The following is a 144,179-nucleotide window of genomic DNA, read 5'->3' as shown; positions in this document are numbered from 1 at the left end:
TATTGAGTGGTGTAACACTTAGTAAAATTTACACTGATGTAATTATAAACCCCCTCATATATATATATATATATATATATATATATATATATATATATATATATATATATATATTAAATGTGACTTTTACTAAGTATTACACCGTTCAATAACTTTATATTAAATGTGAATTTGGTAAATCCAACTGTTAGATTGAAAGTTCATATCTCTCATAGATTATATATACAAAACTTTATATTAACCCAAGATGATTTGATACTTCATTTTTATAAAAAAAAAATTGATGTAATATATTCATTTCAAAATACACTAAAATATAAATAATTTGATTACCTTCCAGTTGTTGTTCAATTTTAACAAAATTTGATATACACTTATAAAGTGATATGAACTTTCAATTTAACGGTTGGATTTACAAAATACACATTTAATATAAAGTTATTGAGCAGCATAATACTTAATAAAAGTTACATTGGTATAATTATAACCCCCTATATTATATATATATATATATATATATATATATATATATATATATATAGGGACGGATGTACGTTTGGAATAGTGGGCACTTGCCCCACTACTATTTGACATATACATAATTTTTTATCTAAAAAAATAATATATTTTAAAAAATAAAAATTGTATTCTAATAAAATAAAAATATAGATTCAGAAAAAATGTTTATTTATTTTATATTTGTCAAATTTTTGAAAGAAATTAATTCTCATGTAATAAAAAAAATTTCTTAATAATGAATTAATTTTTAAAAAAAGTTTAATTATAATATATATTTGTATATATATATATATATGTCTTAATATTCACATATATAATGTAATATATTAAAATAAAAAGTTTTTTGATAAAATAAAATTTTTACCATGCATGTTTATTTTTTGTGTTTTTTATTTATTGTATACGTTGATTGAAAAAATCAAAATAGTAAAATTGTATATATTGAAGAAAAAAATCAAAATAAGAAAAATCAGAAGATTTATGTTCCATTTAGAATTGTTATTATAAGATATATTTTAAAATAAATTATCATCTAAAAATATATATTAGATATTAAAAACATATTTATATCATAAATAAATTAAACTGGATTTTTATAAAATTTAACATATTTATTTTTATATTTTTAATAGTGTTAAAAAGATGGACATTTAAAATAAAATTTATAAAATTTAACATTATAAATTATTCAATAATATGTGATGTGATAACTCAAAAATTAAGTTATAAAATGATAATTATACTTATTTATATACTCTGACACATCTTACATACAAGATAAATTCATAAGTTTGTTGAAAGATAAATTTATATTCTAGTCACGATTTTGAAATTCTATAAAGAAAAAAAATCGTGTACCTCATGTTAAAGAAAGTATATATAAAATTGTTATTAAAATATAAGTTCATTAAGATAATATACATAATACTTCAAAAAAAAAAACTTTTAAATTCTAATAAAAAAAAATGCTGAAAATTTTGCGACGGTTTATGACTAACTGTCGCAATGTTAAATTTGTGACGGTTTATGATTAACTGTCGCAATGTTAAACTTGCGACGGTTTACATAAACCGTCGCAATGTTAAACAAATTTTGCGACAGTTTATGATAAACCGTCGCAATGTTAAACAAATTTTGCGACGGTTTACGATAAACCGTCGCAATGTTGAACAATTTTGCGACGGTTTTGAAAAACTGTCGTATGAAGGGTCGCAATATCAAAGCGACGACGGTTTCTAGATAACCGTCGCAATTTGCCCGTCGCAATTTATCATTTTTCTTGTAGTGGTAGTATTGAGTCTCATGTTTTAAGTAAGCATTAGAACTTTGCAACTTTGCCACAATTTTGACAAATTAATTGCTGCTCCAACAACTTCTTGTCTGTTACCTTTCCTAACCACTAGCAAAATTTGCCTAAAATCACCCCCCAATATTACAACTTTTCCACCAAATGGTTTCTCTTTGTTACTTTCTGACTTGATTCTCATAATGTCTTTCAATGTGCGATCTAATGCCTCAAAACAATGCTTATTCATCATTGGAGCTTCATCCCATATGATTAACTTTGTTTCAATTAGAAGTTTTGCACGAAGACTACCTTGAGCTATGTTGCAAGTTGATTCCTCATTGATAACCAATGGTATGCAAAAAAGTTGAATGAGCAATCCTACCACCTGGGAGAAGCAAAGAAGCAATACCGCTGGATGCAACATTGAGTACAATCATTCCTTTGGACCTAAGACATGCAGATAATGTATTCCACAAAAAGGTTTTTCCAGTTCTGCCATAACCATATAAAAAGAAGAAACCTCCTGTTTCAGAAAAAATAGATTGTACTATCTCATTGTACACTGCTAGTTGTTCTTCTATCAACATAATGATAAGAGAATCATCTAATTTAGCTAACTCTATTCTGTCATAGTCAAGTTGATCAACAATAAACTTATTCTCAAATGAAAATAAATCTGACATATTAACATCTGGAAAACAATTGTAATCTTTTAAAGATCTCCCATTTGACATAAGTAACTTTTCCAACTCAATAAGACAGATTTTGCAGCTCACTGTCATCAAGTTGAATGCCTGCATGAAATTAATTAGCATTTTAGATTTTTCTATTCATTCACAATTTTTAAAAAACATACATAAATTATAAATTTACCTGAAACATTAAGTTCTTTCCATTTTTGGTACTGAATATCATCAGTTAGCAACCTCCAAGTGGTTGTCCAAACAACATCTGGTTTGGACATTTATTCATAAATAACAATGAAACAAACAACCTTCTCAATTGTTTACCCGAAGCCAATTGGCTAGCCTCATTTATTGCATCAATATACTCCCTATCATCCATTAATAAACCCAAAGCATAACATGCATCTTGGAATGTTTCATAAGTCTTACCATCAATTGTTTTGATACTTTCATAATCAATACATTCCTTTTGCATAGTTAACAAAATCCTCATGTAGTATAGTTCACCTGTTCCAGGAGGAATATAACTAAGTCTACCAATGGAATACCCTTGTTTCCTTGGTCTCCACACTTTTTGCTGACTTAAATATACAAATTTAGTAGGATACTCTGCATAAGTCAAACTTTTGCCCTCAAGGAATGTTTTGTTGGCCTCAAACCAAGCCAAAAACATGGTATTTAGTTGCTGATTATGGTCAACAACATCATCAATCTTCTCGTCATCTCTAAAGAACACTAATTGTTCATTTGGTAGATGAAAATTTAACCTTTGCACTGGTGGCCATCTTTCATGAATATCAAAAGCAAAGAGTCTCCAAACAGCCTCACATGGTAAGAGATATCTGCAATCATAATATCTTTTAATCTCATCAATTATTGGTGAATGATCCTCGTTTCCAGTGTTGTTGCTAATTTCAATTGAAGCTCTATCAGGACCTTTGTTGACATACTTGAATAAATATTTTATGCAATTAGATTTTTTGCAATACTCAGTATTGATATGGCCATTGTACCTCATCAAAAGAACGGGATTGTATGGAACCACACTCGTATTATCAAGCTTGACACCATTTTTGTGGATAAATAGACCTGAATCTCTTCGTCTATAAGATGGGTACCTTTCATCATCAATTGTAGTTACATTTTAAAATTTTTTTGGATAATATTTGGAACATCGACCTTCTTTCATGCAAGGTGACTTTTAATTAGCAACTCCACATGGTCCGTGTATCATGTAAGTAGAAACTACCTCAGCTAATTTTGGGTACAAAGATGGATTTGGGAGCTTTGCAGAGATGACTTTATCAATATCTTTTGCAGTTATGATTTTGTTTTCACCATCTAACCACAACAGTATATGGGCATGTGGAAGTCCTCTTTTATGAAATTCTACTGTGTACATATCTGTTATAATACAAAATAATCAAATTAATAATCCAACTAATAATACGGACAAAATAATAAATTCAAATGTTTTAATAGCATGATATACCTACATTAACTTTGCCAAATATTTTCTTTTTTTAAAGTCATTCATCAATTCATCCAACTTCATTTTAAAAACTCTACATACAATATCAAGTCTATCCGAAGCGGTTAAACCTCTTTCAATAACAAAATCACGGATCTCACTCCAATTTGCATCGCATGTAATAGTGATGAAAAGATTAGGATATCCAAACCTCTTACATATTGTCATTGCATCTTGACAGTTATTAAACATGTATCTCATACCACCAGTAAAAGATGGTGGTAATATGACACATTTTTCAATAAAAGAAGGATCAATTTCATCTTTACCCACTACTTCTTGTAACCCATTAAGCACATCTGATCTAATTGTTTTTTGATTATTTCTTATGAATGACAATATTTGGGACTCCACCATGGTATAAGCGTCCACCACAAATTGTTGAAATAGTCTTCTTGCATTCAAGATGTTTCTAGATTCAATATGTCTTTCTTAAATTCTATATGCAACCAACCCATTCTCTTAAGGTGACACGAACTCTTGTCCTACTTTGACCACCAAATGTTGAATCTCTAATTGAAATGTCTTCTTTAAAACCATCTCCCCCGTATGGGAAAAGTAGTGGATGTTGCAATGGGATGAATGAAGTATGAGTTTCTTAAAGCCTTTGTAGCTCACCTGTCATTTTTTTCATAATAATATCTCTTCCTACATCCATACTCTCAAAGTCTCCTACTATCAAAGTTGTCACCTCATTTGCATCAGGTATTTTATAGATCCTTGGATCTTTACTTCGATGTCTAAACAATCGTAAGCAGCAATTTGTGGTATAAAATCTCTAACCAATCTAAATCTCATTGCAAGACAATTGTAGTTATCAATCATAGTGGTTAGATCTCTTACCAATGATGTATCAAACCCTTGTTCATCTCTTTTGCTATTGTAGTAAATTTAATGTCAAGAAAGTGAAAACATAAAAATATTGACTATTAAATAAGAGAATGTCCAACATACATACCCAAAATGGTTGATTCTGTTATTAACTTCATTTTGTGTATCATATATACTATTTGTTGCTGCTATAACTTGTAATTGACAAGAATAAATGAAAATGACTCTTGAATAACATAGTCTAAATGAACAAAATAGTTTATTGATATTCAAAATGTTAGACATATTGTAAAAGGCATGTTATAAAAAAATGTCATAAAAATAAAAAAGTAAAATTATGGGACCAACCCTAAACATTAGACTTGAGAATATAAATTATTATGCTTTAGTACCACACACGGAAAAAATATTTGAAGCTTATTCATATCACATCATTCAAGAAAAACTTAAAGACAATAACAAATAAAGACAAGCCATAATTCTGTCATCACTAATTTTAACAAAAAAAATAATATTATAATTTATCTTAAATGCAGACTTGTTTTTTATTTTTAAATATGTTTAAAACTCTTATGAAACCAATTTGTCTTCAAAATCAATCTAATTTTAATATATATTTCAAATCATCAAATAGTTGAAAACTATAATCAACTTTGACAAAATTTTAATTATAAATAATAGTTTTGAAAACCAGTTAGAAATGACAATCAATTTTAAAACATATTTAACATATGACATTTTCTCCCTTTTTTATCTTGTTAACATCAAATGTAAGTATGCTGCAATGGTTAAACACGCAGATAATAAATTCACAAAACATAATATAAAATTATTATCATTATATATAATTATAATATATATATATATACATATATATATATATATATACACATAAGAAATGACATAAATTGGAATAAAAATATTTATATGAACAAAACCTTAGGAAGTCTTGTACGATATTGATATAGAGACACCTGGATTGTCGGATTCTTGCATCTCATCGAAATAAAGCAAAGGCAAAAACACATAGGAATATAAAAGCTTCAATACACACGACTTCTCTACAAAAAAAAAGAAAAACAAAGTCAGATTCTTGCACCTCATTGAAATAAAGGGGAGAGGGAAACACACAAATAAGATAAAAGCCTCATTATACACGACTTCTCTAAAAAAAACTTATTCAACAATAAAAATAACAAAAAATAAACAAAAAGATTCAAAAAAGGATGTACCAAATATATCATAGGCTAGATATAATGTATTTTATAACTATGGTTAAAAACAAACAACCAGAAAAGAAAAAAAAAGAATAAAAAACACATTCAACTATTTCAACAAGAATGCTATTCTTGAGTTTCGAGAGGATAAAAATTACAGCTTTAGAAAATGAATAGTTTTTCAATTTAAATCAAGAATACATGTAATATTGAATTGTTCAAGAATGTTGTAGAACTTTGATTATTTTAGATCAAATCTAGGACCCTAATGCCAGAAAATATCGGGGCTAGTAGTTAATCATACATATGTGTAGAAAGTAATTCACCACATGGTCAGAGATCATCCCCAGATATGACCACTCCGGTCATTTTATAGAAAAAGTAGTACAAAATAAATTAAACCTACAGAAAATAAAATGTCATCAATACTCATATAATTAAATAACTTTTAATACATAAACTTTGCAAATAAAATATAGAATAAAGCAGTAGTCAAAAAAATCTTCAAAGTTTCATTCCAAATTTTTCATTTACCAAAACAATGCTAGAGTTCACCGCAGAAAAAAAACACTTCCTGTACTTCTTGTCAAGAAGCAAGATCACACACCAGCCTAGCCCAGCACCTAAGCCCCACCACCTGAAATACTACAGAAAAATGATCATTGAAATTTGCATAGAGCGGATTTGTATCCTTTGTCATTATTCTTGTTCTTCCATGTAATCAAAATCAATAAAAAATAATAATAATAAAAAATTCGGTCTGAAAACAAGAAAATGCAAGTTCAAGAAAGAACTAAGACCCAGACACGAATCAAAACCAACAATAACAACAGCGAATGATTCCAGTGTCATTGCACACCAAACAGAAGGAAACAAAATCAGAAAAAAAAATAGAACGAATGGAGTTCAATTCAAATTTAGAGTAAGACTCCGGTGTCATTTATATTCCATTCAAAAATCTTGTACGACGATCCCAAATGGGTGTTTCAATATAATAAATCAATGAAAGTTAAATTAAAAATACAAATTTAAGACTTGTACCTTGTCCTTTCTATGAACTATGATGAGGAAATCAATTGTTTCTCTCTGTATTATGGGCATCGGACGGGCCATGGTTCCCCTCCCCAATATACTTCAAACAAATTACGGTGCTGACCTCGATATGAATGTGTTCAACAATTATTATTACTTTAATTTATTGAAATATTGGAAGCAAAAAATGAATAAACAATTCACATTTGGGCTAAATTTAAATATTATTTTGTCCTGTGAAAATCATTATTGGACTTTTTGACATACAATTTACTTAATGGCCCAATTTTTAATAATTATGACAGCTATTTTATTTATAAAGAGGACTAAACTGCAAAAATAATATTCAATTTTTGTATTCATTGCAACATAAACTTTATATTCAATAAATAATTTATTTAGAAAAATTGGGACCATTCGAGTTATGTATTATTTTTTGTTTGATATATTTTAATTAAATTTTATTTGATCTTAAAATAAGATTTTATTACATGTTATAAAAAAAATTATAATGTGAAACAATCGTAATTTAAAACAATCGTAACTACTATGATTTTATTCGATGTCTAAACAATCGTAAGCACCAATTTGTGGTACCGTCTTGTGATATAAAATCTCTAACCAATCTAAATCTCTTTGCAAGACAATTGTAGTTATCAATCATAGTGGTTAGATCTCTTACCAATGATGTATCAAACCCTTGTTCATCTCTTTTGCTATTGTAGTAAATTTAATGTAGGAAATTGAAAGCATACAAATATTGACTATTAAATAAGAGAAGGTCCAACATACGTACCCAAAATGGCTGATTCTGTTATTAACTTCATTTTGTGTATCATATATACTATTTGTTGCTGCTATAACTTGCAATTGACAAGAATAAATGAAAATGACTCTTGAATAACATAGTCTAAATGAACAAAAATAGTTTATTGATATTCAAAATGTTAGACATATTATAAAAGACATGTTATAAAAAAATGTCATAAAAATAAAAAAGTAAAATTATGGGACCAACCTTAAACATTAGACTTGAGAATATAAATTATTATGCTTTAGTACCACACACGGAAAAAATATTTGAAGCTTATTTATATCACATCATTCAAGAAAAAACTTAAAGACAATAACAAATAAAGACAAGCCATAATTCTGTCATCACTAATTTTAACAAAATAAATAATATTATAATTTATCTTAAATGCAGACTTGTTTTTTATTTTTAAATATGTTTAAAACTCTTATGAAACCAATTTGAGTTCAAAATCAATCTAATTTTAATGTATATTTCAAGTCATCAAATAGTTGAAAACTATAATCAACTTTGACAAAATTTTAATTATAAATAATAGTTTTGAAAACCAGTTAGAAACGACAATCAATTTTAAAACGTATTTAACATATGACATTTTCTCCCTTTTTTATCTTGTTAACATCAAATGTAAGTATGCTGCAATGGTTAAACACGCAGATAATAAATTCACAAAACATAATATAAAATTATTATCATTATATATAATTATAATATATATATATATATATATACATATATATATATATATACACATAAGAAATGACATAAATTGGAATAAAAATATTTATATGAACAAAACCTTAGGAAGTCTTGTACGATATTGATATAGAGACACCTGGATTGTCGGATTCTTGCATCTCATCGAAATAAAGCAAAGGCAAAAACACATAGGAATATAAAAGCTTCAATACACACGACTTCTCTACAAAAAAAAAAAAAAAACAAAGCCAGATTCTTGCATCTCATTGAATTAAAGGGGAGAGGGAAACACACAAATAAGATAAAAGCCTCATTATACACGACTTCTCTAAAAAAAACTTATTCAACAATAAAAATAACAAAAAATAAACAAAAAGATTCAAAAAAGGATGTACCAAATATATCATAGGCTAGATATAATGTATTTTATAACTATGGTTAAAAACAAACAACCAGAAAAGAAAAAAAAAAGAATAAAAAACACATTCAACTATTTCAACAAGAATGCTATTCTTGAGTTTCGAGAGGATAAAAATTACAGCTTTAGAAAATGAATAGTTTTTCAATTTAAATCAAGAATACATGTAATATTGAATTGTTCAAGAATGTTGTAGAACTTTGATTATTTTAGATCAAATCTAGGACCCTAATGCCAGAAAATATCGGGGCTAGTAGTTAATCATACATATGTGTAGAAAGTAATTCACCACATGGTCAGAGATCATCCCCAGATATGACCACTCCGGTCATTTTATAGAAAAAGTAGTACAAAATAAATTAAACCTACAGAAAATAAAATGTCATCAATACTCATATAATTAAATAACTTTTAATACATAAACTTTGCAAATAAAATATAGAATAAAGCAGTAGTCAAAAAAATCTTCAAAGTTTCATTCCAAATTTTTCATTTACCAAAACAATGCTAGAGTTCACCGCAGAAAAAAAACACTTCCTGTACTTCTTGTCAAGAAGCAAGACCACACACCAGCCTAGCCCAGCACCTAAGCCCCACCACCTGAAATACTACAGAAAAATGATCATTGAAATTTGCATAGAGCGGATTTGTATCCTTTGTCATTATTCTTGTTCTTCCATGCAATCAAAATCAATAAATAATAATAATAATAAAAAATTCGGTCTGAAAACAAGAAAATGCAAGTTCAAGAAAGAACTAAGACCCAGACACGAATCAAAACCAACAATAACAACAGCGAATGATTCCAGTGTCATTGCACACCAAACAGAAGGAAACAAAATCAGAAGAAAAAAAATAGAACGAATGGAGTTCAATTCAAATTTAGAGTAAGACTCCGGTGTCGTTTATATTCCATTCAAAAATCTTGTACGACGATCCCAAATGGGTGTTTCAATATAATAAATCAATGAAAGTTAAATTAAAAATACAAATTTAAGACTTGTACCTTGTCCTTTCTATGAACTATGATGAGGAAATCAATTGTTTCTCTCTGTATTATGGGCATCGGACGGGCCATGGTTCCCCTCCCCAATATACTTCAAACAAATTACGGTGCTGACCTCGATATGAATGTGTTCAACAATTATTATTACTTTAATTTATTGAAATACTGGAAGCAAAAAATGAATAAACAATTCACATTTGGGCTAAATTTAAATATTATTTTGTCCGTGAAAATCATTATTGGACTTTTTGACATACAATTTACTTAATGGCCCAATTTTTAATAATTATGACAGCTATTTTATTTATAAAGAGGACTAAACTGCAAAAATAATATTCAATTTTTGTATTCATTGCAACATAAACTTTATATTGAATAAATAATTTATTTAGAAAAATTGGGACCATTCGAGTTATGTATTATTTTTTGTTTGATATATTTTAATTAAATTTTATTTGATCTTAAAATAAGATTTTATTACATGTTATAAAAAAATTATAATGTGAAACAATCGTAATTTAAAACAATCGTAACTACTATGATTTTATTCGATGTCTAAACAATCGTAAGCACCAATTTGTGGTACCGTCTTGTGATATAAAATCTCTAACCAATCTAAATCTCTTTGCAAGACAATTGTAGTTATCAATCATAGTGGTTAGATCTCTTACCAATGATGTATCAAACCCTTGTTCATCTCTTTTGCTATTGTAGTAAATTTAATGTCAGGAAATTGAAAGCATACAAATATTGACTATTAAATAAGAGAAGGTCCAACATACGTACCCAAAATGGCTGATTCTGTTATTAACTTCATTTTGTGTATCATATATACTATTTGTTGCTGCTATAACTTGCAATTGACAAGAATAAATGAAAATGACTCTTGAATAACATAGTCTAAATGAACAAAAATAGTTTATTGATATTCAAAATGTTAGACATATTATAAAAGACATGTTATAAAAAAATGTCATAAAAATAAAAAAGTAAAATTATGGGACCAACCTTAAACATTAGACTTGAGAATATAAATTATTATGCTTTAGTACCACACACGGAAAAAATATTTGAAGCTTATTTATATCACATCATTCAAGAAAAAACTTAAAGACAATAACAAATAAAGACAAGCCATAATTCTGTCATCACTAATTTTAACAAAATAAATAATATTATAATTTATCTTAAATGCAGACTTGTTTTTTATTTTTAAATATGTTTAAAACTCTTATGAAACCAATTTGAGTTCAAAATCAATATAATTTTAATGTATATTTCAAGTCATCAAATAGTTGAAAACTATAATCAACTTTGACAAAATTTTAATTATAAATAATAGTTTTGAAAACCAGTTAGAAACGACAATCAATTTTAAAACGTATTTAACATATGACATTTTCTCCCTTTTTTATCTTGTTAACATCAAATGTAAGTATGCTGCAATGGTTAAACACGCAGATAATAAATTCACAAAACATAATATAAAATTATTATCATTATATATAATTATAATATATATATATATATATACATATATATATATATATACACATAAGAAATGACATAAATTGGAATAAAAATATTTATATGAACAAAACCTTAGGAAGTCTTGTACGATATTGATATAGAGACACCTGGATTGTCGGATTCTTGCATCTCATCGAAATAAAGTAAAGGCAAAAACACATAGGAATATAAAAGCTTCAATACACACGACTTCTCTACAAAAAAAAAAAGTCAGATTCTTGCATCTCATTGAAATAAAGGGGAGAGGGAAACACACAAATAAGATAAAAGCCTCATTATACACGACTTCTCTAAAAAAAAACTTATTCAACAATAAAAATAACAAAAAATAAACAAAAAGATTCAAAAAAGGATGTACCAAATATATCATAGGCTAGATATAATGTATTTTATAACTATGGTTAAAAATAAACCACCAGAAAAAAAAGAAAGAATAAAAAACACATTCAACTATTTCAACAAGAATGTTGTTCTTGAGTTTCGAGAGGATAAAAATTACAGCTTTAGAAAATGAATAGTTTTTCAATTTAAATCAAGAATACATGTAACATTGAATTATTCAAGAATGTTGTAGAACTTTGATTATTTTAGATCAAATCTAGGACCCTAATGTTAGAGATCATCCCCAGATATGACCACTCCGGTCATTTTATAGAAAAAGTAGTACAAAATAAATTAAACCTACAGAAAAGAAAATGTCATCAATACTCATATAATTAAGTAAATTTTAATACGTAAACTTTGCAAATAAAATTTAGAATAAAGCAGTAGACAAAAAAATCTTCAAAGTTTAATTCCAAATTATTCATTTACCAAAACAATGCTTGAGTTCACCGCAGAAAAAAAAACACTTCATGTACTTCTTGTCAAGAAGCAAGATCACACACCAGCCTAGCCCAGCACCCCAAGTGCCACCACCTGAAATACTACAGAAAAATGATCATTGAAATTTGCATAGAGCGGATTTGTATCCTTTGTCATCATTCTTGTTCTTCCATGCAATCAAAATCAATAAAAAATAATAATAATAAAAAATTCGGTCTGAAAACAAGAAAATGCAAGTTCAAGAAAGAACCAAGACCCAGACAGGAATCAAAAACAACAATAACAACAACGAATGACTCTAGTGTCATTGCACACCAAACAGAAGGAAATAAAATCAGAAAAAAAAATTGGAAAGAATGGAGTTCAATTCAAATTCAGAGTAGGACTCCAGTGTCATTTATATTCCATCTAAAAATCTTGTACGACGATCCCAAATGGCTGTTTCAATATAATAAATCAATGAAAGTTAAATTAAAAATACAAATTTAAGACTTGTACCTTGTCCTTTCTATGAACTATGATGAGGAAATCAATTGTTTCTCTCTGTATTATGGGCATCGGACGGGCCATGGTTCCCTTCCCCAATATACTTCAAACAAATTACGGTGCTGACCTCGATATGAAAGTGTTCAACAATTATTATTACTTTATTTTATTGAAATATTGGAAGAAAAAAAAGAATAAACAATTCACATTTGGGCTAAATTTAAATATTATTTTGTCTGTGAAAATCATTATTGGACTTTTTGACATATAATTTAATTAATGGCCCAATTATTAATAATTATGACAGCTATTTTATTTATAAAGATGACTAAACTGCAAAAATAATATTCAATTTTCGTATTCATTGCAACATAAACTTTATATTGAATAAATAATTTATTTAGAAAAATTGGGATCGTTCGAGTTATGTATTATTTTTTGTTTGATATATTTTAATTAAATTTTATTTGATCTTGAAATAAGATTTTATTACATGTTATAAAAAAATTATAATATGAAAGTCTTTGTGTTAAGTAGTTATCAAAGTCATTAATAATAAAAGCAAGTTTAAACAGTTGATAATTACAAAATATATTTTAAACAGAAAAAAGTAAGATTAGAGAATTTCTTGTCCAATAGTTGTCAAAAGAATTAAGTTAACATCTTCTTGTTCAAAGTTGGTTCAATATAGTGTTTGTTGGCCCAACTCACAATCCAAAAGCACAAAATTTTTTCTTCATTACAAAAATTTACAAAATAATAAGTACGTAATCTATAATTTTGGACATACATTCTAGCCCAAATGGTTTATGGCCCCTAAAAAGGTATACACGCAGATTAATATGTTTAAAATTGGATTTCATTGTTGTTTATAAAACAACATTCTTTATCAGGCCTATTTTAATTGGTATCCAATTAAACAATATAAAATAGTCATCAACAATGGAACATTGAATACATTATGTTAAAAAATTGTATTCAATAAAATAATAATAACCTGAGTCATTAAAAAAAGTGTCTTTTTTAAAACATATGAATGATTGACCAAGAAATGGTAAACCAAATATCTTACTTCCTCCAACTCATGGGAACGACATATTGTAGAATCAGTCATACAGTTAATAACGTAGTACACACAAACTCAATCCAGAAACTATTACCCTTACAAAAGAGTCTTCATAACAAATAAATAACATAAATATAAAATTTAAGAAACTAAAGTAAATTATAGCATAACATTCTACTTTATGTTTTTTCAACCTTGATTTTCTTCTTCAACAACTTGAGTGAAACAGTGATATCTAGAGGTGTCATTTCATTTGCATCAATAGAGCCCTTAACTTCATCAATTTGCAGCACACCAGTCTCTAAAACCATCTTCTTTGTCACAACATCATTGTCATTTTTTTCCTTCTTCTGAGTTGTAGAACCACATTCAGATGAAATTATACTGGATTTATTCTTCAATATTTGAAATCCTTCATAATTAGTATTACAGGACAGTTCTTGTTTTAGATTTGGAGATTCTTCAACATCATTGGACAAATTTGTGGTTTCTTTCTCATCCATCTAAGAATCATTTTCCACAACACCACTAAACTTATTCATCAGATCATGAGAGTTAAACATTCATTAGATATCAACGATGATTTGATAGACAATGATAAACAAAAAAAGCATCATCTAACCTGGTGGAAATTAGTGGATGCATCTTCCCTTTGTGAGTCCTTAAAATTATAATCAGATGTAGCTTCCTTAAACTTCTTAATTATACACATATCAGGATATATTTTCTTAACTCTAAAAGATTGTCCAAATTTTGGATTAGTACTATTTTTTACCTCAACCTTGAAGAGAAAACTCTTTCCTACCAAATCATAAATATCCTTTGGAACAGCTCCCACAGAACCTTGCTACAAAATTTTGGGTTTAAAAAACATTAGATATAGAAAAAATAATGGTTCAACTACAATGTTTTGCAATGTTTACTAAGTTTGAGTTAAAACTTTTCATGTTGTTCAGAAAGTTCACTACATGATTTATTGAGTAGAATAGTGGCATCATGATCAAAGATAACAAAAGTGGCTGAATCCGTATCATCAATCACCCTTACTTTGATGCGGTACCTAAATAAACATATGCAATTGTAAAAAATGACTTAAAGAATCTAAACACAAACAGATCTATAATATAAACCATTTACATGTTCATGTATTGATATACACATATTTCAATTAAAATGGCAACCTTAAATAAACATTCATGATATGTTTTTTCCACTTATCACAAAAAAACATCTTAGAGTATGGATAAACGGCCCTTGCGCAGTTGCAGGCAGTATACCACCAGTCTTCTTCTTCAACAATGTTATTTATGGTACCAAATACCACATAACATATATCCTGTTAAACAATATCATGCTATATAAATCAAATAAGCATGAAATAATGTGTTAACTTAAAAAAAAAAGAAGCAATTGTCATCATTAAACCTCGTTTCCATCTTTGAGACCTTGTAAGGTTTTTTTGTTAGAAGAATCCATGAACTCTTCCGACGTTGATACCTTTGCAGAGAGTTGGCTCAAACCCTATGTAGGTGACGTACTCCATATTTTCAAACATCCTACAACATAAATAACAATAAAAAAGGATTAAGTATGAAAAATCAAGAAACACATATGAATAGCTCTACTGACAGACAAAATTCACCTTTTTGCTAGATTTACAGCTACCTCACATTCAATTCCCTGAAAATCAGCTTTGTACAATTTATACAGTTTTGCAAGTGTATTTGGTCTACAACAAATAGCATTAGTTTATACATTATTCAATTTTGTTCAATTAAAAATGCAAAAGCACAACTTTATACCTTTCCAGCTTTCCACTTTTGTTAATTGTACTATAACTACAACATTTTGTACTTTTCCAGGTGCAAGAAATGCATTTAGTGTAGAAAAACTAAGAGAGACGAGTAATACTAGTATTGGGTGAACGTAGCAACTCACTGTACTTTTTATTGAATAAGAGGTGACCTTTAAATAGCCATTGTACAACGTACCAAATTAACAAGAAGATAACAAAATATCTTATCAAAACAAATCTTATCAAAAACTATCTTATCTAAACTGAAACAAATAACTAACTCGGATATCTCTAAAATTTAAGATTATCTAACAAAACTCCCCCATAAGGTTAAATTTCACCTTCTTCTTTCATTCCGAGTAACTTCCTTAACTCCTGAAATGTTGTTGTCGGCAATGGCTTTGTAAAGATATCAGCTACTTGCTCTTTACTTCCTACGTGTTCGAGCTCCACGCTTCCTTCTTTCACCTTCTCCCTGATGAAATGAAATCGGACGTCGATGTGCTTACTTCTTTCGTGATTGATTGAACTTTTGGCTAACTCGATTGCCGACCTGTTATCTACTCGGATCAATACTTTCTCAGCTTTCATAATTTCCAGTTTGCTTAGCAAGTTTCTAAGCCAAATTGCATGTTGGACACTCCAAGATGATGCTACATACTCGGCTTCACACGTTGATAGAGCTACGATTGGTTGTTTCTTTGATAGCCAAGTGAAAGCCGTGTTTCCCATGAAGAATACGTACCCAGTTGTGCTTTTCCGATCATCCACATCTCCACACCAATCACTGTTCGAGTATCCAGTAAGTCGGTAGTTGTCCGACTTAGTGAAACACAGTCCAAGTGACATCGTTCCCTTCACATACCTTAGTATCCTCTTCAATGCTTTCCAATGAGAATACCTCGGATCCTCCATAAAGCGGCTTGCAATTCCCACACTCAGCATCAGGTCGGGTCTTGTACTTTTCAAATACCTTAGACTTCCGATTAGGATTCGGTACCTGCTTGCATCAACTTTTTCAGCTTCTCCATTTTTAGATAACTTCGTTCCAGGTTCCATGGGAGTAGAAACTGGATTGCAATTCAGCATTTTTGCCTTGCTCAAAATCTCCTCGGCATACCTCTTTTGGGACACAAAAATACCTGTTGTTCTTTGGTCCACCTCTAAACCCAGAAAGTACTTCATGATGCCCAAATCGGTCATCTCAAACTCCCTCTTCATCACTTCTTTAAACTCCTCAACTAGCTCAGCTTTGCTTCCCATGAATATCAAGTCATCCACGTATAGAGCAACGAACAATATATCTCCTCTGCCCTTCTTTAAATAGAGAGCATGTTCATAAGGACATTGTTCATAACCATTTCTCTTGAAGTAGGTGTCTATTCTCTCATTCCATGCTCGAGGAGCTTGCTTCAAACCATACAAAGCCTTTTTGAGCTTCAGCACCTTCTTCTCTTCACCTCTCCTCATGTACCCTAGAGGTTGCTCCACGTAGACTTCTTCCTCCAACACCCCATTCAAGAATGCTGACTTCACGTCCATTTGTTGTATCTTCCATCCATGTTGAGCTGCTAAGGACAGTAATAATCGAATCGTTTCCATCCTTGTCACGGGTGCAAAGACTTCATCATAATCAATGCCTTTCTGCTGTTTATAACCCCTCGCCACAAGACGAGCTTTGTAGCGCTCTACTTCGCCATTTGCATTTGTCTTCCTTTTGTATACCCACTTCAAACCAATTGGCCGAGCTCCTGTGGGTAAATCTGTCAGCTTCCACGTCTCACTCTTCTCAATTGATCCGATCTCCTCATCCATTGCTTTCTTCCATCTCTCATCAAGTACTGCCTCTTCAAACTTTATATCTTTTGTTCCTGTCAATAGACATACTACATGTAACTCGTCAGTGGAGTTGTAGATGTCTTGCTCCTTTGCTTTGTATTCGGGCAAGCTCGGAAAACTTGTTCTTGAATGCCCAATACCACGTAGTCCGTGCACCAACCCCTTCCTTGATAGCTCGGCCAAACCTCCAAAGTTTAAATGCCCAAAACGAGAATGCCTCATCATTGCTTCATCCTTCACGTCCAGCTTTAAGCACTTATTTTGAATGATGTTTAGCTCCAGTTTATACATCCGATTCTTTTTCATCTCTACTCGGGCTATTAAACGATCATGTTTGTCCTTCAAATAAAGCACTCGATCCTTCATCAGAACCGAGTTGCCTATCTCCATCATCTGCCCCATGCTTAAGATGTTATTCTTAAGCTCGGGAACGTAGTAGACATTCCTTATTTCTCCAACTCGTCCATCCTTCTGCATAAACTTGATGGTTCCACGCCCTTTTACCGCCACCTTGGAATCATCCCCAAATGACACGAATCCAGCCTTTACCTTGATGATGAGTTCGTTGAAGAAACTTTCTTCTCCACACATATGATTGCTCGCTCCAGTGTCCAAATACCAGATTGAGTTGTTTAAGCAACCTGAATCAAGCTCGGCTTCTGACTTCTCATCTGAGCTTGGAAGCTCAACTGATCTCTCCACGCAACTCAAGTTTAACTGAACCTCGGAGGCACAACTCGGACGTAGCTTGGTCTCCGAGCTCTGCGTCATCATCAAAATTCCTACTTCCTCGTCCTCTTCTTCTGTGAGAAGATTATTCTCTTTCTCTTCACTTCGGCTTTTAGCTCGGCAATACTTTGCTATGTGACCGTATTTGCCACAGTTGTAGCAATTTACCGATCTGCATTCTTTTGCGTAGTGGCCGAGTTTGCCACACTTATAACATTCCACCTCCGACCTTGGCTGACTTCCTTGGCTACGATCACCTCGTCCTTGTCCACCTCCATGATCACCTCGTCCTCTACCTCGTCCTTGATCACCTCGTCCTTTGCCTCGTCCTTGATCACCTCGTCCTTGTCCACTTGATCTTCGGCCCTGGGTGTTCCGAGTTCCATTCAAATCAAGTTGCGCTAGTAATGCTTGATCAAGAGTACCCTTCATCTTCCTCCTCCTTCATCTGTTAATGATCTCAAGATTTTCTCCACAATTCTACTTGCTGGCATTGGCTCCCCATTCCTTCCGAGTTGTTTTGCCAACTTCTCCACCCGAGTTATGTACTCGGATACTTGTTCCTTATCCTCCATCTTCAAACACTCAAACTCTCCTCGGAGAGTTTGAAGTCGGATCTGTCTGACACGGTGGTTACCTCTGTGCGCAACCTCCAAGATCTTCCATGCTTCCTTTGAAGATGCAGCGTTTTCAATCTTCTCGAAACCTGATTCATCCATAGCATTGTACAAAAAATACTAAGCCGATTTGTCCTTCACTCGTGTCTTTTCCAATGCGGCAATCTGAGCCACAGATTGCTCTTCGTCCTCCTTGGGTTCTTGAAACCCCTTCTCCACTATATCCCATAGACTTTGGGAACCCAACAGGGTCTTCATCTGTAAACACCAATTATCATAATTGGTTTTCTTTGACAGTTGTGGTACGGTCATTCCATTAAAAACCTTTGCCATTACTCTCTCTTTCTTCACACAGGCGCACACTGTTTTCCTCTCACACTCGGCACTTAGAGCATAAAGCTCTGATACCAATTTGTAGAAAAACTAAGAGAGACGAGTAATACTAGTATTGGGTGAACGTAGCAACTCACTGTACTTTTTATTGAATAAGAGATGGCCTTTAAATAGTCATTGTACAACGTACCAAATTAACAAGAAGATAACAAAATATCTTATCAAAACAAATCTTATCAAAAACTATCTTATCTAAACTGAAACAAATAACTAACTCGAATATCTCTAAAATTTAAGATTATCTAACATTTAGTTCATCAACATAATTTCCAAAAAAAAGTACATTCGATACGATCATTATTGATAACATCAAATGAATATAAGAGTATAAGATATTCTATTCACATATTAAATGCCACATATTATATATTACAGATATAACAAAGTTTACCCATCAGCCTCTAGACATTTGACATTCATCTTTGTTTTGGTACCACTTTTTTCATGCTCTATCTCCGTACCAACACCAGTGAGCAAACCCATCACATCTAGCAAAAATAGATATTGTTAGTACTAATTTAAAGTATTGCATAAATTCACACGTTTATTATTACATTTTTAATAAAATAATCGATCACAATTGCAAAAATACTTACCAACTAAATAGTCAAAATCCCAATCACCACTCTTAATCTGACTAATAGGAATAAATTGGAAAATATTTGAGGGTACTACACCATTGTCCAAGATTGTGACCTTCGTACAATATTGGAAATTAATCTTGTAGTCATGATTCGAGGTCTTAAAAGAACCTTTGTTTAGAGACAATCCAAAGCACTAAATGGAGTATACGGATCCTTCTTTTATGTCTTTCTAAAACTTGTAGATTAGTGTCTTCCGGATAGAAGCATGTATTCTGTCTCCCTGCATACAAAAAATGAAATCATAGCATCAAGAAGTTATAACAATTGCATATAATAAAGTGAGCTAATGCAAAATTTACCTTACAATCCACAAAAACCAGCTCCATAGAGAAAGGGATATTAACTTGCTTGTTAAAATCAGAAACTGTCCATGTATGAATTACCCTTATCCTGATTTTCCAATTTTCCTTATCAGGACACAACTCTGAAACTGTGTTGAATTGGTTGGCCATGGTTTCAAATGACTGAATGTTGCTTGCACAACTCTCCTTAGGACAACACAGTTTATATAGCCCATAAAGTAGGTTAGTAGAAAAGTATGCATTCAAAATTTATAGTAAAAAATCTACGAAATTTAAATTTGAAATGTGAGAATTGAAATATAGCAAACCAATTAATTAATGAAGCTTACTGTCGTAAACATGGACTATACTACGTCCTCGACAACACAAAACATTCCCATTTCTGTGTTTATCAAAACCCTAATGAGGCGAAACAGACATTCAAATTTTAAAATCAAAATATTAAAATGATTCATTTTGAAATATGAAATTTGCAACGAAACCTAAACTTACTTATTCAAGCTTTTTGTCATACACCTGCAAGCTACGACCTCGTCGAGAGCCCAAATAATTGCATTTCTGGTGTTTATTCAAATCCTGATGAAAAAATAAAAATCTGGGGACTGTCGCAAAGCTATAAAATTGTTCAACGAAAGAAAAGTAGGGAAAGCATAATCTTTCTTCTTTCATGCTTAGATGGTTGATGTGTAGTATAGGAAGACCTCGATAGGCCTGATATTTACCTTATTTAGGACCAAAAGTAAGCAAGCCAAGTTGACATGTTTTGTAACTATCAAATACGTGTCCATTTTCCAAATACGTGTCAGCTCACATTTTGCAAATAAGAAATGAATGAGCTGGAGAATGAAAGTTCAAGATATGGCATAAGAAAGTAATGAGTTGGGCTTATGGCTATATGAAGTGGGCTTCACGATTTTGTTCACGGTTGAATTTTTGGACTTCAATTTCGTATTTGTTTCCTTTTTTCCTTTTGTAGTTAATTTTTGAACTCTCTTTCCTCTGGTGGTTTACCCTGCTAGTGACACGTGTTTATTTTTTCCATTTGTGATTCTTTCAATTATTTATATTATAGATAACTTTGTAAAGGCTTTAAGTTTTCTTTTAATTAAATTTTGGACATTCAATTAACTTGTGTATAGTGATAACCTTTTATGACTTGAGAATTTTTTAATTTTTTTTGCTTATTTTCTTTTAATTTCTACGGCATGTATGATGAATGCATGAGAGGTAAAGGGTGTAACAAATAAAGTGTTATATGCCCCCTTAGTGCTAAACATCCTAAGTCTACCACTAAGCGTTAAACTAACTAATAGTACCCTCTGCTATCTATTTCCTATCGCTAAATGCCAAAATGGCAAGAAAAACCCTACTCTCTGCACTTCCATGCTCAGCATGAAGACTCATGCTTAATAAGGTTCTACAGTTGTGTACTCTTACAATTTAGATATTTCAATTTTCAGGACCGTTGGTGTCTTTCAATTTGTTCCTAAACATTTAACATATAATTCAGGGTTAAGATCAAGTCCTAGCATATTTCTAAGTCCTTCAAAAATAAACAATTACACAATCCCATTTAATTCAATTAATTACACAGTGTTCCTAAAACCATAATCTCAAGGGAAAACCCATTGCACATCATACATTCAAAAGTTCATGACAACATCTAAGGGTTTCGCGGTATTCACAAATTGTCCAAATCGACATAAAAGAAATTGAAACATAAATAAAATTAGGGTCTATGGTCAACCCATCTCTCCATGGTTATGTCACATCTACAAGCAAGAAATCCCACTCCTCCTTATCTCGATCAAAGGATGAAAATGCTACAAAGGTTGAAGCGGTACTCCTCCGTTTAGCCCTCACAACTCCAACGAATCCTCATACAAAGGTTCTTTTGAAGATTCTACAATGACGACACAATTTTTCAAGAGATCTGAAAAGTGAGCTTTAGGTTTAGGTCTAGGATAGAAAGGAGGCAACTCTTACCCTATTAGGTTAAGAACAAAAGGCCCGCTAAAGAATTTAAGGAAAAGGCTCTTTGTCATAAAACAAAGCCTAAACATTGATTTAAAAAAAATATATTCATCTTAGGTTCATTTAGTTATAAAGTCCCTTTTTAATACTCAAACTTAAATTTCCCAGTTAAAACATTATTTATTTAATTAATTTAACTTACAGAAATATTTTCACATACACGTGTGTGTATCATAAAGTAATTATTGATGTGTTACGCATGTAGCAGGCATCCTTTAATTAATATTAATATTAATATATTAAAACATGCTAAAAGTTCAATCATTAATTATTTTGATAAGCGCTCAAAAAATGTGCAGCTCAACATGTGCATATCTCATCCAATTCTTGTTTAGAGAATGCATCCAGATTGCTTTACAACTACAAGTTGAAATTGAGGCGGGGTTAAAATATCTCTTCACAAAGTAATAACACAAAACTTAAATAAATTAAGTAACATGTTCACAAATGTAGTTTCTATTTCTGTAAAAGGATTTTAGGTACTCCATGTAACTATTTATATTTATATATAATCTTCGTTTTAGTTGTTAAAAAAAATGCTCATAAATGTAGTATCTCCTTTCATTTGTCAATCATATAGTAGGAGACAGTCGTGAGCATTTGTTTAATCATATAATATTCAAAATATTGTTATTGAGTTGTTTTGGGAAATACAAATGAAAATTCAAATTAAATACAATGAGAACTTGTTTTAACCTGTGTCTCTCAATAAGTTAAGAAGGAGAGGTGTTTATAAACTATCATTTAATTCTTAAATGATATAAAATTTTTAAGTATATTGGAAAAAGTCTCCCGGTCGACAAAGTTAAGGAAAAAAAGTGACATGGACTCTTTTTTTAGTGCTAATATTTTTACCGTAAATTTGCTGACATCATTAGGATAATATGTATAAAGTATTATCGATTTTGACACTTGTTGAATCATAATAATTTTGTTATGTTGAAAAACACCTCAATGAATTAAGAAAAAAATTTATTTATAAATTGCTCTTAATCTGAATTTCTAACTAAATTTTAACACTATTGGAAAGAAGAAAAAAACGAATACAAATTCAAATCCAGTACAATGAGAACCTATTACAAAGTTTACTGAGTGGGCTTGATAATGTACATAAATTTACTCATTTGGTGCCGCATATGAATGTTTCCTCCAAAATAATCACGACATGGCCTGTAACGTTTGATATGCATCCGTTACTTTGTGATAAAAAAAAAATTAATGTAAAATTCATTATAACTTTCATGAATAATAAAATAAATCACAAAAGAAATGTATAAGAAATAAAAGCTTAAGAATTGGATTTGTCCCTTAAAAAAAAAAAAAAAAGATTTGAAGGAGATTACTTCAAATGCATGCCATGACTACTAGTTGTTGTTGGAAGCGTGAGACCCACAAAAAACAAATAAATAAATAAAATAGACGGTTGGAAGGTGAAGAACATGTGTAGTGTCTTGAGGTGAAGGCCTGTGAAGGAGAGAGATAGATGATTTTCTACATTTCATATATTATATATTTAAAAATTTTAACTATAATTAAATTATAAAAAAGTATTTTGTTATTATTTAATATTTATTAAATATATAAAATTTTATGAATTTAACTTATTACTTAACTATATATTTGACTCATGCGTTACATAGGTTCAACTATATTATTATTATTATTATTATTATTATTATTATATTATTTTTTAAATGTGTATACGTGAATAAAATTATTTGATTGTAATTAATATATCATATATAATTACATATGAAATATTATATAATATTTAAAATATTTAATTTTTACTAATTTAATTATATAAATCATATTTCATAAATTTTGATATCAACTTAAATTCTTGATTAAAATGATATTTCAAATTATATTTAAATTTTTATTTGTATATTCAAGTTACATTTAAATATTAATAGTAGTTATTTTTTCTTTTATGAAAATTATTCCTAAATATTAATTATTTCTTTTATCTGTTAAACATTTTATTAATTAATATGACAGGTTTTTATTTTTCTTTCAGGATAACCTATACCTTAGTGAATGTCTCAATTAAAGCTAATATTTATTTATTTGTGAGAACCTAAAGACTAAAGTTTATTAATATTTTTTTTTATCAAGGAAAGTTTATGAATCTGTGGGTGCCTAAAAGTCTAAGTTTTCCTAAACACTATATTATAAACTTAATTTTCTGAAACTCATTTCTAACAAATTAATACATAGAGACAATCTAAGATATAAAAACTTTAGGACAACAAGTCAATACAATTCTTAATATATAGTTACAAAGTATACAAAAGCAAATGAAAATACGTGGTTTCACAAGAAGCTATATACTAATTAAAATTAAATTATCTTAATTTTAAAAAAAAGTTAATTTTTGTAAAATGTGAGATGCACTTATAAGTTACCTTATTTTTAATTAATCGTGCTATTTTCCTAACAAAAGAAACACAAAATTATGGCAACATATCATTAACTACTATTTTCAATTAATGGTTACAATTTCTAATTTTATCTTCTCTCAAGTGCACTTCGTTGGAGTAATGAAAGCAAGAAATATGAAAAGAATAGTCTCAATATTTTAACACATGATTCTCGATGAATCATCATCAATATAATAATGCATTAATGCCTATCTGCCATTGCGAACCGTCTGAATAGCTTCACCTCCAATGCATTATGGATCCACTTTAATACCATTCAAAACCATATAATAAACGCTGGAAATTCAGATATGAACTGGTAAATCCCCACTTACACTCCAAATAAATAAATAGTGGTCAAATATTTTGGCTCACTCCCACTCCACACTTTAGCATTCATTATTCAACCACACAATTGCCAGCAAGTTTTCAGATTGGTCAAGCATTCCAAATCTCACACTCCAATCAAGTTCATGAATCTTCCTTCTTCATTCACCTTTCCCTCCTCATAAGTCTCCACAAACCACAAGACAAGTTATTCCAAGCCCAAACACAACCCTACATAATATAATTACATACATGCATATTATATATTCGTTTCAATGTTTTTTCATATATTCATAGCTTGATCATTAAGAGAAATGAAGATTGGCCTTCAGAATCAAACCAAAGAAAGGCCACAGCTTCCACCAAAGATGTGCAAGAGAGGTGAGCTCTCTAATGGGCACAAACATGACTGTTTGGCCATGTCATCTTGGGCTAGGTTGGCCAACACGTACTCGTATCGACCAAGTTTAGTCCAAGGTGCTCACGGTGGATTTTTGGTGCCTAAAATGCTACAGGGAAACAAAGAGGTGTTGAGAAGAGCTCTGACTCCACCAACAACAAGACGAATTGGGTTTAGATGGTTGAATTTTAGACCAACCCCAAGCAGGCTCTCCAACATGTCCACGGCTTGATTTTTATTTTTATTTTTTTGTAAGAAAGATTACAATATGACAAAAATCAAGATTTAACTAAAGATCTTGTGTATATATTTTAATTCTCTGCTATTAGTATGACTATAATGGTTCATAGCGATTTTCTTTCCTTTTTATTTTTGATTTTTAGGGGGTGTGTTTAATTTGGTCAATATTGGATAATTGTACAATTGAGATTTGAGATGATTATATTAATTATTCTGATGTTTCTTCTAAAAGTTTAATCTTGCAATTGGGCAATTCATGTTGGTCTTTATCTGTTCTTACCCAGATTCCATTGGAGATGTTTTAAGTTTGTAAGAAAAACTAAAGACGTGGACGGAATGAATTATTCTGTGTATTCGGGTAAAATTGATTTGGAAGTATTTATGTTTAGCTATTTTTAACTTGAAATCAGGGTTGATGTAAAATTTATATTAAGCCAAATTTTGGTAATAAAATCAATTTTAATTTTGATGTAAAAAAAATGTTTTTAATTTACCTATCAATAGCCAAACGTCTCTATCTTTATTTTTACTGAATTCATTTTCAGAGGAGGCAAAATCAAATTTGATACTTCTAATCTTGAGATCATACTCGTCCTTAGTGAATAACAGGTTTTAATCATTACAATTATTCTCTATTATCCCTCACTTATTTACAAAATTTTCAATTTGGACTATATCACTATCTGATATGCACTTTGTTTTTTTCTCCATACATGGATATCCAACAGCCATGGCCTGGTCCAATTGGCATGAAGATAGAATTTCCTCTTCCTGGTATCAAAACAACAAGGGAGACGCATTTTCCAGGTTAGCATGACTCATTTGGTGAAAGAAATACACCTACCATGTGTTTGGGAAAACATAGGACTAGTTCTGAGATCTCATATTGATTGGTGATAAGACCAATAAAATGTATATAAGTTGAGAGTAAGTCTCACTTTATAATATGATTTTGTAAAGTTGAGTGAGGTTCATAGTTCACATTTTAAGACGATATGAGAGCCTATTCGAGTCAATATGAGGCTCAAACTAACTAATCACTGGTTCTTGATTCAACCAGTTGAATCAGCCGCTTTTTAAAATTATAGTTAGTAGACTTTGCTAAGATCATGCCTGTACACAATGTAAACCGTAATAACAACTGAAATTAACATATTACAAACAAAACTATCATGCACTACTACTATAGTGATTATCTCTATCATTATCTCCATCACCATTGATATTGTAACTGTCACCATTGTCACTGTATTTTCACCGCCAAGTCTTTGCTACCACACTATCATTTAACCATTGTCATTATACCACAACCATCACTACTTTCACCACTAATACATTATCCGCATTGTCATCGTCATCGTCATTGTTGTTACCATCATCATTGTTGTAACTATTATTATCATTGCTACTGTAGTTGTCAAATCGATCATTTCAAATTTATTTATCTTCAAATTTTAAATTTCAAGAAAATACTATGATGAAATGAAAAGGTTTTAAATCTTTGTTTCTCATATAGCTTTAATTTAAATTAAGTAATTATCATTATTATAACTAATTGAAAACATCTTTATTATAAAAATTAAAAATTTTGTTTTACAAGTGGCATATTTATATTAACTATATATATATAAGGATGGTTATAATAATATTGATGTAACTTTTTCTAAGTATGTTATATTATACTCAAGATTATGTATATCAAATTTCATATGATTTAAAATTTTCTAGATATGTTTTCTAAAATAGATATTTACACATATTTGAAATATCATATTATACGTTAAAATAAAATAATGTGAAATTTGATATAAATGATCTTAAGCAAAATATTGAATAATTCAATGGTTGGATCAATTACACCTAATGTCAACAGATTGTTAAGGATGTAAACAAGTTAGGTTGGGTTTAGATGGATCTATTATTTGACTCAATCAAAATTTAACAGGTTGAATATGGGGTTGAGTTTGTACAATTTTTTTTTAAATTCAACATAACCCAACTCAATCATGAACAGGTTGAATCAATCGGATCAACATAATTAAATTTATTCATTTTTTATAAAAATTTAAATATTTTAAAAGAGTGTAAATCACTTGATATGTTGTTGCAAATACAATGTTATCAACATATAATGCAAACTATTGATTATGACTAAAAATCTAATATATCATTTGATGTTTTCTAAAATCTTTCATTTGTATAGTCTTATAGGTTCAATCTATCTCCATTCTTTTGATGGGTTTAGACTATACATTCAGTTCGTCTCCATTCATCTGATAGATTTAGACTATATATAGTTTGTCTTCATTAGTCAGATGAGTTTAGTTTGTTCTATATTATAAGACTTAGTTTTAGTATCTTGAATCCCTATATGTGTGTGTGTTAAGGGATCCTTTCTAAGAGTGACACAGAGAGAAACGCATGAGAGCAAAGTTCTAAGTATGAGCACAAAGAGCTTGAAGAAGATACAAAAAGAGAAAATGAGAATCGGTAAGAGAGATCAAGGGGTTTCTAAGAAGAGCAAGAGTTTTCTCTATTATAAAGACTTGATCTTATTTTCAGATAGTGGAATCTGCTCGATCTCTCGTAGATGTAGGCCAAATATTTGTTATACATAAATATGTCATGTTCTCTTCTTTTTTTCATTTTGCTATTGTGTTTTTATGCGTTTACATTTTATGTTTTTGTTGGGTTTTCTCATTTCGAAGGTTTTGATTTGTTTTTGAATAGGGTTTGTTCTTGTTTATTTTCTTTCTTGTTTTAGAACCAACAAGTGGCATCGTCTGTGGGAAGAAGAAAGAAAAATAAAGGTTGAATCATGAGAACAACCAATTACGATGTCGAGAAGCTGTTGAGGAACAATGACTTTTGGTTATGGAAGTTATCTTTGTATAATAGGGAGTTGTAAAAGCTCTAAAGGGTGAGGCAAAAATGTCTGGATCATTATAATAAAAAAATAATAATAATAATAAAAGAACGATATGATTGATAAGATAAGAAGTGTTATCATCTTGTGTCTTGGTGATGAAGCCCTAAGGGAGGTTGTAAGAGAAAAGATAGTTGCTTCCATGTGGGTCAAATTGGAATCTTTATACATGACAAAGTCTTTGAAAAATTTGTCATGTTTGAAGCAACAACTTTATGCTTTCAAGATGACAAAAGTAAGATAGGTTCAAGAACAACTTGGAGATATTTACAAGATTCTTGATGACTTAGAAAACATTGAGGTGAAGCTTGAAGACGAAGATAAAGTTTTTGTTCCTACTCAACTTTTTACCAAAATTCTTTTAGCATTTCAAGGATGTTATTCTGTATGATAAAGAATAAGCCATTACCTTGGATGAGGTTCAAACCTCAATTCGAACTAAGAAACTTCAAAATAAGTAATAAGAGTTGAAGACAAAGGATAGTGGTGAAGGCTTGAACATCTAAAAAGGGAAGAGTAAGAAGAAAGGACCAAAGGGAAATAAATCTACATTAAAATGGAAGAACAATACTAAATTTAAGCCTAGATGTTATATTTCTTGTAGGATTGGTCATTACAAGAGAGACTGTCTTGAGAAATGAGGCAAAGAATCCAAAGGCTCAGTAGATTCTTTGAATGTTGTTGTTGTTTTAAATGGATATGAGAATGCAATTGTATTGGTAGCATCAACATTAGAAAGGCAAAGGAATTGGGTTATGGATTCTAGATGTACCTACCACATGTGTTCTATGATAGATTTCTTTGAGGCTTTAGAACTCAAAGAAAGTGGAGTGGTGTTTCTTGGCAACAATAAATCTTGCAAGGTGCAAGATATGGGTTATGTCCATTTGAGAATGTTTGATATCCGTGAGATGTTATTGCAAGATGTGTGGTATGTCCTTGAACTTAAGAAGAATCTTCTGTCAATAAGCATGTTTGATGGTTTGGGTTATTCTACTAAAATTAAACATGATATGATGAAGATCTCTAACAACGCCTTAATAGTTACTAAGATAACTAAAAGGAAAGGTCTTTTTATTCTTGATGGTTATATATTATTATTGCTCGTGCATCTATAATAAGTCAAACTCTGTAAGATAAAACAAAATTATGACATTTAAAGCTTAGGCATGTTAGTGAAAAAGGTTTAGTGGAACTAGAAAAACAAAATTTGTTGAATGGTGATAAATTGGATATAAACTAGATATTTGTGATCATTTCATATTAAAAAAATCTCATAAGGTTAAGTTTGAGATTGTTATGCATATTTTTAGTAAATCCTTTGAGTATGTTTACTCGGATCTGTGGGGTCCTTTAAGGGTGAAGACTCATGGGAGAGGTTTCTATTTTCTTACCATGATTGATAATTTTTCAAGAAGAGTGTGGATTTATATTTTGAAAAGTAAATCTGAAACTTTTCAAAAATTTAAGAAATAACACTCTTGTAGAAAATCAAATAGGAACCAAATTAAAGATTTTTAGGATTGATAATGGCTTAGAGTTTGTTTTAGACCAGTTTAATGAGTTTTGCAAGAAATGGTAAATTAAAAGGTATAAGACTATAACTTATAATTTTCAACAAAATAGCCTAGTTGGAAGGATAAATATAACTATTTTGAAATGCCTGAGGTGTAAATTTTTGGGCCAGATATGTCTAATTGTTTATGGGTGAAGCTGCAAATATATACTACAATGTATTTGATAAATAGATGTTTATCTTCAACATTAAATTTTAAGACACCTATAAAAAAGTGGAATGGTAAACCAAAATAATATAATGTAACATAAATAAATCAAATATTATATAATTTTAGTTTATTATAAACATAATATAATTAGTTATTAAGTTTTATTATTAAAAATAAGGGATCAGTTTCTAATACTGACGACCTAATTTGATTAATTAAAAATTGAGAATAAAAAATAGCATGATACTTAAATACTTAAAGATAAAAAGTCCAATTGAACTATTAATTTATGCGCAACCAATGAAAGCTAGTGAGGGTAACTTTTACATCTTTGACGTGAATTAATTTGGAATGATATCATTTTAATGCAACAGCGTCATTTATAACATGAGTACACTCTAATTAAATTTTTAAATTATTCTTTTATTTTATTGATCATGATATTGATATACAAGATCATTATTACAAAAGTTTCGAGACATCATGAAGATGTGCAAGAAAAACTGTAGGGTGTTATTGATATACTGATAATTCAGACTCGAGTGTTTAATTTATTATTCAAACAGTAAAGTGGATATAGTGAAGGTCTAAGGTTTACAGGGATAATCACAGTAACAAGCAAAATTGGAGCAAAGTCCTCCAGCTGCATGCTCTCTATCTTTGCACTGGTTACTGCATATCACACTAATTATACAAGGCCCTGACCATGTTCCACTAGGCTTAGTACAGATTGGTTCACCAACAACACTAGGCCCTGAAAATAATCAGAAAGGAAAATAAATAACAAAAAATAATAACCACTTAATTGGTTGGTCCTCAAGAGATAAATATGCAATGCAAGTATATAAATTAATTCCTTAATAATTTTTTTTGTAAATTAACAACTATTTTTCTTATGATCCCTGTACTCAAACTTTTTACGGTAAAATGAAGTAGAATTTTTGTTTCTTTCTTTTGTGAAGGAAAGAGTGTAATTGAGAGAAAGGAGAGACAAACTGGAGGCAGAAAAAAGGAGAAGAGAAAGGCAGAAGAAGGCAGGGAAATTGGAGAATTGATGAGTGCAACTAACCATGTCAACTTGCTGCATGCTATGTACTAATATGATATTATAGGTTTCTCTATGAAAGTTGGAAGTAGAAAACAAGATAGAGAGATATATATAGAGAGTGGAAGAGTAATAAGGGTCGTTCTTGAAAATTTGGCTGTACTTTTAGGGTGCGGATTTTTCATGTCTTCTGTTTCTGCTCTATGTTTTATACTCTTTCTTGATATGCTGTCCGGCTTATGCCTAGCTAATTAAGAACTAAGCAGCTTGAGTCTTGGGGTTCTACTATATATAAGTGGTGTAGTTATACAAATAATCCTTCTACAAAAATTTACCAATTAATTTTGTATACAAATATGATTGTTGAGTGGGAGTGTGAATAAAACTATAAAAGAAATTGATGCTAAATAAAATTAAGTATGTACGTTGAATAGTATATAAATAAATAAAATTTATAAACTTAAATATTTTAAAATTTTGGATTATCATCGTGAAATTGACTTATGTGATTTACTTATACCTTATTGATGAAGTCTTTATTATATATTTTTTCCAACATTTGAATCAAAGATATTATGAAATCAGATGTGAATCGACAACAGGCTATAGTAGCAAATTTTTGGGTGATGGATATATGGTTAGTTCTATTTAATGATGCATCTTTGATTATATCATTTATTTTTCCTATTGACTATCACTATTAAATCTAACTTTTTTAACACGAGCCGATACAAAACGAAATCAATATAAGAATATCACCATAAATTGTAACTTTAAAGAATATCAATATTATTCAAGGTGGTGAATGCATTTTGCAACAGTCCTACTATATATATATAAAGAGAAATTACGTACACTCTTGAGAGTTCGTGAAATTAGATACATATCTTACTTTTTCTAACACGCATTAATTGTTTGAAAAACAAAGTTATATTAATTGTATGAAAAATATTTCATTCTTTAATTGTATGAAATATATTTCATTCTTTTTAAAATTAACACTTAAGCTCAACCCAGAGTCGTAGGGGGGTGTATTGGTTTAGGATTTCGTAGGACTTTAAAAGACTTTTTTTGAGTAAAAAAGTTTATTGGTATTCAATCAGGATTTTATGTCACTTAAAAACAATCTAGTGATATTCAATCTGGATTTTTAAGATTTTTTAAAGAGTCCATTAAAATCCATTGGTATTCATTTGAGATTTTTTACAACTTAAAAATAATCCATTGGTATTCAAAAATATAAGGATTTTAAAGAATTGTTGTGTGAGAGGGATTTTGAAGGACTTTCTAGGGTTATATATAAAAACCAAATTCATAAAACAATCACATCCAAACTTATCGGATTTTGAAGGATTGTTTGAAGTGACTTTTCAAGAATTTTCAAGTGAGTTTTTCATTTTTTTTTTCTATGCTCCCGTCTTCTCTATTTTTTCTCTACTAATAATATTGCAGTATTTTTCATTGCTCATATATAATATTGTAGTATTGTTCTCATCTCATTCTCCTATTTTGTGAAACTCTAATATGTAAATCATAATGTCATTGACTTGCTCTATTTTTCTGTTCGTTCTCTTTAAGAATTTTTAAGTGAGTTTTTCATTTTTTTTTCTATGCTCCCGTCTTCTCCATTTTTTCTCTACTAATAATATTGCACTATTTTTCATTGCTCATATATAATATTGTAGTATTGTTCTCATCTCATTCTCCTATTTTGTGAAACTCTAATATGTAAATCATAATGTCATTGACTTGCTCTATTTTTCTGTTCGTTCTCTTTAATTGACTTGCTTTATTTTATTCTATGTAGTTGAATTTGTTCCTTTATATATCACAAAAAAAATGCTTGAAATTTCAATTTTAAGTGGTAATTTTTTTTATAACACACGTCAAGAAAAGAAAAAGATGAAAGATGAAATTGATATCATAATCTCTACAATATATATATATATATATATATATATATATAAGATGAATTTGTTAGGGTTTCTGTGAGTAGAATGAGATGAAAATGCATCTTAGTTGGGGAAAGAACCCTTTCAGCATAAAAACTACGATCTCTCTCCTTCCTTTAAGTTTGTTACTCTTATCTCTCCTGCTTTTATGACTCAACAATTATTTTATTCTTTTTACTACGATTTTTTTTTATATTGTGAAATTAGGACTTTTTTATATTTTAAAAAAAGAAAATTAACATAAGACATTGCAATATCTAATTTTTTAGGGTTTAGGATTTATGCATTCATTAGCTTATTTTTTAAAAAAGAAAATATTGTTAAAATATTTGTTAGAATAATTTACATTTATAAATATCGTTAAAAATTATCATATAATATATAACTAAAATAATATATATATATATATATATATATATATATTCTCTATATCTAAATGCTTATTCTTTAAATAATAATAATTATTATTATTATTATACTAATATTATATATATTGCATATGTAATTAGGTAAATATTTTTTTGTGGATTGTGAATTTCTTAATCGATGCCAATTTTTAGCTCCATTTCGAGGTGTAAGATATCATCTACAAGATTTTGCAAGTCAGGGTAATGACCCTGAAAATGAGAAAGAATTGTTCAATCTTCGTCATGTGTCTTTAAGGAATGTGATCGAGAGAATAGTTGGTATTTTTAAATCAAGGTTCACAATTTTTAAGTCAGCACTTCCATTTTTATTTAAGACACAAGTAGAACTTGTGTTAGTATGTGCGCACTACATAACTTTCTACGCAAAGAATGTCGTTCTGATGAATTTCCAATTGAAGCGGTAGATGACCCTTCATCTTCAACGTTACCGGTTAATGAAGATCATATTTTTGAGCCTATTATTCAAACTCGAGCAAGAACGAAAAGACGCTAATGCTTGGAGGACTAGTACAACTATGGATATGTTGGTGAATGTTATTTAAGAGGATAAGATATTATGGAGAATTATTATTATTATTATTTATGTAGACATTATTATTTTTTATTATTTTTGTCTTTGACTCTTTTTAAATTTGAATGTATGAATTTTTTTTTTTGAAATCTTATCCAATGTCAAAAATTCACGAAAATTCTACAACATCCCACAGAATCCATTAAAATCCTGATTTAAAAGTCTTGTAGAATCCATTAAAATCCTGATTTTAAGTCTTGTAGAATCCTGTAAAATCTTAAAAGTCATGAAAATCCTGCAAAGTCTTTTAAAATCCGTAGGATTTTTTTTAACTAAAAAAGTCTTTTAAAATCCTAATCCAATACACCCCCTAGTGAAACCTTTTATAACATTTATTTTCAAGATCAAATTAAAAGGGAGAAAAATCTGCAGTTAGACTAATCATCATCTACCTTGGAACTACTCCATGCATGTTTTTCTAAAACGAAAAGGTTGTGAAAAATATACGCATTCAAGTGATATATTTCCTTGTACCCTAAAATTCTTTGACGGTTCTTATTCCAATTGGGTAATGGTAAAATATTCTCATATGATTTGAGGAAAATCTTAATCAGTTTCGTTATAAATCATTCTTTTTTTCTCTCTTCCTAAACTTTTCTAAATTCTTTCACTTAGATATTGTCATTGAATTTGCATTAAAAACATTTTAAAGAACATGTCTTTAATAATATTGTTGTTTTGCTTATTATATATGATCAATTGCTTGACTCTTGAAAGTTATTGTTACTAAAACAACATTTTTAAAGAACCAAATAAGGGCACAACCTTTCAATATTAAATTCACCCGTTGTTGAATAAGTCATCTCCTTTAATAGACTTCTCTACCTCTCAACAATTTGTCCAGAGTTATATTATCTTGGCACAGTTCATACAACACCATGTTATATTTATATATTTATTTATATAATTATTCTCTATTTATTATTATTATTATAGATTAATATTAATTAATAAATTATATTTATATGTTAATATCAATTATATTGTACATTATTATTAATTTATGAGTAATACACATTAGACTTATGAATGGTCCGTGATGGGTTGGACTATCCAATAGCTCGTTGAGAGATCCATGGTCTCTACTGGTAAGGATATAGAACTAGTATCTCATTAGTCATTAGAAAGCTTTTGGTCAAAGAAAGTGATGGAGGACCATCCTTGAGGATACATGTGAACCCCATTACTAGGTCCATGGTCAGGAGAGTGGAAGAGGAGGAGGGATCTCACCCACCAAAGGACACCCTCCTCATGATCATAGAGTATTAATACTCTCCTAAGCTTCATTAGTATATATGGTTTATTTTATTTTCTAATTTTACCCTTGTATTTTGGGGTGTTTAGGACTTAGAATTTATTTTCTTTGTATTTTCTATTTTTCCCTTATATTTTGGGGCACTTAGAAATTAGGGCTTTATTTTCCTAAGTGATATAAGTATGTGGCCATGGCAATAATGGATCTTTTGGGCTAAGGTGAGCATTGGCCCAAGTGGAAGGGCACCTAGGTTGCATATCCTCAACATGCACCTAGATGTAGCTCAGCTTCACCCAAAAAGGTACCATTTTTAGGGTAACTTGTGGGCACTTTTAGGGTTACATGTGGGTGTCATTTGGAATGCATTTCCTTCTCATTTAGGAAAGAAATGATCATCTAATGATGACCTAGCCGTCACACTTCCCTAGGTCATGACCTCACCCCCACACTTATAAATACCTTAGGACTCACCTCTTGTAAACACTTTGGAAATTAAATATAGAAAGAGCCTTTGAGCCTTTATATTTTCCTTAGTCCCCCTGGCTACTTTTGGCCATCTCCCTACCTATCTTCACCTTGAGAGCAAAACCCTAAAAGTGGCCTTCAACTACCTTGGAGTGAGTCAACCCTAGAGTGCACCTCTCAATCATTTCATCAAACACTTCACCCACAACTTCCATTTCCGCCCCTTGAAGAACTTGATCCAAGGAGTCCAAAGCATCCCTTGCCATTGTTCATCATCTCTTCTTCAATGGAAGCAAGGATGCCATCAAGACCGATAAGAATGGATTCCTAATTAATTTTTGAGTATGCAATTCTTTCTAAACCTTACTCGAACATACTGTAATAGTGTATCTTATATTGTTCATTATCTGAGTTATTATTATGAATTTCTAACAATTGGTATCATAACTATTTGTCAAGCTATGTGACTTAAAAATTTGATTTCTGACTTTTATATTTTTGAAATTATTTTTAGGCCACTTGTGATATATTACGACAAAATTATTGTTGTGCATTTCTTTCAAAACATCAAAAGTTCTACTCACTCAAAACATTTTGATATAAAATTTATGTTTGTTAGAAAGAAAGTTTTGGATTTTCGGACTCGAAATTGAGCATTTTGCTACAAAAAAATATGTTAGCAAATCCACTAACTAAAGACTTAACTATTGGAGTTTTACAAAATCATGTAACTTATATGGGTGTAGTTAAGTTTTGTGATGTATTGGGTTAGTGGGAGTCTGAAATTTATATTTTTATTATTATGGTTTTCATGAGATGTAAATTTATCAATGAGGTCATTTTCATTACATCTCTTTTAGCATATAAAATTGTTTGGACCATTTTTGGGATCACATATTTATTATGTTTTTCATTATCTATTATTTATGAAATATAAGCATAAGGTATGTATCCCTATCGGATACTATCTTTGTGGTTCATGTTTATATTTTTTATATTGTTAATTGATATATGTGTTTGTGTTGTAATTGATATATTTAATTTATTGAATAATATTATCCAAGTGGGAGAATGTTATATTTATATATTTATTTATATAATTATTATCTATTTTATTATTATTATGGATTAATATTAATTAATAAATTATATTTATATGTTAATATCAATTATATTGCACATTATTATTAATTTATGGATAATACACATTGTGCTTCTAATGAATGATCCGTGATAGGTTGGACTATTCAATAGCCCTTTAAGAGATTTTTGATCTCTATTGATAAGGATATAAAACTGATATTCCATTAGTCAGTTCGTTTGTAAAAAATATATTTTCTGTATTTTGCCTTTTCACCTCCTATCAGGAAGATAGTAGTCTTCTCTTGCATTGTTCAAGATCGATAAGAATGGATCCCATATTTTAGAAATTTATTATGTTTCAAATTTTTACGATATTAATTAGATTTAAAATCCTTATTAATTTATTTTAATTATTTTAAGGATTTTTTTTAAGATTATGATGATATAATATTTCAATTTTGTATTACACTTTAATATAAAAAGTCAAAGAATAGAAACATTAGTGTGTGTTTCATTTAACATCATTGAATATGAGAATAATTCTCGTTTGAATAAGAATTATTCCAAAATTAATTCTGGCCCATAATTGATTTTAAATTGAAACAACCTTAGCTAACTTTTATGTTAAAGTTGGATAAAAAAAAATTATAATAATTTTTAGGCTGAAATTCTAATTCGGTCCCTTATAATATCTTAAAGTTTTAAGTTAATCTTACTTTAATTATTGAGTTCAATTTAGTCTCACCTGTCAAATTAATATACTAACAATGTTTGTCTTCTGCTTAAATTTCTCAAACGTCATTAAAGAGCCAGGAGAATCATGTCCGTGATTCTCAATCATGCTCGTGATTCTCAATCACATGGACACTCTTAAACGGTGTTTAAGAAATTTAAACGGAAGGTAAACATTACTAACATTTTTAATAGGTGGGAAAATTGAATCCAAAAATTAAAGTGTGATTAAATTGAAACTTTAAAATATTATACGAGATCAAATTAGGGTTTTAACCTAACTTTTACTATTAACTTGATTTTAAAATGCTGGGAAAAAAACTTGTTTTTAAAATAAAAATATCCGAACATATAACAAGCCACTTCAAATAATCACCGTACAAACTTACAATTGCTTTAAAAAAATATATATACAAATCTGTTTAAAATACAAACATGAACCACACAAGTGTGCTTGGATCCCAAATAAGCATACGTTTGGCCGTTTGGGTTGGGTGTGAATCACTTAAGCAACTTATAATCACTTTTATATCTCAAATATGACGTGAATTTTGGACAAACATGGATAGGGGATGCTTTAACCAAACAGGCACTAACTTACATTCAAAAACATATATGCAACGCTCACCCAAATTATACACAAATCTTCAAAACATGACGAAGATGTACAAGAAAAACTGTAGTATCTGTGTCTGCAACTAATAATTTCAGTGTTAATTAAGTCATTATTCAGCGCACAGTGGACATATTGATGGTTTAAAGTTTCAGTGGTTGTTACAGATAAAGGTACAGTAACAAGCTAAAACCCAGCAGGTTCCTCCCTGTGCATTCTCCCTCTCTTTGCACTGATTATTGCAAATGCTGGAGATTATACATGGCCCTCTCCATGTCCCACTAGGCCTCCCACAGATTGCAGGAGCAACAATACCCTCTGAAAATACAAAGAAAGGAAAGGGAAAGAACAAAGGCAATCACTTAATTGGTTGGTTGACTAGATAAATATACAAGTATATAAATTAATTACCTAATGATTTTTGGTAAGTTAATAAATAAATAAAAATACATTGTCCCTGCACTAGTACTTTTATGGTAAAATTTGGTGAGAAAAATGAAATTTGAGCTTTTCTCCATTTTACTGTTGTATAAGACTATAAGGTATGGGTGTGAGGATATTGGAAAAAAATTAACTTTGGATATCCATTTTGAGTAAATTTTAATTTCTGATCGGCTGAACATGTAAAAAAAGTACTAATAGTATACTTACATATTTGTGTACATTATCTTGGTCATATGTATTACTAATGTACATAAAATTGACGACACACCATCGAGTTGTTTCCTTTATATACTCTATTAAATTAAAATCTCTAACATAAGTCACATTTATCTTTATTTCTAATGGTATAAAGTATGTATTAGGTCTTAAATTCAAACTCAATATTATCATTGTAATTTTTACATATAAAAAAAACTTTAGCATAATTTCTAATTACTTAATGATATAATGTTTTTTCGCTAACTGACCATAGAAATTAAATTCATTAGTATTTGTGTAGCAAATCTAATTAAGAGGAAGAAGAATCTAACCAGGAGCAGAAATAAGGAGGAGAGCAAGGCAAAAGAAGGCAGCAAAAGTGAATTGACGAATACAAATAGTCATGACAATTTGCTACAATAAACTATAGAATTCTCTTGGAAGTTGAAAAAATAAGAGAAGACAGACAAATATATAGTAAGAGCAAGGATGGTTGGGGACAAAAAGGGTTCTTTATGCTAGAAAATTATTTGGCTGTACCTCCAAGTTGCGGCATTTTCAAGCTGTTGTGTTTTTTCTAGTTCTGCATACACTTGTAGATCAAAGAAACAGCAAAACGAAAACTAAATTTGAATTTAGTGCCGTCTTTAATATCCCAGTGCCACGTGCCAATGGGAAGAAAAGCCTGGCTAGACGCAGCTTTTACGAGAGGATTTGACACAAAACAAAACTTTGTTAGATTCCAAAAATAAGCGAACAAAATAGGTCACTAAAATATAAACTTCGTAACAAGTTTGAATTACGCAGTGTTGTTACAAGGTCATCTAAATAAAAAATAATAATAACTGAACTAATGAACTTAGAACATGAAGGTCACCTACCTATCCCTTTTCTCTACTCATAGGTGCACCTTGAATGCAACAAGAATAATGATGAGAACATAATGTTACTGTTGGCTTCTAAAAATGAAGAGTAAAGGAATGAAATGCACCATTGTCTAATCACCGTCCGTATATGCTAAGAAAATGACGATAATTTCTCTCCAAAATTAACTCTGGAATTTCGGTAGGCATCATAATCTGACCCGCTCCCATAGATACCTGCCTGAACCCGCTTCGATTTGGACAGGAAAAATCCAAGTTAACCAAGTTCGAGTTTGAATTTTACCCGATTGATAAAATCGAATGCAGAAACGGAAGTGTTAATACCCGCCCAGCCACCGCCTTTGTACCCGTCCCACTTAATAATATAATTAAAAAATTATTTATATATATATAAACCAAATTTAAAAAAAAATTTATGTAAAAATTTGTATTATTTAACTTCTTTTATTTTTTAATTTTTTTCATATTTATTAGAATAAAAAAATATATAAAAAAATAATATTTAAATTTAAAATAAAGAGTCCAGAAATGAAGGCGGGAGCAGGCAGGAAAACTCAAACTCCGCCAAAAACAAGAATGAGTACCCAAATTTTATCTCCAACGAGTATTGCGGGGTGGTTTAACCCGTCCCCAACCTGCTGCCATGCCTAGATTTCGGTGCATGCACCTTATGATATACTATTCCACAAGACAACAGAGGATAATATTGAAGAATCAATAGTCCGTATACTCAAGTTTTTATTTACAAAATTTTCACCTTATTTTTAATCTGTTTTCTGTACAAATCCCTTTTGAAAATAAAAATTGAAAACAGATTTTTATTTCCTGTTTTCGTTTTTTATTTACAAAATTGTCACTTTACTTTCAATCAGTTTCCTATACAAATCTTTTTTGTAAATAAAAAGTGAAAATAGGACCAAAAAAAAAGTAAACAGATCCTGAGTCACCGAAAAAGATCCTTTGATGAATGGAGGATTTCTCTCACTGTTCCATTGGACTTTTAATGAATAAAAATTACAACTCATTCCTATATAATTGGTAATTTACAATACAACCTGCACCAAGAAAATCAGGCTGATTCCACCACAGCATATATATTAAAAAGAATGAATCATTGTTTCCTATTTGGGAAACACCGCCCAAAATCTGCTCAACTTTCCTTCGGCAATACAAGACGGTCTTGACCTTCAACAAGCTTTGCAGAACGAATAATATCCCCAGTTTTTATCTGGGGTAGAATGTCTCTGCCGGTGGTTGTGTATCTGCATATTTTAATAGCATAAACATCGGAGGAAAACCTAAGGGTAACGTATGTCTTTGGTCCCTCAAGATATTTCAAAATTTTGCTTTTAAATCCTATAAAAAATTAACACATTTTAATTTCTATATTTGCCAAAAGTGATGAGATTTTAGTCCCTATTAAGACTACAAACACATGTTTCTGTTAAAATATAGGTACTAGAAAGGAATTAAATTTTGGGCTCAACATCTTTTTCATCCCAACAAATATATAAAAGTTTGTTTTGGTCTCATTTTTAAAACGCGAACTTTTGGCCCTCTATTTTTTAAATAAGGAAGGTTATAATAATACTGGTGTAATTTTTATTAAGTATTACACCGCTCAATAACTTTATATTAAATGTAAATTTTGTAAATCCAATCGTTAGATTGAAAGTTCATTATTCTTAGATCATATATATCAAATTTTGTTAAAATTGAACAACAATTTGAAGGTAATCAAAGTGTTCATATTTTAGTATATTTTGAAATGTATATATTACGTCAATTTTGTTTTATAAGAATGAAGTATCAAATCATCTTAGATTAATATAAAATTTTGTATATATAATCTAAGAGTAATGAACTTTCAATCTAACGGTTAAATTTACAAAATTCATATTTAATATAAAGTTATTGAGCGGTGTAACACTTAGCAAAAATTATACTGGTGTTATTATAACCATCCTTTTTTTAAAATGTGTCAAATTTTATTCCTATTACAATTTTTTTTAATCTAATTCAACTGTGACTAGGCATGGCAATCTAACCCGCCCCCATGGGTACCCGCCCGAACCCGTCCCGATTTGGACAGGGAAACCCGTGTTTATCGGGTTTGGATTTTCCCCCGATTGATAAAATCGGAGGCGGGGGCAGGGACGGGAATGTTAATACCCGCCCCGCCCCCGTCCCCGTACCCGCCCCCGTACCCGCCCCCGCCCCCGCCCCGCTTAATAATATAATTAAAAGATTATTTATATACATATATATAAACCAAAATTAAAAATATTTATATGTAAAAATTTGTAATTTTATTTTTCTTTTATTTTTTTAAATTTATTCATATTTATTTAAAGAAAAAAAGAAATAAAAAAGGTAAGCGGGGGCGGGGCGGGGAAACCCGAAACCAGCCAGGGACGGGGATGAGTACCCAAATTTTACCCCCGGCAGGTATCTGGGACGGGGGCGGAGGCGGGCATGCCTAAGTGGCACTCAGTCTCCATATATGTCATACGCACACTGATTTAAAAGTTAAAAAATGGTTGCGCTATCTGAGCATTACTGTTAAATTGGATTAAAGAAGTTAGTGGCAAAAATAAAATTTGATACATTTTAAAAAGGATAAGACCAAAAGTTGACATTTTAAAAAACAAGAGACCAAAATTGAAGTTTTACAAATTTATAGGGATGAAAAAGATGTTTAAAATTTTTATTGAGACTAAAATTGAATTGCAATATATTTGGAAAGACCAAACTATATGTGAATGTAAACAAGGCTTACCCAAAAACTGAAAATTGTCCTTCATCAAATGATATCCCTCCCAAACCAGCCTACAAAAGAGGGGGAAAAAGTAAAAAGAATACTACCAAAGCTTACATGAATAGGGGAAAAAATGAATGAATTCAACTTGGAAATGAAACGACATCCAAGAATAAAAAAATTCTGTTTTCATGTTTCACTCTGCACAACAGGTCCAGCAAATCCTGTGAGCAAATGAACATAAGGGATGTAGTGTTAAAGTGGTAGATTGCACTTACATTTCGTTTATCATAGAGATAGAAGAAAAACTGATAAGGTGATGAATACTCCTCAGAGGCTTCGTTATGAGCCATAGCAACTGCCCCATATACAGATAGAGGAAGAACTGGCAATTCTCCATCCTTTCGCAAGACAGAAAACAGTATCACAAATGCCTGTAATGCCTGCTGCCGATTTTTTTTATAGGATAAAACAAAAGCATACCTGCACACTTAATGTTGTTTTGTAAAGGGGCTCAAATTGTCCAGAAGGCATTATTTCCAAGGGGACACTATAACCACTGTTCTTATCAACTCCATAATCTGAGAGAATAGCTTGGTTAGCACAATTGAGCTTTGCGCCATTATAGGCTCCATCCATCACCTGAAGGATATGCGACTTAAACACAGGAATTATACCACATAATACAACTTCAAACACAATTAAAACTAGATATTCGAAGAACTTCATTATTCCATGTTCCAATGAATCAACAAGTTCAGTCCATGAGAATAGCAATAGCATTTGCATTCATCCACAGCTGAAACCCTGCACTTCCATATTTTTCTTCCCTATTAGTTTCAGCATCACGTTAAACCCTTACTCAAAGGAAGGTTGTCTATTACAATAATTCCCAGGTTCCTCTGTGTAATGATATTATATTTTCAACTTGATAATCTAGGTATTCCAGTTAACATTATCTATGTACACTAAATAATGGATCAATTGCTGCATGCATTAGAGCCTCAACAGAATTTGAAGTATTTGGAAGCCACTCTTTCATCTCTGTTTAAACTATCAAACCAAGAGGCCAAAACCAAAATATAAATTCTAAACCTTAGAAACTCTCAAGTATTTTTCACAAGACAAAACTAATTGACTGCATTATTTACAGAGATAGAATGAAAAGTTCAAGAGAAATGGGACTTAATGACTGAGACATTAACCACAGATCATCAACCATTCAAATAAACATAGAACATTACTGATTTAGTTCACTCAGAACTTAGGAAACTGGAACAGAAGCAGATGAACCATCAGAAGTGATGAAAATCAAGAATGGTATACATGATGGCTAATTGGCTACTAGCAAGGAATAGCCATATGGAAAATTCACAAGGCTGAAGTACTGTTCCACTACCTTACCAGTTTTGCAAAATTCCCCGCAGTTAATGGAGCTGAGTATCCATCAATAACAACCTGAAAACAAAGGTCTATCAGTTAATCTTTAATATACCACCTATTAACAGTTATTTATTCATGCACCATTTACAAAACTGTGATTTTGATGTATTCTTTAAAGTGGACCTGTTCTTACTGCTTATGGATCCTTTAAGAGACCTGAAATCCACCAAATCAACAACCAATGGCTAATCACTAAGGAAAACTTAAGGAGTGAATTAAACCTGAATGGTGGCAGTATTTTTCTGCTCTCCAGCAACTGGAGAAAACGTTGAACCATCTCCTTTCTCAATGGTGAACTCAACAGTTCCTCTCCCTGAAAGCCTAAAAGAAATGGGAAGATATTGATTTTCCCCCATGTTCTGAGTGTTTAGTTTTCCCACGGAATTGAGCTATGAATGATTAACTATAACCAATTTTTTTTTATGTTGAACTCATTTCAAATGATCAGTGTATATTGACATGACTTTCAATTGGAGTCACTGACCGTGGATATTGCTGTGCGTATTGCTCCGGCAACAAAAATGATAATCCTGGTGCCTGTTGCAACAAAATTAAGTTCAGATTCTAGACATGGTCATAGCATTGTTGGATAAATTCAGACAAGTTTATTGAAGTGAAAGTAACTAACCATTGATTTCAAGATACTATCATAATTATCTAGTTTGCAGTTACCTGTAATAACTCTAGCTCTGCTACAGTATCCAGTGTAGATGCAAGGCTCACAGATACTTTATCCGCATCCTGTTCCTTTATAGATTGAATGAGAGTTTGCAAGCCACCCTGCAAAATATTTACATCATTGTGGTAGCTTTCTACAATGAACCATAACGTAACTACCAATTACACAAATTCGTCAATAAGATATTGTAGTAGATTTCATCCTACAAACACAGAATATAATTTAAAAAAAATATGTAAAATTAGTCAAATTTCTTATTCTAGTTACTTTATATGAAGCCTTTTTCTTGCATCCAACATCTTTTAGCCACATGCACATCGTATATTAATATTAGTTTCATGTGAGAAACATTAACAATAGAAATTTGTTTTGCAATGTAAGATCTACAAACTTAATTCTTAAGTATAGCCCCAGAAATTAATTCAACTGAGGTCATCAAAAAAATAATAAATTTTATTGAAATGACAATGGATTATCTCTTTTTTATTCCAAATAGCAGATGGAGGATATTCAAATATTCCAGAAGATGCAGTTTTTTAGTATACCTTTCCCTCTATTAGAGATGCAAGTACCAAAGAGCCCCTTTCCTTCAGCTCTGCCGGTATACTAGCCAATATAGAATCCTTTTCGTCTACTGCTATCTGATGAAAGAAGGAAATTATCAAAATTCAAAGTGCTCTAATGAGGTGCAATAAATACAACAAAATTCATATGCAAAATGTGAAGCTTTAAAGTACTTGTAGTTTAGTTATTGATGTAGACCATTAATTGAGATTATCATATATCTTTATTTAAATCTTGATTCATTTCATTTTCAATTTATCTTGTTTCTTTATCTTTTCCTATGTTTCAAAAATTTGACCTATAATGAAAGATTTCTTTAAAACTTTCAGAGATGCAACATCATTAGTACATCACATAATAATCAGTATTTTGTTTCTCAGACAAATACAGCAAAGAACAAAGGTTGCAAAAAATAAAATAAATAAACAAAATAAATTAGTGAATACCTTCAAAGCTTTCTTCACATTACCCTCCATTGATCCATAAGGTTTTCTCTGCGGAATCCTCAACAGGTACGAAATATCTTCAAGAGTGTCCTGAAAGAGACATGAACAACATATAATGATGATCATTAAAATGTTCAAAGAGCAAATAAAAACTGAAAAACAATTCCCCTCTTATTCCATATTAATCAGAAGGGATATATTACTCCCTCCAGTCTTTTATATAAAAAACAAATAACTAATTTATCAAGACCAAAGACCAATAAAAGTAGTTAAGATAGTTACTTTTCATTAATAATGCCATAAAATTAAATTTTATTCCAAAAACTTTCTTTGAATTTATTAGTTTAAATAGTAGTTGCATTAAATGATACCGCCCAATTCAAAAGATAACTTCTTCTACCAATGAGTGTAACTTATATTGTTAATAGATCAATAAATGTATCCACTTGCATAAGGGTAGAAAAGGAAATTAGTAATCAATATATCTTAAAGTATGCATTTGTTTCTTATAATTAGAACCAAAAAATTGTATCCATTTGTTTCTTATATAAAGGTCCAGAGGGAGTAGTAGTATTTAGAAGTGACATACAAATGGGCAGCTCTTGCCTTTTATACAAATTTCTGGGCAATGTTACACTCTAATCTTCCAATTGTACACCTATTATATGCCAAAATCATGTCTAACAAATTACAAGAAACATTACAGCAAATATTTACTTTCCAATATCTGTCAGTAATCATCTATAACTAATTACAATAGATATCTACTTTCCAATACTCCCCCATCCCCTCAAGTTGGTGCATGAGGGTCACAAATGCCCAACTTGCATGGTAGTAAAATTGTTGTCAAGTGAGAGCACTGGTGAAAATGCCTGCCAGTTGGAACTATGAATTGATTGCACACGAGTCTGTCACCCAGAACTCCCAGACTGGAGTTGCTCCTTCACGTAGAGATAGTCTATCTTGATTTGCTTAGTCCATTCATGGAAAATGGGATTTTATGCTATGCGGACAGCAGACTGATATACAACATAAACATAGAGGCCCTTTATGATCTGTCCCCAAGGATGCTAATAGGGACTTCAACAAAATTAGCTCACCAGTGGCTGCCGCCATTACATAATACTCTGTTTCTCCTGAAGAATAGGATATAGTGTTCTGCTTCTTTTCTTCCATGATAAGGGCAACTGCTCAAGCTTGAGTATCCCATCACTGATCTCAGTCATAATTGCAATAGGTGTACAACCTCAAATCACTGCCTGTTGGTAGTAATATCCCTTGTCCATGATTACCCTGACATAATGCACAACCTCCATGGCTGTCTTGAGATGTTCTTTTTGAGGCATTTGTACAGATTAGAACAATGCATGAAGTGAATAAGTTCAGGTGGGTAATTGTCAAGTAAATTAGTCACCAAACTAGGTGTCAATAAACTTAGGCATACTTCTTTTCCTCACGTTCTGCTAGTGCTAATTTGCATCCCTGTTCCATAGAAGAGTCAGCATCTTTACATCTAAGGAGGTCACATGCAGATATTATGTCCAATGCATATTTTCTTTGGCACAAAAATATCTCTTGTTGTAACCTCACTACCTCTATTCTTAAGAAATAATTGAGAACCCCCAAAATCCTTGATATGAAAACATTTTTTCAAATAACCCTTGAAGTCCAACCAAACCTCTAAATCATTCTCTGCTAGTAAGATGCCATCCACAAATACTAACAACCACATGTGAAGATTTTGCATTTATTATATGTAGTAGCAAGTTGCCAGAAAAGGAATGAACAAATTGATACTGTTTCAAAGGTGTTGCGAACTTAGAGAGAAATAGTTTTTTGATGCTTGATCAAGTCTATAAATTTTGCTGTCTCTATCTGCTTTGAAGCCTGGGTGTAGCCTCAAGTAAATCACCAAGCTAAAACATTGTTCACATCCATCTGATGAAGTTTCCATCCTTTTGGCAATGCTATGACAAGAAAACTCGATCTGATACAATCTTTGCTACTGGCACAAAGGTTACTTGGAAATCCAAGCATTCAGCTTGGTGAACCCTTTTGCAACAGCCTGGCCTTGTAGCACTCCACCGTTCCATTAGAATTGTACTTTTATCTTGTAAAGTGTAAACCCATTTGCAATCTGAGTCTCTTTCTGGCTGATTGGCTCTCCACCACCCAAGTCTTGTTAGATTCTAAGGATGCAATTTCTTTTGACATTGCATCTTATCATTATGCATTTTACGAAAGAGAAAACGAAGAGACAGTGTAATGTATTTTGACACTGTCGTCTAATCATAAACAACAATGTATCCTAATGTAGTAAGTTTGTTAATGCTGATAATAACTATCTTAAAAGTCATGCCAAACATGTTTTCTAACCATTTAATAGTGTAAATTAAACTCTTTACAAAAACTACTTAAAAATCATTCATATCATGATTTATAATTGGTTGATGATGTAAAACTATTTTACAATATCAGTATATAGCTATTAACATCTTATAATAATTACCTTCAAAATTACCCCTCTGGACTCTAATATAAACAAACAAACAAACAAAAATTTCATGAAGAAGCAAATATTAACTAATTTTACCCTTTTTAATGTTTCATCTCCAAAACACCCTTCATTTAATTGAGATTTTACTCTTTTTTATTATTGTATATCAAGTTCAGGTAGTGTCGGGAAAAAAGATTTTTGAGTTTTTTTTTTCTAATCCATTGAAAGTATAATGAAAGCACTAAGATTCAATCCTAGGACCCTGCCCATGATATCCCTATTTCATCACTAAGCCGACTCTAGTGTTTCAGATTTTTTATTGAAATTAAAAAAAATTAAACAATGTTAATTAATGTTTTAATTAGTTAATTTTGCTACATTTGGATCATAATCAAAAATGATTTACTAAACTCTTTAACTAACAATTACTTCCTCTAGACCAAAGTCAACCAAACACAGTGTTAATCACAATTCACAAGCACATTCGCGAAAGCAAGACGACGAAAGCAACTAAGCAAGCAAACCTGTATAGCCTTCATGCTGGCATTGGCAGGAATGGCTCTCCTGAGAGCAACCTCTCCGGTCCTCGGAACCTTCGTATCCGGCGAATACAGAACCGCTTCGGCAGCACCGGGATACGACACGTAATCAACCACCAGAACCAAGGCACTAATCTGAACCGACGCAATCACGACCGGAACCACACTCCTTAACCGCTTCATTATCGTCTCCGCCGAGGTGACCACCGCCGCCGCCGCCGCCGCTTCCTGCATCATCATCAGCAAAACACGCTTCAGCGAAACCCGCACGTGACACAGAGAAAACGGTAAACGTGGCATTGCGATGCGACCTTCGCGTGTTGCTTCTTGGAGAAGCATGTGATTCGGCTGGTTGGAGCAATGGAAAGGTTGAGGGAGGGAGAGAGAGGGAACGCCATTGAAGCCAAGGAATGAAGCTTTGGTGTGCGTGCTTGCGTGCGCGCCTAATCTGTTCTGTTGTTGTGTGGAAGTAGAAGAGCCAACACGTGTCCACTGTGGGTATTGATGTGTAATTACATCTGTGCCCTCGATTTAATGAAACAATGACGAAAAGAAAATATATAATAGAATTTAGGTCCCACCGAGATTTGAACTCGGGTTACTGGATTCAGAGTCCAATGTCCTGACCACTAGACCATGGGACCTGTTTGTTTAATCCCATTAGTAAATATATATATTACATATTTGAAATTCTTCCAACTTTTGCCCCCAAACATTATTTGATTTATAGCTTCGGTTTTAAAGTTTCTGCTCATTGCTTCTCTAATAAAATATATATTTTTTTATCTATCATGACAGCATCACGAACACAATTGTGTCTGCATTTCTTTTTATAGTTTTTGTTTTTACTATATCAAGATTATAACAAAATCACATACAATTTAAAACCTCTCATTATACACCAAAATCTTGAAGACAAATCTTGGATGTTAAATACGGGTTAGCAGCAGGTGGGAGTAGGTGAGTGTTTTACCTCTTTTTAAATGTTTCATTTGTTACTCAAAAGGTGCAAGCTATTCTAGGAAGAACCGAAGAAGTAGGCATGGAATCTAACTTGCTTCCATGAATACTCGTGCGAACCCATCCTGATTTGAACGGAAAAACTCGTGTTTATCAGGTTCGGGTTTTCCTTGATTGATAAAATTGGAGACGGGAGCGGGAGCAAAAACAAGGATGTTAATACCCGCCCTGCTCCCGTACTCACCCCTGCCCTGTCCCACTTAATAATATAATTAAAAAAATTATTTATATATATATATAAACATAAACCAAAATTAATATATATATATATGTAAAAATTTATATTATTTTACTTTTTTTTTATTTTTTTTGAAAAAATTTTCATATTTATTTAAAAGAAAAAAAGACAAAAAAAATAGAAGCAGGGGCGGGGGACGTGGCAGGGAAACCCAAACTCCGCTGGAAGCAGGGATGGTACCCAGATTTTAACCCAGTGGGTATCGGAGGCGGGGTCATGCCTGTCTAGAAGATATAAATACAACTTTAGTTTAAAGATATTTAAGTTTAATTTAGAGACATTTAAGTCAATTTCTTTCATAACTATGGAAATGTTCTGAATGTGTTTTTTTGTGTTAACTATTTTATTAATTTAAAATGACAATTTCAGGTAATGAAGAGGTGCATGATGGAAAGTTTGAAAATGAGAACTAACTGGATGAGAAATGAGACTTATGTATAAATAAAAAGTATAAAAATGTAAGATAATATGTGATACTTGTGTTAAGTTCTCAAGAAGTTTTATTAGTAGAGTAAAAAGTTGTTGACGTTCCTTAAATATGGTATAAAAAAAAAAGAGTTAAGAACTAAAGAGAATAGTAAGCCATCAAAGATTTGTAAGAACCAAAGAGAACAGTGGGCCATTAGATCAAAATAGAAGGTGGAACAAGAGATAAGGTCCATTAGTTTTTGTTTCTTATTTTCTTTTTTTTTAACCATTGTATTTATTATTTTTATTTTTTATGATGTAGCGTTTTTACATTGATTGTTGATAATGCAAGAGATGTGGTTGAAGTAGTGAGAGAATAGAGAAGAAAATTGCTTGACATAGAAGGAAGACGAAGGTTTTCCACTGATCCATTCCGTAGATGAGGTAGATCATTGTCTATTATCTGCTTCATGTTTTTCCCATTGAATTTTGATTCTTCAATTCACAAAAAAGTTTCCTAATTCAATGGTGAAAATTTAAATCAATGGATTTATCAATGTAAAATGTATTTTGCAATTGACCTAACTCTTGAAGAATTCAAGATACGGTTAGTTGTAGTGCATTTTGAAGGAAAGGCGATGCAATGGCATCATGCCTTTGTAAAGTCCCGAAAAAATGATAATTGGCCAAATTGGATTGAATACATGAAGCTCTTAAGAATTAGATTTGGGAATTTGCGTGAGGATCCTATGGTGCAATTGATGAATTTGAAACAGTGTTCTACTATTATTGCTTATCATGAAGAATTTGATGTCATCATTAATTAGTTGGAATTATTTGAAGAATATGTACTTAGTTGTTTCTTGGGAGGGTTAAGACATGATATCCAAATGTTAGTGCGAATGTTTCAACCAACTACTGTGATGAATGCTTTTATCTTGGCAAAGCTATATGAATCTGCCAACCAAGGGAGAAATTCAGTGAAATCATTTCTATCTAATATCTAAGAGCTCTATCAAACCTTTAATTGCTACAAAACATGTCACTTTTTCAGAGAATAAGGTGGATTCGTCCAAAGGGAAGTTGAGGAGAAATCTAACACTTGCATATATGAATGAGAGGAGGGAAAAAGGGCTTTGTTATTTCTGTGATGAACCTTTTACGTATGAACATAGCTTGACACATAAGAAACTTCATCTACACATGGTGGAGATTGAGAAAGAGGAGGACAATGAGACATTACAATTTGAGACAATGGTGAAGGAGACTGATTTTGAGGGTTGACATATTTCTATAAATGCTTTGACTGGGGTGCAAGGTTACAAAACTATGAGAGTTACTGGAAGCTACAAAAAGAAACCCTAACACATTTGATTGATAGTGGTAGTACACATAATTTCTTAGATGTTGATATAGCTAAGAAATTAGAGTGTAGGATTCAGGCTATGAATGGTCATAAAATGAATATTGAAGCAATTGTGAAGGAACTTAGTTGGTTTCTACAACATAATAAATTCCAAGCTAATATGATATTAATTCCTTTGAGTTGTTGTGATATGGTGCTTGGAATTGAATGGTTGGTGACATTAGGAGACATTGTTTGGAACTTTGACAAATTGAAGATGGAACTTGTGGTAGATGGTAAGCGACATGTGTTAAAGGGATATTCTCAACATGGCATAAAAATTATTAAGAACTGACAGATAGAGAAGACTCTCATGAATGGAATACATCTTTCTATTATACAAGTTTATCAGGATGAAGGACCTTTTCTGCAGAGTTTAACTACTCATGCTCAACAGACAGCCACTTCTACAACAATTCCTGCCTTATTAGCTAAGTTCGAGGATGCGTTCGAGGAGCCTACTTAGTTACCTCCTATGAGAGAAGGGTTTAATCACAAAATTCCATTGCTACAGGGTGTAAATCCAGTCAATAAGAGACCTTATAGATATGTTGGCAATCAAAAAGACATTATTGGCAAACTAGTACAGGACATGCTAAATTATAGTTTTATTTAGAGTAGTTGCGACCCTTATGCAAGTCCTGTTGTGCTTGTTGAAAAAAAAATGGGTCATGGCGGCTTTGTGTGGATTATAGGGAGTTGAATAAAGGAACGATGAAGGACATATTTCCTATTCCCTCGGTAGAGGATATCATAGATGAATTAAATGGTGTTATTTTCTTCTCTAAAATTGATCTAAGGTCAGGCTATCATCAAGTTAGAATGGATCCAACAAATGTTCATAAAATTGTATTCAAGACTCATAATGGCCATTATGAGTATGTAGTTATGCCATTTGGACTTACAAACGCACCAGTAACCTTCCAAAGTCTAATGAATGTTGTTTTCAATAAGTTTCTTAGAAAATTCCTTCTTTTTTTATGATATCTTGGTTTATAACACCAATGAAGTTGACCATTTATAGCATTTAAAGAAAGTGTTGTGTTATGAGGGAGAATAAATTGTTGGCCAAGAAATCAAAATGTTATTTCAAGGCAGAAAAGGTACTGGAATACTTAGGCCATTTTTTGTCTAGGGAAGGAGTTTCAACTAATCCTATAAAAATACAAGCAGTTAGGGATTGGCCATTACCTCAAAATGTGAAACAATTGAGAGGTTTTCTTGATTTTACCGGGTATCAGAAGATTTGTGAGATGGTATGGGACTATAGCAAGACCCTTTGCTGACATGCTAAAGAAGGATAATTTTGTTTGGACCGACAAGGCAAAAGAGTCTTTTCAACAGTTAAAGATAGGATTAATGACTGCACTTGTTTTAGCTCTTCTAGATTTCAGCAAAACATTCATAGTTGAGGTGGGTGCTTCAAGGTATGGCATTGGTGTTGTGTTAATCCAAGATCATCATTCTTTAGCCTTTATCAGCAGGATCCTAAATAAACACCAGCAATCTTTATCGACCTATGAGAAAGAATTGATGGCAGTGGTATTTGTTGTACAAAAATGGAGGCATTACTTGCTCAATAGACATTTTGTGATAAAAAAAATGATCATAAAAGCCTCAAATATATATTAGATCAAAGATTATCCACAACATTCCAACAAAAATGGCCAGTTAAATTCATGGAGTTTGATTTCCCTATAGAATTCAGAGAAGGAAAGGAGAATGTAGTTGTTGACGCATTATTGAGAATGGAATATATTGATTGCCAAGCATTAACTGTCACAAGCTTACAATCTGATTTGTAAGCTGAAATTTTACAATCTTGTCAATCAAATCCTGATGTGCCAAAATTGATTTCTCAATTACAAGTTAATGCCAACAACCATAAACATCATAAGGGAATGACAAAAGATGTACATGAATTTGTGAAAAAATGTAACATTTGTCAACAAAATAAATATGAAACCACTACTTATCCAGGGTTATTACAACCATTACCAATCCATGGACATGTATGGCAACATATTTCTATGGATTTTATTGAAGCTTTACCTATATCTCAAGGAAAACAATGCATTTTTTGTGGTGGTCGATCGGTTGAGTAAAGCTGCACACTTCATGACCCTTACTCATCCATATACTGTTTGCTTGTAGCTCAAGCTTTCATGGATATAGTTTTCATATTACATGGGTTTCCCAAGTCAATTGTTAGTGATAGGGATCCTATCTTTCTCATTAAATTTTAGCAAGAGTTAATGGCTTGTCAAGGGATTCAATTAAAGCTTTCAAGTGCTTACCATCCAAAAACAGATGGACAAACAAAAGTTGTCAACAAATTAATGTTTGGAAACTTATCTGAGGTGTATGTGTCAAATACTCCAAAACTATGGCCTAAGTGGATACCATTAGCTGAATGGTGGTATAACATCACTTTTCATACAACAATCAATGCTACATCCTACAAAATTGTCTGTGGCCAACCACCTTCAGCTTCATTACCCTATTTGCTAGGAGAATCTAATGTGGAACTGTTGAATAGAAGTCTTACTAAGAGGGAGGAAATATTGAAGGTTTTAAAATTTTATTTGAAAAGAGCTCAAAATAGAATACAACAGATGGCCAATAAACATAGGATTCATAGACAATTAATTCTAGGTGGGAGATTTAGTCTATTTGAAGCTACATTTTTATAGACAGACATCTGTCAACAAGGACAAATGAGAAGCTAGCTCCTAAATTCTTTGGTCCATTTATAGTACTTGAAAAGGTGGGACCAGTAGCTTACAAACTATAGCTGCCAAACACATCACAGATTCATAACGTATTTCATGTATCTCAGTTGAAGAAACATATTAGGGATGTTGTCATTTCAATAGTGCTGCCAAGCCATATTACTTATGCAACCAACGCAAGGGAACCTGAGGCAATTTTGGATAGAACTTTTGTCAAGAAAAGGGGACAAGCAGTGACAAAAGTTTTAGTAAAATGGAAGAATCAATCTGTTGAGGATGCTACTTAGGAATTCTATTATGATTTACTTAGAAAATTTCCTCAATTTTTCAATTCTTGAGGACAAGAATTCTTTCAAGGGAGGGAAATTGTTATGTGTTAACTATTTTAGAGTTAGTTGACTTTCAATATTAGGTGAAAATTAGTTTGTTAACCGGTTGAAAAGGTTATAACAGAATTTGTGAAACTAACTCTATAAATAGTTAGCTTGTGGTTGAGAACAGCAGTTATGAATCATTCTGTAATTTTCCTCTTACACTCTCAATTCAATAAAGCTCAATGTTCTTTCTTTCAATTAGAATTTCCTAGGTTCTTGAGGTCTTCGAACTCCTTGAAGTTCCCGGATTCTCTATACTGTCTACTTCTATAGCTTTCGTATCAACATTAGCACTACAAGAATTTCGCGGATTAGCGAGGGAATTTAGCGAGGGATATAAATTCAAGCTATTTCTTTGCTAATTAGCGAGGGATTAGAGAGGAATACAGTTCCTCTCTAATCCCTCGCTAATTAGCGAGGAAATAGCTTGAATTTATATCTCTCGCTAAATTCCCTCGCTAAATAGGATCAATTTGCGACCAACCTTCATCTCCTCGCAAATCCGTCGCTAAAGCTAGCGCTTATTTAGCGAGGAACTTACGCCCTCGCAAATCCCTCGCCAAATTATGAGCCAAATTAGAAAACGAATTTTTTCATCTAGCGAGGGAGTTTTCTTGTCGCAAATCCCTCGCTAATGATAGCCCTCGCAAATGCCTCGCAAATCCGTCGCAAATTAGCGAGGGAAAAGGTTTTTCGCTAATCCCTCGCAAATAAGAGATTTGGTTGCTAATAGAATTTGAAATTCAAGTATTTGTAAAATTTCTTGAAATAGTATGATTTCAAATTCTCCCAAAAAAGTAAGAATTTGAAATTCCTCATATTTTTTTCTTTTTATTTTACTTATATATATTTTATCTTATTTGTTATCTCTTCATTTTTTTTAATTATTGAATATTTGAAAATATTTTTAAAATTATTAAATATTATCTAATATTAATTTTAAAAATTATTAAATATTATCTAACATTATCTATTAAATAAAACTATTGATTAAAAAATAAAGTATACAAATTTTTAGACTTAATTTATTGAATAAGAAATTCAATATATAACGTAATTACATTCATTAAATAACTCTTTTAAGAGTTACTTTTGATGTAACTGAATTTTCACTCATATATATTTTTTAAAACACACACACACACACATATATATATATATATCATCATAAATTTTAAATATAATTTATATGTTTACAATATGAATTTAGTCCGTATATGTTTTGTTTTCTTAATTATGATAATTTAAAATATTTTTGTTTATTTTGATTTATATATGAATTTAGTCTCTGTAAGTTCATGTTTTCTCAATTTTAGTTCTTTAAATTTTTATCCTTATAAATATGCATTTTTCAAATTTTAGTTCTTTAAATATATATTATAATTTTCTTTCACTTTAGTTCATGTAACTTCGTACTAACAACTAAAAATTAGAAAGAAAAAATATAAACTTATATTGACTAAACTTTGAAAAAAAATATTATAAAGATTGAAATTGAGAAAGGATAATCTTATAAGGATTAAAAATAATTTTAAAAAATTGGAAGGATCAACATTAAAAAACTCTAAATTAATATTTAGCTTATATTTTATATATAATATTTTGAAAAATTAAAGTAAGCATAAATTATATATATATATATATATATTAATCAATTTTATCAAGATATTTTTTAATTATCATATTATATATAAAGGAAGTTTTTTTTTTCTAAACACGTATCACGATTTTTTCAAAAACATTTTTGCTCAACATGTTTTTTTTACTCTACCTTTTTTAATTAATTTAATTTAATTTACCTTTTCTCCATAACTCTCTCTCTCTCTATATATATATATATATATATGTGTGTGTGTGTGTGTTTCTTTTCAATAAACATAACTTTACTTTCTTCTCTCTTGCCACATCAGTATGCTATAATACTTTTCGTTTGTATAAGTTTTTTGTTCCAAATATTATTATATTTTTATACAATTGTAATTTTAGTACATTTATATCATATATAAATAAATCTTAAATAAAATTTTTATTATAATGTTGTTAAAAGAAATACTAATTTTTAAAGTATTTATCTTATAACCCCGAGCGTGTGGTTCAGCGGTAGGGGTTGATCCACCCTTTGAGGTGCCTCCAACGTAGCGAGGAGATTAGTCACTACTGTCGGCGGTGGATACTCCAGGAACGAACCTAAAAGTATTTATCTTACTACTAATGCATTTTCTATAACTAATAAATATTGCATGATTGTGTGAAAAAAAAAATACACTTACCTTTTCTCTGAAAAAAAAATATAAAACACGTATAATATTAAGTAATATTCGTTTCAGTAGTTTAAATTATAAAAATTTTAATCAACTTAATTTAATTTTTTATTTAAAAGTATTCAAAATAAAAGCAATATTAATATTATAAGAGGTAAAAGTAATAAATACATGAGATTTAAAACAAAACTAATTGCATAGAGTAAATATTTCACTTCATTTTTAATGTATTTTAATTTTTTTTAAATACCAGTATTCTATTATTTTTAAAACTAAAACAACAACTTATTACTATGTATAATTTTTTTTCTTATATTTATCTTTTTTAATATTATTTTGGAATTTAAAATAATATCATATTAAAATTATAATAATATATCTTTTTGTATATTTTTATCAGTATTATTTCTATTTAGCATATTGTTATTTTTAATTATAGTTTAAATTAAATTCATTTATAAAGATAAAAGTTATTTAAATTTATCAAATAAAAAATTTAAAATATTTATATTTAATAATATAATATGTTTAAAAAATTATATTAACTAATATTTTTTATACTTATATAAAATAAAGGAAAAAATAGTTGTTAGTACCTTATTTTTTAGTTTCCCTCCTAAGGGTTTATGGGAATAAGTTAGGTCTTAAATAAGGGTTTATGGTCTAATCTCTTTAAAGTCTGACCTGACCTAACCTGTTTAATAAAAAGGTCAGGTTTGAACTTTTAAAAAAACTTATTTATATAAAAAGGTCAGGTTTAGGTTTATAGAAAAGCATGTTAGGCTTAATAGGTCAGCCTATTTATTTATATAGTATAATAAAAAAAGTAATATATATTATTAAAAATATAAATAAATAATCTTATAAAACAAAAATAAATTATGAAAGTTTAAAATATTTTTCTTATACAATAATTATTTTTCATTAGAAGTTTATAAACTTACGACCGATGCATGAGTATACATCAACATATATGGCTACGTATGAATTGTCCCTTCAACAAAAAATGATTCAATTTTTCTCATATATTTCTTTTAAAATTTAAATTTTAATAATATTGAGTAAAATATATTTTAAAATACTTTTTTTTTATTTTTAAAAATTAAATTTATTAATCTAATTAATATTAATAATTTAAATAGGTTTTTAAATAGGCTAATAAGTCAAATCAGACTTTAAAAAGTTCACGCCAATAAAAAAAGCTTAGAATTAATAGATAATAGGCCAGACTTAAATTTTAATTTTGTAGAACAGACTCAACTTATATATTCAAAGTCTGTGGTCTGGCCTATTTTCATTCTTACATACTGTAGTACATTTGAAATCTTTAAATAAATTAAAAAAATCAAGAGAAACTATATTTTAAATCTGTCAATTTAGTTAATTTTTGACAATATATCAGTTTAGTTAATGTTAAAAAATCTATTTACTTTGAAAAATATATATTTTTAGTTTAATTTAAAAAAAATTGTTGGTTCGAGTTTAGATTAAGAAAAAATTAAGAAATTCAAACCAATTAAATTTAATTAATTCAAATTAAATTTTCACTCCAATTCAAATCAATCCAATCAATCAACGTCTCTAGAAAAAGGTTAAAATACTAATTTGGTCCTTTATAATATTTTAAAGTTTCAATTTAGTCTCACTTTAATTTTTTGTTTCAATTTGGTCCCCAATAATTTAAATCACTGCAATGTCAGACCTTCCGTCCAAATTTCTTAAACGAAGTTAACTATTGACCACGTGGATGCCACATAAATACATAGGTGGCAAGGTCCCATGTCGTCCTCCTCCTCCTTCTTTAATGCATCTGGAACGACTCATTCTAAAACCATAACGGCCCGTTCTAGTTGTACAAGTTATTGTGTGTTAATTTTGCATCTGGAACGGGCCGTTTTAGAGGCAAAATTAACACACAGCGAATGAAACTAGAACGGACTATTTTGGTTTCAGAATGGGTCATTCTGGTTGCAGAACACCAACCACAAACGGTCAATGATTATAGTTCACTCCCGTGATTCTAAATCACAGTTGTGATCCGTACAAAGAAAAAAAAAACCTAATGTACAAAGCATTTCAAACACTGGATTTGGTAATATTGTCAATAGGGGATTGATAACTTCAATTGCTAAACATTTGGGCTATACATCATTTCTGGACCAATTGCAGGATATAAGAGCTGCTCCTAGAAGTATTAATTATAATACTTGTTATGCAATATAGTGTATCACTAAAGACAATGGTGTCAGGTTTTATTTCATTATTAGTCAAACTGAAGTGAACCACTTACTACCAAATCGGCGGCACTATATAGTCAAGGATGAAACGACATGGTTTTATTTCCATCCTCAGTAATTTGTTGAACTTTCTTAGTATATATTATGTTATAAATTTTTGTTTTCAATCTCTAAACCATATTTCAGTCTTTGAATTTATGTTATGTTATGAATTTTTGTTTTCAATCTTTGAACCACATTGCTGCATTTGTTAAACGTATGTATGTGTTTGGTGTTTTGGAACGGCCCATTCTGAATCCAGAATGGGCCATTCTAGTTTCATAACGGACCATTCTATTTGCACTCGTGCGTTAAATAATGCATCTGGAACTGCCCATTCCAGATGCATTAAAGAATGAGGAGGAGGAGGACATGGGACCTTGCTACCTATGCATCTACGTGGCATCCACGTGGCCAACAGTTAACTTCGTTTAAGAAATTTGGACAGAAGGTCCGACATTGCAATGATTTAAATTATTGGGGACCAAATTGAAACAAAAAATTAAAGTGGGACTAAATTGAAACTTTAAAATATTATAAGGGACCAAATGAAAAACCATAGAAATATATTGTATTATGACAAGGTAATACTAGCCAAAATAAAAATAAAATAAAATAAAAGATCATGAAAAGTTAATCTATGCAAAGTGACTCCAATTCAAAGTGACCCACCATTAGCATCACAAAATGGAAATTTAATGGCAAAAATATATTTTTCGCCCCTTATATTATTTATTAGTGTCAATTTAGTCTCACTTTAATTAATTGAATCAATTTAGTCTCACATTTTTAAAATGTATTTCAATGTTTAATCTTCCATTTCCACCGTTTAAATATTTAACGAATGTGACACGTGTCATGCCACATGTCATGTTATCATATCACGTGGCATAATGACATGACACATGGCATGGTAGTATGACACGTGTCATGTTCTCATGCCACGTGTCATGACACGTGTCAGATCAGTTAAATATTTAAACGAAGGAAATGGAAGGTCAAACATTGAGATACATTTTAAAGATGTGGGACTAAATTGATTCAATTAATTATTGTGGGACTAAATTGACATTAATAAATAATATAAGGGACGAAAAATGTATTTTTTTTGCAAATTTAATGGTTGACTCCAATCCTAAATTAGTTATGTCAGTCGCACTCTCACACTTCACATCTCTCACAGTTTTTTGTTTTAAGACTTTAAAGAATTTTCCCTTCTATTATATTCTATGGTCATATTCAAAAATCATTGAAAATTTATTTAACATGAAAATCTTTATTTTCTCTTTTTTCTTCATAAATTAAAATAATGCTTTTATTTTTTTCCAATTAAATTACATTTTCTCCTAAAAAAATATGAATCTACCGAAAAATTATCCTTAAAAAATTTTAATTGATATCTAAGTCCAAAACATTAAGTGAATGTAACTTAAAAACCAAGGTTTAACTATTCTCATATATACCAACAAAATCTTATCTTATTTTGAATGTGAATCTCTTCTTGTCATAATCTCGTAAATCACATTGTATACTTATTATCATTAATAGTCCAACAAATCTTCGTAATTTTGATTGTAATCATGCAGATTTCTTTTAGTCACAACACCTTGTTCAATATCCCTATGTTGAAAATTGGTGGATCGTCAACCGAGTGCTACATCATAGGGACTCGATTGACATTATTACACGAGATGTAGACTATGAGACCCAATTTTAGGTGAGTAATTCACGTTAGATGGGTGGATCAATTGGAACCACAATTTTCCAATTGACCATGTTTCTCAATCGAAGGTCTAGACTCAAACGTCAAAGTGGAAAAAAGCCTAATTTCTCAAGTTGAGATTGACTAAGGGATGGTACACCATTTTCAAGCTTGAGTGTCAAAAGTGCGAAGAGTCTAACTTCTCAGTTGGTTGGTGGTTAGAATGGTACATAACCTTCCAAGCTTGGGTGTCAAAAGCATGGGAAGCCTAAATTCTCAAGTTGCATAGTCAAGGGAAGAGTTAAAAACGAGAAGAGTTTAACTGCTTGGGCTACTTAGTCAGGCAATGGTCAAAATGGTACATATATCTTCGTCATCAACTTTTCTATTAGCAACATGCAATCATTGCCATAATGAGATCATATTGTCCCACATGAATGAGTTACACCCTTTACCTCAATAGAATATGTACAAATTAGGATTCTTTCTAGCACTCACCCTCTTTGTAAACACAACGGGAACACAACTTTCTTCTTATTGGCTCCCCATCTCTCCTTTTCTTTTAGGAGTACTCAAACTAGTATTTAAAGACAAGTACGTGTTCAAGAAATCTTGTTACTTTTCAAAAAGAGTGAATGAAGACCAATTTTTATTACTTTTAAGAACTTTAATTTAATACTATGATAATTCAGGTTCAACTACGCCATAGATGAAGCTTTGTCTACCAATGTTTTGAATGAATAAGGACAATAACATCGAATCAAACTTCGTGTTTCACTAAAGCTTTTGTTGGCACTCAAATCGGGCGACAAAGTTTCAATGTAGAAATAATGCTACACATAATTTGCAATAACATGAATTGATTCACATAATCTACATACAATATATAATTATTGTTATGTTAATAATACTATAGTTGAATTTTTTGTATTCCTTTTTTTATTTATTATATTGTATGTTGTTCTTATTAAATGATGTAAGGTTTTTTAGGAGTAAAATTAACATAAAATTTTACTTAATAATAGTGATACTAGTTATGGTGATAATGATAATAATGACAATAATGATGGTCATTGTTACCCAATCGAGTACGCAACTGCTCTAAAGGGTGAGGATACGAGCAAATACACCTATCCAAAAGAAGAAACGTAAAAGCGTCACACAAAGAGACAAAGAGAAGACCTGGACGAAATGTCTACGTCTTTACTTGCCTTTGGAAAAGCAACACATAGCTATTCCAAAGCACAAGTAAAGAGGGGCAATTGTAGACACTCAATTTCGTCCGGGAGGCACACAAACAAGAAAATGGACCTACATCATGAAGGAAAGGAGCTCCCGAAGCAGGCAAACAACAAGACAGGATATCAGAAGGCCTAAAGGTCAAATAAGGATGTTTTAGTAGCCCGGAACGGGCTGTTCCAGAATTAGAACGGGCCGTTCCGAGCCTCGCAATGGGCCGTTTCAATATCAAAACGGGTCGTTCCAACGTGACTAAAATAACTAAAAATCCAATACCGGAACGGGCCGTTCTGGAAAGGACAAATATGTGTTAATTTCTACTCTGGAATGGACCGTTCCGTTTTCAGAACGGGCCGTTCTAGGGTGCGTAATTTGAACATAACGTTCGGATCCGGAACGGGCCGTTTCGAATCCAGAATGGGCCGTTCCAGCCCACATCTGATGCCTATAAAACACATAATCTAGGATTTTAGGTTTTATAGTTTCTTGTTTATGGGCTTTGCAGGCCCCGAGAATGTAGGAATTTCCTTAACCGTTCTTATCCGTAAGATACTTGATGAACAAAGGTGGGACCCTACCCTTGCCCTAGCTATAGGATAGCATCTATAATATAAAAAAAATTATAACCCTTTATACATTCTTAGGTCAGCATTCCATCATATAGGTAGTTTCCATTGGGTAAAAAAAATCAATAAGTGAAATCTCATTTTTACCGTGCATCATTCCCCTTTAGATAATAGAAACATGATAAAGATTAGGCAAAAAAAAGATGACATGCATTCTAGATTAGCTCATTAATTTCATTCATTTTATTTTATTAGCTAAGGAGGATTAGGTTGCAGTATGTATAGAAAGTTAAGAGAAGTGAATGCTCTAATATACGACAGTACCTGCGCTCTAAAGAAAAGCCCAAATTAATTTTAAAAATATGATAGTGGGGCTCTTGCATTGATATATTTTTTAAAGTAAGTCTTCTTAGAATCTAATATAGATTCTCGCTTACTACTGTCAAAATCTATTTGAGCATTCACAGATAAAAAAATCAATGAGACTGATATTTATTATTCTCAACTTTCTCTACATTCTGCATTACATTCATTTATAGCATATCTCTCCTTGTAAAAGAATAAATGAGAATAAAAAGGGAAATTAACCTATGCGCGTTAGACGAAAGTAATGGAAGCAAAGTCGTGCAACCGTGAAATTCAAGCGGAATAGGAATGGACGAATCCACACTCCTAACGAGTTGTAAGCACCTGAGGAGGACGAATCTCTCAAACACTAAGGCAAAGCGATTAGAGCTTTCTTGAAAGGTGATTTCAACAAGAGAGAAGCATTGCTTGTTAAAAAGTTGCTAGAATGAAAACCTGCAAAGGGCGTTCTAGGCAAAAAAAAAAATGTTTGTTCGAGCTGAAAATCGAGAGACAACTTGAATGTTCCTCTTGAGACTTCGTAGAAAGCTCTATCATCGCTTCTACCCATTCCTACATCTCAAGAAAGATATGGGTTGAGAACACCTTCATGAGAGAAGAAACCAAAGGCCTTCCTTCTACACGAGATCTTCTAAAATGCCACATCCAAGTAAGTGGAGGACTAGCTCTACAGTTAGATGACCTAAGCCTCTCTAAGGGGCAACCTCCTTTTTTTTCTTTGTGTACGAATCACGAACTTGGGGCATGCCCGGGCCCTCAAGCTACATTAAATGGGCACGTGTAAATTGAAAATTCTATTTTAGTGCCATACACTTTTCTACTTCATTTCTCTTCTCCCTTTTACCTATTCTAAGCCTCGTCAACAAACCCTAAATGAACAAGTACATTTGAAATAAGGACATCATTAGAAACAATGGCTTTATACACCATAAAAAAAAACACATAAAGATCAATCAAACTTGGCATGACTTATGGATAAAAGCCCAAACGAAATCAGTGCAAGGGGCATCCCCCTTTAATGAAGGAATGAAAAATGATCACAAATGCTGCAAAGACAAAGGCCCGGCAGGAAACCCACTAAGGGGGCTGCGCAAAAGTTAGGGCAAGATCTGCTAGGCAACCCACAATTAAAAAGGGTAACCTAGGCAAAAGTAAAGATCAAAAGAAAATGTCTGCTAGGGAACACATCTCAAGTAACCTAGGCAAAAGTTAGGACAAAGTAGCATCCCGAGCTGAAAACCGAAAGGCGGCTCGAGAAGATCATTTAATCAATATGCAATCCCAAGTCATCGCTTAACTCTAAAGGAAATAATAAGCTAATGCAAAAAATGATTTCCTCACTTTGAATGTGCTTGTTCATCAGCCTAAACCACTAGCCTACCTCGGCCAACCATTCTTCTATAAACCATTTTCGAAAAGAAAAAAAATCTTTTCTACCAAAACTTTTACAAAAAATATATATATATTCTCTTCCTCACTTTCCTCTTGACCTATATGGCATTAAGATAAATTTGAGAGATACATGGAGTATGCACAGTGAACACTCACAAGGAGAAAATGGAGGTGTCCTAGAACAGAGTCTAGGTACACCTAATCTAAGGGCTAACATATCATATCCGGTACGAGCGAGAGGGTTGACCTACACAAACCTTGGGTTCAAGAAGTAACACTGAATTCGACAAGGCTAAGGGCTAACAATCCATGTCATTGATCAATGCGCATAGATTAATTTCTTGAAAGTAAAAATAAATTTGCATTGTAAGCATTAACATAGAAGCATCATTGCATAACATGCATATGGCACAAGTGTGCACAAAAGGGTATAAGTTCACAAAAAAAAAATCTAATCCATTTCTGCTTTGCATTTTCTTTTGCATTCTCGCATTCTTTGTGTGTGTCTACCCATCACTTGCTGGAGGAATCAAGAGGCTGAGGTACTCGTAAAAAAAAAAAGATCAACAACTATACAGTGCCTTAAAATCTGAGATCATGTCAACAAGCATAGGGAACACATCTCAAGTAACCTAGGCAAAAGTTAGGACAAAGTAGCATCCCGAGCTGAAAACCGAAAGGCGGCTCGAGAAGATCATTTAATCAATATGCAATCCCAAGTCATCGCTTAACTCTAAAGGAAATAATAAGCTAATGCAAAAAATGATTTCCTCACTTTGAATGTGCTTGTTCATCAGCCTAAACCACTAGCCTACCTCGGCCAGCCATTCTTCTATAAACCATTTTCGAAAAGAAAAAAAATCTTTTCTACCAAAACTTTTACAAAAAATATATATATATTCTCTTCCTCACTTTCCTCTTGACCTATATGGCATTAAGATAAATTTGAGAGATACATGGAGTATGCACAGTGAACACTCACAAGGAGAAAATGGAGGTGTCCTAGAACAGAGTCTAGGTACACCTAATCTAAGGGCTAACATATCATATCCGGTACGAGCGAGAGGGCTGACCTACACAAACCTTGGGTTCAAGAAGTAACACTGAATTCGACAAGGCTAAGGGCTAACAATCCATGTCATTGATCAATGCGCATAGATTAATTTCTTGAAAGTAAAAATAAATTTGCATTGTAAGCATTAACATAGAAGCATCATTGCATAACATGCATATGGCACAAGTGTGCACAAAAGGGTATAAGTTCACAAAAAAAAAATCTAATCCATTTCTGCTTTGCATTTTCTTTTGCATTCTCGCATTCTTTGTGTGTGTCTACCCATCACTTGCTGGAGGAATCAAGAGGCTGAGGTACTCGTAAAAAAAAAAGATCAACAACTATACAGTGCCTTAAAATCTGAGATCATGTCAAAAAGCATAGCCCCAAAAAGGGCATTCCATACAAGTGATTTCATATAACCACCAAGAAAAAAACATATCAACAACAAGACGGGATAGAATCGGAGTCGACCGAATAAGAAAGCCCATAAGCATGACGAGGCCATCGCATCCTACTCCTCAATTGAATGAAGAATGATCTAAGAGAATGCCAAGACTAGAAATGGTTCCCTAACCAAAGCCAAGAGTGGCTTCCAAAATAATACTCACCAATAAAGATTCAACAAATAACATCATGGGAATAGATTCCTCCACCAATGATGACAATAAAAAAAACAAAAACAACATGAGAAAAAGGAAAGTTTCGAAAATGTCAAAAAACCCAAAGCATTCAAAAAATGATAGCAGAAAAAGGCAAGATTCAAACATGAAAAGCCGAAGCTAAACAAATATAAAATTCAAAAAAACCTACTACAAGCAGACGCCTAGAGAGGCATCACAATACTCACGTGGCAGGGGCAACATTGGAATCCTTGCCAGCCATCAACTTCTCTACCCAACAACACAGGGGCACAACAAATATCTCCTACCCATCCACCTAGGGGCAGTCTTTCATCAACAATCAAACAATCAATCATCAAAAGGACTCGACACTACGGCCTGTAGAGGCTACGAAAATACTACGGCCTGTAGAGGCTACGAAAATACTACGGCCTGCAGAGACTACGAAAATACTACGGCCTGTAGAGGCTACGAAAATACTATGGCTTGCAGAGGCTACGAAAAATACTACGGCCTAGAGAGGCTACGAAAATACTACGGCCTGGAGAGGCTACGAAAATATTACGGCCTAGAGAGGCTACGAAAATACTACGGCCTGGAGAGGCTACGAAAATACTACGGCCTGGAGAGGCTACGAAAATACTACGGCCTGGAGAGGCTATGAAAATACTCCCTCTTTAACAAGCTACAAATAAAGAAACACACTACCATGAGACAAGCAGAAGAGTAGGAAGCATCTACATCAAGACCAGAAGCCTAGATGTTTCGGTTTACCATCCTTATCACCCGACGGAGCATATAAACCAACACTCAGTTTTCCTTAGGGACAAGGATACGGGTAAACACCATCTATCCGAAGGAAATGGTGTGGGGCATCTACACTGCTGAAGTAAAGGTGAAGATCCGAATTTTCACCTCACTATCACAAGAGAAACAATGGAGCTTCTACTCGAAGACTGAAGATTAGGTGTACAGTTTGTCAGCCTTGTTACCCAATAGAGTACGCAACTGCTCTAAAGGGTAAGGATACGAGCAAATACACCTATCCAAAGGAAGCAACGTAGAAGCGTCACACAAAGAGACAAAGAGAAGACCCGGACGAAATGTCTACGTCTTTACTTGCCTTTAAAAAAACAACACATAGGTATTCCAAAGCACAAGTAAAGAGGGGCAGCTGTAGACACCCAATTTCGTCCGGGAGGCACACAAACAAGAAAATGGACCTACATCATGAAGGAAAGGAGCTCCCGAAGCAGGCAAACAACAAGACAGGATATCAGAAGGCCTAAAGGTCAAATAAGGTTGTTTTAGTATCCCGGAACGGGCTGTTCCAGAATCGGAACGGGCCGTTCCAACGTGACTAAAACAACTAAAAATCCAATACCGGAACGGGCCGTTCCAATATCAGAACGGGTCGTTCCAAACAAATCAAATTTGGAACGGGCCGTTCTGGAAAGGACAAATATGTGTTAATTTCTACTCTGGAACGGGCCGTTCCGTTTTCAGAACGGGTCGTTCCAGGGTGCATAATTTGAACATAACATTCGGATCCGGAACGGGCCATTCTGAATCCAGAACGGGTTGTTTCGGCCCACATCTGATGCCTATAAATTGAAGCCTCGGGCACAGTTCTCATGGCGGCCAGAGAAATTTCGAATCAGACTCCTTTGAGCACGAAAATTCTGTATCTCTCTCCCTTCTATTATATTTCTTGAGATTTGTGTCGCATCTCTATATTCTCTCTCTCCTATTGTATTTCTTGAGATTTGTGAGGCATACTGTAGTGTGAAAGGTCGTCACAAAGCACCTTCTCCATATTCCATATTTGAAGATTCAATAAAGTTCGTTCAAGAGGTATTTCAATCAATCTTCTTCTCTTTTTTATTTCTCATCTTTATCTCTTTTTTTGTTATAATAAACGTCATAATGTAGATATTTTTAGGTTAATCGCTTAATTTATATTTTAAGCATGTAAATAAATATTAATAAAGGGGATTCAATATTTAATTTATTAATTCTTATCATGTTAACTTCATCATAGGGTACCGATTAAGGGCGTTGTAGGGGTGCTTAATACCTTCCCTACACGTAATCGACCCCCGAACCCAATTCTGGTTATCAAGGCCAATATTGGACCTTTAAAAATCTATTCTTTTTCCAATGTTTTGAGTAAAATATTAGTGGCGACTCCATGAACCTATTTTCAAAACCATTAATTAAGGATTAGTCTGGTGTCCGGGCATTTCTTAATTAATGAGACTTTCAAACAGATGTCTAAACCATTAGTCGCGAGATCAGAAATTTTTGGGTTGCGACAACGTTAAATATTTTTTATTCTTTATAATTTCATTTATTTTCTCCTTTAGTTCTTATGATTTAAAATATTTTTAAAATTTCTAGACCTATTTTTTAATTTTTTTTAATTTTTATAGTTTAAGATTGATGTTTTAAATTTTATAATTGTAGTTTAATTTTTAATATTTTAGTTTCTATTATTAACTTTTTTATAATGTTGTTTATTTTGTGTTAATATAGTAGGAAAAATTGTAAATATAAAGATAAAAAAAAATTATCTTAAAATTATATGGATTAAAAAATAAAAAAAAAATCATATATAAAGATTAAAAAAATAATTTTGAATTATAAAGAGAAAAATATAAAATAATAAAATTATAAGGAATGAAAATTGTTTTAAAAATTCATAAATAAAGGCGTTTCCCGTACATAGGCAAGTGCAGAGTGAAGAGTAGCGGTGAGAGGTTAGAAATGACTTACTCAAACGGGCGGCGCACCTTAGCATACAGCCTGGCACGAGCACTTTTTTCCTCTTTCCTTACTCACGGATCCTTATATACATTTATATAAACATATTTACATTTCTCTTTTGGATTCGAAGACCATTTATTGTACGTCCGGCTTCATTATTATTGTGCTTGTGAGAGTGATCATGTTAGTATAGTGGATTAAGTCTAACTCAACTCTACAAAACTGGCTTGTAAGGTGAGGGTTGCTTTCCACTTATATACTATTCAATTGTCTAATCTCTAGTCGATGTGGGACTTGGGTTTTTCCCAATACACCCCCTCACGTCCAGCACTATTAGGCTTGGTACGTGGATAAATGGTGGGTGACCCTTTTTAATGATCTAGGATTGGCAGGAATTAGGTTTTTCCCAATACACCCCCTTCACACCTATGAGGCATGCATCAATGGTAGGTAGCCCATTTTTAAAGTGGATCTAAATGGCTCTGATACCATGTTAGAATAGTGGATTAAGCCTAACTCAACCCTACAAAACCGGCTTGAAAGGTGAGGGTTGCTTTCCACTTATATACTATTCAATTGCCTAATCTCTAGTCGATGTGGGACTTGGGTTTTCCCAAAACACCCCCTCACGTCCAGCACTATTGGGCTTGGTACGTGGATAAATGGTGGGTGACCCTTTTTAATGATCTAGGATTGGCGGGATTTGGATTTTTCCCAATACACCCCTTCATGCCTATGAGGCATGCATCAATGGTGGGTGGCCCATTTTTAAAGTGGATCTAAATGGCTCTGATACCATGTTAGAATAGTGAATTAAGCCTAACTCAACCCTACAAAACCGGCTTGTAAGGTAAGGGTTGCTTTCCACTTATATACTATTCAATTGCCTAATCTCTAGTCGATGTGGGACTCGAGTTTTTCCCAATACACCCCCTCACGTCCAGCACTATTGGGCTTGGTACGTGGATAAATGGTGGGTAGCCCTTTTTTAATGATCTAGGATAGGCGGGACTTGGATTTTCCCAATACACCCCCTCATACCTATGAGGCATGTATCAATGGTGGGTGGCCCATTTTAAATGGATCTAAATAATTAGTAGTATTAATTATAATTATTATGTGAAGTCTTTTTTATGCAATCTTTTGGATCGAGGCAAGTTCTTTTTTTTGTACGTGGCAAATGGAAAATAAATACAGATATGTTCTAAATCATGATAATGGTTGGTGTATTTAATTTTATTATAAGGAGTTTTAGACATATGTTGCACACCTCTTTGGTTTCGTTTATTACTATCTCAGTAGATTGGAAAATAAATAAAGAAAAAATTTGACAAGTAGATAGAATATTCATGCAGACTACTCAATAATTAATTTAGTGAATTTAATATCCATACAGACTATTGAATATTAATCATTATATTTTAAAGTTTTTTTTAAATAACCAATATCCTATTTAAGAAGGAAATAGTTGCGTAGACTAGCTTGCTTCCTTTGCTATTCATCATTTTTTTTTGGGTGTACATGTGTGTGTAGGATTTGATTCCTTTATTCATTAGTGAAGACTTTGGCCGCAATAAGCAAGATCTTCCAAATTATAAATTTTGATGGCCCTGATTTGTTTATTTTTCCTATCACGGGCTTTGGCTTTTTGTCCCCGTGCTCTTCATCTTTTATTTTTTCAATAAATTTATGTTTGTCTGTGGAAGATTGATCGGGGTTGTAGTAATATATTTGTGATGGCAATCTTCATTGTGATGTTTTTGTCTGCCATTTCGAGGCTTAAAAAAAAAAGGTTTGGTTAACAGGAAAAAAATTATTTAGTAAAAGAAATTATTTCTCTAGCATGAAACAATTTTTTTTTATAAAAATATTCTTTTTGTAGTTTGACTTTAAAATATGCTATTATTTTCTTATGTTCTTTTCATTCATAATAATATTAACTTTACAATTCTAATATCATAAGATGTGAGTGTAGCAAAAAGACCATATTTGTAATATTGATCGAAATTAGAATGGAATAAATTCAATGAATTATTGTAAATTCACTTTACGATATATTCTTATAATAACCTTCTGAATTATTAAATTAATATATATATATATATATATATATATTGAAAAATGTGGAATAAATTATTGTAAATATGGAATAATTTCAATGAATTGTTGTAAATCGACTTTAAGTTTTCCTTTTGTCTTTGCACGATACAAAAGCCTACAACTTTTACCTTAGTGATTCATATTTATAATTATTAATGTGTTAATAAAAAAAAGACAGGAATATATATGAAAGTGCACTACAAGACAAAGCATAATGGCCAAATTCATATCTAAAAATGGAAGTTTTAAAATCAAGAAAAAGAAAGGGAGAGCATGAGCATTGATAGAATTTGGGCAACTAAATCATGTGAAGGGTTGGTTCTCGGGATCAGGTAGGGATGACTACGGGGGCGGCTACAGGTTTCATGATACCCGTCCCCGTCCTCGCGAGCCAAACCCATACCCGTACCCGTCGGGTATGTGATTTTCATCCTCATCCCCGTCCTTGTCGGGTATCGGGTATACTCGTACCCGTACCCGTACCCGTCAAATTTTTTATTTTATTATTATTTTTTTAAAATATAATATTTTTAAATTATTTTTTTAATTATATTATAATTATAATTAGATTATTTGTCTATCTCATATTATAATAAATAATTACACATAAAAAATACTAAAATTCTTTAATATAATTAAATTAAAAGTGGGTATTTAATTAAAAATGGGAACGGGGACGGGTATGAGTACGGGTACGGGGCGGATAAGTACATACCCGTACCCGTACCCGATTTAATATATCGGGTTTTACCCGAACCCGGTCAAACCGGGTATTCCCCGTCAAAGTCGGGACGGGTTCGGGTATTACCCGCGGGTACGGGTATATTTGCCATCCCTAGGATCAGGATGCAAGACCATGTGAGCAACTTGACATAAACTAATGATGTGTTTGGATGAGAAATTTTACAAATTCAAGGAATTTTAAATTCTTGGTATTTGAATTACTTTGATTTCAATTTCTATCATTCTTAAAATATTTTGTTTGGATAAGTCAATTCAAATTTCTCAAATTTTAAATTGTTAGGTTGGATATGATAATTTGATTCTATCATGATAAAATTAATTTTAAAAATATATTTATATGTTGAGATTTTTAAATTAAATTTTATAAAAACAAATATTTGCTAATTTTTAAATATTTAATAATTTTAAAAATTAATATTAGATAATATTTAATAATTTTAAAAATATTTTTTAATATTAAATAATTAAAAACATGAAGAGATAAGAGATAAGATAAAATATATAAGTGAAATAAGAAGAAAAAAAATATGAGGAATTTTAAATTCTTACTCTTTTGGGAGAATTTGAAATTTTACTATTTCAAGGAATTTCACAAATGCTTGAATTTCAAATTTCATATAAATTCGTCATCTAAACAAGGTATTTCACCTCAAAGAATTTGAAATTCTTCAAATAAATGAATTACTCCATTTAAATTCTCCATCCAAAACACACTATAAAGTTTCCTTCTTCCTCCTTGAGAACATGCACAGAAAGAAACAAAACTTCATTCATTAAGTTAATTAAGGGACAAATATATATTTAACTATGAGATTTAGATTAAGAAAAGAAAAAGGTAAAAAAGAAAGAAACAGAACAAAATCAATCAATATATGCAAGTACAAAAAATTGATCAATGCACGAGAGATATTGTTGTCAGATAAGATATTATTGTTGAAAACCAAAGAAGAAAAATAGAGGAAAACAATAATAGTGTGTTTGGATGAGAAATTTTACAAATTCAAGAAATTTTAAATTCTTGGTATTTGAATTACTTTGATTTCAATTTCTATCATTCTTAAAATATTTTGTTTGGATGAGTCAATTTAAATTTCTTAAATTTTAAATTGTTAGGTTGAATATGATAATTTTATTCCATCATAGTAAAATTGATTTTAAAAATATATTTATATGTTGAGATTTTTAAATTAAATTTTATAAAAATAAATATTAATCCATTTTTAAATATTTAATAATTTTAAAAATTAATATTAGATAATGTTTAACAATTTTAAAAATATTTTTGAATATCCAAAATAATTAAAAGAATGAAGAGATAAGATAAAATATATAAGTGAAATAAGAAAAATAAATATGAGGAATTTCAAATTCTCCCATTTTTGAGAGAATTTGAAATTCTACTATTTTAAAGAATTTCACAAATGCTTAAATTTCAAATTCTTTATAAATTCCTCGTCCAAACAAAGCATTTTACCTCAAAAAATTTGAAATTCTTCAAATAAATGAATTACCCTATATAAATTCCTCATCCAAACACACCATAAAGGAAAAATAGTATTTTCTTTTTCTTCTCTTCAAGATAATATGAACCAGCGTATGCATTGTTAAGTAGAATTTGGGCCACGTCGGAGGCCCAAAGAAAGGCTCTGGGCTTCAACGGTATGCCTCTGTATGTAAAGGGTGATCCTATTCACACATTTTTATTCTTTGCACTATTCGCTTTTATTTTATTTTCATGAATGTTAATTTCCTCCGTGCGTCCTATTCACACTTATTTTATTTTTTTTACACATACGCTTTTTTTTTTCTTTTCTTTTCATAAATGCTAAATACGTGTGTTCTATTTACACTATCATTTTTATTCTTTGCCCCATCCATTTTTTTCTTTACATAAATGTCGATTTTTGGAGTGAGTGTGTGTAAGCATCTTAAATTAAAAAATTACAAGTAAATTTATCACGTGCTACAATAAAATATTTTTGTGTGTACGAATGATTTAGATTAAATGATTATAAATATATTTATTACACACTATAATAAAGTATTTTTTTTAGTAATATTAGAAAAATGTTACCAAATTATGAAGAAATATTATTGATATACTTTTGCATCATTTTATTAAATATATGATAAAATCCATGTTACTAAAGTTTTTTAGAGACATTTTTTCATATTAATGACAACATTTTAAAAATATTATTAATATGATATTTTATAATATTTTAATTATATTATTAAATATTTATAAATTTTATAAAATAATAATTAATTTTAATATTTATTATATTATTAATTATATTTTATGACTCTAGTCTACAAGTTCTTTAAGGTTAAAAATACTTTAAATTAATCACTTATATCACTTAAAGTCCAAAATCTTTCTTTGAGTCTTGCATAGTGTCCGAAATTCTTCTAATAATATATACGTTGGTTTATATATATATATATATATATATATATATATATATATATATATATATAATAATTATAGAATAAACCAACGTGTGCGTATTTTATATATATATATATATACAATGACAGATCCAAAAACTTTAGATAGTGGGGACAATATGTATTTATGTATTTATAATATTAAAAATTTTACATATAACTTTTAAAAATATAAATATATCATAATTATTTTTACAAGCTTTTATATCTACGATTATAATTAAATATGAAAATAAATTAGATCAAACTATATTATATTATAATTTAGTAGGTTTGAACCTAATTTTTTTTTTAAAAATTATTATCCTAAATATGACTTTTCTATCTATCATAAACATTTTTTGAATGTTTGGTTAGAAATATAATCTAAAAGACCTACTTTATAATAATTTAACATTAATAAAAATATAAAAATAAATATGTTAAACTTTATAAAAATCAAGTTTAATTTATTTATGATATAAACATATTTTTAATATGTAATATAAATTTTTAGATGATAACTTATTTTAAAATATATTTTATATTAAAAATTCTAAATAGAACATAAATCTTTCAATATTTTTTATTTTGATTTTTGTAATCAACTTATACTATAAATAGAAAACACAAAAGATAAATATGTATGCTACAAATATTATTTTTTCAAAAATTAACTTTTTTCAATGTATTACATTATATATGTGAGAATTAATATATATATATATATATATATTATAATTAAACTTTTTAATTTTTTTTAATAATTATCAAATAAATAAACATTTCCTATAAATTTATATTATAATTTAAATATATATTTATTTTATTAAAATATAAATTTTATTTTTTAAAATATATTATTTTTTAATAAAAAAAAATATGTATGTATCACATGATAGTGGGACTATCCTCTATTCCTTTCTCTTCAAATATTTTATTTCAACATCACCTAGATCCCACAAAATCACTAATTCCCCCCAATTCGTTCCGCCGTTGCAAGATGCTCAGCCGTCGCATATGGCAGAAGAGGGCTTTCATCTCCGCCCAGACCTTCTTTTCTGCCTCTACTTCTCGCTCTTCCCCTGCGCTCCCCTTTCGCTTCGTCAAACCTAATGCTCCTTCTTCACCTGTCACTGTCAGTTCTCTCCCCTTTCACTTCGATGCATCTCTTCTTACTAATAATTAATCCATTATTTCATTTCAATTTCCGATTTGTTTGTAGCCCAATTTCGCACGTGCCAACAGATATTGGTTTTCCACTCAACCTGCCCTCGACCTTCCCGCGACCAAGATTGTGGACGTGCCGTTGGCGCAAACTGGTGAAGGCATCGCAGAATGTGAGCTTCTCAAATGGCATGTCCAAGAGGTGACTGACTCAATAATAACATACCTTTTTTTCAATTCAAAAGTGGCTCTGGAGACTCTCAATTTCTGAAAACATTTACCTTTTGCTAAGTCAGTAGTAGTGATTTTTGGTGCGGAAGTTGGTTGTTGTGAGGAGCCTTGTATTCTGTTTTATTTGGCATAGACATCTTTTTAAATTTTTATTTATTTGTTGTGCAATATCGGTAGGGGGATTATGTTGAAGACTTTCAACCACTTTGTGAAGTTCAAAGTGATAAAGCTACCATAGAAATTACAAGTCGCTACAAAGGAAAAGTTTCTAACATTCTCTACGTTCCCGGTGATATTGTGAAGGTGAGTTATGAATTCTGGTGCCATTGGATGGATATATAGCTCACTTGGATGATGCGTCTGAATTTAGGAATTATTAGAATACATTGGTGAGAAAAGTGGTAGTGCTACATTGGTGGTTAGGAATTTTTGTTATCCACAGCCCCCGCACAAAAAATAAAAGAGTAGGAAAAGTTTCGCTGTATACACTTAGAGTTAATCACTTATACACTGTCAGTATAAGGTTTTTTATACTGGCAGTCAATCAGAGCCGTTAATAGTATTTTTTTTAATTTTAATTTAATTAAATGAGCAGATAAAAAGGTATTATTAACGGTTCTAATTGACTGCCTGTGTAAAAAAACTTTACACTGGTAGTGTATAGGTGATTAACTCATATAGTTATATAACTGAGAGAATGAAGTGGGTGAAAAGAAAAAAGAGCAATTGCCCTAATTTTTTATTTTTATTTTTTTCTGAAGGGTTTCACGTGAGAATGCAAGGGAGAAACTACATATGAATAGAGAATAATGTAATGCGTGACTCGAAGAATTGAAGGTTTTGTTTTAATTTTTTTTAACAATGTAGGAGGTATTTGTGGATGGACCACCTAGATTTGTCATTCGTGTGAAACACATTCGAAGATATTTTGACATACTACTTCCGTCTCTGTATATATAAGACTCTTCACTCTTTTGCTTGTTCCTTTTTGTAAGACTCTCTTTCAGTTGTATTAATTATATTTCTTTAAAATATCCTTATTTAATTAACAATTCTTTTTAGACTAAAGATAATAAATGTTTGAAATTAATTGAATAAAATCTCTCATTTTAGGATTGGAGAAGATAAACAGACACATATATATCTCTCTTCTAAATATTAATTAGGTGATAAATGATTAAGTGGAAGGAGAAAATGTTAATTTTGAAGAAGTAGTTTAAGTTATTGACAAATTTAATGTTTTTAACTAAATTAACTAATTTTCTTTAAGGGTGTAATTTAGTTTAAAGGGTCTTATAATCAAGGACGGAGGTAATATGTTTTTTCAGAAGATTGTTCAAAGATAAATTATTTGGTATGCAATGTTCTGTAAATGTGTTTCTGGTATACATTCTTATAGGATTAGATGGACCACATTAGATCAGAAAAATACCCTTGGTAGATGAATCCAGAGTCCAGACATTCATTTACCATTTAATTTCCACGATGGCTCTTTGTGATTATACAATAGCATATGACACATGGAGATAGTATGGTGTAGCAATTTATGTTGCAAATAAAAATGGGACTTGCCTTTTATTTTTTTATATATATTTTTTATCAGGGAGGTCTTCAAAGCAGCATAGGCGAGTGCAGAGTGAAGAGTAGCGGTGAGAGGTTGGAAATGGCTTACTCAAACGGGCGGCGCACCTTAGCATACAGCCTGGCACGAGCACTTTGTTCGTCATCCAGAAACGCTGCTTCTCCCTCTCGCTGTCGCTTCGCATTCGCGTTGCTCCCCACCAGACAAAGCACACTCCTCCCTCGCTTCCCGGTTCGGACCAAATCATCCGGTTCGGGTTACTCTCCCCTCAACGACCCCTCCCCCAATTGGAGCAACCGTCCCCCCAAGGAGACCATTCTTCTCGATGGCTGCGATTACGAACACTGGCTCATCGTCATGGAGTTCCCCGATAACCCTAAACCCTCCGATGACCATATGGTCAACATTTATGTCAAAACCCTAGCACAAGTTCTCGGAAGGTCCTTTTCCTTCTTCTAATTAATTATTTACCGCACTTCTTTCTCTTCTCTAATTTCTTCTGGTTGCAGTGAGGAGGAGGCCAAGAAGAAGATATACTCTGTTTCCACTTCTACATATACAGGTTTCGGCGCCCTCATTTCCGAAGAGCTTTCTTATAAGCTCAAAGGTAATGCTACTATCAATTTCATTGCAACTCATTCTTTTATAGATATAAATGGAGCTTAATTTTATTTTATGGAATACTTCCTTTGTTTTATCTCAAATATGTTTGTCTTTGTTGCGACTTTTTCCATGTGTTTGACCGACTGTTGTTGCCATTTTTTCATGCTTGAATAGAGTTACCTGGGGTTCTTTGGGTGCTGCCAGATTCATATCTTGATGTTCCCAACAAGGATTATGGAGGTCAGTGGAGTGGAGGGTTTGAATTTAGCGAGAGCTTTAGCTATTTGTTGGATTGTTCTTTTGTTTTTGGTTGTGTTGATTGTTTGTGGGTAATTTCAGGTGATTTATTTGTTGATGGGAAGGTAATTCCTAGGCCACAGTATAGATATTCGGAGAGACAGCCCAGTAGGAGTAGACCTCGGCCACGCCATGACCGGCGGCGAGAAACTATGCAGGTTGAAAGGAGAGATCAACAGAACTGGAGCCAAGGTCAGGGGGGCAATATGCAGCCATCAACTGCAATGAATAGCCAAAACTTGGATTCCAATAGAGAAAACTAAGAAATGTTCAATAAGAACTCTGCTTTAAAAGTCATCACCTATAGATAACAGATCCATGTTTTTCTGATTTAAGGTTCTGAGGTCATCTTTTACTTTTTTTTTCTTGTATGGAAATTGCTTGTGCCTGCCCTTGAAGGACATTTGATAATATCATTTAGAACCTTTATGATGAAGTTATGTATGTGATCTGCGGATGGGAATGATTTTCATTTTAGGCTTTTCCCTATATGATTTATTAAGCAATTTGGATCACTGACTTTTAAAATTAATAGACTTGAAACAATTTGTTTCTGTATCTGAACCTGTCCTCGATGTCAATGTCGTGTGTTATTCGATTGAATCTGTGTAACGTTTATCATAAAACCTTAAAATTTTAAGGTACTCATTCATTTTTTTAATAATTTGTTTAAAGCTGCCACTCAATGGATATCTTGCTTGCATTTATTTTGGTTGTTTGACTGATTTTTCCTTCTACTAATATGCTTAATGCATTTGTTTAGCCCATTTCTAATAAGAGTTCTTAACCGTGTTTTTAAATATAAGAACCGGTTCTTTTAAATTTTACTATTGGAGTAGTCTAACGTGTTATCTATAGTTTAAGAACCGTTCTTGTATATAATTCACAGTCGATAGTTGCCACCGCCACATGTCGAGTACTTTTTATATCTACCAAAGAGGTAACTTGTATTGAATATTTTTTGCCTAATTGTTTGTTCATTTTACATTGGTGGGGCAGGATGCCTTGTTTTGGGTTCAACACTGTTGGTAAGATAGACTGATGCATGCTTATTTTCTTGTCTAATTATTTATTGGCAATATTTAGTTAAAGTTATGCTATATCTTCCTTCTCTCAAAAGCCAGTGCCAAATCAAATTAATTGCTCTAAAACTCCCAAAAAAAAGTTAATTGTGTTCCGGCTAAAGGGTGGACTAGGGTTTCTTCTTAGGTCAAGCCTCAAAGTCACAGCGTTCAAAAGTGTAATCTGCCGTCTCAATTCTAGGATTTTAGGTTTTATAGTTTCTTGTTTATGGGCTTTGCGGGCCTCGAGAATGTAAGAATTTCCTTAACCGTTCTTATCCGTAAGATACTTGATGAACAAAGGTGGAACCCTACCCTTGCCCTAGCTATAGGATAGCATCTATAATAAAAAAAAAATTTATAACCCTTTATACATTCTTAGGTTAGCATTCCATCATATAGGTAGTTTCCTTTGTGTAAAAAAAAATCAATAAGTGAAATCTTTACCGTGCATCATTCCCCTTTAGATAATAGAAACATGATAAAGATTAAGCAAAAAAAAGATGACATGCATTCTAGATTAGCTCATTAATTTCATTCATTTTATTTTATTAGCTAAGGAGGATTAGGTTGCAGTATGTATAGAAAGTTAAGAGAAGTGAATGCTCTAATATACGACAGTACCTGCACTCTAAAGAAAAGCCCAAATTAATTTTAAAAATATTATAGTGGGGCCCTTGCTTTGATATATTTTTTAAAGTAAGTCTTCTTAGAATCTAATATAGATTCTCGCTTACTACTGTCAAAATCTATTTGAGCATTCACAGATAAACAAATCAATGAGACTGATATTTATTATTCTCAACTTTCTCTACACTCTGCATTACATTTATTTAGAGCATATCTCTCCTTATAAAAGAATAAATGAGAATAAAAAGGGAAAACAACCTATGCGCGTTAGTCGAAAGTAATGGAAGCAAAGCTGTGCAACCGTGAAATTCAAGCGGAATAGGAATGGACGAATCCACACTCCTAACGAGTTGTAAGCACCTGAGGAGGACGAATCTCTCAAACACTAAGGCAAAGCGATTAGAGCTTTCTCGAAAGGTGATTTCAACAAGAGAGAAGCATTGCTTGTTAAAAATTTGCTAGAATGAAAACCTGCAAAGGGCGTTCTAGGCAAAAAAAAAAAACTGTTTGTTCGAGCTGAAAATCGAGAGACAACTTGAATGTTCCTCTTGAGACTTCGTAGAAAGCTCTATCATCGCTTCCACCCATTCCTACATCTCAGGAAAGATATGGGTTGAGAACACCTTCATGAGAGAAGAAACCAAAGGCCTTCCCTCTACACGAGATCTTCTAAAATGCCACATCCAAGTAAGTGGAGGACTAGCTCTACAATTAGATGACCTAAGTCTCTCTAAGGGGCAACCTCCTTCTTTTTCTTTGTGTACGAATCACGAACTTGGGGCATGCCCGGGCTCTCAAGCTACATTAAATGGGCACGTGTAAATTGAAAATTCTATTTTAGTGCTATACACTTTTCTACTTCATTTCTCTTCTCCCTTTTACCTATTCTAAGCCTCGTCAACAAACCCTAAATGAACAAGTACATTTGAAATAAGGACGTCATTAGAAACAATGGCTTTATACACCATAAAAAAAACACATAAAGAACAATCAAACTTGGCATGACTTGTGGATAAAAGCCCAAACGAAATCAGTGCAAGGGCATCCCCCTTTAATGAAGGAATGAAAAATGATCACAAATGTTGCAAAGACAAAGGCCCGGCAGGAAACCCACTAAGGGGGCTGCGCAAAAGTTAGGGCAAGATCTGCTAGGCAACCCACAATTAAAAAGGGTAACCTAGGCAAAAGTAAAGATCAAAAGAAAATGTCTGCTAGGGAACACATCTCAAGTAACCTAGGCAAAAGTTAGGACAAAGCAGCATCCCGAGCTAAAAACCGAAAGGCGGCTCGAGAAGATCATTTAATCAATATGCAATCTCAAGTCATCGCTTAACTCTAAAGGAAATAATAAGCTAATGCAAAAAATGATTTCCTCACTTTGAATGTGCTTGTTCATCAGCCTAAACCACTAGCCTACCTCGGCCAGCCATTCTTCTATAAACCATTTTCGAAAAAAAAAATCCTTTCTACCAAAACTTTTACAAAAAATATATATATATCCTCTTCCTCTCTTTCCTCTTGGCCTATATGGTATTAAGATAAATTTGAGAGATACACGGAGTATGCACAGTGAACACTCACAAGGAGAAGATGGAGGTGTCCTAGAACAGAGTCTAGGTACACCTAATCTAAGGGCTAACATATCATATCCGGTACGAGCGAGAGGGGTGAACTACACAAACCTTGGGTTCAAGAAGTAAAACTGAATTCGACAAGGCTAAGGGCTAACAATCCATGTCATTGATCAATGCGCATAGATTAATTTCTTGAAAGTAAAAATAAATTTGCATTGTAAGCATTAACATAGAAGCATCATTGCATAACATGCATATGGCACAAGTGTGCACAAAAGGGTATAAGTTCACAAAAAAAAAAATCCAATCCATTTCTGCTTTGCATTTTCTTTTGCATTCTCGCATTCTTTGTGTGTATCTACCCATTACTTGCTGGAGGAATCAAGAGGCTGAGGTACTCGTAAAAAAAAAAAGATCAACAACTATACAGTGCCTTAAAATCTGAGATCATGTCAAAAAGCATAACCCCAACAAAGGCATTCCATACAAGTGGTTTCATATAACCACCAAGAAAAAAACATATCAACAGCAAGACGGGATAGAACCGGAGTCGACCGAATAAGAAAGCCCATAAGCATGAAGAGGTCATCGCATCCTACTCCTCAATTGAATGAAGAATGATCTAAGAGAATGCCAAGACTAGAAATGGTTCCCTAACCAAAGCCAAGAGTGGCTTCCAAAATAATACTCACCAATAAAGATTCAAAAAATAACATCATGGGAATAGATTCCTCCACCAATGATGACAATAAAAAAATAAAAGCAACATGAGAAAAAGGCAAGCTTCAAAAATGTCAAAAAAGTCGAAGCATTCAAAAAATGATAGCAGAAAAAGGCAAGATTCAAACATGAAAAGCCGAAGCTAAACAAATATAAAATTAAAAAAAAACCTACCACAAGCAGACGCCTGGAGAGGCATCACAATATTCACGTGACAGTGGCAACATTGGAATCCCTGCCAGCCATCAACTTCTCTACCCAACAACACAGGGGCACAACAAACATCTCCTGCCCATCCACCTAGGGGCAGTCTTTCATCAACAATCAAACAATCAATCATCGAAAGGACTCGACACTACGGCTTGTAGAGGCTACGAAAATACTACGGCCTGTAGAGGCTACGAAAACACTACGGCCTGCAGAGGCTACGAAAAAACTACGGCCTGCAGAGGCTACGAAAATACTACGGCCTGCAGAGGCTACGAAAATACTACGGCCTGCAGAGGCTACCAAAATACTACGGCCTGGAAAGGCTACGAAAATACTACGGCCTAGAGAGGCTACGAAAATACTATGGCCTGGAGAGGCTACGAAAATACTACGGCCTAGAGAGGCTACGAAAATACTACGGCCTGGAGAGGCTATGAAAATACTCCCTCTCTAACAAGCTACAAATAAAGAAACACACTACCATGAGACAAGCAGAAGAGTAGGAAGCATCTACATCAAGACCAGAAGCCTAGATGTTTCGGTTTACCATCCTTATCACCTGATAGAGCATATAAACCAACACTCAGTTGTCCTTAGGGACAAGGATACGGGTAAACACCATCTATCCGAAGGAAATGGTGTGGGGCATCTACACTGCTGAAGTAAAGGTGAAGATCCGAATTTTCACCTCACTATCACAAGAGAAACAATGGAGCTTCTACTTGAAGACTGAAGATCAGGTGTACAGTTTGTCAGCCTTGTTACCCAATAGAGTACGCAACTGCTCTAAAGGGTGAGGATACAAGCAAATACACCTATCCAAAGGAAGCAACGTAGAAGCGTCACACAAAGAGACAAAGAGAAGACCCGGACGAAATGTCTACGTCTTTACTTGCCTTTGGAAAAGCATCACATAGCTATTCCAAAGCACAAGTAAAGAGGGGCAGCTGTAGACACCCAATTTCATTCGAGAGGCACACAAACAAGAAAATGGACTTACATCAGGAGCTCCCGAAGCAGGCAAACAACAAGACAAGATATCAGAAGGCCTAAAGGTCAAATAAGGTTATTTTAGTAGCCCGGAACGGGCTGTTCCAGAATCGAAACGGGTCGTTCCGAGTCTCGGAACGAGTCGTTCCAATATCAGAATGGGTCATTCCAAGCAAATCAAATTTGGAACGGGCCGTTCTGGAAAGGACAAATATGTGTTAATTTCTACTCTGGAACGGGCTGTTTCGTTTTCAGAACGGGCCGTTCCAGGGTGCGTAATTTGAACATAACATTCAGATCCGGAACGGGCCGTTCCGAATCCAAAACGGGTCGTTCCGGCCCACATCTGATGCCTATAAATTGAAGCCTCGGGCACAGTTCTTGTGGCGGCCAGAGAAATTTCGAATCAGACTCCTTTGAGCACGAAAATTCTCTATCTCTCTCCCTTCTATTATATTTCTTGAGATTTGTGTCGCATCTCTATATTCTCTCTCTCCTATTGTATTTCTTGAAATTTGTGAGGCATACTGTAGTGTGAAAGGTCGCCACAAAGCACCTTCTCCATATTCCATATTTGAAGATTCAATAAAGTTCATTCAAGAGGTATTTTAATCAATCTTCTTCTCTTTTTTACTTCTCATCTTTATCTCTTTTTTTGTTATAATAAACGTCATAATGTAGATATTTTTAGGTTAATCGCTTAATTTATATTTTAAGCATGTAAATAAATATTAATAAAGGGGATTCAATATTTAATTTATTAATTCTTATCATGTTAACTTCATCATAGGGTACCAATTAAGGGCGTTGTAGGGGTGCTTAATATCTTCCCTACACGTAATCGACCCCCGAACCCAATTCTGGTTATCAAGGCCATTATTGGACCTTTAAAAATCTTTTCTTTTTCCAATGTTTTGAGTAAAATATTGGTGGCGACTCCATGAACCTATTTTCAAAACCATTAATTAAGGATTAGTCTGGTGTCCGGGCATTCCTTAATTAATGAGACTTTCAAACAGATGTCTAAACCATTAGTCGCGAGATCGAAAATTTTCAGGTTGTGACAACGTTAAATATTTTTTATTCTTTATAATTTCATTTATTTTCTCCTTTAGTTCTTATGATTTAAAATATTTTTAAAATTTCTAGACCTATTTTTAATTTTTTTTTAATTTTTATAGTTTAAGATTCATGTTTTTAATTTTATAATTGTAGTTTAATTTTTAATATTTTAGTTTCTATTATTAACTTTTGTATAATATTTTAATAATGTTGTCTAAGTATGTTATATTATACTCAAGATTATGTATATCAATTTCACATGAATTAAAATTTTCTAGATATGTTTTCTAAAATAGATATTTACACATATTTGAAATATCATATTATACGTTAAAATAAAATAATGTAAAATTTGATATAAATGATCTTAAGCAAAATATTGAATAATTCAATGGTTGGATCAATTACAACTAATGTCAACAGATTGTTAAGGATGTAAACAAGTTAGGTTGGGTTTAGATGGATCTATTATTTGACTCAATCAAAATTTAACAGGTTGGATGGGGTTGAGTTTGTACAATTTTTTTTTTAAAATTCAACATAACCCAACTCAATCATGAACAAGTTGAATCAATCAGATCAACATAATTAAATTTATTCATTTTTGTAAAAATTTAAATATTTCAAAATAGATGTTAATCATTTGATATGTTGTTGCAACTACAATGTTATCAACATATAATGCAAACTATTGATTATGATTGAAAATCTAATATATCATTTGATGTTTTGTAAAATATTTCATTTGTATAGTCTTATAGGTTCAATCTATCTCCATTCTTTTGATGGGTTTAGACTATATATTCAGTTCGTCTCCATTCGTCTGATAGATTTAGACTATATATAGTTTGTCTTCATTAGTCAGATGAGTTTAGTTTGTTCTATATTATAAGACTTAGTTTTAGTATCTTGAATCCCTATATGTGTGTGTGTTAATGGATCCTTTCTAAGAGTGACACAGAGAGAAACGCATGAGAGCAAAGTTCTAAGTATGAGACAAAGAGCTTGAAGAAGATACAAAAGGAGAATCGGTAAGAGAGATCAAGGGGTTTCTAAGAAGAGCAAGAGTTTGCTCTATTATAAAGATCTTATTTTCAGATAGTGGAATATGCTCTCTCTCGTAGATGTAGGCCAAATATTTGTTAAACATAAATATGTCATGTTCTCTTCTCTTTTTTTTTCGTTTTGCTATTGTGTTTTTTATGCGTTTACATTTTATGTTTTTGTTGGTTTTCTCATTTCTAAGGTTTTGATTTTTTTTTGAATAGGGTTTGTTCTTGTTTATTTTCTTTCTTGTTTTAGAACCAACAAGTGGCATCGTCTATAGAAAGAAGAAAGAAAAATAAAGGTTGAATTATGAGAACTATGACGTAGCAAGTTCAGGCCCAAAAGCCCAATATGGGTGATTCAGTAGCTCAGAACAGGCCGTTCCCAATTTGGAACGGGTCGTTCCAAGCTATTAAATTGACCTGTAAGTCGTAGTTGAGAACGGGCCATTCTGGAGGGAGAACAGGCTCTTCTGGTTGGAGAACGGGCCGTTATGGATGGAGAACGGGGCATTCTGGAGGGGAGTACGGGCCGTTCTAGATGGAGAACGGTCCGTTCTGGATGAGTTCTAGAACGGGCCGTTCTGATTTCAGAACGGGCCGTTCTGATTTCAGAACGGGCCGTTCTGCGTGTGATTTTTGCCCATGATGAAGGGGTGCAGAATGGGCCGTTCCGGATTCAGAACAGGTCGTTCTGGCCACTCCTGAATGTCTATAAATAGAGTTGGAGGGTGGAAAAGGAATGGAGGTTTTTAGATAGAGGTTTTAGAGAGAGGTTTTATAGAGAAGGACTCTGGACAAGGAAGCTTGCTTTGGGTGGATTGAAGTTCCAGTTTGAGCTTCGGATAAGGGAATTTCGCTTCTTGGCTATTCTGAGCCAATCTTCAGGTAAGGGAAGCTAGATGGTAAAGTTGTTGGTTGTTTGTGAGTTGGGAACTCATCTAACTTCTCACCATTTCTTTTTAGGTTATTAGTAACTGTTAAAACTCTCGAAAAGTAATCGGAGACTAGTTCACCTTCCTTCATATGTAAAGCTTCAAACTCTCCTCTCAAAGTTTGAAGACGTACCTTTTTTACTTGATCTGCTCCCTTGTAAGAGATCTTGAGCTTCTCCCATGCTTCCTTGGCTGTCTTGACTCCGGAAATCTTCTCAAAAGTATCTTCATCTAATCCTTGATAGATTAGACAGAGAGCTTTCTTGTCTCTCTTCCTTGAGTCTCTCAAGCTATCCTTTTGAGCTTGAGAAAGACTCTCTACATTCTCTGGTTCGGTGTGGCCCTTCTCGACCACCTCCCAGACATCATGTGCACCAAGGAGAGCTACCATCCTTAAGCTCCAATTGTCATAGTTGCTCTTGGTGAGCATCGGGACTTGAAAAGGAACTCCAGTATTTGCCATTTCTCTGAAGATCTTATGGCTCTTGATACCACTTTGTTGGGAAGAAACTTTAAAGGCTAGAAGGAAGTGTTTAAGATTGGGAGAGGTTGGAAGATTTTGAGAGAAAGAAAGGCTTGTTGTATTGAATGCTTCTAAACTTTTTGGCTTACCTCCAAATGATACAACCATCCCCTATTTATACTAGTGGCACCTCCTTAACCAATGGTTAGGATCTTGCCACCACAACATTCATCTAAGAGCTATAATTCATTCTCTAGAACTTTCTAAAACATTCCTACAATTCTAAACTTTTCTAAACTTATCTAGAAACATCTTATGGATAAACATCTATAGATATTTTGTACATCATTCTAGAATCTTTTAGATATGATTTTCTAGAATTCTATTTGGGCCTTTGCTAATATTGGGCTTTTATCTTTTAAGCCCAACATACAAAATCAATTTATATTCCAACATTATACAAGGCCCTGACCATGTTCCACTAGGCTTAGTACAGATTGGTTCACCAACAACACTAGGCCCTGAAAATAATCAAAAAGGAAAATAAATAACAAAAAATAATAACCACTTAATTGGTTGGTCCTCAAGAGATAAATATGCACTGCAAGTATATAAATTAATTCCTTAATAATTTTTTTTGTAAATTAACAACTATTTTTCTTATGATCCCTGTACTCAAACTCTTTACGGTAAAATGAAGTAGAATTTTTGTTTCTTTCTTTTGTGAAGGAAAGAGTGTAATTGAGAGAAAGGAGAGACTAACTGGAGGCAGAAAAAAGGAGAAGAGAAAGGAAGAAGAAGGCAGGGAAATTGGAGAATTGATGAGTGCAACTAACCATGTCAACTTGCTGCATGCTATGTACTAATATGATATTATAGGTTTCTCTATGAAAGTTGGAAGTAGAAAACAAGATAGAGAGATATATATAGAGAGTGGAAGAGTAATAAGGGTCGTTCTTGAAAATTTGGCTGTACTTTTAGGGTGCGGATTTTTCATGTCTTCTGTTTCTGCTCTATGTTTTATACTCTTTCTTGATATGCTGTCCGACTTATGCCTAGCTAAGAACTAAGCAGCTTGAGTCTTGGGGTTCTACTATATATAAGTGGTGTAGTTATACAAATAATCCTTCTACAAAAATTTATCAATTAATTTTGTATACAAATATAATTGTTGAAGTGGAAGTGTGAATAAAAATTTTACGTACAAAATTAAATATGTTAAATAGTATATAAATAAATAAGACTTATAAATTTAATGTTTTAAAATTTTGGATTATAGTCATTAAATTAACTTATGTGATTTATTCATAACTTATAGAGTTTTTATTATATATTTCCAACATTTGAATCAAAGATACTACGAAACCGGTTGTGAATTGACAACAGGCTATAGTAGCATATTTTTGGGTGATGGACATATGGTTAGTTCTATTTAATGATGCATCTTTGATTATATAATTTATTTTTCCTATTGACTAGCACTATTAAATTTAACTTTTTTAACACGAGCTGATACAAAAACGAAATCAATATAAGAATATCACCATAAATTGTTTTAAAGACTATTGTACCTGTCTGAGGGTACACTCATAGTCTTCTGTGGGGAAGGGCCGGTCGAGAGCTTCAGATATATACTTCGGAGAAGGGGGAGGTACCTGCAAAAAGCACTCCGATGCTCAAGTCAGTATAAGCACGATTTCTCACAGTAATTAATGAACAGTGACGTACCTCGATAAAAGTGACCTATTTATACTATTACAGGTGGGCCTTGTCAGTAGTGGGCCTCTCCTAATCTTACCAAATTAGGTAATACAGCCCTAATCAGCCAATTGTGTCTTAATCATGTGCTTACCGCTATTAACCACGATCAGTATTATAATCCTTGCTTTGTTCTTCGGCATATCGCCGAACCGACAGGGTAAGGCTGTGTTGATCGTCTCGGCCGTTGGCCGGGCCGATACATATTTGTTGTTGTTCTATTCGGCCGGCATTTGGCTGAACCGATACACAATATAGATACTTATTATGATTCCACTCGTGTCGGCCTTGCGCCGAGCCGACACTAGTATACCAGTGCCTTCGGCTTTCGGTTACAGACCGTGCCGATGGTAACGTCGAGACTGGGTAGTCTAGTTTGCATGTGTATCTGACGAAACGGCACGTGTTGGTCCACGTGACCGATAAGGTCCTCCCGGTACACAAGCCCCCCAGCCTTAATGCATTGGGAAGTTATGGTCACAACATTTATAATTCAAGCACACACTCACTCTTTTATGAGAATGGTTGAGATTGGTTTGCTTAACCTAAAATTAATAATCCATAAAAAATTATATACATGTTTGGATACCAGTTGAAAGTCACATTCAACAAAAACAATATGATTAGATGAAAAAAAAAACTTGTGACTAGGGAGTATTCAGTGATGCAATGTTACATGTAGTTGTCATGATAACAAGGGTTGCCCTGTTATTCACGTAATGTCATGTGAAAGATGAGAAGCTAATTTTGCCCGATCAAGCTATGTTTGATTATCCATTTGAAATTTCTAATTTCAGTTAGTTGGTCTCAAACACAGTACTTATATATTTGACAATTTTTTTGTCCCTTTCAGTTGAGTGTGAGTGTAAATTACAAGCTAACTTTAGTTAAACAAAAGCTAAAAAAAATGTTACTTTTATTTGAAAATTTAAACTCAACTCAATTTAACTTTCTAACTATAATTCAAACACACACTCACTCTTTTATGAGAATGGATGAGATTGGTTTGCTACAGCAAGGACCTCAAGCAACAGTGAAAGAGAGGCATAAGAAGACCAATATTGAGAATATTACCTTTTAAAAGTGCTACAGCAAGGACCTCAAGCAACAGTGAAACCAAAGAAAAACTTCATGATATAACTGTCTTAAATATTGCAGCTGGGATAAACTTCATCAACAAATTACTTCAATAGCAGCTGCAATAAAAGCTTCCTATAAAAACCTTCAAATTGGTGGGATATCTTGGTTTAAATTAAAAAATTAATAAAATTAAAATGTGAAGCTTAAAGAAGTTAATATTGACAGAAGAAATTAGGATTTTTTAACAAGTTGGGGAAGTGAGGTCCAGCTTTAGGCATGAAATGAGAGCTGATGCTTGCTTTTGTTATCTCTTTAATCCACTCCATCGATTATTTGACTCTCAGGAATAATGGTGAAAGAGATAAGACAACTGCATTCCTAGAGAACAAAGGGCCTGGACCTCTTGCAGATTTAGGGTCCACGAAATCAACCCTCTGAATAGAGGCGCACAGAACTGGGGACCAATTTTATTATGGCCACGGATCAGTACTACTGCAACGCAATTTCAGTCCTATCTCATGTTGCATCTATGACCTAAAGCTATGACTAAAGCTTTTAAAAAACAGATCATGACAAAATAGAGTCCACGACCGCAATTTCGGCCTCATCAACGACATTTGTCGCACAATTTAAAACATGCCCACCAACAATACACCCTTGGAAACCCCATGATATGAATCTATAAATGCACCAAAGAAGCGATCAGCTAGTAAACTCTTACCTGAAATTTACCATTGCTAGTTCCAACAGCAAGGAATGTACCACGTTGAGCCCAGCCAACAGAACAAACGAGGTCATCAATCCCCAAGTCACATAATTTAGTAACCTACAAGATCAAATCAACACAGGAAATCACAAAAGACAACTCCTTCATTTACCTTTTGAAAACCCCTTTTTGTAGATGGAGATGCGCACCTGTGGGCTCGATCCAAACGGATGAAAGAGAACCTACTGTGGGCTCGCTGCGGTAGAAGGCCTTTGATGGTGATGAATGGGACGGAGCAGTGATGAATGGGACAACAACTAGGGTTGTTCACAGAGCATTTGGCTTTCCCACTCAAACGTCGAATGTGAATTTTTTATAAGAGGAAGGCGCGGTAGTTTAAGCGGAAAAATAAAATATTTTAGAGAAAAAGTATTAATATCCTTCCATATTAATACTTTTAATTAATTATGATTCAATTTAATTTATAGTTTTAAATTTTTAAAATTTCTTAATGAATTTTTTAAATAATTAATAAAATGAATATTTACATAATAAATAATAAAAGACAAAAAATGGGAATTCAAATTTCGAAATTCATTAAGTTAAATCTGAGAGAAAATAAAGTTTAGTTTATAAGGGACATCTTTAAAAATAGAACAATGTTATATTTTACATATATTTTTGTCGTTAAAATACTGGCACTTATAAATGTCATATTTTGAATGAAAATAATGGCAGTTTTATAACTGTCGTATTATAAAGTAAATAGTGGCAGTTTCTTGAAACTGCCATATTAAAACCGCCATATTTAATTAGTTTTTTTGTAGTGGTAAAAGTGACTTTGCAGTAGTGGCAGTTAAGTTTGGGTGTGGAATGTGAGGGGTTGTAACCGTTGGACATTAATCGTGGGAACGTGAAGAGTTGTAACTGCTAGGCATTAATGACGTGTGCGAGGAGTTATGTAACATAAGATGAAAAGTTGTAAACGTTGTTGGAATTCCAAAGGTTATAACCGTTAGGTATTAATGGGGCATGTGAAAAGTTGCGCATCGTGAATCGTTGGATCTAAATGATCCAACGATATGCGATGAGGTGTGACTCTTGAAGTACTGGCCCTGGATGTCTATAAATAGGTACGTGGAGAGGGTTCCCAAAGATACGCATTTGTTGCTTGCTCCGAGTCGAAGTCATCTGAGTTGGTGCGCAGATATTTTTCGACAGCGATAGGTCAAGTTCAACAATCAGGTACGTGATGGCAAATTTAAATGTTGTTCATATTAACTCCTCCGGGGACGAAGGGGACTCTAGGCTGAGAGCGACACCGGACCGAGACATCGCGTCGGCATCGGCTTCGAACGGGAAAATCATGCCGAGTCCGTTTAGGGTCCTCCCGGTCGCAGAGTGGGAGTGCTTCTTCTTCGGCTATAGCGTCCGATGATCATCCAAGCCGGGGAGGTGGATCGTCAAGGACTTTTGCTCCTATATCGACCCCTAGGTATTCGTGGGTACACGGTGAGGTTGGTAACGTGTACTCCCGATATACTGACAAAAAGTCTCTTGTGAACTTTGTATCGGCTGTGAAATTCTTAAATTTTCCCGAGGATGAGGAACCCTCTGCCATTTTCTTCCAGCCGTGCCGAGGTCATGGGGGGTCAAACCCAGATTTCGTGTACTTGAGCCGAGGGTCGTCCAAATACGATTTCTTTTACGTATACGATTATATGTTTCGGGACTTGAAGATATCCCTTCCTTTTGATGATTATTTCATGGGTATACTTCGGTTTCTTAACGTGGCACCGAGTCAACTTCATCCCAACACCTGGGCCGCCATGCAAGGGTTTAGACAGCTGTGCCTGGCTCTCGGCCTCCAGCCTACCCCACACCTATTCTTATATTTTTACTTGTCACGGCCTACTAAGAAGGCTAAATGGTTGTCATTGATTCGGCACCGTGATTGCTTGCTGGACCCCTTTACCACTTCTTATAAGAAATTCAAAGAGGGGTCCATGAAGGTGATGATTCGGCCAGAGATAGGAAATAAATATTTCTTTGATGCCGAAGGAAACTCTCTTTTTCCGTTGTACTGGACTCGGAAGCCGAGGAAGTATGACACGGTGTCCAAGTCACGCATGTCCCCGGAGGAGAGGTCTAGCTTGAATTTTTTGGAGAAGTTGCCTCGGCCTTTACCATGTCGTCCTTTGGTCCGATTGTTTGAATCGACCAATGTAGTTGAAGAACTGATTGGTATGGTACCTTTCTTACTTGTTTAAATTCTTGCGTTATCATTGATTTTGACTAATGATGTGCAAGTATAATGACAGATCATGGAGATGACGATCTGGACATCCATACGTTGATTTGGAACCAAGTGGCTGCGACCACTGGGAACAAGGCCCCGGCCGGCGCGCGCGGGAATCAGCCAACTGTCCAAGGTGGTGGGGCGGGACCAACTGTCAGGCCGAAGAAGCCCACTCGGCCTCAGCCTGAAAAAAGAAGGCCTGACTCAAGAGCCGAGGAAGAGAGCCGTCGGACCAAGCAGCGCCGAGTGGCCGGTCCTCCTCTGCCAGAAGTTTTGGCTGCGCCAAGTTTCTTAGCCGGCAATGTTAATGCTCAGGATTTTCTGAGTCAAGACTTGACTTCCGAGGCAGGTCAAGGGATGCTGAGCCGTATGACTGCGGCTCAGAAATGGAGCTTCTTCTGTGAGTTCTAAGTACGCGTCGTGGCCATGGCGCAAAGCATCGTCATGGAGCCGAACGACGAGGCCGATGGATTGCGTCGGTAGCTTGCTGAGCAAGAGAAGTCTCTTCGAGAGACGCTGGCGGCGCTGACTGATGCCCAAACGGCCAACAGCAAATTCCAGGCTGAAATGGACCGTCGGGGGCGAACCGCCGACGACCTTGCCTTGAAGGTTCAGCGTCTCGAACTTGCCCTGAAGAATGAGACTAAGAAGGTTGTCGCTCTAGGGAAGGAGCTGGATGCTGAGAAAGTCGCCTTCGAGGCTTACAAGGAGAAGGCACGCAACAAAGTCCTCAGTCAGCATCAGGCGGGCTTTGCTCAGGCGGCTCGGCAAGCCAGCTACTTTGGGGACTTTCCCCCCGACTTCCATTTGGACATGACCAAGGATTTCTACCAAGGGAAGTTGGTGGACCTGGCTTGTATTCCAGCCGGCTAGTCAGCCGATGAAGAAGCCCCAGCGCGGCCAACTGGGCCAAATGAGGAGGAAACGGAATACGAGGAGGTTGCACCTGAGGATGGTCCAGTTTAGGGGGAACCGGAAGTAGGATCTTGAGCTTCTTTTTCTTTCATGTATTAATGGGCCGATAGTGCCCTTTTTTAATGTACGCTTGGCCGGTAGTTCCTTTTTTGTTAATGAATTTACTTTTATCGTCACACATTGATGTAACTGTTAGTCTTCATAAAAACGCAAGTGATGTAAGCCGCTTCCTTGTCCGAGAGACATCTCAGGAAGGAATACTAATTAAAGCCACGTCCTTGGCCGAGAGACATCTCGGGAGGGAAGACTTGAAAATAATTAAAGCCACATCCTTGGCCGAGAGACATCTCGGGAGGGAAGACTTGAAAAAATAATTAAAGCCACATCCTTGGCCGAGAGACATCTCGGGAGGGAAGACTTGAGCAAAATAATTAAAGCCACATCCTTGGCCGAGAGACATCTCGGGAGGGAAGACTTGAAAATAATTAAAGTCACATCCTTGGCCGAGAGACATCTCGGGAGGGAACACTTGAATAATTAAAGCCACATCCTTGGCCGAGAGACATCTCGGGAGGGAAGACTTGAAAATAGTTGTGAACAAATATCTAACAATATGAAGTGTAAAATGTATTCATTAATAAACTGATGCCTCGTTAAAAACCTTGCCGACCAAAAACCCCTTTTCACGTTCTTATAAGGGGGAAAAAGATCAGTCAAGGAAAAGAGTGCATCGTGATACAATTACATTGTTTAGGCATAACAAATTCTAATTTAACTGTAGTATGTCTTCAAGTGGGTAGAATTCCAGGTTCTTGGGATGACTTTTCCGGACAGTTCTTCTAGCTTGTATGCTTCGTTGTGTAATGCATGTCGTATCTGGAACGGTCCGTCCCAATTGGCAGATAGCTTTCCTTCGGAAGGGTTACGCCTGGCCGACCCGGTTGCTCGCCAGACGAGATCACCTTCATGAAATGTCCTCGACTTTAAATTGGAATTAAAGCGCCTGCTCATGCGTTGTTTGCATGCTTCGGCCACAATTTGTGTCTTCTCTCGTACCTCATCTAGGACATCAAGCTCAGACCGGAGCGAGTCATTGTTGGATTCTTCATGAAAGTGCTGTCGTCAGAATGAGGGTTCTCCTACCTCAACCGGAATCATTGTGTCTGCACCGTACGTCAGGCGAAAGGGTGTCTCTTTGGTTGTTGATTGTGGTGTACATCGGTATGCCCAAAGGATTTCTGGTAATTCGTCGGCCCATCCTCCTTTCGCCGCACCGAGACGCTTTTTGAGCTCAGTAAGTATAACCTTTTTTGCTGCTTCGGCTTGCCCGTTTGAATGGGGATGCTCGACTGAGGTGAACCGGTGCCGAATGCCAAGGTTTTCAAGGAAAGTGTTAAACTTCTTGTCAGTGAATTGGAGGCCGTTGTCCGAAATGATTGCATACGGGATTCTGAATCGGGTAACCAAATTTTTCCAGACGAACTTCTGGACATTGGTTGCGGAGATGCAAGCAAGCGGTTCGGCTTCTATCCACTTTGTAAAATAATCTACTACAACCAGGAAAAATTTGACTTGCCCTTTTGCCACGGGGAAAGGCCCAAGTACATCGATTCCCCACAAGGAGAATGGCCACGGGGAGCTGATGCTGTGCAACTCGGCAGCCGAGGCGTGGATAAGGTTCCCATGCTTTTGACATTGCACACATTTCTTGACGAACTTGGCGCAATCTTCTTTCAGGGTCGGTCAATAATAACCAGCTCTCAAAACTTTAGCCGCCATGGTTCGTCTGCCCGAGTGGGAACCACATATGCCCTCATGTATTTCTCGTAAGACGTAATCGGCTTGATGGGTGTCAATACATTTTAGTAACGGGTGGAAAATCCACGCCGATACAGCTCGTTAGCCACTACTGAATACCGAGCCGCTTGCGTTCGCAATTTTTTAGCGTCCAACGGGTCGGTTGGTGCCTCCCCTCGGAAGATGAAATTCTGGATGGTAGTCATCCAGGTCGATGCCTCAGTATCGGTTGCCATGCACTCTCCCGTCACACTAGGAGAGGGAATCTCGAGGTGAATGGTTGTTCGCAATTGCCCTGGCTTTCGGCTGCTGGCGAGCCGAGCTAACTGATCGGCCCGTTCGTTATTGTTACGCATGACGTGTCGTATCTGTACCTCGGTGAAATCATCCTTAAGCTTCTGGAAGAGGTGATAGTATTCACTACAAGGTATTTCAAACGGCAAAAATCCGTGGGAAATGCCCAAAATCCGTGGGTAATGAGGCATTTCCGACGGATTACCGACGGACAATAATCCGTCGGTAAATTGGTCGTCTGAAATTTACCCACGGATTTTTATTCGTGGGTAAATTTCCCACGGATTTATCCGTGGGTAATTTCCCACGGATAAATCCGTGGGAAACTACCCGAAAATTATAATTTTTTTTTTAATTTTAATAAATTTATTAATGTAACAACCCTCATATTTGGCCTCTCAAGGGTTCTATTTCACGATATTTCATTGTTTAATGTGTTTTATCCTTACTTGTGCAATTTCTAGGAAACTTCCCAGAAGGTCACCCATCCCTGTACTACTCCAAGTCAAGCACGCTTAACTGTGAAGTTCTTATGAGTAAGCTACCAAAATGTATATGTATGTTGTCAGTATAACTTGTACAAATTAATTCATTTAAGTCATCCTCAAATATACAATCTCATATTTGTACTATAATAATAATATATAATAATTTTATATTACAAATAATAATAATTAATAATAATAATAATATATTTATTTATTATTTATTTATATGTACTTACTTTTATAATTAACGTCTACTTATTTTTATTTAAAATTATAATTTAAATTATTTAATTTTATAATTTATAATGATAATATAATTTAAAAAATTATAAATATTTATTTAATACATACTTATAAATTAAATTTTAATATTTTAAATAAATTATTAATTAATTTAATATATTTATTTACCTTAAATCAAACATATAAAATTCAAAAAATGTATTTATCCTTGTTGTTTTTTTTTAATTATCAACTATTAATAAAATACTAACTTAAAATCTTATCTAATTATATATAATATTCTCATATCAAATTTAAAATCAGATATTAGTTATACAAAAATATTAAGATCATATAGTAAAACCAGATATTAATTATACCAAAATATTAAGATCATATAGTAAATTGTCAATAAGATTTTAGTTAAATAATTTAAAATAATTAATGTTTCAATTATATTGTTAATTCACAAATAATTTTTTACAAAACTAATTAATTTTTTATATTAATTATTAGTAAAATTTAGTAACTTTTAATTTAACAATTAATTAGATCGATAAAATTCAACACACGCCATGAGTTACTGAGCGGAATAACTTTACCAAAGAGTTATTTTATAAGTTATCTTAAATCAAACATATAAAATTCAAAAAATGTATTTATCCTTGTTTTATTTTTTAATTATCAACTATTAATAAAATACTAACTTAAAATCTTATCTAATAATATCATAATATTTTCATATCAAATTTAAAACCAGTTCTTACATTTTCGACAAATATAAATTTGTCTGAAATATTTCATCAATAATATAGCTTTTCCTACAAAACTTTTCTCATCGAAAATATAAATTTTTTAACAGATTTAATTTTGTTTTATAAGAAATCATATTCGATTAATATAACATTTTGTATATATGATTTAAGAGTAAAATATTTTTAATTTAACGGTTGAATTTACAAAACTCACATTTAATATAAAGTTATACGTTATCTTGTAACTGATTTTGTCTAAAAAATAATAGATAATCATACCCTTAACTGATTTAAAATAAAAATTAGTTAAGGGTATGATTATCTATTATTTTTTAGACAAAATCAGTTACAAGATGACGTATATTTTCCTTTATCTATTACTATAGATAATCAACGAACTATATATTTAACTATTTTTTTTCTATTCATTTTCTCTGTCTTTATCTCTACTTTCTATATATAGATTCATTGAAGTTTTAAATACTCATATTTATACTCGTTACTTTGTATTTTACTGATTTACTTAAATATAAAATTCAGAAATCAATAAAATGTAAATTTAAGAAATTACTACAACTTAAAGAGAGATTTTTAAATCAATCAGTTATTAGGAACAAAAATAATTATTTAGTGTAATTATTTTAACTTTAATGTTTTAAGTTTTAAATAAAGAAGATTTAATCTAGAAAAAATTCCATTAATCCCTACTTGAAGTTTCTCTCAATAACGTCATACATATATCTCTTCTCAAATTTTTAAGTGAGTATTAATTTTCTTATTTATTTATTTAAGTGGCACATACAACTACTTATATAAGATAATACAGTTTATATACTATTAAGAGAAAATAATTTATTAATACAAATATCAATAATTAAATGAGATTTGATCTCTTATTTCATTATTTCAACTTTTTTGAAATTTATTTTAAATATCATGCACACTGTGATTTAAAAAAATATATTAAATTTAAGTAATAATTTTAAAAATGAATTAAAAAAAATCTTATTTTCAAAATTGAAGATCAATGAAAGTTTTCATCAAAATAACATAGTATTGGATGTAATTTAGAAATAAATGATAAATACATATATATGATTTGCAGAACATAATTTAACTTTTTTCCCCCTTATTTAATTAATAACGTTATTTTCAAAGAGATGAGTGATTTTTAAAAATTAAAGAAAAGATATGTTATTCTTAAATTTGAACGTCATGTGTTGGTATTTTTCAAGATAAGTAACAAAAAACACATTTACGCTAATTAGTTTATAATTTATAATAACCTAAACATATAATTATATATAGGTAATATAAGTCATACCTCACACACTTTGATTTATATTTATCTTATTTATATTTTGAAAACACCGATATAATAATGAAAATATTATATAGTGCATTGTTGTGTGTATTGATGCGATTAGGATTGGTTGTATTTGAAAAATAATTGGCTTAAATTTTATTTAATAATTTCATACGTGGGAAACTCCGTCAGAAATTTCAGACGGATTTTAATCCGTGGGAAACTTCGTCAAAAAGTTTAGACGGATTTAAATCTGTGGGAAATTTCCGACGGATTTTGGCCCGTGGGAAATAATCCGTGGGAAATTTGACTTTTTCTTGTAGTGATTGTAACAAGTTGGAGTCCTTGACTTGAAAATTATTGTTGACCTGTTCGGCCACGATCTTAGAGTCGGTCCAACATACGATTCTCTTGACACCCATTTCGGTTGCTAACCGCATCCCGGCTAGCAATGCTTCATATTCTGCTTGGTTGTTAGAGGCTCGGAAGCCAAAATGGAGGGATTGTTCTACGGTGATGCCGGAGGGACTAGCCAGAATTATCCCTGCCCCACTTCCTTGGGCGTTAGAGGAACCGTCAACATGCATGGTCCACGGCTCGTCCTCAAAACAACCCGGGGGAGTGAGCTCGTTAACAAAGTCGACTAAATGCTGTGACTTGAGGGGGCTCCTTGCTTCGAAAGACACATCAAACTCGGAAAGCTCGACCGACCATGCCATCATTCGGCCAGCAATTTCTGGTTTTCTTAGGACTTTCGCGATAGGACAGTCAGTTCGGACAACGATCTTATGACTTTGGAAATACTGCCTGAGCCGTCGGGCAGTATAAATGAGCCCCAGGGCTACCTTTTCTATCAGTTGGTAGCGCCGTTCGGCATCTTGTAGTGTCCGACTAATGAAATACACCATTTTTTGTTCATCTTGCCTCTCTTGAATCAGAACGGCACTGATTGAGGTACCGGATACGACTAAATAGACAACCATGTCGAGGTTGGCAACTGGCTTGGAAAGGACCGGAGGTGCGCTAAGACGTTCCTTGAAATGTTGGAATGATGCCTCACACTCTGGGGTCCATTTGAACCGCTCAGTCTTCTTCAATAAAAGAAGGATAGGCCTAGCTATCTCGGCCAGGCAAGGGAGGAACCGAGAGAGGGAGGTGAGCCGGCCTGCCAACTTTTGAACCTCCTTCAGAGTACTTGGACTTTTCATATCTAGAATGGCTTGGCACTTGTCAGGATTTGCCTCAATGCCTCGGCTGGACAGCATGAATCCCAAAAACTTATCGCCTGAGACCCCGAACACACACTTCTCGGGGTTGAGCCTCATTTGGTGATGCCGAAGCGCCTGAAACACCTCGGCCAAGTCTTGTGCATGTGCCGATACGGTACTTGACTTCACCACCATGTCATCGACATACACCTCCATGCTTCGGCCAATGTGATTATTGAAAATTTTGTTCATTAACCTCTGATAGGTAGCTCCGGCATTTTTCAATCCGAAGGGCATTACTCGATAGCAGTAATTAGCCGTTACTGTGATGAACGCGTTTTCTCCTCGTCTTGGGGGTGCATACGGATCTGATTGTATCTGGAATATGCGTCCAGAAACGACAAAAATCTGTGACCAGATGCCCCATCCACAAACCAATCAATATTTGGTAGGGGTAGGCGTCCTTTGGGCACGCCTTGTTTAAGTTGGTGTAATCGGTGCACATGCGCCATTTCCCATTCGGCTTCTTTACCATGACTACATTGGCTAACCAGGTTGTATAATGCACCTCTCGGATGAACCGAGCATCTAACAGCTTGCCAACCTCCGCCTCAATTATCGCCTTCCTTTCCTCTCCGGCCTTCCGACGCCTTTGGGCAATCGGCCTTGCCTCCTTGCTTACTGATAGCTTGTGGCAAAGAAAGTTGGGGTCAATGCCGGGCATATCAGACGGGCACCAAGCGAATAAGTCATTGTTTTCAAGGACCACTTGCTTGAGGGCCAGGCGCTCCTGTTCGGATAAATTGGTCCCCAGGTAGGTGACTTGGGCTTCGGACATTCCCACCCGGAAGGGTTGCTTATCTTCAATAGGCTCGACCCTCTCATCTTGATCAATCCAGGGGTCGAGATCGATGGCCGACTGCTGGGATACCAAATGCGCCCCTGTCGATTTTGTTGCTTCGGGCTTCATTTCCGGTAATCGCAAACTAGCAAAGTAGCACTCTCGCGCAGTTTTTTGATCAGTGTGGACCGTGATTACTCGCCCTGAGGCGGCTGGAAACTTCATAGCCAGGTGTGGAGTGGAGACGATTGCACCGAGCCGATTTAAGGACGGCCGTCCAAGCAAAATGTAGTAGGACGTGTTGGCGTGCACCACCACATACTTGACCGAAACATCTCTGTACTCGGTTCCTTCAAACCCAAACCGGGTTGACAACTTGATATACCCTTTTGTTTTGACTCTTTCTCCTGAAAATCCTACCAAGGGTTCATCGTAGGGAATCAGTTCGGCCTCCGGGATGCCCAATTGTTTGAACGTGTTCCAATAAAGGATATTGGCTGAGCTTCCCTGATCCACCAATGTCTTGCGCACAATGCAGTTGTGAATTTCCACACTAATTACCATGGGATCATCCTGGTATGGGTCGATACCTTTGAAGTCGGCCTCGGTGAAATTTATGGTGGGTAAACGGCGACGAACAGTTTCGACGGCTTGCACGTGACGAACGGCCCGAAGGTGTCTACGCTGCGCCGATGAAGACGAACCACCGCCGGCAAAACCGCCAGCGATGTTGTTGATGACTCGTCGAGGCTGCGCTGAAGGCTCCTCTCGCCTTTCTCTAGACCGACTGCGTTCTCGATATGAGCGACTTTCTGTCCTTCTTTGTTCGGCCTGATCGTCCTGTCGCGACCGATGGGTGTTCCGGGATGAGTGCGGGCGGTTAATAAAACCCTGCAGCTGTCCTTGCTTGATTAGATCTTCAATTTTATCCTTCAAGGCCGCGCATTCCTTCGTTGAATGCCCTCAATTGCGGTGATACCTGCAAGATTTCGTTGTATCGGCCCTAGGAGGGGTCGAAGCTCATTTCGGGACGGACAGTACCTCCGAGGCCAATGCTTGCTCTAGCACTGCCAACCGACTCGTATTGAGCGGTGTGTATTGTGAATACCTTGGGCCACGAGGGGGCCTCTCACGGGGTGCTAATTCTTTCGGACGGCTCCGAAAATTATTTTTCAGTCGGCTTTTCAGGCCTAGCTGTGGTTTCTGTTCTGGCTTGATCGCGGAACTCTGCTAGTTCCTCCATTTGCATGTATTTATCGGCTCGTCGCCGCAAGTCATCCATATCGGTCGGCGGTTTTTTGTAGATGCTGTTGGCAAAGGGACCAGGTTTTAGGGCAGTTGTGAGATGATGTAGAGCTACAACAGGGTTCAGGTCTCGGATTTCGAGAGTCGCTTTGTTGAATCGGCTCATGAACGTTCGAAGAGACTCCTTTTTCCCTTGGCGAATGCTAACTAACGCCAACGAGGTCAGTTGGTGGCGAACTGGATTGTGAACTGGGAGGCCAACGAGCCGAAGGAGTCGACAGAATTGGCTGGGAGTCGGGTAAACCAGCTCAGCGCTCGTCCCTTCAACGATGTCGGAAAGATTCGGCATAACGCGGCGTCGTCAGTGGTGCTTAGGGTAACCTGTGTCAAGAACACATCCACGTGCTCATCTGGGTCAGTGGTACCATCGTACTTGTCCAAGGGCAAGGACTTCCAATGGTCCAGAAGTGCTGACTGCATGATATTCGGGGTAAAGGGGTGTCGATGTACTCCGGTCGATATTGGTTGTATCGGTTGGCTGACTGAAGCATGGACGGCTGGGGTAGCCACAGAAGTGTGAGGGGTAGAGGTGTGATGGTCGTGTGAATGGAACGACCCTTGAGTGTGGGTCGTCTCAGAGGGTTTCCACGTGGGATCTCGGTACTGGTTTTTGAGGGCAGCATTCTCCTCTCTCAATGCGGCCATCTCGGCAGCATCTCTCTCTCTTTGTTGTTTCATGGCGGCTATTTCTTCCTTCATTTGACGCATCATTTCAGTGAAGTTTGTCTCCTCTACCGTTTCGGCCCCGGACTGGTGCTCATCTTCAGATTGGTCCTCTTCAACATTAGTCTTCCTCGTCTTCACCATGATTCTCTTCAGTGCTATGCTCTATTTGTTTTTGCAGTGCTCTCGGTTCGGCCCCACGGTGGGCGCCAAAATGTACTTGTCTGAGGGTACACTCGTAGTCTTCTGTGGGGAAGGGCTGGTCGAGAGCTTCAGATATATACTTCGGAGAAGGGGGAGGTACCTGCAAAAGGCACTCCGATGCTCAAGTCAGTATAAGCACGATTTCTCACAGTAATTAATGAACAGTGATGTACCTCGATATAAGTGACCTATTTATACTATTACAGGTGGGCCTTGTCAGTAGTGGGTCTCTCCTAATCTTACCAAATTAGGTAATACAGCCCTAATCAGCCAATTGTGTCTTAATCATGTGCTTACTGCTATTAACCACGATCAGTATTATAATCCTTGCTTTGTTCTTCGGCATATCGCCGAACCGACAGGGTAAGGCTGTGTTGAACGTCTCGGTCGTTGGCCGGGCCGATACATATTTGTTGTTGTTCTATTCGGCCGGCATTTGGCTGAACCGATACACAATATAGATACTTATTATGATTCCACTCGTGTTGGCCTTGCGCCGAGCCGACACTAGTATACCAGTGCCTTCAGCTTTCGATTACAGACCGTGCCGATGGTAGCGTCGAGACTGGGTAGTCTAGTTTGCATGGGTATCTGACGAAACGACACGTATTGGTCCACGTGACCGATAAGGTCCTCCTGGTACAACTATCATTATTATTCAAGGTTATATATAAAGAGAAATTACGTACACTCTCGAGAGTTCATGAAATTAATTAGATACATATCTTACTTTTTCTAACCCATTAATTGTTTGAAAAAAAGTTATATTAACACTCCTTATACATTACATTAACTCCTTTAATTGTATAAAAAAATATTTCATTCTTTTTAAAAATAAGTGAAACCTTTTATAACATTTATTTTCAAGATCAAATTAAAAGGGAGAAAAATTTGCAATTAGACTAATCATCATCCACCTTAACTATTGGAGTTTTTCAAAATCATGTAACTTATATGGGTGTAATTAAGTTTTTGATGTATTGGGTTAGTGGGAGTCTAAAATTTATATTTTTATTATTATGATTTCCATGAGATATAAATTTATCAATGACGTCATTTTCATTACATCTCTTTTAGCATATAAAATTGTTTGGACCATTTTTGGGATCACATATTTATTATGTTTTTCATTATCCATTATTTATGAAATATAAGCATAAGGTATATATGTATCCCTATCGGATACTATCTTTGTGGTTCATGTTTATATTTTTTATATTGTTAATTGATATATGTGTTTGTATTGTAATTGGTATATATATTTAATTTATTGCTTAATATTATCCAAGTGGGAGAATGTTATATTTATATAATTATTTTCTATTTTATTATTATTATAGATTAACATTAATTAATAAATTATATTTATATGTTAATATCAATTATATTGCACATTATTATTAATTTATGGATAATACACATTAGGCTTTTAATGAATGATCCGTGATGGGTTGGACTATTCAGTAGTCTGTTAAGAGATTTTTGATCCCTATTAATAAGGATATAGAACTGATATCCCATTAGTCAGTTCATATGTAGAAAAATATTTTTTGTATCCTGGCTTTTCACCTCCTATCAAGAAGAGAGTAGTCTTCTTTTGCGTTGTTCAAGACCGATAAGAATGGATCCCTTATTTTAAAAATTTATTATGTTTCAAATTTTTACAATAGTAATTAAATTTAAAAACCTTATTAATTTATTTTAATTATTTTAAGGATTTTTTTTAAGATTATGATGATATAATATTTAAATTTTGTATTACACCTTAATATAAAAAGCCAAAGAATAGAAACATTAGTGAGTGTTTCATTTAACATCATTGAACATGTGAATAATTCTCGTTTGAATGAGAAATATTCCAAAATTAATTATGGTCCATAATTGATTTTAAATTGAAACAACCTTAGCTAACTTTTATGTTAAAGTTGGATAAAAAACAATTATAATAACTTTTAGGCTAAATTTCTAATTTGATCCCTTATAATATTTTAAAGTTTTAATTTAGTCTCACTTAAATTTTTTGGTTCAATTTAGTCTCACCTGTTAAAAATACTAACAATGTTTGCCTTCCGTCTAAATTTCTCAAATGTTGTTAAAGATCCGTGAAAATCACGTCCATGAGATTCTCAATCACGCCTGTGATTTCCACAGTGTGAAACACATTAAAAAATCTGCTAAGTAAGAGTCGTGAGAATCACGCCCGTAATTCTCAATCACATGGACACTCCTCCTAAACGGCGTTTGAGAAATCTAGACGGAAGGTAAACATTGCTAGCATTTTTAATAGATGGGACTAAATTGAACCCAAAAATTAAAGTAAGACTAAAGTAAAACTTTAAAATATTATAAAGGACCAAATTAGGATTTTAGCTAACTTTTACTACTAACTTGTTTTTAAAATGCTGGGAAAAAAAAAACTTGTTTCTAAAATAAAAATATCCAAACATATAAGAAGCCACTTCAAATAATCACTTTACAAACTTACAATTGCTTTAAAAAAACAAAAAATACAAACCTGTTTAAAATATAAACATGAATCACACGAGTGTGCTTGGATCCCAAATAAGCATACGTTTGGCCGTTTGGGTTGGGTGTGAATCACTTAAGCAACTTGTAATCACTTTTATATCTCAAATATGACGTGAATTTTGGACAAACATGGATAGGGGATGCTTTAACCAAACAGGCACTAACTTATATTCAAAAACATATATGCAACGCTCACCCAAATTATACACAAATCTTCAAAACATGACGAAGATGTACAAGAAAAACTGTAGTATCTGTGTCTGCAACTAATAATTTCAGTGTTAATTAAGTCATTATTCAGCGCACAGTGGACATATTGATGGTTTAAAGTTTCAGTGGTTGTTACAGATAAAGGTACAGTAACAAGCTAAAACCCAGCAGGTTCCTCCCTGTGCATTCTCCCTCTCTTTGCACTGATTATTGCAAATGCTGGAGATTATACATGGCCCTCTCCATGTCCCACTAGGCCTCCCACAGATTGCAGGAGCAACAATACCCTCTGAAAATACAAAGAAAGGAAAGGGAAAGAACAAAGGCAATCACTTAATTGGTTGGTTGACTAGATAAATATACAAGTATATAAATTAATTACCTAATGATTTTTGGTAAGTTAATAAATAAATAAAAATACATTGTCCCTGCACTAGTACTTTTATGGTAAAATTTGGTGAGAAAAATGAAATTTGAGCTTTTCTCCATTTTACTGTTGTATAAGACTATAAGGTATGGGTGTGAGGATATTGGAAAAAAATTAACTTTGGATATCCATTTTGAGTAAATTTTAATTTCTGATCGGCTGAACATGTAAAAAAAGTACTAATAGTATACTTACATATTTGTGTACATTATCTTGGTCATATGTATTACTAATGTACATAAAATTGACGACACACCATCGAGTTGTTTCCTTTATATACTCTATTAAATTAAAATCTCTAACATAAGTCACATTTATCTTTATTTCTAATGGTATAAAGTATGTATTAGGTCTTAAATTCAAACTCAATATTATCATTGTAATTTTTACATATAAAAAAAACTTTAGCATAATTTCTAATTACTTAATGATATAATGTTTTTTCGCTAACTGACCATAGAAATTAAATTCATTAGTATTTGTGTAGCAAATCTAATTAAGAGGAAGAAGAATCTAACCAGGAGCAGAAATAAGGAGGAGAGCAAGGCAAAAGAAGGCAGCAAAAGTGAATTGACGAATACAAATAGTCATGACAAGGTAAAATATTCTCATATGATTTGAGGAAAATCTTAATCAGTTTCGTTATAAATCATTCTTTTTTTCTCTCTTCCTAAACTTTTCTAAATTCTTTCACTTAGATATTGTCATTGAATTTGCATTAAAAACATTTTAAAGAACATGTCTTTAATAATATTGTTGTTTTGCTTATTATATATGATCAATTGCTTGACTCTTGAAAGTTATTGTTACTAAAACAACATTTTTAAAGAACCAAATAAGGGCACAACCTTTCAATATTAAATTCACCCGTTGTTGAATAAGTCATCTCCTTTAATAGACTTCTCTACCTCTCAACAATTTGTCCAGAGTTATATTATCTTGGCACAGTTCATACAACACCATGTTATATTTATATATTTATTTATATAATTATTCTCTATTTATTATTATTATTATAGATTAATATTAATTAATAAATTATATTTATATGTTAATATCAATTATATTGTACATTATTATTAATTTATGAGTAATACACATTAGACTTATGAATGGTCCGTGATGGGTTGGACTATCCAATAGCTCGTTGAGAGATCCATGGTCTCTACTGGTAAGGATATAGAACTAGTATCTCATTAGTCATTAGAAAGCTTTTGGTCAAAGAAAGTGATGGAGGACCATCCTTGAGGATACATGTGAACCCCATTACTAGGTCCATGGTCAGGAGAGTGGAAGAGGAGGAGGGATCTCACCCACCAAAGGACACCCTCCTCATGATCATAGAGTATTAATACTCTCCTAAGCTTCATTAGTATATATGGTTTATTTTATTTTCTAATTTTACCCTTGTATTTTGGGGTGTTTAGGACTTAGAATTTATTTTCTTTGTATTTTCTATTTTTCCCTTATATTTTGGGGCACTTAGAAATTAGGGCTTTATTTTCCTAAGTGATATAAGTATGTGGCCATGGCAATAATGGATCTTTTGGGCTAAGGTGAGCATTGGCCCAAGTGGAAGGGCACCTAGGTTGCATATCCTCAACATGCACCTAGATGTAGCTCAGCTTCACCCAAAAAGGTACCATTTTTAGGGTAACTTGTGGGCACTTTTAGGGTTACATGTGGGTGTCATTTGGAATGCATTTCCTTCTCATTTAGGAAAGAAATGATCATCCAATGATGACCTAGCCGTCACACTTCCCTAGGTCATGACCTCACCCCCACACTTATAAATACCTTAGGACTCACCTCTTGTAAACACTTTGGAAATTAAATATAGAAAGAGCCTTTGAGCCTTTATATTTTCCTTAGTCCCCCTGGCTACTTTTGGCCATCTCCCTACCTATCTTCACCTTGAGAGCAAAACCCTAAAAGTGGCCTTCAACTACCTTGGAGTGAGTCAACCCTAGAGTGCACCTCTCAATCATTTCATCAAACACTTCACCCACAACTTCCATTTCCGCCCCTTGAAGAACTTGATCCAAGGAGTCCAAAGCATCCCTTGCCATTGTTCATCATCTCTTCTTCAATGGAAGCAAGGATGCCATCAAGACCGATAAGAATGGATTCCTAATTAATTTTTGAGTATGCAATTCTTTCTAAACCTTACTCGAACATACTGTAATAGTGTATCTTATATTGTTCATTATCTGAGTTATTATTATGAATTTCTAACAATTGGTATCAGAACTATTTGTCAAGCTATGTGACTTAAAAATTTGATTTCTGACTTTTATATTTTTGAAATTATTTTTAGGCCACTTGTGATATATTACGACAAAATTATTGTTGTGCATTTCTTTCAAAACATCAAAAGTTCTACTCACTCAAAACATTTTGATATAAAATTTATGTTTGTTAGAAAGAAAGTTTTGGATTTTCGGACTCGAAATTGAGCATTTTGCTACAAAAAAATATGTTAGCAAATCCACTAACTAAAGACTTAACTATTGGAGTTTTACAAAATCATGTAACTTATATGGGTGTAGTTAAGTTTTGTGATGTATTGGGTTAGTGGGAGTCTGAAATTTATATTTTTATTATTATGGTTTTCATGAGATGTAAATTTATCAATGAGGTCATTTTCATTACATCTCTTTTAGCATATAAAATTGTTTGGACCATTTTTGGGATCACATATTTATTATGTTTTTCATTATCTATTATTTATGAAATATAAGCATAAGGTATGTATCCCTATCGGATACTATCTTTGTGGTTCATGTTTATATTTTTTATATTGTTAATTGATATATGTGTTTGTGTTGTAATTGATATATTTAATTTATTGAATAATATTATCCAAGTGGGAGAATGTTATATTTATATATTTATTTATATAATTATTATCTATTTTATTATTATTATGGATTAATATTAATTAATAAATTATATTTATATGTTAATATCAATTATATTGCACATTATTATTAATTTATGGATAATACACATTGTGCTTCTAATGAATGATCCGTGATAGGTTGGACTATTCAATAGCCCTTTAAGAGATTTTTGATCTCTATTGATAAGGATATAAAACTGATATTCCATTAGTCAGTTCGTTTGTAAAAAATATATTTTCTGTATTTTGCCTTTTCACCTCCTATCAGGAAGATAGTAGTCTTCTCTTGCATTGTTCAAGATCGATAAGAATGGATCCCATATTTTAGAAATTTATTATGTTTCAAATTTTTACGATATTAATTAGATTTAAAATCCTTATTAATTTATTTTAATTATTTTAAGGATTTTTTTTAAGATTATGATGATATAATATTTCAATTTTGTATTACACTTTAATATAAAAAGTCAAAGAATAGAAACATTAGTGTGTGTTTCATTTAACATCATTGAATATGAGAATAATTCTCGTTTGAATAAGAATTATTCCAAAATTAATTCTGGCCCATAATTGATTTTAAATTGAAACAACCTTAGCTAACTTTTATGTTAAAGTTGGATAAAAAAAAATTATAATAATTTTTAGGCTGAAATTCTAATTCGGTCCCTTATAATATCTTAAAGTTTTAAGTTAATCTTACTTTAATTATTGAGTTCAATTTAGTCTCACCTGTCAAATTAATATACTAACAATGTTTGTCTTCTGCTTAAATTTCTCAAACGTCATTAAAGAGCCAGGAGAATCATGTCCGTGATTCTCAATCATGCTCGTGATTCTCAATCACATGGACACTCTTAAACGGTGTTTAAGAAATTTAAACGGAAGGTAAACATTACTAACATTTTTAATAGGTGGGAAAATTGAATCCAAAAATTAAAGTGTGATTAAATTGAAACTTTAAAATATTATACGAGATCAAATTAGGGTTTTAACCTAACTTTTACTATTAACTTGATTTTAAAATGCTGGGAAAAAAACTTGTTTTTAAAATAAAAATATCCGAACATATAACAAGCCACTTCAAATAATCACCGTACAAACTTACAATTGCTTTAAAAAAATATATATACAAATCTGTTTAAAATACAAACATGAACCACACAAGTGTGCTTGGATCCCAAATAAGCATACGTTTGGCCGTTTGGGTTGGGTGTGAATCACTTAAGCAACTTATAATCACTTTTATATCTCAAATATGACGTGAATTTTGGACAAACATGGATAGGGGATGCTTTAACCAAACAGGCACTAACTTACATTCAAAAACATATATGCAACGCTCACCCAAATTATACACAAATCTTCAAAACATGACGAAGATGTACAAGAAAAACTGTAGTATCTGTGTCTGCAACTAATAATTTCAGTGTTAATTAAGTCATTATTCAGCGCACAGTGGACATATTGATGGTTTAAAGTTTCAGTGGTTGTTACAGATAAAGGTACAGTAACAAGCTAAAACCCAGCAGGTTCCTCCCTGTGCATTCTCCCTCTCTTTGCACTGATTATTGCAAATGCTGGAGATTATACATGGCCCTCTCCATGTCCCACTAGGCCTCCCACAGATTGCAGGAGCAACAATACCCTCTGAAAATACAAAGAAAGGAAAGGGAAAGAACAAAGGCAATCACTTAATTGGTTGGTTGACTAGATAAATATACAAGTATATAAATTAATTACCTAATGATTTTTGGTAAGTTAATAAATAAATAAAAATACATTGTCCCTGCACTAGTACTTTTATGGTAAAATTTGGTGAGAAAAATGAAATTTGAGCTTTTCTCCATTTTACTGTTGTATAAGACTATAAGGTATGGGTGTGAGGATATTGGAAAAAAATTAACTTTGGATATCCATTTTGAGTAAATTTTAATTTCTGATCGGCTGAACATGTAAAAAAAGTACTAATAGTATACTTACATATTTGTGTACATTATCTTGGTCATATGTATTACTAATGTACATAAAATTGACGACACACCATCGAGTTGTTTCCTTTATATACTCTATTAAATTAAAATCTCTAACATAAGTCACATTTATCTTTATTTCTAATGGTATAAAGTATGTATTAGGTCTTAAATTCAAACTCAATATTATCATTGTAATTTTTACATATAAAAAAAACTTTAGCATAATTTCTAATTACTTAATGATATAATGTTTTTTCGCTAACTGACCATAGAAATTAAATTCATTAGTATTTGTGTAGCAAATCTAATTAAGAGGAAGAAGAATCTAACCAGGAGCAGAAATAAGGAGGAGAGCAAGGCAAAAGAAGGCAGCAAAAGTGAATTGACGAATACAAATAGTCATGACAATTTGCTACAATAAACTATAGAATTCTCTTGGAAGTTGAAAAAATAAGAGAAGACAGACAAATATATAGTAAGAGCAAGGATGGTTGGGGACAAAAAGGGTTCTTTATGCTAGAAAATTATTTGGCTGTACCTCCAAGTTGCGGCATTTTCAAGCTGTTGTGTTTTTTCTAGTTCTGCATACACTTGTAGATCAAAGAAACAGCAAAACGAAAACTAAATTTGAATTTAGTGCCGTCTTTAATATCCCAGTGCCACGTGCCAATGGGAAGAAAAGCCTGGCTAGACGCAGCTTTTACGAGAGGATTTGACACATAAAACAAAACTTTGTTAGATTCCAAAAATAAGCGAACAAAATAGGTCACTAAAATATAAACTTCGTAACAAGTTTGAATTACGCAGTATTGTTACAAGGTCATCTAAATAAAAAATAATAATAACTGAACTAATGAACTTAGAACATGAAGGTCACCTACCTATCCCTTTTCTCTACTCATAGGTGCACCTTGAATGCAACAAGAATAACGATGAGAACATAATGTTACTGTTGGCATCTAAAAATGAAGAGTAAAGAATGAAATGCACCATTGTCTAATCACCGTCGGTATATGCTAAGAAAATGACGATAAATTCTCTCAAAAATTAACTCTAGGATTTCGGTAGGCATGATAATCTGACCCGCTCCTATAAATACCTGCCCGAACCCGTCCCGATTTGGATGGAAAAAATTTATGTTGACTGAGTTCGAGTTCGAGTTTAACCCAATTAATAAAATCGGAGGCAGAAGCAAGAGTATTAATACCCGCCCAGCCGCGATCCTTGTACCCGCCCCACTTAATAATATAATTAAAAAATTATTTTTATATATATATAAACCAAACTTAAAAATCTTTATATGTAAAAATTTGTATTATTTAAATTTTCTTTTACTTTTTTTTTATTTTATATTTATTAGAAATAAAAAAATATAAAAAAATAAATTTAAAATTTAAAATAAGAAGAGTCCAGAAATGAAGGCGGGAACGGGCGGGAAAACTCAAACTCCGCCAAAAACAAGAATGAGTACCCAAATTTTATCTCCAACGAGTATCGCGGGGTGGTTTAACCAGCCCCCAACCTGCTGCCATGCCTAGATTTCGGTGCATGCACCTTATGATATACTATTCCACAAGACAACAGAGGATAATATTGAAGAATCAATAGTCCGTATACTCAAGTTTTTATTTACAAAATTTTCACCTTATTTTTAATCCGTTTTCTGTACAAATCCCTTTTGTAAATAAAAATTGAAAACAGATTTTTATTTCCTGTTTTCGTTTTTTATTTACAAAATTGTCACTTTACTTTCAATCAGTTTCCTATACAAATCTTTTTTGTAAATAAAAAGTGAAAATAGGACCAAAAAAAAAGTAAACAGATCCTGAGTCACCGAAAAAGATCCTTTGATGAATGGAGGATTTCTCTCACTGTTCCATTGGACTTTTAATGAATAAAAATTACAACTCATTCCTATATAATTGGTAATTTACAATACAACCTGCACCAAGAAAATCAGGCTGATTCCACCACAGCATATATATTAAAAAGAATGAATCATTGTTTCCTATTTGGGAAACACCGCCCAAAATCTGCTCAACTTTCCTTCGGCAATACAAGACGGTCTTGACCTTCAACAAGCTTTGCAGAACGAATAATATCCCCAGTTTTTATCTGGGGTAGAATGTCTCTGCCGGTGGTTGTGTATCTGCATATTTTAATAGCATAAACATCGGAGGAAAACCTAAGGGTAACGTATGTCTTTGGTCCCTCAAGATATTTCAAAATTTTGCTTTTAAATCCTATAAAAAATTAACACATTTTAATTTCTATATTTGCCAAAAGTGATGAGATTTTAGTCCCTATTAAGACTACAAACACATGTTTCTGTTAAAATATAGGTACTAGAAAGGAATTAAATTTTGGGCTCAACATCTTTTTCATCCCAATAAATATATAAAAGTTTGTTTTGGCCTCATTTTTAAAACACGAACTTTTGGCCCTCTATTTTTTAAAAAATGAAGGTTATAATAATACCGGTGTAACTTTTACTAGGTATTACACTGCTTAATAACTTTATATTAAATGTGAATTTTGTAAATCCAATCGTTAGATTTAAAGTTCATTATTCTTAGATCATATATATCAAATTTTGTTAAAATTGAACAATTTGAAGGTAATCAAAGTGTTCATATTTTAGTATATTTTGAAATATATATATTACGTCAATTTTATTTTATAAGAATGAAGTATCAAATCATCTTAGATTAATATAAAATTTTGTATATATAATCTAAGAGTAATGAACTTTCAATCTAACGATTAGATTTACAAAATTCATATTTAATATAAAGTTATTGAGCGGTATAACACTTAGTAAAAATTATATCAGTGTTATTATAACTCTCATCTTTTTAAAATGTGTCAAATTTTATTCCTATTACAATTTTTTTTAATCCAATTCAACAGTGGCTAGGCATGGCAATCTAACCCGCCCCCATGGGTACCCGCCCGAACCCGTCCCGATTTGGAAGGGGAAACCCGTGTTTATCAGGTTCGGGTTCGGGTTTTTAACGATTGATAAAATCGGGGGCGGGGGCGAGGACGAGGATGTTAATACCTGCCCCGCCCCCGTCCCCGTACCCACCCCCGCCCCGCTTAATAACATAATTAAAAAATTATTTATATATATATATATAAACCAAAATTAAAAATATTTATATGTAAAAATTCGTATTATTTTATTTTTCTTTTATTTTTTTAAATTTGTTCATATTTATTTAAAGAAAAAAAGAAATAAAAAAGGTAAAAGCGGGAGCGGGGAAACCCGAACCCCACTAGGGACGGGGATGAGTATCCAAATTTTACCCCCGGCGGGTATCGGGGGCGGGGGCGGGGGTGGGGGAGATTTAAATTTTTGGGGGCAGGGGCGGGGAATGTAAAACCCGCCCCCGCCCCGTTGCCATGCCTAAGTGGCACTCAGTCTCCATATATGTCATACGCACACTGATTTAAAAGTTAAAAAATGGTGGCGCTATCTGAGCATTACTGTTAAATTGGATTAAAGAAGTTAGTGGCAAAAATAAAATTTGATGCATTTTAAAAAAGATAAGACCAAAAGTTGACATTTTAAAAAACAAGAGACCAAAATTGAAGTTTTACAAATTTATAGGGATGAAAAAGATGTTTAAAATTTTTATTGAGACTAAAATTGAATTGCAATATATTTGGAAAGACCAAACTATATGTGAATGTAAACAAGGCTTACCCAAAAACTGAAAATTGTCCTTCATCAAATGATATCCCTCCCAAACCAGCCTACAAAAGAGGGGGAAAAAGTAAAAAGAATACTACCAAAGCTTACATGAATAGGGGAAAAAATGAATGAATTCAACTTGGAAACGAAACGACATCCAAGAATAAAAAATTCTGTTTTCATGTTTCACTCTGCACAATAGGTCCAGCAAATCCTGTGAGCAAATGAACATAAGGGATGTAGTGTTAAAGTGGTAGATTGCACTTACATTTCGTTTATCATAGAGATAGAAGAAAAACTGATAAGGTGATGAATACTCCTCAGAGGCTTCGTTATGAGCCATAGCAACTGCCCCATATACAGATAGAGGAAGAACTGGCAATTCTCCATCCTTTCGCAAGACAGAAAACAGTATCACAAATGCCTGTAATGCCTGCTGCCGATTTTTTTTATAGGATAAAACAAAAGCATACCTGCACACTTAATGTTGTTTTGTAAAGGGGCTCAAATTGTCCAGAAGGCATTATTTCCAAGGGGACACTATAACCACTGTTCTTATCAACTCCATAATCTGAGAGAATAGCTTGGTTAGCACAATTGAGCTTTGCACCATTATAGGCTCCATCCATCACCTGAAGGATATGCGACTTAAAAACAGGAATTATACCACATAATACAACTTCAAACACAATTAAAACTAGATATTCGAAGAACTTCATTATTCCATGTTCCAATGAATCAACAAGTTCAGTCCATGAGAATAGCAATAGCATTTGCATTCATCCACAGCTGAAACCCCGCACTTCCATATTTTTCTTCCCTATTAGTTTCAGCATCACGTTAAACCCTTACTCAAAGGAAGGTTGTCTATTACAATAATTCCCAGGTTTCTCTGTGTAATGATATTATATTTTCAACTTGATAATCTAGGTATTCCAGTTAACATTATCTATGTACACAATAATGGATCAATTGCTGCATGCATTAGAGCCTCAACAGAATTTGAAGTATTTGGAAGCCACTCTTTCATTTCTGTTTAAACTATCAAACCAAGAGGCCAAAACCAAAATATAAATTCTAAACCTTAGAAACTCTCAAGTATTTTTCACAAGACAAAACTAATTGACTGCATTATTTACAGAGATAGAATGAAAAGTTCAAGAGAAATGGGACTTAATGACTGAGACATTAACCACAGATCATCAACCATTCAAATAAACATAGAACATTACTGATTTAGTTCACTCAGAACTTAGGAAATTGGAACAGAAGCAGATGAACCATCAGAAGTGATGAAAATCAAGAATGGTATACATGATGGCTAATTGGCTACTAGCAAGGAATAGCCATATGGAAAATTGACAAGGCTGAAGTACTGTTCCACTACCTTACCAGTTTTGCAAAATTCCCTGCAGTTAATGGAGCTGAGTATCCATCAATAACAACCTGAAAACAAAGGTCTATCAGTTAATCTTTAATATACCACCTATTAACAGTTATTTATTGATGCACCATTTACAAAACTGTGATTTTGATGTATTCTTTAAAGTGGACCTGTTCTTACTGCTTATGGATCCTTTAAGAGACCTGAAATCCACCAAATCAACAACCAATGGCTAATCACTAAGGAAAACTTAAGGAGTGAATTATACCTGAATGGTGGCAGTATTTTTCTGCTCTCCAGCAACTGGAGAAAATGTTGAACCATCTCCTTTCTCAATGGTGAACTCAACAGTTCCTCTCCCTGAAAGCCTAAAAGAAATGGGAAGATATTGATTTTCCCCCATGTTCTGAGTGTTTAGTTTTCCCAGGGAATTGAGCTATGAATGATTAACTATAACTAATTTTTTTTTATGTTGGACTCATTTCAAAATGATCAGTGTATATTGACATGACTTTCAAAGCAGTGATTGACATGACTTTCAATTGCAGTCACTGACCGCGGATATTGCTGTGCGTATTGCTCCGGCAACAAAAATGATAATCCTGGTGCCTGTTGCAACAAAATTAAGTTCAGATTCTAGACATGGTCATAGCATTGTTGGATAAATTCAGACAAGTTTATTGAAGTGAAAGTAACTAACCATTGATTTCAAGATACTATCATAATTATCTAGTTTGCAGTTACCTGTAATAACTCTAGCTCTGCTACAGTATCCAGTGTAGATGCAAGGCTCACAGATACTTTATCCGCATCCTGTTCCTTTATAGATTGAATGAGAGTTTGCAAGCCACCCTGCAAAATATTTACATCATTGTGGTAGCTTTCTACAATGAACCATAACGTAACTACCAATTACACAAATTCGTCAATAAGATATTGTAGTAGATTTCATCCTACAAACACAGAATATAATTAAATGAAAATATGTAAAATTAGTCAAATTTCTTATTCTAGTTACTTTATATGAAGCCTTTTTCTTGCATCCAACATCTTTTAGCCACATGCACATCGTATATTAATATTAGTTTCATGTGAGAAACATTAAGAATAGAAATTTGTTTTGCAATGTAAGATCTACAAACTTAATTCTTAAGTATAACCCCAGAAATTAATTCAACTGAGGTCATCAAAAAAATAATAAATTTTATTGAAATGACAATGGATTATCTCTTTTTTATTCCAAATAGCAGATGGAGGATATTCAAATATTCCAGAAGATGCAGTTTTTTAGTATACCTTTCCCTCTATTAGAGATGCAAGTACCAAAGAGCCCCTTTCCTTCAGCTCTGCCGGTATACTAGCCAATATAGGATCCTTTTCGTCTACTGCTATCTGATGAAAGAAGGAAATTATCAAAATTCAAAGTGCTCTAGTGAATATTGTACAACAAGACATTATACAATGTTAAAAACACAGGAATATTTTCTAATGAGGTGCAATAAATACAATAAAATTCATATGCAAAATGTGAAGCTTTAAAGTACTTGTAGTTAAGTTATTGATGTAGACCATTAATTGAGATTATCATATATCTTTATTTAAATCTTGATTCATTTCAATTTATCTTGTTTCTTTATCTTTTCCTATCTTTCAAAAATTTGACCTATAATGAAAGATTTCTTTAAAACTTTCAGAGATGCAACATCATTAGTACATCACATAATAATCAGTATTTTGTTTCTCAGACAAATACAGCAAAGAACAAAGGTTGCAAAAAATAAAATAAATAAACAAAATAAATTAGTGAATACCTTCAAAGCTTTCTTCACATTACCCTCCATTGATCCATAAGGTTTTCTCTGCGGAATCCTCAACAGGTACGAAATATCTTCAAGAGTGTCCTGAAAGAGACATGAACAACATATAATGATGATCATTAAAATGTTCAAAGAGCAAATAAAAACTGAAAAACAATTCCCCTCTTATTCCATATTAATCAGAAGGGATATATCACTCCCTCCAGTCTTTTATATAAAAAACAAATAACTAACTTATCAAGACCAAAGACCAATAAAAGTAGTTAAGATAGTTACTTTTCATTAATAATGCCATAAAACTAAATTTTATTCCAAAAACTTTCTTTGAATTGATTAGTTTAAATAGTAGTTGCATTAAATGATACCGCCCAATTCAAAAGATAACTTCTTCTACCAATGAGTGTAACTTATATTGTTAATAGATCAATAAATGTATCCACTTGCATAAGGGTATAAAAGGAAATTAGCAATCAATATATCTTAAAGTATGCATTTGTTTCTTATAATTAGAACCAAAAAATTGTATCCATTTGTTTCTTATATAAAGGTCCAGAGGGAGTAGTAGTATTTAGAAGTGACATACAAATGGGCAGCTACTGCCTTTTATACAAATTTCTGGGCAATGTTACACTCTAATCTGCCAATTGTACACCTATTATATACCAAAATCATGTCTAACTAATTACAAGAAACATTACAGCAAATATTTACTTTCCAATATCTGTCAGTAATCATCTATAACTAATTACAATAGATATCTACTTTCCAATACTCCCCCATCCCCTCAAGTTGGTGCATGAGGGTCACAAATGCCCAACTTGCATAGTAGTAAAATTGTTGTCAAGTGAGAGCACTGGTGAAAATGCCTGCCAGTTGGAACTATGAATTGATTGCAGACGAGTCTGTCACCCAGAATTCCCAGACTGGAGTTGCTCCTTCACGTAGAGATAGTCTATCTTGATTTGCTTAGTCCATTCATGGAAAATGGGATTTTCTGCTATGCGGACAGCAGACTGATATACAACATAAACATAGAGGCCCTTTATGATCTGTCCCCAAGGATGCTAATAGGGACTTCAACAAAATTAGCTCACCAGTGGCTGCCGCCATTACATAATACTCTGTTTCTCCTGAAGAATAGGATATAGTGTTCTGCTTCTTTTCTTCCATGATAAGGGCAATTGCTCAAGCTTGAGTATTCCATCACTGATCTCAGTCAGAATTGCAATAGGTGTACAACCTCAAATCACTGCCTGTTGGTAGTAATATCCCTTGTCCATGATTACCCTGACATAATGCACAACCTCCATGGCTGTCTTGAGATGTTCTTTTTGAGGCATTTGTACAGATTAGAACAATGCATGAAGTGAATAAGTTCAGGTGGGTAATTGTCAAGTAAATTAGTCACCAAACTAGGTGTCAATAAACTTAGGCATACTTCTTTTCCTCACGTTCTGCTAGTGCTAATTTGCGTCCCTGTTCCATAGAAGAGTCAGCATGTTTACATCTAAGGAGGTCACATGCAGATATTATGTCCAATGCATATTTTCTTTGGCACAAAAATATCTCTTGTTGTAACCTCACTACCTCTATTCTTAAGAAATAATTGAGAACCCCCAAATCCTTGATATGAAAACATTTTTTCAAATAACCCTTGAAGTCCAACCAAACCTCTAAATCATTCTCTGCTAGTAAGATGCCATCCACAAATACTAACAACCACATGTGAAGATTTTGCGTTTATTATATGTAGTAGCAAGTTGCCAGAAAAGGAATGAACAAATTGATACTTTTTCAAAGGTGTTGCGAACTTAGAGAGAAATAGTTTTTTGATGCTTGATCAAGTCTATAAATTTTGCTGTCTCTATCTGCTTTGAAGCCTGGGTGTAGCCTCAAGAAAATCACCAAGCTAAAACATTGTTCACATCCATCTGATGAAGTTTCCATCCTTTTGGCAATGCTATGACAAGAAAACTCGAACTGATACAATCTTTGCTACTGGCACAAAGGTTACTTGGAAATCCAAGCATTCAACTTGGTGAACCCTTTTGCAACAGCCTGGCCTTGTAGCACTCCACGGTTCCATTAGAATTGTACTTTTATCTTGTAAAGTGTAAACCCATTTGCAATCTGAGTCTCTTTCTGGCTGATTGGCTCTCCACCACCCAAGTCTTGTTAGATTCTAAGGATGCAATTTCTTTGACATTGCATCTCATCATTATGCATTTTACGAAAGAGAAAACGAAGAGACAGTGTAATGTATTTTGACACTGTCGTCTAATCATAAACAACAATGTATCCTAATGTAGGAAGTTTGTTAATGCTGATAATAACTATCTTAAAAGTCATGCCAAACATGTTTTCTAACCAGTTAATAGTGTAAATTAAACTCTTTACAAAAAATACTTAAAAATCATTCATATCATGATTTATAATTGGTTGATGATGTAAAACTATTTTACAATATCAGTATATAGCTATTAACATCTTATAATAATTACCTTCAAAATTACCCCTCTGGACTCTAATATAAACAAACAAACAAACAAAAATTTCATGAAGAAGCAAATATTAACTAATTTTACCCTTTTTAATGTTTCATCTCCAAAACAGCCTTCATTTAATTGAGATTTTACTCTTTTTTATTATTTTATATCAAGTTGAGGTAGTGTCGGGAAAAAAAGATTTTTGAGTTTTTTTTTTCTAATCCCTTGAAATTATAACGAGAGCACTAAGATTCAAACCTAGGACCCTGCCCATGATAGCCCTATTTCATCACTAAGCCGACTCTAGTGGTTCAGATTTTTTATTGAAATTAAAAAAATTAAACAATGTTAATTAATGTTTTAATTAGTTAATTTTGCTACATTTGGATCATACTCAAAAATGATTTACTAAACTCTTGAACTAATTGTTTGTCCAAATTTACCCTTATTGAAATGCATGTTTAGACTAACTAACTCATTTGGATTAAACAATTACTTCCTTTAGACCAAAGTCAACCAAACACAGTGTTAATCACAATTCACAAGCACATTCGCGAAAGCAAGACGACGAAAGCAACTAAGCAAGCAAACCTGTATAGCCTTCATGCTGGCATTGGCAGGGATGGCTCTCCTGAGAGCAACCTCTCCGGTCCTCGGAACCTTCGTATCCGGCGAATACAGAACCGCTTCGGCAGCACCGGGATACGACACGTAATCAACCACCAGAACCAAGGCACTAATCTGAACCGACGCAATCACGACCGGAACCACACTCCTTAACCGCTTCATTATCGTCTCCGCCGAGGTGACCACCGCCGCCGCCGCCGCCGCTTCCTGCATCATCATCAGCAAAACACGCTTCAGCGAAACCCGCACGTGACACAGAGAAAACGGTAAACGTGGCATTGCGATGCGACCTTCGCGTGTTGCTTCTTGGAGAAGCATGTGATTCGGCTGGTTGGAGCAATGGAAAGGTTGAGGGAGGGAGAGAGAGGGAACGCCATTGAAGCCAAGGAATGAAGCTTTGGTGTGCGTGCTTGCGTGCGCGCCTAATCTGTTCTGTTGTTGTGTGGAAGTAGAAGAGCCAACACGTGTCCACTGTGGGTATTGATGTGTAATTACATCTGTGCCCTCGATTTAATGAAACAATGACGAAAAGAAAATATATAATAGAATTTAGGTCCCACCGAGATTTGAACTCGGGTTACTGGATTCAGAGTCCAATGTCCTGACCACTAGACCATGGGACCTGTTTGTTTAATCCCATTAGTAAATATATATATTACATATTTGAAATTCTTCCAACTTTTGCCCCCAAACATTATTTGATTTATAGCTTCGGTTTTAAAGTTTCTGCTCATTGCTTCTCTAATAAAATATATATTTTTTTATCTATCATGACAGCATCACGAACACAATTGTGTCTGCATTTCTTTTTATAGTTTTTGTTTTTACTATATCAAGATTATAACAAAATCACATACAATTTAAAACCTCTCATTATACACCAAAATCTTGAAGACAAATCTTGGATGTTAAATACGGGTTAGCAGCAGGTGGGAGTAGGTGAGTGTTTTACCTCTTTTTAAATGTTTCATTTGTTACTCAAAAGGTACAAGCTATTCTGGGAAGAACCGAAGAAGTAGGCATGGCAATCTAACCTGCCTTTGTGGGTACCCGTTTGAATCCATCCTGATTTGAACGGGGAAAACTCTTGTTTATTAGGTTCGAGTTTTTCTCGATTGATAAAATCGGAGGCGGAGACGGGGGCAGAAACGGAGATGTTAATACCCGCCCCGCCCCCGTACCCGCCTCTGTCCCCGTCTCGCTTAATAATATAATTAAAAAAATTATTTATATATATATATATATATAAACCAAAATTAGAAATATTTATATGTAAAAATTTATATTATTTTACTTTTCTTTAATTTTTTTTAAAAAATTATTCATTTATTTAAAAGAAAAAATAAAAACAGGGAACGAGGATAGAGCAGGAAAACCCGAACCCCGCTAGGAGCGGGGATGGGTATCCAAATTTTACCCTCAGCGGTATCGGGGCGGGGTCATGACTGTCTAGAAGATATAAATGCAACTTTAGTTCAGAGACATTTAAGTTTAGTTCAGAGACATTTAAGTCAATTTCTTTCAGAACAGTGGAAATGTTCTGCATGTGTTTTTTTGTGTTACCTATTTTATTAATTTAAAATGACAATTTCAGGTAATGAAGAGGCGCATGATGGAAAGTTTGAAAATGAGAACTACCTGGATGTGAATAAATAGAATGAGACTTATGTATAAATAAAAAGTATAAAAATGTAAGATAATATGTGATACTTGTGTTAAGTTCTCAAGAAGTTTTATTAGTAGAGTAAAAAGTTGTTGACGTTCCTTAAATATGTTAAAAAAAAAAAGAGTTAAGAACTAAAGAGAATAGTAAGCCATCAAAGATTTGTAAGAACCAAAGAGAACAGTGGGCCATTAGATCAAAATAGAAGGTGGAACAAGAGATAAGGTCCATTAGTTTTTGTTTCTTATTTTCTTTTTTTTTTTTAATCATTGTATTTATTATTTTTATTTTTTATGATGTAGCGTTTTTACATTGATTGTTGATAATGCAAGAGATGTGGTTGAAGTAGTGAGAGAATAGAGAAGAAAATTGCTTGACATAGAAGGAAGACGAAGGTTTGCCACTGATCCATTCCGTAGATGAGGTAGATCATTGTCTATTACCTGCTTCATGTTTTTCCCATTGAATTTTGATTCTTCAATTCACAAAAAAGTTTCCTAAATTCAATGGTGAAGATGTAAATCAATGGATTTATCAATATAAAATGTATTTTGCAATTGACCTAACTCTTGAAGAATTCAAGATGCGGTTAGCTGTAGTGCATTTTGAAGGAAAGGCAATGCAATGGCATCATGCCTTTGCAAAGTCCCGAAAAAATGATAATTGGCCAAATTGGATTGAATACGTGAAGCTCTTAAGAATTAGATTTGGGAATTTGCGTGAGGATCCTATGGTGGAATTGATGAATTTGAAACCATGTTCTACTATTATTGCTTATCATGAAGAATTTGATGTCATCATTAATTAGTTGGAATTATTTGAAGAATATGTACTTAGTTGTTTCTTGGGAGGGTTAAGACATGATATCCAAATGTTAGTGCGGATGTTTCAACCAACTACGGTGATGAATGCTTTTACCTTGGCAAAGCTATATGAATCTGCCAACCAAGGAGGAAATTCAATGAAATCATTTCTATCTAATATCTAAGAGCTCTACCAAACCTTTAATTGCTACAAAACATGTCACTTTTTCAGAGAATAAGGTGGATTCGTCCAAAGGGAAGTTGAGGAGAAATCTAACACTTGCATATATGAATGAGAGGAGGGAAAAGGGGCTTTGTTATTTCTGTGATGAACCTTTTACGTATGAACATAGCTTGACACATAAGAAACTTCATCTACACATGGTGGAGATTGAGAAAGAGGAGGACGATGAGACATTACAATTTGAGACAATGGTGAAAGAGACTGATTGAGGGTCGACATATTTCTATAAATGCTTTGACTGGGGTGCAAGGTTACAAAACTATGAGAGTTACAGGAAGCTACAAAAAGAAACCCTAACACATTTGATTGATAGTGGTAGTACACATAATTTCTTAGATGTTGATATAGCTAAGAAATTAAAGTGTAGGATTCAGGCTATGAATGGTCATAAAATGAAGATTGAAGCAATTGTGAAGGAATTTAGTTGGTTTCTACAACATAATAAATTTCAGGCTAATATGATGTTAATTCCTTTGGATTTTTTTGATATGGTGCTTGGAATTGAATGGTTGGTGACATTAAGAGACATTGTTTGGAACTTTGACAAATTGAAGATGGAACTTGTGGTAGATGGTAAGCGACATGTGTTAAAGGGATATTCTCAACATGGCATAAAAATTATTAAGAACCAACAGATGGAGAAGACTCTCATGAATGGAGTACATCTTTCTATGATACAAGTTTATCAAGATGAAAGACCTTTTCTGTAGAGTTTAACTACTCACGCTCAACAGACAGCCACTTCTACAACAATTCCTGCCTTATTAGCTAAGTTTGAGGATGCGTTCGAGGAGCCTACTTAGTTACCTTCTAAGAGAGAAGGGTTTAATCACAAAATTCCATTGCTACAGGGTGTAAATCCAGTCAATAAGAGACCTTATAGATATGTTGGCAATCAAAAAGACATTATTGGCAAACTGGTACAGGACATGCTAAATTCTGGTTTTAGAGTAGTTGCGGCCCTTATGCAAGTCCTGTTGCGCTTGTTGGAAAAAAAAAAAAAAAGATGGGTCATGGCGGCTTTGTGTGGATTATAGGGAGTTGAATAAAGGAACGGTGAAGGACAGATTTCCTATTCCCTTGGTAGAGGATATCATAGATGAATTAAATGGTGGTATTTTCTTCTCTAAAATTGATCTAAGGTCAGACTATCATCAAGTTAGAATGGATCCAACAAATGTTCATAAAACTGTATTCAAGACTCATAGTGGCCATTATGAGTATGTAGTTATGCCATTTGGACTTACAAATGCACCGGTAACCTTCCAAAGTCTAATGAATGTTGTTTTCAATAAGTTTCTTAGAAAATTCCTTTTTTTTTATGATATCTTGGTTTATAACACCAATGAAGTTGACCATTTATAGCATTTAGAGAAAGTGTTGTGTTATGAGGGAGAATAAATTGTTGTCCAAGAAATCAAAATGTTATTTCGAGGCGGAAAAGGTGGAATACTCAGAAAGTGTTGTGTTATGAGAGGTTTTCTTGGTTTTACCGGGTACCATAGAAGATTTGTGAGATGGTATGGGACTATAACAAGACCCTTCACTGACATGCTAAAGAAGGATAATTTTGTTTGGACTGACAAGGCAAAAGAGTCTTTTCAACAGTTAAAGACAGGATTAATGACTGCACTTGTTTTAGCTCTTCTAGATTTCAACAAAACATTCATAGTTGAGGTGGGTGCTTCAAGGTATGGCATTGGTGTTGTGTTAATCCAAGATCATCATTCTTTAGCCTTTATCAGCAGGATCCTAAATAAACACCAGCAATCTTTATCGACCTATGAGAAAGAATTGATGGCAGTGGTATTTGTTGTACAAAAATGGAGGCATTACTTGCTCAATAGACATTTTGTGATAAAAAAAATGATCATAGAAGCCTCAAATATATATTAGATCAAAGATTATCCACAACATTCCAGCAAAAATGGCTAGTTAAATTCGTGGAGTTTGATTTCCCTATAGAATTCAGAGAAGGAAAGAAGAATGTAGTTGTTGACGCATTATCGAGAATGGAATATATTGATTGCCAAGCATTAATTGTCACAAGCTTACAATCTAATTTGTAAGCTAGAATTTTACAATCTTGTCAATCAAATCCTGATGTGCCAAAATTGATTTCTCAATTACAAGTTGATGCCAACAACCATAAACATCATAAGGGAATGACAAAAGATGTACATGAATTTGTGAAAAAATGTAACATTTGTCAACAAAATAAATATGAAACCACTACTTATCCAGGGTTATTACAGCCATTACCAATCCATGGACATGTATGGCAACATATTTTTATGGATTTTATTGAAGGTTTACCTATATCTCAGGGAAAACAATGCATTTTTTGTGGTGGTCGATCAGTTGAGTAAAGTTGCACACTTGATGACCCTTACTCATCCATATACTGTTTGCATTGTAGCTCAAGCTTTCATGGATACAGTTTTCATATTACATGGGATTCCCAAGTCAATTGTCAGTGATAGGGATCCTATCTTTCTCAGTAAATTTTGGCAAGAGTTAATGGCTTGTCAAGGGATTCAATTAAAGCTTTCAAGTGCTTACCATCCACAAACAGATGGACAAACAGAAGTTGTCAACAGATGTTTGGAAACTTATCTGAGGTGTATGTGTTCAGATACTCCAAAACTATGGCCTAAGTGGATACCATTAGTTGAATGGTGGTATAACACCACTTTTCATACAACAATCAATGCTACACCCTACGAAATTGTTTGTGGCCAACCACCTTCAGCTTCATTACCCTATTTGCCAGGAGAATCTAATGTGGAACTGTTGAATAGAAGTCTTACTAAGAGGGAGGAAATATTGAAGGTTTTAAAAATTTTTTTGAAAAGAGCTCAAAATAGAATGCAACAGATGGCCAATAAACATGGGATTTGTAACACCCAAATTTTTATTATTATTATTATTTTTGTTAATGGCATTTTCGTAATTTTAATAAAGTTATAGGGATATTTTGGGTTTCGGAACGGGCCGTTCCAAAAGTGGAACGGGCCGTTCCAAATGTTGAAAATGTGAGGTTTTTGTAGTCCCAGAACGGGCCTGGAACGGGCCGTTCTGGTATGGAGAACGGGCCGTTCCGGATGGAGAACGAGCCGTTCTGCTGAGATTAAGAACGGGCCGTTCTGGTTTTAGAACGGGCCGTTCTGCTTTTTGGGAACGGGCCGTTCCGATTTTTGGAACGGGCCGTTCCAGTTGAGAAATTTGCACAAATTCGAAGGATCCGGAACGGGCCGTTCCGAATTCAATACGGGCCGTTCCGGGTACACCAGTTTGCCTATAAATAGGGCAGGGGGGTGAAAATTTTATATACAGAGAAGAAGTGAAATCCTAGAGAGAGAAAGAGAAGAGAGAGAGAGAGAAAGAGAGAGAAAAGGAAAAGAAAGAGGGGATCCAGAGGAGGAGGTCCTGCCCAAGTTCCAACTCCGCCTATCCAGGTAAGGGGGGAGTGAGAACCTCGCTCAGGGGTGTGGGGATAATTGTTGGATAGTTTATTTGTCGGATTGGCCCCCAATCCCTTGCCGTTGTGCTGTCTTATTTTGTGTTACTCTACTTTATTCCTTGTTGGAAATAATAAATAATTATGTAATCTCAATCCCTTGCCGTTGTTCTGTTTAATTTTCTATTTACTCTATTTTTTGTGGAAGGTGTCGTTGTTCTGTTTGATTTTCTATTTACTTTACTTTGTTTTTGTTGAAGGTGTCGTTGTTCTGTCCGATTTTCTATTTATTCTACTTTGTTCTTTGTTGAAGTAATAAATGAATATGGAATTAATGTTAATAATAAATGAGTTTTAATATGAAAAAGAATGCTCTCTGTGAATACCTATGCGGACCTTATGAGGAGTATTGATGACATGACCATGTGAAATATGGACAAATGACATGAGACCTAAGAATGGACTATTGAGACAAACTATGATTATGATATTATGACAAATAATGATATGATGTACTAAATGAAATTATGTAATAAGTTAAATGTTGAGTCCATGAGATTATGAATGTATGACATGCATCATATGCATATATTACTCCAGGTGTGCCGCTGAGGCCGCATACCCACGACTAACAAGGTGTACCTTATGGTCACCCACGACTAACAAGGTGTACCTTAGGGTCACCCACGACTAACAAGGTGTACCTTAGGGTCACCCACGACTAACAAGGTGTACCTTAGGGTCACCCACGATGTAACATGCTAACAAGGTGTACCTTAGGGTCACCAGTGATGTAACCAGGTGTACCTTAGGGTCACCAACGATGAATTGTGAATCTTCCGTATGGCGCCACATGCATGCATTTATGAGTTGAGTCCATGACATCATAAGCATGATAAATGAGTATATATATGTGATATTGACTATTTATGTATTGTTTACATGTGACTTATATATGTTGTGTGTGTGTGTGCTATCTAGCAGTTATTTCTGCACCTGAAACTGAGTGAGATGTTTCTCACTCCCTTGTTGTTTTTGTATATGTTTTTAAATTGTGTTGCAGATGATCAGCATCATGAGGATGTTGGTGATGAGGCTTAAAGGCTTCAATTGGGCATGCTCTGATAGGATGTGACATCGGGGCATAGTTATTTTTAGTTTAATATGTTATTGTTTTAATAACTTTAGTTTCTCTTCTTTGTAATTTCTAACGAAGAGATAACGTAAATAAAGTTTATAATTCAAGGAAAATGTATGTTAAGAATTGTAATTTGAACGTTCTTGATAAAAGACCAGAATGAATATCCTTGTTATATTTTATTACATGATTTGGAAAATATAAATTGATTCCTAACTAGGAGGCACTGCCACCTTTACTGGAGTTAATTTATATTTCCTTTATTATTATTTGTATATATATGATTTCTTGTTTTACACTAAATTGTATTGAAAATCTTATCTTCTTTTCTTTTATAATTTCTACACTGGAGTTATGATTTATGAGTTACGAATGTGAATCTTCTACCTTGTTATATTTGAAATATTTATCAACTATGAAAGATTTTATTTACCCAAAAAGAAGAAAAGAAATATTTTATTGTTGTATTTGTTGTATATTAATAATGGGGTAGAGGGTGTCACATTTAGTGGTATCAGAGCAGGTCGATCTAATCGACCGTGAGTTATGAGTTTACTATGCTTACTTGATTTATTATGTTTATTTGGTACATGAATGATGGACTAAACTGATTGTTAAACTTGTTATGCTAGTATGATGATTGATTATGTTTATTGATTGTATTATTTTCTTAGACTATGGCTGGTAGAAATGATCGTGCGATTGCCGATGCTCTTCAAGCATTAGCACAAGCTATGAATAATAACAATAGGACTGAAGTTACTCCTAACTGGTTGGAGCAATTTCAACGAAATCACCCACCTACCTTTAAAGGAGGATATGACCCAGATGCTGCTATGAATTGGCTAACAGAAATAGAGAAAATTTTCAATGTTATGGATTGTCCCATCGCTCAGAAGGTGAAGTTGGCCACATTCATGTTGACTGCTGATGCTCACTTTTGGTGGGAAGGAGCACTTCGGAGGATGATTGATGGAGGGGTGCACTTGAATTGGGACAACTTCAAGAAGGTCTTTCTTGAGAAGTATTTCCCGGATGATGTGAGAAGTCGGAAAGAAATGGAATTCCTTGAGCTGAATCAAGGGAACGACACAGTGGCTGTGTATGCTGCCAAATTTGATGCTTTGGTTCGTTATTGCACACACTACCATGGTGAGGGTGGTGAAAGAGTTAAATGTATAAAATTTGTAAATGGTCTGCGTCCTGAAGTGAAAACTGCAATTAACTATCAGGAGATATATCACTTTCCCACTCTGGTCAATAAGTGCAGCATTTATGATCATGACAACCGTGCTCGTGCTGCTTTTTATAAAGGAGTTGGAGGTCCTATCCGTGCTGTGAGTTCTAGTACTTCGGGAAGGAGTAAGCCTTACTTCGCTTCTAATAGATTTCAAGGGAGTAAAGCTGCTGCTAATAAAAGTAAGTTGTTTACTAGAGGATCCACTGTTAGTGCTACTGGAAGTGTTGGAGGGTCGGTGTCCACTCCTTCAGGAAGATGTGGGAAGTGTGGACGTGTTGGTCATAATCAGTCTGAGTGTCTTGACAAGGAGATTACCTGCTTCAATTGCAGTGGCAAGGGTCACATCAGCACCCAATGTCCTGAACCACGAAGAACACGTGTTATTGGATCGGGTTCGCAAACTGAGCGTCCAAAGACTGTAGGGAGAGTATTTGCTCTTAGCGGTGCTGAAGCTTCTCGGTCAGAAAATTTGATACAAGGTACTTGTTTCATAGCTGAGACTCCTTTTGTTGTACTATTTGATTCTGGTGCAACTCATTCCTTTATTTCTGTCTCTTGTGTCCAAAAATTGAATTTGCATGTGTCTTTGTTAGATTTTGATCTAGTTGTTGAAACCCCTACTAATGGTCCTGTGACTACATCCCTAGTGTGTTTGAAATGTCCTTTGACAGTTTCTGATAAGCAGTTTCTAGTTGACTTAATTTGTTTGCCTCTTAGTCAATTAGATGTAATTCTTGGCATGGATTGGTTATCTTCTCACCATGTCCTTTTAAACTGCTTTGAGAAATCTATTTCCTTTGGTGAATGTAAGAGTACGGAATTTCTTAGTGCTGCTGACATTAAAACTTGTTTAAAAGACAATGAAAGAGTGTACATGATCTTAGCTTCTTTAACACTTGAGACTGATAGTAAGCTAGATGAGATTCCCTTAGTGAGAGAATTTCCAGAAGTATTTCCTAAGGATGTGTCTAGTTTACCACCTGAGAGAGAGATTGAGTTTAGCATAGACTTAGTACCAGGTACCCCACCTATATCTATAGCACCCTATAGGATGTCCCCAACAGAGTTAGTTGAGCTTAAGAAACAAATAGAGGAATTACAAGGAAAACAATTCATTAGGCCTAGTGTCTCGCCTTGGGGAGCGCCTGTTTTATTGGTTAAGAAGAAAGATGGGAGCATGAGGTTGTGCGTAGACTATAGGCAACTGAATAAAGTGACCATTAAGAATAAGTATCCTTTGCCTAGGATAGATGACCTTATGGATCAACTAGTTGGAGCTTGTGTGTTCAGTAAGATAGATTTAAGGTCAGGATACCATCAGATTAGAGTGAGAACTGAGGATGTTCCTAAGACTGCCTTTAGAACCCGCTATGGGCACTATGAGTATTTAGTTATGCCTTTTGGTGTGACTAATGCACCTGGTGTTTTTATGGACTACATGAATAGGATCTTTCACCCTTACTTGGATAGATTTGTAGTGGTCTTCATAGATGATATCCTAGTGCATTCCAAGACTAGGGAAGAGCATGTTGAGCACCTTAGGATTGTTCTTCAAACCCTTAAGGAGAAACAGTTGTATGCTAAATTGTCAAAATGTGAATTTTGGTTGGATAGTGTGAACTTTCTAGGACATGTGATATCCAAGGGTGGAATAGCTGTAGATCCTGCTAAGGTAGAAGCTGTGTTAGAGTGGAGAACACCTAAATCAGTATTTGAGATTAGGAGTTTCCTAAGACTAGCTGGTTATTACAGAAGGTTCATAGAGAATTTCTCTAGGCTAGCTCTTCCTTTGACTAAGCTGACGAAGAAAGACCAACCTTTTGTGTGGGATTCTAGGTGTCAGGAGAGTTTTCAAGAACTTAAGAGGAGATTAACTAGTGCTCCTGTGTTAGTATTACCTGATCCTAGTAAGACTTTTGAGGTATTTTGTGATGCTTCTAAATTGGGTTTAGGAGGAGTACTTATGCAGGAGGGTAAGGTAGTAGCCTATGCTTCAAGACAACTTAAAATTCATGAGCAAAACTATCCTACCCATGACCTTGAGTTAGCTGCAATAGTTTTTGTGCTCAAGTTGTGGAGACATTACTTGTTTGGGTCTAGATTTGAGGTTTTTAGTGACCATAAAAGCCTTAAGTACTTGTTTGACCAAAAGGAATTGAATATGAGGCAGAGGAGATGGTTAGAGTTTCTTAAGGATTATGACTTTCAATTGAATTATCACCCTGGCAAGGCTAATGTTGTAGCTGATGCTTTGAGTAGAAAATCTTTGAGAATGTCTTCCTTGATGATTAGGGAAATGCAAATGATTGAGGAGTTTAGGGATATGAGCTTAGGGTGTGAGTTGACCTCTAAGAGTATTAAGTTGGGAGCTTTGAGAGTGACTAATAGCTTAATAGATGAGATTAGAGAAGGTCAGAAGATGGATCCTTTCTTATTGAGTCGGGTAGAGAAGTTGAATCAAGGTGTGAAAAGTGAGTTTAGAATTGGAGTGGATGGAGTTTTAAGATTTAAGGATAGGTTGTGCATTCCTAGTGTGCCAGAACTTAAGAGAGCAATTCTGGAAGAAGGTCATAAGAGTATCCTTAGTATCCATCCAGGAGCCACTAAGATGTACCAAGACCTTAAGAAGATGTTTTGGTGGCCTAAGATGAAGAGGGAAGTGGAGGAATTTGTGTATGCTTGCTTAGTATGTCAGAAAGCTAAGGTAGAACACCAAAAACCTTCAGGTTTGATGCAACCTCTAGATGTGCCTGTGTGGAAGTGGGATAGCATCTCTATGGATTTTGTAGTTGGGTTACCTAAGACTGTGAAGAACTTGGATGCTATATGGGTCATTGTGGATAGATTGACTAAGTCTGCCCATTTTATTCCCATTAATATTAGGTACTCTTTGGAGAGGTTAACCAAGTTGTACATCAGTGAGATCGTGAGGTTGCATGGAGTTCCTACTAGTATTGTGTCTGATAGAGATCCTAGGTTCACCTCTAGATTTTGGGAGAGTTTGCATAAGGCTTTAGGCACTAAGCTTAGATTGAGTTCAGCTTACCATCCCCAAACAGATGGCCAAACTGAGAGAACCATACAATCTTTGGAAGACTTGTTGAGGGCTTGCATCTTAGAACGTGGGGGTAGTTGGGATAGTTTCCTACCTTTGATAGAATTTACCTACAATAATAGCTACCATTCTAGTATTGGGATGGCACCATATGAGGCTCTGTATGGTAGGAGATGTAGAACACCTTTATGTTGGGTAGAACCTGGAGAGAATGTCATGTTAGGACCTGAGATAGTTCAACAAACTACTGAACAGGTTAAGATGATCCAAGAGAAGATGAGAGCAACTCAGAGTAGGCAAAAGAGTTATAATGACAAGAGGAGAAAAGACCTTAAGTTTAAAGAAGGTGATCATGTATTCCTTAAAGTCACTCCTTGGACAGGAGTAGGCAGAGCACTGAAATCCCGTAAGCTTACTCCACGTTTCATTGGTCCTTATCAAATTCTTAAAAGAATCGGTGAAGTGGCCTATCAAATTGCTTTGCCTCCATCTCTTTCAAATCTCCATAGTGTCTTTCATGTTTCCCAACTCAGAAAGTATGTCCATGATCCTTCCCATATCATTGAGTCTGACAACATTCAGTTGAAGGATAATCTTACTTATGAAACGGTTCCTCTAAGGATTGATGACACGAGAGTGAAACAACTAAGAGGAAAGGAAATCCCTTTGGTTAAGGTCGTTTGGGGAGGAAATATTGAAGAAAGTGCTACATGGGAATTAGAAAGCAAGATGCGAGAAGCTCATCCATTTCTGTTTTCAGGTAAATTTCGGGGACGAAATTTCTAAAAGGAGGGGAGAATTGTAACACCCAAATTTTTATTATTATTATTATTTTTGTTAATGGCATTTTCGTAATTTTAATAAAGTTATAGGGATATTTTGGGTTTCGGAACGGGCCGTTCCAAAAGTGGAACGGGCCGTTCCAAATGTTGAAAATGTGAGGTTTTTGTAGTCCCAGAGCGGGCCTGGAACGGGCCGTTCTGGTATGGAGAACGGGCCGTTCCGGATGGAGAACGAGCCGTTCTGCTGAGATTAAGAACGGGTCGTTCTGGTTTTAGAACGGGCCGTTCTGCTTTTTGGGAACGGGCCGTTCCGATTTTTGGAACGGGCCGTTCCAGTTGAGAAATTTGCACAAATTCGAAGGATCCGGAACGGGCCGTTCCGAATTCAATACGGGCCGTTCCGGGTACACCAGTTTGCCTATAAATAGGGCAGGGGGGTGAAAATTTTATATACAGAGAAGAAGTGAAATCCTAGAGAGAGAAAGAGAAGAGAGAGAGAGAGAAAGAGAGAGAAAAGGAAAAGAAAGAGGGGATCCAGAGGAGGAGGTCCTGCCCAAGTTCCAACTCCGCCTATCCAGGTAAGGGGGGAGTGAGAACCTCGCTCAGGGGTGTGGGGATAATTGTTGGATAGTTTATTTGTCGGATTGGCCCCCAATCCCTTGCCGTTGTGCTGTCTTATTTTGTGTTACTCTACTTTATTCCTTGTTGGAAATAATAAATAATTATGTAATCTCAATCCCTTGCCGTTGTTCTGTTTAATTTTCTATTTACTCTATTTTTTGTGGAAGGTGTCGTTGTTCTGTTTGATTTTCTATTTACTTTACTTTGTTTTTGTTGAAGGTGTCGTTGTTCTGTCCGATTTTCTATTTATTCTACTTTGTTCTTTGTTGAAGTAATAAATGAATATGGAATTAATGTTAATAATAAATGAGTTTTAATATGAAAAAGAATGCTCTCTGTGAATACCTATGCGGACCTTATGAGGAGTATTGATGACATGACCATGTGAAATATGGACAAATGACATGAGACCTAAGAATGGACTATTGAGACAAACTATGATTATGATATTATGACAAATAATGATATGATGTACTAAATGAAATTATGTAATAAGTTAAATGTTGAGTCCATGAGATTATGAATGTATGACATGCATCATATGCATATATTACTCCAGGTGTGCCGCTGAGGCCGCATACCCACGACTAACAAGGTGTACCTTATGGTCACCCACGACTAACAAGGTGTACCTTAGGGTCACCCACGACTAACAAGGTGTACCTTAGGGTCACCCACGACTAACAAGGTGTACCTTAGGGTCACCCACGATGTAACATGCTAACAAGGTGTACCTTAGGGTCACCAGTGATGTAACCAGGTGTACCTTAGGGTCACCAACGATGAATTGTGAATCTTCCGTATGGCGCCACATGCATGCATTTATGAGTTGAGTCCATGACATCATAAGCATGATAAATGAGTATATATATGTGATATTGACTATTTATGTATTGTTTACATGTGACTTATATATGTTGTGTGTGTGTGTGCTATCTAGCAGTTATTTCTGCACCTGAAACTGAGTGAGATGTTTCTCACTCCCTTGTTGTTTTTGTATATGTTTTTAAATTGTGTTGCAGATGATCAGCATCATGAGGATGTTGGTGATGAGGCTTAAAGGCTTCAATTGGGCATGCTCTGATAGGATGTGACATCGGGGCATAGTTATTTTTAGTTTAATATGTTATTGTTTTAATAACTTTAGTTTCTCTTCTTTGTAATTTCTAACGAAGAGATAACGTAAATAAAGTTTATAATTCAAGGAAAATGTATGTTAAGAATTGTAATTTGAACGTTCTTGATAAAAGACCAGAATGAATATCCTTGTTATATTTTATTACATGATTTGGAAAATATAAATTGATTCCTAACTAGGAGGCACTGCCACCTTTACTGGAGTTAATTTATATTTCCTTTATTATTATTTGTATATATATGATTTCTTGTTTTACACTAAATTGTATTGAAAATCTTATCTTCTTTTCTTTTATAATTTCTACACTGGAGTTATGATTTATGAGTTACGAATGTGAATCTTCTACCTTGTTATATTTGAAATATTTATCAACTATGAAAGATTTTATTTACCCAAAAAGAAGAAAAGAAATATTTTATTGTTGTATTTGTTGTATATTAATAATGGGGTAGAGGGTGTCACAGGATTCATAGACAATTAATTCTAGGTGGGAGATTTAGTCTATTTGAAGCTACATTCTTATAGACAGACATCTGTCAACAAGGACAAATGAGAAGCTAGCTCCTAAATTCTTTGGTCCATTTATAGTACTTGAAAAGGTGGGACCAGTAGCTTACAAACTATAGCTGCCAAACGCATCACAGATTCATAACGTATTTCATGTATCTCAGTTGAAGAATCATATTAGGGATGTTGTCATTTCAATAGTGCTACCAAGCCATATTACTTATGCAACCAACGCAAGGGAACCTGAGGCAATTTTGGATAGAACTTTTGTCAAGAAAAGGGGACAAGCAGTGACAAAAGTTTTAGTAAAATGGAAGAATCAATCTGTTGAGGATGCTACTTAGGAATTCTATTATGATTTACTTAGAAAATTTCCTCAATTTTTCAATTCTTGAGGATAAGAATTCTTTCAAGGGAGGGAAATTGTTATGTGTTAACTATTTTAGAGTTAGTTGACTTTCAATATTAGGTGAAAATTAGTTTGTTAACCGGTTGAAAATGTTATAATAGAATTTGTGAAACTAACTCTATAAATAGTTTGCTTGTGGTTGAGAACAGCAGTTATGAATCATTCTGTAATTTTCCTCTTACACTCTCAATTCAATAAAGCTCAATGTTCTTTCTTTCAATTAGAATTTCCTAGGTTCTTGAGGTCTTCGAACTCCTTGAAGTTCCCGGATTCTCTATACTATCTACTTCTATAGCTTTCGTATCAACATTAGGGATGGGAATAAGTTAGGTCTTAAATAGGGGTTTATGGTCTAATCTCTTTAAAGTCTGACCTGACCTAACCTGTTTAATAAAAAGGTCAAGTTTGAACTTTTAAAAAAACTTATTTATATAAAAAGGTCAGGTTTAGGTTTATAGAAAAGCATGTTAGGCTTAATAGGTCAGCCTATTTATTTATATAGTATAATAAAAAAAGTAATATATATTATTAAAAATATAAATAAATAATCTTATAAAACAAAAATAAATTATTAAAGTTTAAAATATTTTTCTTATACAATTATTATTTTTCATTAGAAGTTTATAAACTTACGACCGATGCATGAGTATACATCAACATATATGGCTATGTATGAATTGTCCCTTCAACAAAAAATGATTCAATTTTTCTCATATATTTCTTTTAAAATTTTAATTTTAATAATATTGAGTAAACTATATTTTAAAATATTTTTTTTATTTTTAAAATTAAATTTATTAATCTAATTAATATTAATAATTTAAATAGGCTAATAAGTCAAATCAGACTTTAAAAAGTTCACGCCAATAAAAAAGCTTAGAATAGATAATAGGCCAGACTTAAATTTTAATTTTGTAGAACAGACTCAACTTATATATTCAAAGTCTGTGGTCTAGCCTATTTCCATTCTTACATACTGTAGTACATTTGAAATCTTTAAATAAATTATAAAAAAATCAAGAGAAACTATATTACAAATCTGTCAATTTAGTTAATTTTTTACAATATATCAGTTTAGTTAATGTTAAAAAAATCTATTTACTTTGAAAAATATATATATTTTAGTTTAATTTAAAAAAAATTATTGGTTCGAGTTTAGATTAAGAAAAAAATTAAGAAATTCAAACCAATTAAATTTAATTAATTCAAATTAAATTTTCACTCAAATTCAAATCAATCCAATCAATCAACATCTCTAGAAAAAGGCTAAAATACTAATTTAGTCCCTTATAATATTTTAAAGTTTCAATTTAGTCTCACTTTAATTTTTTGTTTCAATTTGGTCCCCAATAATTTAAATCACTGCAATGTTGGACCTTCCGTCCGAATTTCTTAAACGAAGTTAACTTTTGACCACGTGGATGCCACGTAGATGCATAGGTGGCAAGGTTCCATGTCGTCCTCCTCCTCCTTCTTTAATTCATCTGTCAATTGTGACACTGAAATCAAATTGCAATTCAACTTCAGGACATATAGGACATTTTCGAGTTTCAGCCCTCCATCAAGGAAAACTGATCCTTCTTTGTTTGCCAGCACCAATTCACCATTTGGCAATCCCACAGGGCACCTGTCTAAGGCTCGGCTCTCCCACAAGTTTTCTAGCGTTCCTGTCATATGGTTAGAGGTAACTGTCAACAATCCACAAGTCACATGTTTTCTTACTAGTCATCTTTTCAGTTTCATTTGCCTTGTGAGAATTCAACATGGCTGCCAAGATTTGCCACTGCTCATTACTCAGTCCTGCTACTTCCGATTTTCTGGTTTCTGACCTTGAGTCATTGCTACTTGCACCAGTATGTGCCACATTGACACGAGTTGCTCCTCCTTTCCCTCGGAAGGACCCTGTCCTTGGTTGATTTCTTCCAATACTTTTATTTTCATTATGTGGCCTCTCTCCCCACCAATTTGGATAACCAATGACCTCGAAGCAACTGTCCTTGTCATGTCATGTCCTTCCACAATGCACGCACACAATTGATTTTTCTTTTGCTTCATTACGCAGCTTGTTCTTAGTCTCCGCTCGCACAGCCAGTCCCACGATCGTTCCTCGCTCTTCTTTAGACTTGGTGATCGTTCTCACCCTTTCTTCTTGCACCATGGTGGCATATACCCAATTCAATGAGGACAATGGATCTGTTGCCAAAACATTTGATCGTGTTGTTCCATAGCTCTCGTCATCCAACCCCATCAAGAATTGATGAATATTTTCTTCTTCTCTCCGTTTCTCAAGTTTGGTTGCAATATTACACTTGCATCCCCCACATTTACATTGTGGAATTTGCTCGTAATTTGCTAGTTCGTCCCACATCATTTTTAACTTCCCATAATAGGAAACCATAGTCATTCCTTGTTGTTTGTACCAATTCTGACTTTAGCTACTGGATTCTTGGTCCATTCACGATCGAGAATCGTTCCTTGATGTCATCCCACAGGTCTTTTGCGTTTTCCATGTAGGCAACAGTGGAACGCAAACTAGGTTCTATGGTGTTTAGTATCCAAGACACAAGCATCGATTGAATTATCCACCAATCTTCCATCTCGGATGTGTCTTTTTCAGGTTCCTCATGAGTTCCATCTATGAAACCCCATTTTCTTCGAGCCCGCAAAGAGATCTTCACCGCCCTGGCCCATTCCTCATAGTTTTCTCCTTTTAATTGTACTTGTAATCATGTTTTCGGGATTATCACTAGCACTCAAATCGTAGGGCGATGGCATTTTCTTCACCGCCTCGGTTTCAATCTTCTCTCATTTCTCTGCCATTTCAGCAGTCCAATTGCGTTCTCGGGCTGTTGGATATTAGAGCTAAGTTATGCTCTGATACCATGCCAAAATATATTCGAAACTGCAGCCGTATATTGATCATGATATGCTAATATATACATGAAACATGAAGAAATCCTAGGCTAGAATTACGCCAACTAATATGGCTGGTATCCTAATTTTGTCCACTGACAGATATCAAATTGATATACATTGTTGTCATGTTAAGATAAATATGGAAATTAAAATCATGGTATGATACGGTAGTTGCAATCATATATTTTATTTTATTCTTATCATACACCATTTTCAAGCTTGAGTGTCAAAAGTGTGAAGAGTCTAAATTCTCAGTTGGTTGGTGGTTAAAATGGTACGTAACCTTCCAAGCTTGGGTGTCAAAAGCATGGGAAGCCTAAATTCTCAAGTTGCATAGTCAAGGGAAGAGTTAAAAACGAGAAGAGTTTAACTGCTTAGGCTACTTAGTCAAGCAATGGTCAAAATGGTACACATATCTTCGTCATCAACTTTTCTATTAGCAACATGCAATCATTGCCATAATGAGATTATATTGTCCCATGAATGAGTTACACCCTTTACCTCACAATAGAATATGTACAAATTAGGATTGTTTCTAGCACTCGCCCTCTTTGTAAACACAACGGGAACACAACTTTCTTCTTATTGGCTCCCCATCTCTCCTTTTCTTTTGGGAGTACTCAAACTAGTATTTAAAGACAGGTACGTGTTCAAGGAATCTTGTTACTTTTCAACAAGAGTGAATGAAGACCAATTTTTATTACTTTTAAGAACTTTAATTTAATACTATGACAATTCAGCTTCACCTACGCCATAGATGAAGCTTTGTCTACCAATGTTTTGAATGAATTAGGACAATAACATCGAATCAAACTTCGTGTTTCACTAAAGCTTTTGTTGGCACTCAAATCGGGCGACAAAGTTTCAATGTAGAAATAATGTAACACATAATTTGCAATAACATGAATTGATTCACATAATCTACATACAATATATAATTATTGTTATGTTAATAATACTATAGTTGAATTTTTTGTATTCCTTTTTTTTGTGATTATATCGTATGTTGTTCTTATTAAATAATTTAAGGTTTTTTTAGGAGTAAAATTAACATAAAATTTTACTTACTAATAGTGTTACTAGTTATGGTGACAATAATAATAATGACAATAATGATGGTCATTGTTACTATCACGTGAGAATAATCGCAATAAGAATATGAATATCAATTTATTTAGGCTCACATTGACTTTAATAAAAAAAAAACTCAATGTGCTAATTATATTAGCATCAAGTATAGTAACTCATGGTATGTGAGATCAACCTTTCAAAAGAAGGAAAAATTAGAGAATATGCATGCGTCTGTGTGTTGTGTCTCTTTGTTTCACAAAGAGAAGAAGAATTTCGTGAAGAAGAGTGGAGCAACCAACAAATTTTGGAGAAGTATTTGGTATCAATTTCTGTATATTTTGGTTCCCTCTATTGTTTGATTTGATACCCATTTGTGAGTTTTTCTTGTATTATTATTCACCTTATTGATGAGGAGTTATTTCTACTGATCCTTGGTGGTTCCAAGAGAATTTATGATGTACCCATTGATTATTATTAGTGGAGTTTTACTGGATTAGGTCTCATGAATTTTTACTTCACATTAACTATTTTTCCACGTTAAAATTTAGTGTTTGTTGATTTCTATTTTTTTCTGTTTTGTGCATCTTGCTGAAATTATCTTGTTACTTCTAGAACATGTTATTACTTATATAGGAAAAAGGAGATTGAATTTTCTTTCTGCTTAATTGTTATTATTTGTTAAATAATGACAATAGTAGTTATGATGATGATAGTAAGGATGATATTAACTTTTACATAAAAGAGTTTTAGTTAAAAATGTGATTTTAATTAAAAATTAAAATCAATTCATTAACTTTAATATTAAAAAGGCTCAAATGCTTTTTGGTATCTCAAGTGCAATAGTTGTGCAATTTTAGTCATCAAATTTAATTGAATAATTTTAATTCTCAAATATTACAATTGTATAATTGTAGTCCCTCAATTTTTAATTGAGTAATTTTAGTTTCTAAAGTACTGTAATTGTGATTTTATTTTCTAGTATCACAATAATACACATTTTTATCATTTTAAGTTAAATATATTAATAATTTTAATAATAATAAATATATCATTTAACACATAAATGAAAATTAATTATATGTAACTTAAATAGGTCAAAAATCATATATTTACGATATTCAATGGACTAAAATTGCTTCATTAAAATTTAGGAAATCAAAATCATACAATTACGATAACTAAATAACTAAAATTGTTCAACTAAAATCTTAAAGGCCAAAATCATACAATTACAATACTAGAAAGATAAAAATGTAACTGGGTAAAAAAAAATACTTTAACCTTATCATAATAACACATTGTTTTATTTGAATGCACTTCTTATATCCCTTAAGGTCCATTTGATTCAAAAACAGGGGATAGGAAGAAAGGAGGAAAAGAGTTGGAAATTTTATTTAATTTAGAAGAGTGGTGATAGGTCTTTTCTTATTTAGTTCACAAAGGAGAAGAAGGATTTTAAAAACTAATTTATTTTTGTATACTTATAATTTAATTTAACAACATAAATAAAAATATTTTGAATATTATATTAAAAATATTTTAAAATTCTTCCACATCCAAATCCCCTCAATAAAATTAGGTTAGGAGGGGTTTTAATCTCCTCTTCTCCCATCCTAAAAATTGAACCAAACATTTTTTTTTTATCCTTCCCTCAACTTTCCTCTAATCAAACACTATGTTAATTTCTATAACTAAACGAAGTATTTAAATAATCTGATACGTTATCTTCACAAAATTGCTAATGCAATCATATGGGGAAGATCTCCTTTTCCTTATGCCAAACCACATACTTGTTACATTGTGACACTGTTTGTTGCATTTATATATTTTCATACTCCTCATATATGTGATATTTTTCTTCATAGCAAAATCCACATCTGAAGTGAGAGAAAAAAATGGAACTAACAAGAAAAAGTGACCATTTTTATTGTCGTTTGTAAACCATCACCACTTCAAGAATAAATGGGTTCCAGCAAGTTTATTTTGTCAAAAAGTATAGACAAGTAGGAGGCCGAATGAATAAGGTTATATCTTTATATTATTTCATGAATATAAATAAATAAATTTAACATATATTTTTTTAGTTTCTCCCATATACTGATATACCATTCATTACCTTCCACAAATAAGAATATTTTTAAGATGTGATCAAATACTTAATGTGAATGCTTTAAATTATGATTTGTCACTTTATAGGCAACTATTTTTTTATTTTAATTTAATAGTTACAAATATCGTTACACTTAGAAATACTATATTCAAAATAAATTTACTGAAAACATTTATTATATAAAGTTACTCTTGCTTATGATTTAAGATTACACTTTTATCCTCTATAAAGTATACTCTCTTATTTTTATTTTGGAGGAGCTAAATCCCACATAAATATATCTTCAGTTGAATGTAATATGCTATCTACTGGCTACTAATATGCATACAACATTGCAGAATCAAAAATATATGTGAAAAAAGATTAGTAAAAGGAAGTGATCCACATTGCCTCTACCAAAAAATTTGCCTCATTGATAGAAGAAAGGAAGGATCATAAATTTGAGGAGTCCCAGCTAGCATAAACAGCAGCAATGAATTTTTCATGCAATGTGACACCAGAGCATGCAATTATGCCTCTGTCAAGGCCTTCCAAATACATTCCCTTTGAAAAGTCCAGGGGGCGTCCCCCAGCATCAGTCACCACACCACCAGCCTCTTCAACAATCACCACACCAGCAGCATGGTCCCATATCTTCTCCTTGTAACCACACTTGGCAAATTTCATGAATATCTCAGCATCGCCACGGGCGATTGCTGCATATTTCACCATGCTGTGCACGCGCAATGGCTGTTTTCTGTGCCGGAGTTTGAAAGGGAGGAGCAGTTCAATCCCAACAATGGTGTTTGAAAGGGAAAATGAAAATATGTCATAAGCTTAGATTCATTTCATAAAGAAATTGCAAACAAGGAACTTGGATAGTTGTGTTGAACCTTTTACTATGGCACTAGTTGACAATGAATGCATGAAATGTGAGGACTACAACAGGCTACAAGTGACTAGTTTATAACTACAATAGTGACATACAAATGCCCGGGTATCGTGCTAGTGCATTAAAGAATTGAACCTGCCATTTGTTTTTAGCTTTAAAGTTAAAGTTTGAAATAAAAGCTTAAAAGATAAATTAGTAGTTATTTGGAAACTTTAGCTTAAAAACTTTGTTTGTGTCCCACTTCGAGAGTAGTTCTGATCTGGATGAGAGGGAGAGGGAGGCTCGAGTGTGCAACTTAGTTACTATTATTTTTTATTAGAATTAGAGTTTTATTTGGATAATAATACATGCTAACATTTAATGGAATTCATTATTACACATTATTGAGATTAAACTCTAATTCTGATTGGAAAACACCATCAACAACACTTATAATACTGTATGCAAGTTTTATCCTTTCTTAAATGCTACTTGTCCCCTCCCAAGGACGGAGCCAAGGGGGGACCTACGGGTGCCACGGCCCCCCCAACAATTTTAATTTTTTTTTATATACATATATATTACTATATGGCACCCCCTATTTTTAATATAAACTCATATTTTTAATATAAACTCATATGTATATTACTATATGGCACCCCCTATATGGCACCCCCAGTATTGAAATCCTGGCTCCGTCCCTGTCCCTCCCCCCCTTTTTTTTAAAGGGCTTTTTCTCCAAGTATGTGTGGCCTAATTTATCGTTTTAAGGAGAAGAAAAACTAAAAATAAAATGAGCTAAACACTACGTAAATCTCTCTATATGTTAACTTATCATCATCATCAATTTACAAATTCAGTAATAAATTTCCAATGTTTGCATAAAAAAAATTATGTATAAATGACCAATCAATTTCTATGATCAATGGATATGCAAGTTGTCCAAGAACTCTGTTCTTATAATTCGCATTAAAGTACCAAGAATTACAATGTATGGATTTTTTTTATATTATTTTGGCTATTTCTAATACCATATATAAAATGACAAATTTTTTACTTGTAGTGACTAGTG

The 144,179-nt window shown here is 33.3% G+C and overlaps 5 protein-coding genes, 2 long non-coding RNA genes, 2 other non-coding genes and 1 pseudogene across 13 annotated transcripts in view; 1 reads left to right on the top strand and 9 right to left on the bottom strand.

The window, feature by feature from the left end:
* Positions 1-6,772, bottom strand: part of LOC109792878 (uncharacterized) — a 10,483-nt pseudogene extending 3,711 nt beyond the window's left edge.
* A 34,181-nt stretch (positions 6,773-40,953) lies between these two features.
* Positions 40,954-49,412, bottom strand: LOC109794278 (peptidyl-prolyl cis-trans isomerase CYP37, chloroplastic). Its single transcript, XM_083062300.1, has 12 exons — positions 49,252-49,412; positions 48,926-49,168; positions 45,905-45,994; positions 45,440-45,535; positions 44,888-44,995; positions 44,700-44,752; positions 44,437-44,536; positions 44,177-44,230; positions 43,256-43,414; positions 43,051-43,173; positions 42,794-42,843; positions 40,954-41,276 (listed from the first exon to the last, which is right to left on the bottom strand). The coding sequence occupies exons 1-12, from the start codon at positions 49,336-49,338 to the stop codon at positions 41,165-41,167; spliced, it is 1,275 nt and encodes a 424-aa protein (XP_082918426.1). The 5' UTR covers positions 49,339-49,412; the 3' UTR covers positions 40,954-41,164.
* Positions 49,413-49,512: 100 nt separating this feature from the next.
* TRNAQ-CUG (transfer RNA glutamine (anticodon CUG)) lies at positions 49,513-49,584 on the bottom strand. Its single transcript has one exon. It is a non-coding gene; the product is annotated as a tRNA-Gln (tRNA).
* Positions 49,585-71,781: 22,197 nt separating this feature from the next.
* LOC145950921 (uncharacterized) lies at positions 71,782-91,239 on the bottom strand. 4 transcript variants are annotated; one of them, XR_014428753.1, is made up of 5 exons: positions 90,961-91,224; positions 90,767-90,871; positions 90,040-90,161; positions 88,779-88,862; positions 71,782-72,941 (listed from the first exon to the last, which is right to left on the bottom strand). It is a non-coding gene; the product is annotated as an uncharacterized LOC145950921 (long non-coding RNA). The 4 variants fall into 4 exon arrangements; XR_014428752.1 differs by lacking the exon at positions 71,782-72,941 and adding an exon at positions 79,339-87,728 and having other exon boundaries at positions 90,961-91,223; XR_014428751.1 differs by having other exon boundaries at positions 71,789-72,941; positions 88,779-90,161; positions 90,961-91,239.
* On the top strand, positions 75,564-78,988 carry LOC109792484 (multiple organellar RNA editing factor 3, mitochondrial). The gene is made up of 7 exons (XM_020351895.3): positions 75,564-75,774; positions 75,862-76,005; positions 76,212-76,337; positions 77,638-78,056; positions 78,126-78,223; positions 78,394-78,459; positions 78,559-78,988. The coding sequence occupies exons 1-7, from the start codon at positions 75,640-75,642 to the stop codon at positions 78,777-78,779; spliced, it is 1,209 nt and encodes a 402-aa protein (XP_020207484.2). The 5' UTR covers positions 75,564-75,639; the 3' UTR covers positions 78,780-78,988.
* A 9,109-nt stretch (positions 91,240-100,348) lies between the features above and the next one.
* Positions 100,349-101,440, bottom strand: LOC145950298 (uncharacterized). Its single transcript, XM_083061382.1, has one exon. It carries the CDS (start codon positions 101,438-101,440, stop codon positions 100,349-100,351), a length of 1,092 nt encoding a protein of 363 aa, XP_082917508.1.
* A 5,595-nt stretch (positions 101,441-107,035) lies between these two features.
* LOC145950682 (uncharacterized) lies at positions 107,036-112,267 on the bottom strand. The gene is made up of 3 exons (XR_014428537.1): positions 111,971-112,267; positions 111,628-111,786; positions 107,036-110,763 (listed from the first exon to the last, which is right to left on the bottom strand). It is a non-coding gene; the product is annotated as an uncharacterized LOC145950682 (long non-coding RNA).
* Positions 112,268-112,915: 648 nt separating this feature from the next.
* LOC109794546 (peptidyl-prolyl cis-trans isomerase CYP37, chloroplastic) lies at positions 112,916-121,551 on the bottom strand. Of its 2 annotated transcripts, none has more exons than XM_083062298.1 (12): positions 121,391-121,551; positions 121,065-121,307; positions 117,982-118,071; positions 117,467-117,562; positions 116,915-117,022; positions 116,727-116,779; positions 116,439-116,538; positions 116,179-116,232; positions 115,260-115,433; positions 115,055-115,177; positions 114,799-114,848; positions 112,916-113,238 (listed from the first exon to the last, which is right to left on the bottom strand). In XM_083062298.1, exons 1-12 carry the CDS (start codon positions 121,475-121,477, stop codon positions 113,127-113,129), a joined length of 1,290 nt encoding a protein of 429 aa, XP_082918424.1. In that variant the 5' UTR covers positions 121,478-121,551; the 3' UTR covers positions 112,916-113,126. The 2 variants fall into 2 exon arrangements, with proteins under 2 accessions (XP_082918424.1, XP_082918425.1); XM_083062299.1 differs by having other exon boundaries at positions 115,260-115,418.
* A 100-nt stretch (positions 121,552-121,651) lies between these two features.
* TRNAQ-CUG (transfer RNA glutamine (anticodon CUG)) lies at positions 121,652-121,723 on the bottom strand. The gene has a single exon. It is a non-coding gene; the product is annotated as a tRNA-Gln (tRNA).
* Positions 121,724-142,402: 20,679 nt separating this feature from the next.
* The window catches only part of HL (HAL2-like protein), a 6,342-nt gene continuing 4,565 nt past the window's right edge, over positions 142,403-144,179 (bottom strand). The window contains exon 3 of the mRNA XM_020358475.3: positions 142,403-142,993. Coding sequence (XP_020214064.1) covers positions 142,690-142,993 — 304 coding nt within the window. The 3' untranslated portion in view covers positions 142,403-142,689. The remainder of the gene's footprint in view (positions 142,994-144,179) is intronic.

The sequence above is a fragment of the Cajanus cajan genome, chromosome 8 (assembly GCF_000230855.2).
Source record: "Cajanus cajan strain Asha chromosome 8, NIPB_CcT2T_4, whole genome shotgun sequence".
NCBI lineage: Eukaryota > Viridiplantae > Streptophyta > Magnoliopsida > Fabales > Fabaceae > Cajanus > Cajanus cajan.
The sequence above is the reverse complement of the archived record's forward strand: the minus strand, read 5'-3'. Positions and strand labels throughout refer to the sequence as shown.

Coding starts and splice junctions, on each gene's coding strand:
- LOC145950298 (XM_083061382.1), bottom strand. CDS start 101,440: ATGGTAATTAGTGTGGAAATTCACAACTGCATTGTGCGCAAGACATTG.
- LOC109792484 (XM_020351895.3), top strand. CDS start 75,640: ATGCTCAGCCGTCGCATATGGCAGAAGAGGGCTTTCATCTCCGCCCAG. Junction 76,338..77,637: donor TTCCCGGTGATATTGTGAAG/GTGAGTTATGAA, acceptor ATTTTTTATCAG/GGAGGTCTTCAAAGCAGCAT. Junction 78,057..78,125: donor CTAGCACAAGTTCTCGGAAG/GTCCTTTTCCTT, acceptor TTCTGGTTGCAG/TGAGGAGGAGGCCAAGAAGA.
- LOC109794546 (XM_083062298.1), bottom strand. CDS start 121,477: ATGGCGTTCCCTCTCTCTCCCTCCCTCAACCTTTCCATTGCTCCAACC. Junction 118,072..121,064: donor CCAGCATGAAGGCTATACAG/GTTTGCTTGCTT, acceptor TGTCTCTTTCAG/GACACTCTTGAAGATATTTC. Junction 116,233..116,438: donor AAAATACTGCCACCATTCAG/GTATAATTCACT, acceptor CTTTGTTTTCAG/GTTGTTATTGATGGATACTC.
- LOC109794278 (XM_083062300.1), bottom strand. CDS start 49,338: ATGGCGTTCCCTCTCTCTCCCTCCCTCAACCTTTCCATTGCTCCAACC. Junction 45,995..48,925: donor CCAGCATGAAGGCTATACAG/GTTTGCTTGCTT, acceptor TGTCTCTTTCAG/GACACTCTTGAAGATATTTC. Junction 42,844..43,050: donor ATCTCTATGATAAACGAAAT/GTAAGTGCAATC, acceptor CCTCTTTTGTAG/GCTGGTTTGGGAGGGATATC.